The sequence below is a fragment of the Lepidochelys kempii genome, chromosome 5, assembly GCF_965140265.1.
Source record: "Lepidochelys kempii isolate rLepKem1 chromosome 5, rLepKem1.hap2, whole genome shotgun sequence".
Classification (NCBI taxonomy): domain Eukaryota; kingdom Metazoa; phylum Chordata; order Testudines; family Cheloniidae; genus Lepidochelys; species Lepidochelys kempii.
In genome coordinates, this window is record NC_133260.1 from 34855827 (window position 1) to 35000005 (window position 144179).

Here is a 144179-nt window from a genome sequence, read left to right on the forward strand (position 1 = left end):
GTCAGCTGAGCTATGCTCTGAGACTCACTGCTATGGGGGTCTTGTTTTGTAAAGTAGATGTCATATTCAAGGTTTCAGTCCTCGATCTGCAAAGTTCTCCATAAAAGTGGCTCAGGTTACTTGAGGAACCACCTCACTCCCTCTGATCATAACCTCTCATAGTAACTACATTCCCCTGGAACAATGGAATTGTTAACTTTCCAGGAAACATCTTTCTTGGCAACTGACCCATGATTATGGAACTCACTTCTGGAATAGATCGGAGTGACAACACGCTTTGGTGTCCTTGGAACAAACGTAAAATTCATTTCTGAGACTGCAGGATGGAGAGAGAACAAAGGATAAAATAGTCTACAAAGGCCTGATCCTGCTTTCATTGAAGGCAATGGGAGTTTTGTTTACTGATAGAAGCAGGAGCAGCATTTAATTGTATATAGCTGAATTTCATCACTTAATAAAAGTTGTTTTTTTCCATTTTGCTGCTCAGCTGTTTAAAAAGGGAGTGGAATTTAGGCATTATTTCTTTAGCAATTGCATCATTCATCTAAATTAACAGGTTTAGAAATAGAAATAGTTTTAAAAAATCATTAAATAAGGATGAGTTGTCTTGTTCCTAATGTACTGGGGAAAGGCCTTATTATTTATCTTAACCTCTTGTGCAATCTTCTGCTCATTTTCTATTCTTTTTCTAATTTGCTACTCCCTTCCCTTCATTCCCTTTTCACATGTGTCTTCATCATACCATACAAAACAACAGTTAGAAGCCTCTGGAATAAAAGAAAGAAACTTTAAAAAATGGAGCATCGCCTCTGTAATTTATAGCAAGCTGTAATAGTTCCATACACACTGGAAGAGGTCAAATTGCACAATTGTGCATGTCTGACTGAAAGAGACATCCAGGACTATTGCAAACAGGAAATGTTTACACAGTTGAGTTGCTAATGAAGGACGCGTGAACATTAGTCACTCTGCATATAGCATGTATTACAGGACAGATTCTACGGACTTTACTCACTCCAACAATCTTCATTATGGGGTGTGTGTGTACAGAGTCTATAAGATCAGCTCAATATTTTTTTTCTAATGCATGACTTGATACAGTACTATGTATGCCATGACTTCAGTGAAAAGGGGCTTTTCAATTGTTAGTTCACTGTTAGCTTGTGATTCAGTATTGGGTTTATTGTAAGGAACAATGTATTGTAGTAAATTGCCATGGGCAAGGATTCAATTACCTAACAAGTATTTTCTGTCTCTAATTTCTATAGTTATTACAATTCTAATAGAATGTAAAAAGATCATGAAGCAAGACTAAGGCGGAGGGGTTGGGGAAGGATGAGGAAATGGTTCACTACAAGAATTCTGTGTTCCAGGATTTTTTTTTACTTTTATTTTTATTTTTAAAAAATCCAAACAACAAATTTAACATGTCGGAGTGGAGCTCTTGTGTCAATGGACCTTGTGGAAAGACATCACTTGAAGGAGGAGTTGCGGGGGCACAGCAGATTGGATCAGGGATTGGGATTAGGGTATATGGAAAGACTCAGAGGCAAGAACAGGCAGAGAATAGGAATGGGGCAGTTAGTTGTATTACTTGAGTACAACAAAGAAGAGAATGAAAGGCGATAAGAGCAGAGAGGTAGATTTTGTAGAGATTTGGTAGTAGAAAATGAAGAGAAGCCATGACTTTGGGGAATAGTCCTCTTGATGCCAACTGAGTTATCTACATATTTAAAATTAAGCAGGTACTTATGTGCCTCTCTGAATCAGAGCCAGAGTACTTGGCATGTACGAGGATCGAGCCCATGATGAGGGCTGGGTGTGGTCAAAGTGACCCTTAACCTAAGATATGCTGAAGTACAGATGTTTGTAGCCTATACATCTACTTCCACGACTGTTGCCAGACCTCCCTTAGGGAGCTTTTTTTTTGCAGACAGTAGTTTTTATTTCCATCCATATGTCCCTCTGCTAATGGCAATTTATTTCCTATGGTCTCTCTCCTTCCCACCAAAATACATAATACTGTGTAAATTCCACTGCACTTTTCATCTAAAGATCTCAAAGGTCCTTTAAAAACATGAATAAATAAAGCTTGGTTACAACAGAGGGAAAATATTATCTGTAGATGGGGAAGATGAGGCCAGAAAAGTAAAGTTTTCAAGTAACCACTGCTTTTTAGTGACTTAGTTTTTGTGACCCAACTTTGGCCTGATTTCAAGAAGTGCTGAGCCTCAAAACTCCAATTGAAGGCAAGGGAGTTGTAGGTCCAGCAAACCTGTGAAAAGTGGGCCCACCATATCTCAGTTTGGGCCACCTTTCATAAATCTAGCCTAAATAATTTACTCCAAGTTACAAAGTAAATCAGTTGCATCTGTGATTAGAACCTAGAACTGCTAACTTCCTGAGCCCTCTCTAATGTAACAGCTTCTTTCTAGGTGCCCCTTGGTTGTAGGCTCAGGGTCATACTACTTAGTAGATTTGGGGTCAAGAAGGAATTTCCATTCCCCCCGTCAGATTGGCAAGGACCTTGTGGGGGCGGGAAGGGGGATTGCCTTCCTCAGCAGCTTGGGGCATGGATCACCTGTGTATATCTCACCTGATCAATTTTCTACTATTACAGGCACCTCCAGTACTGGTGGCTTGGCTGCTCCTGCTCTCTGCCTGTGGCATGCTGTCTAGTCTCCTGAGAACTGAAATGCATTGGTCTAACTAAAGTCTTTGGGCTCAGTATAGGGGTAACTGGGTGAAATGTAGTGGCTTCTGATATACAGGAGGTCAGGCTCGGTGAGCTAATGGCCTTAAACTCTATGAAAGGAAAAAGAAAAGGAGTACTTGTGGCACCTTAGAGACTAACCAATTTATTTGAGCATGAGCTTTCGTGAGCTACTCACGAAAGCTCATGCTCAAATAAATTGGTTAGTCTCTAAGGTGCCACAAGTACTCCTTTTCTTTTTGTGAATACAGACTAACACGGCTGTTACTCTGAAATCTATGAAAGGAACTACTTCACAGCATGCATTTATCCCTTATTAGAGTGAGTGTTTGCAGAAAAACTGTAGGTGTTAACTTTTTACATATGAACACTGTTGTTAAAAGAACACAATTTATGGATTTCATTTTGTATTGGCATGTTACAAAGACATGTGTATGCTACACCTGTGCCTTTCACCTTCAAAGCCTTCACACAGTTAAGCTGCTCTGAAAGAGCTGATGGCTTGAATCACAAACTCACGCTAGTGAACCTAGTAAATGATGCATGCTTCCTTTCTCTTGTGAAAGAGATAAATAACACTACCATCACAACATTCTATTCTGCTGAAGGAAATATTGAACTAGAGCTGATGTTTTCCTGTAAAAGCCACTGACCATCTGCTATGTCAGATTTCTGGTAATGCCTGGTGTCAGTTTCACAACTGAGAGCCCTCACTGTCTTACAGAAAGAACCACAAGACCACCTTTATTTCTCTAGAAATTGCGGGGAAGAGCTCATCTGTCTTTGACATTTGTAAGTAAAGATCAGATCAGAAATGTTTTCCAGTTCACTAGTAAACGTAAACATTTTATATCTGCTAGAAAATCCAAGTATAGAATGTATACTGCTAAAAATATGTACATTAAAATACATAGCGCTTGCATTAGTGATGTACATAAAATGTTTCTTTCAGGAGAAGTACTCAATATGGAATTGATTTTCTCTCTAATTAAACTACAGACAGGTTTCTGGAGGGACTAGTGCGCCAACTAAAGTATCGAAGACATGTAAAAATGCTGAATCTGCTTTAAATAACACTCAGACAGATGGAAAAACACTATAAATCTATTCTTGCTAAAATTAAGAGCTCACTGTTAATTTGGGAATTTATGATGCTGAAAAGATTTTTAAATAATGACTATTTATTTTTACTAATATTTTTGCTAAATTAGCATATATTTTTATTCTTAGTGAAGGATCAACCTCCTCAGCTTCATAAGCTTCATTTCTTTCTAACATATATCTTCATCGTCAACATCACCGCTCCAACCTTTTAAGAAATTATCTGATTAAAAGTAGAAAGGTTGAAGGACAATTGAGGATAGTCTGTATATCTAATTTTTTTTAAAAAATGAGCTATTAAGACACAGTCTTAGTCATTACCTTGACTTCACTTGTATTTTGTCCCCTTTTCCTTATGCTTTGCCATTTGGTTGACTTTCCACATTCTAATCTCTTCAGGGCAGGAATTGAGCCTTCATTTATGTTTGTACAGCAATTGACATTATGGACACAATCAGATATAAAATAAAATAAATAATATAATAAAGTAATAAATATAACAACATGATTTTCAGGACTCTTCTCAAGGTATTTTCTTGCCACTCTCCTCCATAATTAACCAGTCTTTAAAGACAATAAATGAGTCTGCCATCCCTGAACTCTGGTGGTTGTGGAAGGATATTTTAGTCTTCCTGATCCATTCAGGACCTGGACTCTTTGCCAATTATTTTGATAATTTTTCATAATATGGACACATGTCCACCTGTCAGTTAAACCACCAAACTTACTTCATTTATGCCCCTACAGTGTAGTCAGATTGTAAATTTTCATCATTAATAGCCTGTGTGGAATTGAACCTGAAACTGAAAGGTAAAAGGATTGTCAATTCCTTGAGCCATCCAGTTTCCCCACTTTATTTCTTTTCTGGATTTTTTCAACAGCATACACTGTATTTAAAGCCCCTTTGTTTTCAGATTTTACCAATTTTTACCTAAAATTTCCCAAGTTTTACAAAAACTATTTTTTAAATGAATTTTCACCCAAATTTTGGACTGCTCACATACATGAAAGTTTTCAGAGGAACAGCCGTGTTAGTCTGTATTCGCAAAAAGAAAAGGAGGACTTGTGGCACCTTAGAGACTAACCACTGATCAAGTTAAGAAAATGCAATACTTTACAATAGGGAGATGAGCTTATGTTAATCATAAATTAGTCTACGTGTAAATGCAAGGGTATCTGTTAAAGAAAGGCAGTGTAGTGGAAGATTCACAGGGTATGTCTACATTCAAACCAAAACCAAAAAACCCTGCCGCACCAAGTCTCTGAGCCCGGGTCAACTGACTCAGAGTCATGGGGCTTGCACTATGGGGCCAAGAATAGCAGCATAGACATTCCAGTTTGGGCTGGAGCCTGGAGTCTGAAACATGGTGAGGGGAGAGAGTTTGAGAGCCTGGTCTCCTGCCCAACGGGGAATGTCTCCACTGCTATTTTTGACCCTGTAACAAAAGCTTGAGTCAGTTGAGCCAGGCTCTGAGACTTGCTGCTGTGGGTTGGGTTTTTTTGCAGTGTGACTACATGCATTCATGAACATACTGTTAGTGGTAAACCCACAGAATTAAACTGCTTTTAATTTCAATATGCTTAGTTGTCTCAAGTTGTTGCTTTTTATCTGTTCTCCCATCCCCCAACATTAAGCCCAAAAAACTGTTATGTTAATTTTTTTGCATCAATTTTTAATTTTTGTAAGGAACACTGATAAATTTCCAGGAATTTTTAAACAAAATAAAATCCAAAATTGAAGGGCCTTGACTATATTACTGTATGAAAATGTAATACAAAATGTCTATCGTATTTTTCTTTTTAAAGAAGATGTAATCATTTCACCCAATTAAAAAAAACAACAGTATCTGTTCCTTTTTAAAATGTAAACTAATCTCTTCTGTTTAGAATGGTAAATTTGACGAAATGGGACTGTTCTTAATGTTTCCTCTGAATACTGTAGGAGTGCCTCAGTTTCCCCTACGCATTTCTTTAGTCTCTAGGTGGTGGGATAAATAGGTTTAATTGTTGCAGAGCAAAGGGCTAGTGTACATAAATAGCCGACACTCTGTCTCCTGGCAACTGATGGCCTGGGCCCTCCCCCCCCTGCAAGGTGATAGCTAAAGGTGTTGGAAAACAAAGGAATCAGGTGACCTCCTGGCCCGGGAAAGGAACAAAGCCCAGAGGAGGAGGGGGAGAGTGAGTCCGTTTGGGCTGGCTGGGGACGTGGAGTGAAGTGCAGACGTGGTTGTCTGGCTCACTGCCCCCGAAAATGGACCCGGCTGAGGGGTCCTGTTCTCTGTACCTACAAGTTCTGTTTTAGACTGTGTTCCTGTCATTTAAGAAACCTCTGTTTTACTGGCTGGCTAAGAGCCACATCTGACTGCGAAGTTGGGGTGCAGGACCCTCTGGCTTCCCCAGAAGCCTCGCCTGGGCAGACTCGCTGTGGGAAGCACATGGAGGGGCAGAGAATGGTGAATGCTCCAAGGTCAGACCCAGGAAGGTGGAAGCTGTGTGAGCTTCTTGCCCTGAAACAGTCTGCTCACAGAGAGGAGACTTCACCCGAGTCCTGACTGGCTTCATAGGGAGCAGTTCCAGAGCATCGCCCGGGGACTCTGTGACAGTAAATCCCCCTGAAGGTTCCATGTAGGGGTTTGAGAGAATGTCAGTTATTTCAAAGCATTGCACTCTGATTGACTAGAATCTACCTGACTTAGGCAACAAAAGCCAACCAGAGATTTATTTGGCTGTGTTTTAGATTAAAAGTTTCAGCTAACAAAGTCAAAACTAGTGTCAGACAAGGAGAGCGCTTCCAGAATCTGCTCATTTCCCTGGCATAATTCCTTAGTGAACACCTTTTACCCATATTAATCCCAGGTCAGAACCTTACGAAACGCTGAGGGAGAAACTCTGGGTTGCATGGGAGCAAAGGAGACTCTTCTAGGGCAAGATTCATAAATCTGGATTGCCTACATTTAGGCTACTATATCCATATTTAAACACATTAAGAGTGGCCTGGTTTTTAAAGCTACTGAGCATACAGCAGCTCTATTGACATTTTCAGAATGTAACTTTAGTGAACCTCACTCTCAATAAGGTAGAATCTGCCTCATTTTTTTAGGTCACAGATTCATAGATTTTAAGGCTTGAAGGGACTATTATGAACATCTAGGCCAGTGGTTTTCAAACTTTTTTCCTGGGGACCCAGCTGAAGGAAATTGTTGATGCCTGCGACGCAGTGGACCTGGGGATGAGGGGTTTGGGGTGTGGGAGGGGTTCAGGACTAGGACAGAGGGTTGGGGTGCAGGGTGAGGGCTGTGGGGTGGGACCAGGAATGAGGGGTTCAGGGTGTGGGAGGGGGCTCTGGGCTGGGGCAGGGGGTTGGGTTGTGGGAGGGGTCAGGGCTCTGGGCTTGGGGTGCAGGCTCTGGGGTGGGCCAGGGATGAGGAATTTGGGGTGCAGGAAGGGGTTCTGCATTGGGGGAAGGGCTCAGGGCTGGGGCTGAGGGGTTTGGGGTGCAGGAAGGGCTCTGGGTTTGGGGGAAGGGGCTCAGGGCTGGGGCAGAGGGTTAGGGTGCAGGAGGGGGCAGGGCTCTGGGCTGGGGGGGTTGGGTGCAGAAGGAGCTCCAGGTTTGGGGAGAGCTCAGCGCTGGGGCAGGAGATTGGGTCATGGGCATAGACTTACCTCCAGCAGCTCAGCAGCACAGCTGGGGTGCATGGCGGACTGCACTGCACCCCAGAATTGGCCAGCAGCAGGTCTGGCTCCTAGGTGGAGGCGTGCAAGCTGCTCCACACAATTCTCGCCCACCGGCACCACCCCCACCAGTTCAGAGTGCGGAGCTGGTTCTCGGGCAGCGCATGGAGCCCCATGGCCCCCCTGCCTAGGAGCCGGACCGCTGCTGGCTGCTTCCAAGGGACAGTTGGAAAAGTTAGGCACTAGCCTGTCTTAGCTGGGCAGCACCGGCGACGGGACTTTTAATGGTGCTGACCAGAGCAAGGCGACCCAGCGCCTTACATGCCGCGACCCAATCCACGGATTGAAAAACACTGATCTAGACCAACCTCCTGCATAATAGGCCATAGACTCTGACTGAGTCAAGACCATAACTGCTGCTTGAGCTATAGCATATCTTTTACAAAGACATCCAGTCTTGAGTTAAAGATTTCAAGTGATAGAGAATCTATCATGTTCCAAGGTAAGTTGTCCCAATGGTTAAGTACCTTCACTCCTAAAAATGTGAACTACTTTATTTTTAGTCTGAATTTGTCTAGTTTCAGCTTCCAGCTATTTGATCTTGTTATGCCTTTGCCTACTAGATTGAATCTATTCCCCCTGTAGGTACTTATAGACCAGAGGTTCTCAAACTGGGGGTTGGGACCCCTTAGGGGGTCGCAAGGTTATTACATGGGGAGGTCGCAAGCTGTCAGCCTCCACCCCAAACCTGCTTTGCCTCCAGCATTTATAATGGTGTTAAATATCTAAACATGTGTTTTTAATTTATAAGGGGGGTCGCACTCAGAGGCTTGCTATGTGAAAGGGGTCACCAGTACAATAGTTTGAGAACCACTGTTGTAGACCATGATCTTACCTTCTCTTCCATAAACTAAATATAACGAGTTTCCTAACTCTCTCAATATAACACAATTTCCTTGAATGTCTTACCATAAGGCAAGTCTCAGTCCCAATGTCTCACTAGAAGGCACATTCTCCTCAATTATTTCCTTGAACATTTCACCTCTAATCATTCTTATAGCTCTTTTTAGAACCCTTTCCAGTTTTCCAGCTTCCTTTTATAAGTGTTGACACCAGAACTGAACACAGTATTCAAGTAATGGTCTCATTTATGCCATATACAGAGCTACTGCCACTTCCTTAGTCCTACTTGATATTTATACATCTGTAGACTGTGTACACCTCCTACTACAGCATTACACTGGGAGCTCATGTTCCAGTGGTTATCTGCTGTTGCTCCGAGTCCTTTTCAGTTTTTCTGCATTCCAGGGTAAATTTCCCCATCTTGCAAGTGTGACATACATTATTTTCTACTAGGTGTACCTGTGTCTAGTTCAAAGAAAAGGAGTACTTGTGGCACCTTAGAGACTAACCAATTTATTTGAGCATGAGCTTTCGTGAGCTACAGCTCACTTCATCGGATGCATACTGTGGAAACTGCAGAAGACATTATATACACAGAGACCATGAAACAATACCTCCTCCCACCCCACCCTCCTGCTGGTAATAGCTTATCTAAAGTGATCATCAAGTTGGGCCATTTCCAGCACAAATCCAGGTTTTCTCACCCTCCGCCCCCCCCCCACACACACACACAAACTCACTCTCCTGCTGGTAATAGCCCATCCAAAGTGACCACTCTCTTTAAAATGTGTATGATAATCAAGGTGGGCCATTTCCAGCACAAATCCAGGTTTTCTCACCCTCCCACCCCCCGCCAAAAAACACACACACAAACTCACTCTCCTGCTGGTAATAGCTTATCCAAAGTGACCACTCTCTTCACAATGTGTATGAAAATCAAGGTGGGCCATTTCCAGCACAAATACAGTCCTTGCCTACAGACAGCCCCCCAACCTGAAGCAAATACTCACCAACAACCACATACCACACAACAGAACCACTAACCCAGGAACCTATCCTTGCAACAAAGCCCATTGCCAACTGTGCCCACATATCTATTCAGGGGACACCATCAAAGGGCCTAATAACATCAGCCACACTATCAGAGGCTCGTATACCTGCACATCCACCAATGTGATATATGCCATCATGTGCCAGCAATGCCCCTCTGCCATGTACATTGGTCAAACTGGACAGTCTCTACGTAAAAGAATAAATGGACACAAATCAGATGTCAAGAATTATAACATTCATAAACCAGTCGGAGAACACTTCAATCTGTCTGGTCACGCAATCACAGACATGAAGGTCGCTATCTTAAAACAAAAAAACTTCAAATCCAGACTCCAGCGAGAAACTGCTGAATTGGAATTCATTTGCAAATTGGATACTATTAATTTAGGCTTAAATAGAGACTGGGAGTGGCTAAGTTATTATGCAAGGTAGCCTATTTCCCCTTGTTTTTATCTACCCCCCCTCCCCGACGTTCTGATTAAACTTGGATTTATGCTGGAAATGGCCCACCTTGATTATCATGCACATTGTAAGGAGAGTGGTCCGTTTGGATGAGCTATTACCAGCAGGAGAGTGAGTTTGTGTGTGTATGGGGGTGGGGGGGGGGTGAGAAAACCTGGATTTGTGCTGGAAATGGCCCACCTTGATTATCATGCACATTGTAGGGAGAGTGGTCGCTTTGGATAAGCTATTACCAGCAGGAGAGTGAGTTTTTGTGTGTGTGTTTTTGAAAAAAAGGGGGTGGGGAGGTGAGAAAACCTGTATTTGTGATTTTATCAAACCACCAATGGTTTTTAGTGAGATGTTATATAATCAGGAAAAACAGCACTGTGAGGAAATGAAGAAACCTGGAAAGCATCTCATTAAACTCAAACCAATGAAGAGGTGACAGCATCATATTAATATTCTTATTTGTACCATCTTTTTCCAATACACATTTTCTTCACCACCAGACAATGATGCTAATGTAATGTGATGTAAGAGATGTGCTTAATGTATATGAAATGCTTGCCCTGACTATAAAGATTCTTAGCTGTTCCTATTAAATGGCAAACTCGTTACGTAGTTGTACTTATTTGATCTGGGCTGTTATTTACTCTGCACTTAGTTAGACTGATCCTAATATTCGTCTCATTCATATGCATACAGCGCTTGCATGTGCCATCTCAAGATTAGTATAGCACCTGCTTATAGAATTCTCTGACTTTAAGGATAATAATGTCAAATCTGTAGTTGTTTTAAATGTTTCTAGTTTTAGGTTCGTAAAACCAGCATTTTTGATTATCTTGATAAGAAACTAACTGAAACACTGTTATGTAAAAGCTCAGTTCTGGATTTTTAAGCAGGAGCCCCCAGTACTTATAAGGTAGATTGGACTGGAAAAAAGTGCAAGGAGGGTGGTCTTGAATTCAGCCTACCCAATTCCAAAATGCTGAGGAATGAAGACTCTATGCACCAGTAAATTTGATTTTGTATTTTATATTGTACACCTCTGCATGAAAGCACAGTAGCTTCAACTCTGCAGCCAACCTAGCGGTATAAGAAAAACCCTAAGTGAATCAGGAAAACAACTTGTTCAAGATCTGAGCAGATACAGCAGAGTGCAACTCATTAATGCTTGAAGTCAAAGCAAACACTGTCGCAGAAGCAATGGGATAACACCACTGTCCAGCAACTACCGGATTAGTGAAATATTTGACAGTAATGTGTAGGCGACATTGCTTTGATCAATGTTGTAAAGGTGTGAGATTCCAGTGCTGATTATTGGCAAGAAGAGTATGTAAACAGCTATGATAAAGAATCCAGGCTATCCTTCTCTAAGTGTAGGATGCTTGAGGAAGGACATTCAGAAGGCTTTGGTCATTGAGAATCTGAGTTCTTACAACACATCAGACTGGGAGAAATGACTACAGGAAAAAACATTTATCTTTACAGCTTATTTCTCTTTACAAAAGTAATGCAACCTCATGCTCTAGATTTTATACTTCATGTTAAATCTTATTGCAAAGATGCATTCTCTCATCACTGCACATCCTATGTGTACATAAAGCTCTTTGGTCTAAGTAGTAAAAACTGCCACAGGCAAGTCGGATCCAATCAAAGGATACAGCTGCCCTAACGAGTCATTTGAAGTTCTTCGTTGTCTGTCCCCTCCCCCCAAAAGAGGGTGAAATGAAACCAGGCAATTTCCCGTTTGTCTAGTTTTTTTAGGGGACCTTCAAAGATAGCTTGTGGACACTGAGTCAGGCTCCTCTTTGTTCTTAATCATCTGTTCCTGTGGAAGATATTAGTCGCTTGCATCTCTCTCTTTCTGTAATGGCTTAGCGGTTAAGGTCAGTGACGTACTGTAAAGAATCTTTGTGAGATACTTAACCCATCTTTGGCACTTTGAAACATATGCTTTAATTTTATCTGACAATATGACTCTTACACTGTACCCAAAGCATGTTTTCAGACATAGCTGCCTGGCATTTTTAAGGAAAAGGACTTTTTCATGTTAGATAACAGAAGGCTGCCCTGCAGACAATACATGCAAAGGGCTTAATTCTTTTTCACACCCACTGACACAGGAGAGAAAAGATCATTAGGAAATTGATTTACGTATCATATAGTCAGACGACTGTGAAGCAATATCACAGAAAAACAGAAATATATCTTATTATCTTTAACACATTAATTTGAATGGCTTTTACTGGAAACCAGACTACATGATGCAGGTTTAGCTCAGCATAGTCAATACTGGAGATCTTGCCAAAAAAGTAGATATTCTGTCTCACATGATTTGTATAAGATCATTGGAACAATGATTACAGAAGTCTTCCCACAGTTCTAAATATTAAAATTTGTCCTGTTCAAAAAATCCGTGTAGTGGATTGTTAGGTAAATTAAATCTTCCAGTTAACACCATGAAATGGGTACTCATGATTTTGTTAATAATAAAACATGTAATAATCAGATAACAGAACTCTAACACAACTCCAGTAGATTCCAAATGGTTGAAACAATATCAAAGCCTTAATGGAGAAAATTTAACTTTACATGGGTGACAAAATGGGGGAAAATACACTATTGAGGTCATGATGTAATATATCTTTCATGTACGATGGCATTACAAATATCAACATTTTATAGATGAACCAGATCCCCCAAATGGTATAGATCAGTATGGTCCACTGACTTCAACAGAGGTACGCCAGTTTAAACCAGCTAAAGATCTAACCCAAATATGTAGTTTTTAATATATTGATGTCAGGATTTTGTGATCCTGTGATTAAAAAAATAAAATTACAAAAAAAAACCCCAGAAGTTAAAGTGGTAGCTGTGTATGTTTGCATATCTCCCCAAGGAGCTGGGATCTGGCCACAGCTGTCAATCTGAGAATTTCCCCACCATTTCTCAGATGGTGTGAACCTGGCAGAATCTCCGGCTCTGAGCAGATCAAAACACAGGCGAAAGTACGCCCCCCATTGTCTGACGCCGTACAGTGCTACCTAATGCACTGAGGACCTGGCCCTTAATCTATAAAGGGGGCCTACCTGTATTAGGAAAAGACTAGCTGATAAATGATCAACTTCACCCAGACTACAGCAAGTTTAAAACTATGACCTGGTTTACACTTGCAGCTGCGCTGTGTATCTAAAGGGAACAAACAGATTACTTCCCGTACAGTAGCAACAACAAATAGTGTGTAATGAACCTTCTGATTAAAGAGTTTATAGAAGGTTTGGATATCTTGGGCTTTAGTAGTGAGCCAGAGATTTTCTATTTTCTATTGGATCATTTGCATTCAGAGCAATAGGTGGCAGCTTTGAATCCAGGTCAGTATTGACAAAATTATTACCATCTGTAAGATAAATTGGTGTTTAGTCCAGTTCCCAGGGGACAAAATCCCACCACAATGAGTACCAATTGGCAAACTCAGTAGAGCCTCTGAGGAAGGAATAGGCATAGACACTAGTCTAAGCCTTACAGCTGATTTCCCCCTGGCCAGGAATGTAATGTTGTAGTAGGACAGTATTTGTCATATTGATGTTTGTATATAAACCAATAGGACCACCAGCTCCAGGGCCATCAATCCAATGCATAGATAAGTATTAAATTGGTGCCATTTTAACAAATGAGATGTTTGACTTTACAGGTGACTTATGTGTTTCCAGGGAGTTAGGCCAGACCATAAATAACCTATTAAAAATTGCATGATTTTTATCTCTCTCCCCATCAGAGTATATATAATCAATTGGCATTCAGATTTGATCTTGGGATCTAGGCCCGAGCCCTGTAAAAGTCCATTTCCTAGAGACTCTTATAGAGGTGATACAGATAGCCCCGCAGTAAGTTTAAAAAGTATAGAGAATTTCATTTTTCTTATTTTTCATGGATTGTAGTCGTTGACAGGTGTGTGATGGGATGGAAGTTATTCACACAACTTACTCTCATGATTTCATGTGTACACCTAAACTTTGTAGGACCACCACCTCTTTATTTACTTTTGTGACATGCTGCACAACTCACACAGACTAGCACCCTTTTTATCTTATGTACCAATTTCTAGTCGGACACCTTAAATATCCATATAGACACCAGTTTTTAGATACAGGAATAGAGCATGGCATTTTAGGGCAGATTCTGCTCCCTGCTCTGCTTTGGGTTGATTCAAAGGGGGCGTAACCTGGTCACGTCTGCACTCTGGCTCTCCTTAGTCTCTGGAACAGCCCTTTGGGGTTGTTGTGGGAAGCAAGGGGTAAATTAAAGCAGTCTTCAGGGATTGTACTACTCCCCATCCTGTGCCGCATTGAGTGAATGCAACTTAGAATTAGGGCCTCTGGAGCCAAATTATAAATGGCTTTTAATGTTTGCAAATAAACATGTATTTTAAAATATGAAAACCTTTCAAATTCTGTTTAGCAGAGGGAGTTAAAACTCCATGTGAATTTACATTAAACCTTTCCTTACTATACTACTGGAGACATTTTCAAGGTTTATTTTTATTTATTTTTAAAGCAATAATCTAACAATTTTTCATTTTTCATTCATCAAAGAATGTTGTTGCAACATCTGGATCACACTATACGATACTCAGCTGAGTCAGACTGGACACGTGTTAGTCTGAAAACGAATCAGTAATTCCTACCTATAAGTTAAGATTTCAGTGACTCACTCAAAGAGTTCCCTGAAATGGGGTTTGTGACAATGCTAGCTACTCATGTAAATGGAAAAAACATTAGAAATATTTGTGTTATAGCCAAATTAATCTTCCTTTTCAATCTCCTGCAACAGACATAGAGTTACATAGAGACATGCACCTTTTAACTACAGCATCTCACCAGCCACTCAATCAAGAAAAACTCCTTCCTTTCACCTTGATTCTTTTCTGCAGCTCCATTTTCTGTGGCACCTGGTCAATTCTCAAGGTCCAGTATATGTGGAATACTACTGCCTGCTTCTTGCACTGCACTGCTGTTTCACCTCTGCTATCCAAACTCTACCAGCTTGTCATGATTTCAGGATCCAGTTCAAAATTGCTCTCCTTGTTCTTAAAACCCTCTATGCACTTGGATCCAGCCAAGTCCAGCCTATCTCACAGAACTTGCCTCTCTTGCCCTCTGTATTCCCTCTGCTTGACTACAACTGGCCTCTCTCTCTTCTACAGGACTTACTTGTTGATGTGAAACCTCTTCTGCATCTTTTGTTAGCTGGAATAGTCTCTCTGCCCTCCTGACTCTCCATCTCATTCCAGTTATTAGCTGAAATATATCTCATCTTAATTTCTCTCTCCCCCTAGTTATTTTTAATAATCACTGCTATTGTGATATTTCACTCAGTGAAGTATTTTGTGGCACCATACATGAAAGATGTTATGCAAAATAAAGTACATTAAATGCAGTACATGGACTTTATCATCAATCGTATGCTATGCATTTAATGAAGATCTAGTCTTTTGTTTCCTGTCCAAACAGTTCTGAGATATTCAATACAGCACGATTTCAATACTTAATGTGCTCAGTCTCTACTTTTCCAGCCAGTCTATGAGATCTAATGCCTCTCTCACTGTGAGGTCAAGAAAATGTTACTCAGCTAAAACCTCAGCCTGCAAACAAACAACTTAATCAGTGGGTAGTGGTGTCAGCAGCTGCATAGCAGTATCAAGAAACACAGAAGCAATTCTAGAAATGGGGGAAATGAGCATGTTGAAGAAAAGGCTTCGCAACAGAGCCTTTCTATGAACAGCTTTCAAGCCAGGGATTTCACAAATCACACTTTGTGCTGGGACTGAATTTCAGATATGCAGCTCTGGAAGGAATTGAACATTTAATTTTACTTTGAATCAATTTAAGATAAATTAATAGAGTTTCCATTGTATTTGCCAGAACAATTATTTTCAGCATGTTTAAACATATTCACTGACTACACTTCAAATAATAACAAGATAGATTTGAAAAGATGCTGGGTGTGGGGAGGCAGCTTCCATTTTAGGGCACTGCACCAGTCTCACCGTTGGGTTTGGCTGTAGCAAAAGAAGCTATACTGGCTTTAACTTGCTGCAGAAATGAGTGACTAGTTTCATGTTGCTTCTATTAATTTTAGCAAGATGGAAGAAGCAAAAGCTTTATAAATACAGGGAGCAAAAGACATGAAGAAACACATTTTTTAGCACAACATCCTTACATTCTAAGATGCTGAATGAAGAACAAGAGTATGTGCATGTGAAAATGCTGTTACTGATATTGATGTCCTGATTTGGGGCCCAGTACTGCAAGGTGCTGAGTAGAGCTGGGCAGGAAATAGTTTTCTTTCCCATTCAAATTTTTGAGACTTCAAAATTCCCCCCCCCCCCGTATGGAACCAGGACAAAAAGTGGAAAACAACATACAGGGAGTTCTCGGACTTACGACGCCCGACTTACGTCGGACGCCACTTATGACGCTTTTCAATTGACTGCCCGTTTCGCCCCTACACAGGACCAGCTCTAGGCACCAGCAAGGCAAGCATGTGCTTGGGGCAGCACAATTCCAGGGGGCAAATTTTTTGCTTGGGGCGGCAAAAACCTAGAGCCGGCACTGCCCCTACAATGCTTGTTTCGCCCTTATGACACTCGATTTGCATAAAGTTTGCTTGAAATCACTTCCTGGTTGCATTATAATGGCATGGAGCTGGAAGGGGTTACTTCTGATTGGCTTCGAGGCAACAGGGTAGCTTGTTGCAGGTAGGGTTGCCGCTGGTTTTTGATTGGTTCCTGGCCCCAGCCAATCAGAAAGCTTGAACAGTGATTGGTTGAGGCTCAGCATATGAGCCATTCTCCCTGGCTTTCTGAGCCTGTGTTGCCCGCATTCTGAGCAGCATATGTCAGTTTATATGTTTATTTGAATGTGGTTTACAAAATACAGTGTACAGTAAATACATTGATGTTGCAACATTAGTCATCTATAATTCATTTAGTACAAAAATCTGGGTTATTGTGGTGAAAACAGTGTATCAAGCCTGGGTTCAGGAACCAATCCTCCCTTCATACCATTGATTCCTATGAGAAAAGCGGTTTCGACTTACAATGCAATTCTGAGGAATGAATTGTGTCGTAAGTCCAAGGACTCCCTGTATTGAAAAATGAAAATTGCGACCTGAAAATCTGGAAAAAAAAATCAGATTGGGTCAATCGAAACCTTTCATTTCAATAATTCTGGAACCTTTCTTGTCAAATTTGACCTTTTCATTTATTTATCCCCCCCCTCCCCCCCCCCCCCCCCCACATTTTTACTGGAAATTAACTTCCCAACAAAAAAACATTTGTCTACAAATTCTTTGACCAGTTCTAGGGCTGGACACTTTCTACCCCTTGTGATTCCAGGGAGAATTGAAGGCACTCAGCACATCATATTTTTCCCAAATAAGCAGTTAGCCTCTAAGTTCTCCAAAGCAGGGACTGCAGACTACTTTGTGTTTATACAGTACCTAGCACAATAGGGCCCCAATTCTTATTTTGTCTCTAGACACTGTCATAATACAAATACAAAAATACAGCTCAACAATGCAGCTTCGCAGTTTCAAATGGCTGAATGGTAGTTGGATAGAGGTTTATTGTACTTGCATTTCACAAAATAGCCTTTTCACTGTGGTGCTAGAATTGCCTCCTATTGCTTAATGTAACACATAGCTTGTCAGCATGTTGTCAAGTCACTAGTGTAAGACATCCCTAGCATACTAAATGAAGTAACTTTTAGATATGTCTTCCAGGCTACTAAAGACAAAATGATTTACACTTTAAAAGATCAGACATGATAGATCAAAGGATGTGGGACATATTTTCTAAACAACAAAATACATCTAGAAAAAATGCATTAAGAGTCAAGATCAAGAATTCCAAATATCTTCTTCCCAGTTTATGGAGCAACTGGATGTGGAAAAACTTGTTGAAATAAATCAAATGCAGTACTTTGTGAACTTGTGCAAATTACTATATTTAGCTCGATACTACATTGTTCTGAATGGCTAGGTACATGGCAGAATAAATTCCCGTTTGTCTTGGTAGCATCAAGTTCCGACCACTTTTAGAAGCAGAATACCAGATATGATGCACCAGTGATCTGATTTTGTGTGGGAAAGCCTATTTTTATTCCAATGAAATATATATAATTAAAAACAAGAACACTAGGAAACTGGGAGACAAGATTTTATATGTAGCAGGGTAAAGTGATGTATTTCTGCTCTCTAAACTCAACTTTTTATAGCTTTTTAAAAAACAACACCACATATTGCAATGTATAAAACTGAATTCTTTGTTGTTCTTACAAATCCTTTCATCACAGTCTTATGTTGCAATTTTGAAATCTATTTGGTAATGAAAGGTGTGACGGGTTCAGTCTCCACTGTTATGGGTTCGGTCACAGAACCCATAATATGCTTTATGTTTTTTTTGCATGAAGCATATTCTAGTTACATCGTATTCACACTCATAAGCATATTTCCATAAAACATATGGAGTGCAACATCACACCCTCCTCCTGAATTTACTGCCATGACACTGTCCATGGCGGAGGCAGTACATCTAAAATTCCTCTTTTCTGGACAGGGCATCTGCTACCCAGTTCTCTTTTCTTCTCCTCCTGAGCATGCTGCTTCTCTCTTTCCTTCTCCTCCTGGGCAGCTTTCTGTGCTTCAATCTCTGTGTCTTTTAAGGCCAGTGCTTGCTGGTGTGCAGCCCCTTGTCTGGCTGCTTCTGCCTTCATGGCAGCCTTTTCCCGGGCAAATTGTGCATCAATTTCCATTTGTCTTCCCTTGAGACCATCACTTAATGAGCTGGGATACCACTGAGAACAACCCTCCTGCCAGAACAGGCGCCCCTCCACTCCTGTCTTGCTGAGTTAGACACTTCAGTCAGCTTCAGCACAGACCCAGAGGTTGGGCAACATCTCTCTGCAGTTCACTGAAACTGGGATGCACTCAGCTCAGGGTCTTCTTAATTAACACAGACTTTCCCAGCGCCCAGTGTTCAGCCTTTTTGGGCAATCTGCAACCTGTGCAGTTCTAGCTTCTTCTGAGCTTCACTCTTACTTAATTTGCTTACTTTTCTGTCCCTATTTCCCTTACCCAAAATAAGCAAACAGAAAATAACAAACCAGTAACCACTTTGTCTGTTGTTCAGTCACCACACTTAAAACTCACTTAAAATTACTACGAGTGTCTCAAAGCAATCAGCTGTGCACATATCCTGTTTGACTATGCCACTGTGATGGGTTCGGTCACAAAGACCTTTTGCATAAAGCATATTCCAATTACATTGTATTCACACTCATAAGCATATTTTCATAAAACATATGGAATGCAATGTCACAAAAGGATCCTTTAAAAAATCCCACTTTTTACAAAACAAAAATACACTTATAGGATGAAGTAAAAACAATACATCGGACATTGACTGTAAAATGTTAGTTTCTGAAATCACAATAGTCCACCGGTGACCAGTATTTAATTCTGTAATTCTTATTCAGGATACACTCATATTATCCTTATGGACTCAGTGGAAGTTGTGCCTGTACAAGGACTGCAGGGTTGGGCCCTAAGTCATCAAACACATTTTAATTTGGGAATACTTGACCTATGGATCAGATCATTAGCTGGTCTGAACTGACGTAGCTCCACTGACTTCACTAACTGAGGATTTGGCCCCGAGTGTTTATATACCCTTTCCAGTAGAAATGGACCCTCTGGAATCCCTGTACCATATGACATATCATAAAGCATCTTAATTACAGTTGTCCATGGCTGGGAGAGGAGAGGGATTAGGAAAGCTCCCTGTGCCTTTCCCATCCCCAGCACTCCTGTGCTTAAGCATCCATAATTTGGCCCTCAGGCCATAGTGGTAACCAAGGCCTTGGCAAGGCCCTCTGCACTGGGATGAATTTCACCTAAATGGAATAAATAAATGGGGGAATACAGCTTATGGCTAAACAGTTCATTATGCTGTGAAGGAAATGGCAATGAGAACATTTATACAACTACAGTCCTGGATGTTAAAGAATGGTAGTATTTGGATGTCAAATTACAATGACATTTTAGTATGAACTCTGTAAAGCATTGTGGTGAGTCCACACCAGGTACATGGATCATCACATAAAAGCTGGTTTAGAAGCTGGAAAATGGTCTTTCCAAATAAATTTTTTTAAATAGATCAGGCGATAAATAATGGGACCACTTAAGATCTCAGCAATCTTCTATTAAGGTCCAGTTCTGCTCTCTTTGAAGTCAATGGAAGTTTTGCCATTGTCTTCACTGAAGGCAGGACTGGACCTTAAAACTGGATTTTATATATATATATATATAAATAATAATTGTTTAGCAAGGACTTTCATACAAATAAAAATATTCCCTTTAAAGAGAAATTATTACACATTTTATCAACGGAGCTAAATTGGAGTAAGTAATTTTTTTCATAGTGTTTAAGGCACGAACGATCAAAGTTCCTTGTTAACAATAAGTTATGAAACTCTTCCATAGTATATTCATTTTCTCAACTTCACACAGATTTATTTTTCTCAGTAGTTTAGCAACAAATTCTATTTGTACAGCAAAGGACTAAATTCTGCTGTCACTTACATTGGCCTCACTGACTTCAAACACAGCAGAACTTGTGTTACGGAGGACAGAATTCAGCCCCTAGACAGCAGTACGACATTTGATATGTTTCTGCAGACAAAACCCAGAGCTTAAAGATAATGCTGTAGACAGGCTGGCTGATAGTTTTTTTGCCATGTGGATTAGAGGTTAGACATGCATTATGACATTCAGCAGACCTGTGAGGCTAGAGTTTAAAAATGAATGACAAAAAGAACAAACAAAAGCTCCAGAATCACATATGTATTATCACTGCTGTAGTATCCTTGTGGAGAAGAATCCTAGGCTTCCAGCCCAGGGACCTTGATGAATACTTGTCAAAATAATCACAGCTTTGTAGCTTTAGCACTGGTCTTTGAACAGCATTCAGGTTTAACTGATGTTCCTGAGATTAGCACCTTGGCAATTATTTATGAAAACAGTTGCATTTTCTTTAAAGTAAGCTGGTTTAGACAAGATACAAATTATTTGTATCAAATTTGGTTCTTTAAAAAGTCATATTGTATAAAAATATACAGTAAATGACACAATGTTTATGCTGCCTTATCCCTTTCAAGGGAAATAAAATATATTGCAAATACTGAGTTAATTTAAAATACAGAAGGACAGAGAAGGCACTGAAGTCAGTGGGTATTTTTTCTATGTAACAACTAAGGGTCTGATCGAAAGCCCACTGAAGTCAATAGGAATCAGCGCATTGCCTTCACTGAGGTTTGGATCATGCTCAAAGTGAAGAGAGCAGAATTTGACCCATAATAAATAAGCATAATAAAGAATGATCAAATGTCAACATTATATATATTTTCTTAAAAATCTACATTAATCTACATGACCCAAAATGGCCACACTCTACACCCAATACTGATTGTGTTTCAAAGCTGGGTTTGTTTTTCGACAGTGCTGGAGCATTTCAGGATCAAGGTTTAACCAGCTGTTTTGCAGAGAATTTTTTTCAGCTGAAGCAACCGGTGTGGGAAGGAGCTGTTTACATCTGACTGCCACGAATGGAGCGGCTGTGCAGTTTGCAGCCCCTTTTGGAAGAGGCGTCACTGTGACCATGGGTACGGTCAGACTCCGTTCTGGACTGAGACCTGGAGTGCTAGGAACTGTCTGTGTTTGATTTTTGATGAGAGATTTTGCCTTTTCTGTCTTATGACACATTAGAAAAAAACACACAGAAATAACAGCGACAATGAGTAAAAGAGCCACTGATGTAAGTGGGATAATGATGGACAAAGGGTTACTGTTTTCACGTGGCTTCACTTTGGGACTTTTGGCATTTGCTTTAACTGTGATCTCGGTTCTTGCAGATCTGTTCTCGACTGGTTCCCCATTAAGCAATGACTCTTCCTCATTTTGATTTCCCCAGCGATTTCGGTTTTGCCACCTGATCTGTACAGTCTTTCCCGGTGCCTCCGTATGTCCCTCATCCTGTTGGGAAACCGGTGGCTCATCCTTGGAAGTAGTATGAATTTTTAAAGTATCCGTGTAGGTTAAGAAAGGCACTTGACTTGTAAAACCCTGCACAAGTAAAGGATCATATGGCACTATGACATATTGAAAATAGCCTACAGCAGGCTGCACGTCATCAGCCCTGAGTATGAATGTGAACGAGTCATTTAACATATCAGTACCTGTCATATTAGCATCTATATCAACCAGCACAACACCTCTGTCAATGTCATTTTGTGTGAACAAATTAATTCCTACAAACGTAGCATCATTTATCGACCTTCTTCTTACAAGTCTTCCATGAGCTGGGGGAACTATCACTTCAAATTTGGGATTGCTATTTGTCAAATTAGCTAATTCTGTAGCATCCAGGTCCTTGATCCTTAATTTATAAACCATCCTGCTTGGAATTTTCAGGTCAGATGCAGCTTTCACCAAAGGCCCTGCTGTGATATTGAGTACCTGTCCTGTAAGATTACTTTCTGAGGTGAACAACATAAACTCCAATATATCCCGGGATGCACTGAGATTTGTCATAAGATAAGATAGTCTTCCTGAGTGTAAGTCTGCCTGCTCAAACTTAGTAACCTGCTCATTTCCAATCAGTAAATGGCCATATTTGAAAGGCACTGTTATTTCATAACTAATGTCAGTACTTTTTCCATTTGTTGTAGCTGATAGCTGTACATTAGTAATAGTGACAGAGGTCTGACCCTGTGGAAGTACCACGTCAGTAAGGTTGACTAGGGTGAGAGAGACTGGTGTGACTTCAAGGTTGAAAAGTTTGTATAATGGGCGATGTTTGCCATCAGTCACACTAAAGTAAAAAACCCCAGAGGATGAACTTCCATCTTGTACAAACCAAACTCTGCCACTATCAACATCAGCTTGTGTGAAATCTTGTATGGATGTACTGAGATTGTTCATCATTGATAAATAGCCATTGGTGGGATTGCTAATGACGGTGTATTTGATCTCCCCTGGACTGCTGTCTAAGTCTTCGACTTTCAAATTTTCTGGTCCTAACACAGACGTATCTCCTTGCAGAACTTTCAAACGCAGCCCTTTAGTCTTCAACTCTGGAACTTGGTCATTCACTGGAACAATGGTGATATTAAACATCTCTTCCAAAACATCGGTATCAGGCTTTGTTGCAGACTTACTCTTCAGGTTTAACCAAACAGCAAAAGTGAAATGATCAGCAAGTGATTCAGAGTTATCATGCATGTAAACGATTCCAAATTTGTTAAGTATGTACTGGGAGAAGTTAGGTTTTTCTTTGGTAATATTTCTTTCTCCAACCACAATTATGCCATGCTGAGGTAAAGATATCACTTGATACCAGACTTCATATATAGAACGTTGCATGTCGGGTAACTTAACCAATAGATTTGAAGCATCTAAATTTGTTTTGTTGATTAGGACTTTACCTCCTTCCTGGACAATAGCACCTTGCAGAAAGAAAAAGAGCCATTTAAAAACTATTACTTGGTCATAGCAACATTTCAGAAATAAGATGCACATGTGCAGTAGCAATACTAACGGAGCTCAGGGAAGACTGATGTGGAGTCAATGTTTCAAATGCTCTCCTGGTATATGGATATCCCACATGACCCTCTGTCCCAGCTGGAAATATATTACCATGTTTTTTTAAAATGTAGAGATTTAAAAGTCAGAGGATACATTCCTATATTGATGAATGGGTGTTGGATTAAAGATGTAGCAATACGTTACAGCTACAGAAGACACTCTATTATTATCCCTAGCAATTACTACCACATCATTATAGCAAAAAAGGAGAATTGCAACCACAACATTAAAGAGGAAAAAATAAATATATTGAATTTCTAAAGTGCTTTAATGTTTTAAGGTCTCTTTAAAAAAAAAAAAAAAGGTTTAGTGAACTTTAGTTTCCCAGGCTAGTCTTCTGGCCAGGCATCAGAAAGAGGCATATAAAAGAAATAATTCACAAAAACTTTTCTATTAATAATAAACTCAAAACCCTTTCTGTTTTTGCAAAACTTACATTTTGGACTTAAACTACATTTTGACCAGTGTCTCTTTAAATGTTTACTAAAACAATTGGAAATCATTTGCAAAATATTACCTACACTGCAATCTATGCTATAAATATTTTGAGGAAATCAATATAAATTGTTATTGAGGAAAAGTTTGCCCTGCATTTTTTCTAATTTGCTCATTGGATCCCACATGTGGTAATAAACATTAGGTGTCTCAAAGAGCACAGTAACCTCACCTGTATTTGCAAGCAAGTGACTACTCTGATCATGTCTGTTAATTTCATATGAAATGGCAACGTGAAACACCTGGAGATCCAGAGCTGCTGGTGGGGAGGAGACTGTAAATGTAAAAGAATCTTCTGCACTCCAGCCCACAGCCTCATTATGTGTGTGCTCATAGATGATCAAGCCTTCATCCACCTGTCCAAAATAGAGGGAGTCAGTCACTTGAATATACAGGTACAACTGGAGAATAATCGTAGGCACAACAGTCTGAAGCAGAACAAAGTGTCCATGACAATGCTTAATGATTGTATACATAATGTATGTGGGGAAATTACCTTGTAGTTCTACTGCCTTGAATATATAATCTGTGCGACCTTCAAGTCACTAGTGCCAGACTGGCAGAACTCCCCAAGCTCTTAAATTTGCTTCCCTTTGAGGGTGGTAGAAGTGACATAGAAATAAGTGAGTAGGCCCTCAAAAGGGTAAGACAGTACAAAATAGCTAATAAGGCACTGCTGGGAGCTGGAGGAGCTGGTTCAATGACTGTTAAGTCATGCTTTCTCTAGGGCAGCTCCTTCACCACCTATAGTCCATAAGGAGCTGACTGGAGTCCATGGCGGGCAGCTTGTATACTCAGCAGGGAATGGCACACAACAGCCAGAAAGGAACCTACCTCACACTCTATCCTGTTATTGCTGCCTTTGAGAAACAACAAACTTAAGAGTTAATAGAGTTCTGCCAGTCTGACGACAAGGAGTTAAGACTCAGGAGTGAGAGTCCAGTAGGATATCTTCAGAGAAATAAACATATCTACATACAACACTTTGCCCACCACTTTTCACATCAACACCTTTTTTGTACAACTGATACAAAGTATACATATATACACAAACACACACACACCACTTGTCCCACCACTGAAGTGTATCTGTCCCTGGGAATGCATATCTATTCCCAGCAGCACACAGCAAGACCACTAAGCATCAATCAGGGCAAGAAATGAAGAATATATTTTCAACTGAATTTCTGGTCTACAAAAAGCAATTACCTGCACTGGAATTTGGTCAGAATCTCAGGGTTAATACCCATAATCTTGTGAAAGTGCCCTGGTATCTTTAGTAAGCACAAGAGGTCAGGACTTTGTTTTCAAGTCTCATCCAACAGATTTATCCTCATGCTGAAACTGGTTCACTGACTCAGAGAGAAGAGTGTTACATACTGAATCCTTGGAGAACTCTCATTCAGCTAACTGACCTGGCTTAACCTGTGTTAGTTTGTGATTGCCAATGCGATCGCTGTTGTACCCATAAGTACTTCTTTACACAGCTTGCAGTCATCTCATGGACTTCTCTAGCACAGGTTTACATGACATATTTTTGAATGGACTGAATAATTCTATTTGATCATTTCTAGTGTTTCTAAAGCATGGAACTATGGAATCTAAGCTCCAGCTATGAATGGGACCAATCTGCTCCCACTGAAATCAATGGAAAAGTTTCCACTGACATTAGTAGGAGAACTGAGCCCTGTGGGCTGAACTTCCAAAACAACGTCCAAAGTAACATGATGTGTGTTGCCCCAAAAATATAGTTATTGCTAAACTTTGCCCTTTGTGACTGGTGTTTGCCAGAATCCCCAAAATGATGCAAAAAGGTCATATGTCCATGTAGATAGGGGGGCAGGATCACTCTCCTAAGCATAGCTCCAAGCTGGACAAAGCTGGACAAAGTAAATTTACTATTTTTACTATTTCTTTAAAATCTATCTAGGGTATTTTTACTGCATGCACATAGGAGTGTCTGGGCTAAGGAAAGGTCCATTTATGCAACTGTTTCAAATAGGATTAAAAATTAGGAGATAACTGAACGAGTTGTATTCAGTTTAATTAAATAAACATATTTGGATTTAGTCTGGGGAGGAAGCAAGCAGCTAGCTGACTGATAAAAAAGATTGTTGAGATATCATGAAAAGATTGCCAAGAAAACAATCAACTGTATTCAAAATTAATCTAACAGGCTTGGAAAATAAGATGCACAAAATAGTTTTTTATGCTGTCTGCAAAACAGCTGGCCTTGGACAAGTTTAGTGGAAAGTGGGTGATAATTATGGCTTTATTGAGGCAGTGAAACACAGACATAAGGAAGGAGATTAGCTAACTTCTTCTTTAGTCAAGATAAATGAGTTTCACTTGAGGTGAGAAGTATATATTTCTGAACACTGACTATAAGGCCAAAGAAACGGAAAAAACTAAATTAAACCAAAATGCTTTCCAGTTCAAACCTGATTCACAAGACTTTTATTAACAAACAGAACCTGAATTTCTTATTCTTCATGGACTTCACTATTTTTTATCTCAAATTCCTACTCAGTAGTTGCACAATTCTATGCTCCAAATATACATCATCAACCATATTTGCTACCTTTCATTTCTGTTTAGCTTGCTCCTGTATGGCTAAAACACACTGAGCTAAGCCAGGTGAGAATTTTTCCCAACATTAAAATTTTCCTTCTCTTTCCCCATTTCCTTCATAAAGTTAGAGGAGAATGGTTAAAACACCTGAGCCTTATCTACAATACAGCTACCACTAATGGAGCTGCACTTGTTGGAGACTATGGGTCCCAAAACTCCCAAAGACAGACAAGGCCTAAAATGGAGACAGACACACAACATTTGGCTGAGTACTTTTTTAATTTGTAAAAAGGCATAAGAATTTGTAAGATCTACGGTTATAGGAAGAAGCTGCATGACATTTTGAAGTATTATTTGATAAATAACACTTAAAGGCTGTATTATATCTAAAAGAGAACAGAGTAAAAGTTACATATACAACCTAAGCTATGGCATTTCCTGACGTGAGCACATAACTGTGTAAACCTAATGTTCATAAATGCATAGATTTTAATACCAGAAGGGACCATTACGGCCACCTGAGCTGACTTCCTGCGTAACACAAACCACAGAATTTCACAGAATAATTCCTGCCTCAAGCCCAATAACTGTGGTTGAACTACAGCATATGTTTTAGAGAAACATCCAGTCTTGATCTAAAGATTTCAAGTGATGGAGAATTCACCACATTCCTTGGTAAGTTGTTGGTAAGTACTGTTAAAAATTTGCTCCTTATGTTGGATCATATTAAAGAAGTTCTGTATTAAAATCACAAATGAGTTTGATTCCCCATAGTTTAAATTCCAGGGTATTACTAATTAAGAGGTCTCTTGGTTTTTGGTACTGTTTCTCTCCCTCTCTGTGTGAAACTTGCAAGCTGCTAATTGTGTTAGTACATTCTAAGACAGAGTCTGTTCTCAAAGCAATTCTTTGTAACAACAACTACTCACACAGAGAGAGACTCAAAGCAATACTCTGTAACAACAGAAACAGCACCCAGAGACTCCCCACCCTTTTGTTGTATTCATCTCGCTTTGTTAACAATTGTGATTAAAATAGAGATAAAGGATGTATGTGGATGGATGCTTGGTGTGGATAATAACTGAATGATCAGGGAGGTGCCAGCCTAAGAATCCAGTGTCCATCGGCTGAAGAAGGCGTCAAGTGGAAATAACCAGTGGACCCCTGGAGGGCAGACTGGAATCCACCCAACAGCCTCAAGGATGGGAGAAACAAAGAACAAGATAACATCTGGCAGCACGGAGCCGTCAGGAATGTGCCATCTGCTGACTGATTCAGCGACAGCATGATGAAGCAATTCCCATAGATTGGCATAGGAAGAAATTCCTATAAAAATGGACTTTAGAAAGTGAGAACTTTGAGGTCTGATTCTGCAAACCAACTTCCAGGAGCATCAGATGTGCATCTGACAAGGCTCTGCTCCCTCCTCATGTCCAGGCCACCTGGCCAATGGCTTGTAATGAGCAACTCTAAGGCTGGTAATTATGATAACAACCTTGCAGAACCTGTGTGTGTGTGTGTGTGTGTGTGTGTGAATGAATGTGTGAATAAATATGAAATTGAATGGAATGTTATAGCTATAACTAACTGCTTACTATGATTCTTTCTGTATTCACAATAAATGTGGCATTTTGCCTTTTCCCCTTTAATAAGACCCTGCTGGTTTTTATTTTATTGGTATAACACTTATTTCCAGTTTTATATTGGTCAAGCTTCAACTTCCAGCCACAGGACCTTGTTATGATCTTGTTTGCAGATTAAGTAGCTGTCAACTATCAGATATCTCTTTTCTACGTAAGTACTTCTAGATCATGACCAAGTTACTTCTTAACTTTCTGTTCTATAAGCTACATAGATTGAGCTCCTTAAGTCTCACTGTGAGGCATGTTCTCTGAGACTAATTTGTTTTGTGGAACACACAATTATATCCAGATGCTTTACACAAAGGCTCAGCAATTCTCTTTTAGTAGCAGCCACACCTATAAGGTTCTTCATGGAAGGTAAATGAAGTTCCCCCTTTTTAACCCTTCAAATTCAAGGTCCTGCATCATGGTTAACAGTCTTCTATCCAAGCATTTCCTTTGGAGGGATGCTCTTTAAGAGCCTAATCTAATGTTCACTGAAGTCAAAAGAAAGACTCCTACTGACTTCAAGGGGACTGGGTCCAGCCTAAGCGATCATGAAATTTGCTGTTAAACACCTCAAGGGACTTCTTGGATGACTTCTTCACCCAGGACCAACGACTTCGAACCTGTGCACTAGTGGGGAGTGAGAAATCAGGAAGGGAAACGGGATCAGCCAACTAGCACTGGACATTGGAAAAGTCCACCTTAGTTAAATAAATACCATTATAACCAAAACAAGAGAGTGCAAATTATTCAGACTTCACCAATTTCCAATAGGGAGAGCAGGCGCTTCTCATCTAGTGGTCACTGCAAATTGCCAGATATTGAATGACACAGCTAAATTGGGCAATGATTGTGATGGGACACATAACTGGCACAAAAACCAGTGTAAAAGGACTGGGCAGAGATTGAATAACTAGGATGCTCTTTACAATAACAGTCTGCCACTGGACCTTTTGTAATGTGAATGCTTACCATGGATTGGGTAAAAGTGGAAATATCCTGTGTGGTCTTGTCAGAGTCTATTCTGATCAGTCTTCCAAGTTTTGGGGCTCTGACAATAGTAAATGTGATAGTTCTGTTTCCTATGTTGGCCACATCGTTGGTTACAGCTTTCAGATCATGAGCTGAAATAAGTTTTCTAGACCCTAAATAATAATTAAAAATAATACAAGTTTACAACAATGTAAATATTTTGCCACAGGAAAACTTTCATATATACTGCACAGCCCATAATCTAAGTATATTATTATTTATATAGTACTTTATAAAATTAGTTGTTTGACTAGCTTCCTAATTGTCATCTCTCAATACTCAAAGAATAAGGATGTCCCCCAACAAATGCAGATCTTTGTCATGAGGCAAGTTCACATACAGTAGCTTTTATTTATACTGTAGTGACGTGGTGTGGCCTCCCTCCAAGCCAGAGGGGGAGGAACCACTCTCTCTGCCCAGGTGAGCGGAGTCAGGCTGGGCTTGGCCCTCCCACCAGAAGTTGAGGGGCGGGGCAGGAAGTACAAAAGATGGAGCCCCTAGCTCAGCTGGAACAGAGCCAGGGAAGGAGACAGACGTGTCCTTCTTGCTGCTGCCTGCTGACCCATCTGTGAAGGCAGGCAGCAACCTGGACCTGGAGAGGACCAAGTCCGGGGAGGAGCTGGTGGGACTGCCGGCGGCTGAGTACCTGATGAAACAGAGGAGCCTGAGACTACGGAGCCTGATCTGGAACTCTGGTAGGAAGTAGCCCAGGGAAACCAGACTTTAGTTTGGTGGTGTTGCAGCTTAACAGCTGGTCAGCGTGTTGAAGGAGCATCCACGCTGACTCAGTGGCAGGACACCTTGCCACCTTAAGGGCCCTTGGCTGGGATGCAGTGGAGCTGGGTGGGTCTGCATCTCCCTAGCCCTGCAACCCCACCTCTGGGGTGGCAGCCTCCCCACCATAAGCCACGAAGCCTGTGTTTGTCTGTTGCCTGCCAGAGCCAGGATGCTAGACTGTTGGCCAGCGCTCCCCTGCCTGAGGGCCAGCGCTCCCCTGACAACAATAAACAAAAATTCAGGGAAGCTGTGACCTGTCTGTGACTTTTGCTGCTGCGGCTCCATGGTTTCCCCCACCACAGTGGTGGCTGGGAGCTGTGGGGTTTCCCGTCCACCCACGGCAGCTGGGAGCTGCAGGGTGACCATATTTCCCAAAGAAAAAATGGGACACCCCAGCTGCTTGCCCAAGGCATTCTACTCCCCCGGCACAAGGCTGTCGCCTGTTGCTGGAACCCTGAGGAGGGGTCCCTCAGGACTCTGTCACCTGTTGCTGGAACCCTGCCAGGGCCCCACTGGCTGTCAGCTCCAGATTCCTGCAGCCCCTGGGATAAAGGAGAATGTCACAGAGATCTCTGGAAGTCATGGATTCCATGACCTCCGTGACATAAACATAGCCTTAGTCATAAAGCATGGGCAGAGTAGATTATGCCCAACTTCGAAGACCAGACATATGCTCTACAATGTGTCCAGGCTTCACCTGCCCATAAAGCAAAATTCCTGAGGTTGCTTCAACACTGAGGCTTCCTTCAACCCCATACAATGTAACCAGACAGTGACTATTATATATTTGTGGGTGGGAGGCTAGTGAAAAAGAAGAAAAAACAGTGCCATTACCATAGGCGCAACCCCTTCAGGATAGTCAAAGTGCCGCAGTTCAGAAAAGCTGAATGAAACAAGTTTAATGTACATCGCTACACAGACAATCTCAATGTTTAGGAGCAAGCTTTTTCATTTTTATAGCGCAAGTGGCAAAAAAGAGAGAGAGGGAGAATGGAAAAACCCTGAAGAGTTAAGGTTAACCAAAGTGTGAAAAAACTTAGCACAATTTCTCTCTCTCCATATATATATTTACTAAGTCAAAGTAAAATAACAGCTCAGCAAAGACTGTAGACCAAGCTGAGCAGTGGTGAAGGAAATATATTTTCCTTGCTGGAAAGCTGTCAGAAAGTCTAGAGGCTCTTCCTACAAAAATGTGTCAGGAATATTTTTCTTATAATTGTATTTGGCTTACAGTAGAAATTCCTGTAAACCCTGTGCCTGAGGCAACCTTACAAACCAAAAAACACCAGACAGGCATGGTACAGATTAATAAGGCTTGTAAGTAGATTTATTTTAATCACATTTATACTGACTGAATTACAAGACCATGCTGCAATAACCTGATTTTTTGTTTCCTTTAAGTGGTTTGTATTATGAGGCTTTACTTATGAGAATTCTGTTTGAAAAGGTAAACAAACTTAAATATTTCTCTCATGCTAGCTTAACACAACATATATAGATGAAGAGCTACAGTGCAAACTTCCCCAACACTTTTAATGACAGGTTTCAGAGTAGCAGCCATGTTAGTCTGTATCCGCAAAAAGAAAGGGAGTACTTGTGGCACCTTAGAGACTAACAAATTTATCTGAGCATAAGCTTTCGTGAGCTACAGCTCACTTCATCGGAAGTGAGCTGTAGCTCATGAAAGCTTATGCTCAGATAAATCTGTTAGTCTCTAAGGTGCCACAAGTACTCCTTTTCTTTTTCCCCAACACTGAATCCCTCCCTGTGTTGATGGACAACATTCTCTGAAAGACAAAGGTAGTTCAGGCAACATACTATCCGTATGAAAGGTATAACACGCAGAAGTGCTGGTAAGAGACAAATCTTTATTTCTTAGGCCCCAATAACAAGATGTGAGCGAGTTACAAGAGTTAAACCTGGGACCTTTCCAGAAGTTAGTGTCTCGTGTTATGCTACTGTCTCATCCAGGAATCACTTCTGGGCAAAATTGTGCTATAGCAGAGCTTGAAACTTGTCTACTTGCCAATGATGAGTACAAAACATCTCTGAGTGTGGCTCCTAATCCATCAGCTCCCTCAGGACTTAGGCTTTCATTTAAAAAGTTAAGATGTTGGCTCTTATGGTTGCAATCATAAACTTTCATATGTGAACCAAAGCAATTCTGTCTTCCCCAGTCAACAAAAAGACAACTGTAGGTCTCTGCTGCTTTTCATAACATTCTCAAGGAGCAATTAAGAGAATCAGCCCACTGGTTAGTATCAATGTTGCGATTCAGAATCCTCAGGGCATTAAACTTTACTCTGTTCCTATAACTTATGACCAATTGAGACAGGCTCAATATTCCAACACGTACTTTATGCCACTAGCTTCTATGAACCTAAAGAAGAATTTTGGAATTAATTTAGTTTAATAATCTCCTGTGTTTAGAAGTAATAACACTACAGGTCATACTAATGTGCATATATATCAATACCCATATCAATAAGTTAAACACTTGACAAATGAATTCAACTGTGGTTTTAAAAATTACGAATTTGGATATGTGAGAAACAAACTGGGTGAGAGCAACAAGCTTTTGTGCTACACAGAGCTCTTTTTCAGGTCTCAGTGTAAGCTCAAAAGCTTGTCTCTCTCACCAACAGAAGTTGGTCCAATAAAAGATATTACTTTACCCACCATTTCTTTCTAATATCCTAGGACCAACATGACTACAACACTGCATACAACAAATTTAGATGTGTATCTATCTACAGCTGTTTTATAGCCAGGCAGATATCTATCATATAATTATACACATTATTTCCTATGCAATTATTTCAAATAAATTGAATCAAAATAATTTAATAGCCAAAGTCATACCTGGAAACACTCCCAGTCCTTTGTTAATTTCTAGGCTGATAACTAGTGTGCGAGCTGTGATACTAAAAATTTGCCGAGGTGCAAAGTTCAAACCATCTGTAACCTGAAAGTTGAAGCCTCCAGACATTGCTCCTAAAAAAAACAAAAATAATCACTTTCTTGTAAATTCAAATATTATTTTTAAAATCCTTTGTTATTTATTCAGAATATGGTGGAAATACACATTGGGACAAATTCTGTTTTCACTTACACCACAGTAAAACAAAAGTAATACCACTGAGGTCACTTCCAATTTGTACTTTTGCACCTGAACATCCAAGAGTTAAATTAAAGCATAATGCAGAGGCAATTAGAAACAATAAAAACTACTGAGTTCAATTTGCATTTTTAAGGCCAAATCCTCCACTGGGGTAAATTGTCAAAGTCCATTTGACTTCAATGGAGCTGTCAAGGTTCCTCCCCCACTCTGAACTCTAGGGTACAGATGTGGGGACCTGCATGAAAAACCTCCTAAGCTTATCTTTACCAGCTTAGGTCAAAACTTCCCCAAGGTACAAAATATTACCCCCGTTATCCTTGGAATGGCCGCTACCACCACCAAACTAATACTGGTTACTGGGGAAGAGCTGTTTGGACGCGTCCTTCCCCCCAAAATACTTCCCAAAACCTTGCACCCTACTTCCTGGACAAGGTTTGGTAAAAAGCCTCACCAATTCGCCTAGGTGACTACAGACCCAGACCCTTGGATCTTAAGAACAATGAACAATCCTCCCAACACTTGCACTCCCCCTTTCCTGGGAAATGTTGGATAAAAAGCCTCACCAATTTGCATAGGTGACCACAGACCCAAACCCTTGGATCTGAGAACAATGAAAAAGCATTCAGTGTTTTACAAGAAGACTTTTAATAAAAAATAGAAGTAAATAGAAATAAAGAAATCCCCCCTGTAAAATCAGGATGGTAGATATCTTACAGGGTAATTAGATTCAAAAACATAGAGAACCCCTCTAGGCAAAACCTTAAGTTACAAAAAAGATACACAGACAGAAATAGTTATTCTATTCAGCACAATTCTTTTCTCAGCCATTTAAAGAAATCATAATCTAACACATACCTAGCTAGATTACTTACTAAAAGTTCTAAGGCTCCATTCCTGTTCTGTCCCTGGCCAAGACGACTACAGACAGACACACAAACCCTTTGTTTCTCTCCCTCCTCCCAGCTTTTGAAAGTATCTTGTCTCCTCATTGGTCATTTTGGTCAGGTGCCAGCGAGGTTACCTTTAGCTTCTTAACCCTTTACAGGTGAGAGGAGCTTTCCCCTGGCCAGGAGGGATTTCAAAGGGGTTTACCCTTCCCTTTATATTTATGACACGCCCCCCAAATCTCAGCTAGGGTGAAACACTGGCTGGGATTTCTTCCTGGAGCTCTAGGAAAACAGAGTTAATAAGACACATGCATCTCTAAATATACTACCAAGTACATAAAGACTAACAATATTTTCCACATCTCAAGGACGATTTTAACCAGTTGATTCTGGGAAACTTTCACGGGAGAGTGCATCAGCCACTTTGTTAGAAGCTCCTGAGATGTGTTGGATGTCGAAATCAAAATCTTGGAGAGCTAAACTCCACCGAAGAAGTTTTCTGTTAGTTTCTTTGATGGTGTGAAGCCACTTTAGTGCAGCATGGTCGGTTTGCAGGTGGAAACGCCGTCCCCAAACATATGGGCGTAGCTTTTCCAGAGCGTAGACAATGGCATAACATTCTTTTTCAGTGACTGACCAGTTGCTTTCCCTCTCAGACAGTTTTTTGCTGAGAAACACTACAGGGTGGAATTCTTGATCAGGTCCTTTCTGCATTAAAACTGCTCCCACACCACGCTCGGATGCATCTGTGGTTACTAGGAACGGTTTGTCAAAGTCTGGGGCCCTTAGTACAGGGTCAGACATGAGTGTCGCTTTAAGCTTGTTAAAGGCCTTCTGACACCTTCCGGTCCACTGAACAGCATTTGGCTGTTTCTTTTTGGTTAGGTCTGTCAGTGGGGCAGCGATTTGGCTGTAGTGCGGTACAAATCGTCTGTAATAACCGGCCAAGCCTAAGAAGGATTGAACCTGTTTCTTTGACTTTGGGACAGGCCACTTTTGGATAGCATCCACTTTGGCCTGTAGGGGGCTGATAGTTCCTTGACCCACCTGGTGTCCAAGGTAAGTCACTCTGTTTAGGCCTATTTGACACTTCTTAGCCTTAACAGTTAGTCCTGCCTCCCTTATGCGCTCAAGGACTTTTTGTAGATGTTCCAGGTGGTCTGCCCAGGAATCCGAAAATATGGCCACATCGTCAAGGTAGGCGACTGCATATTCTCCTAATCCCGCTAGGAGACCATCTACAAGTCTTTGGAAAGTGGCGGGTGCATTTCGCAGCCCGAAAGGGAGTACATTAAATTCATACAGCCCGAGATGTGTGATGAAGGCTGACCTTTCCTTGGCAGATTCATCTAGCGGTACCTGCCAGTACCCCTTGGTTAAGTCCAAGGTAGAGATGAACTGGGCCCTTCCCAGTTTCTCTAATAGTTCATCTGTGCGTGGCATGGGATAGTTGTCTGGGCGAGTTACAGCATTTAGCTTACGGTAGTCCACGCAAAAACGTATTTCCCCATCTGGTTTGGGAACTAGAACCACTGGAGATGCCCATGCACTTTCAGAGGGGCGGATTACACCCATCTGTAACATATCCTGGATCTCCCGTTCTATAGCAGTTTTAGCTTGAGGAGACACCCGGTAAGGGTGGACCCTAATTGGGTGAGCATTACCTGTGTCAATGGAGTGGTATGCCCGTTCAGTCAGTCCTGGGGTGGCTGAGAACGTTGGCGCGTAGCTAGTGCACAGCTCCTGGATCTGCTGTCGCTGCATACGCCCAAGGGTCATGGAGAGGTTCACCTCTTCCACACCACCAGCACATTTCCCTTCGTAGTAAACACCTTCAGGCCACTCAGCGTCGTCTCCTCCCTGGGCTGTAAACTGACAAACCTTTAATTCTCTGGAATAAAAGGGCTTTAGAGAATTAATATGGTACACCTTAGGCTTTCGGTTGGAGGTGGGGAATGCTATGAGATAATTAACAGCTCCCAGGCGCTCCTGGACCACGAATGGCCCTTCCCACGATGCTTCCATTTTATGGGCCTGGAGCGCCTTTAAGACCATGACCTGGTCTCCTACTTTGAAGGAACGCTCTCTGGCATGTTTATCATACCAGGCTTTTTGCTCTTTTTGAGCATCCTGTAAGTTTTCTCTAGCAAGGGCTAAAGAGGTTCGGAGGGTGTTTTGTAGGTTGGTTACAAAGTCCAGAATGTTAGTTCCTGGAGAAGGTGTAAATCCCTCCCATTGCTGCTTCACCAACTGCAATGGCCCCTTAACCTCACGGCCATATACAAGTTCAAATGGGGAAAACCCTAAACTGGGATGTGGTACAGCTCTGTAGGCAAAGAGCAACTGCTGCAATACTAGGTCCCAATCATTGGAGTGCTCATTTACGAATTTACGTATCATGGCCCCCAAAGTTCCATTAAACTTCTCCACCATGCCATTTGTTTGATGATGGTAAGGAGTGGCAACCAAGTGATTTACCCCATGAGCTTCCCAAAGGTTTTTCATAGTTCCTGCCAGGAAATTAGTCCCTGCATCTGTGAGGATGTCGGAGGGCCAACCTACCCTGGCAAAAATGTCTGCTAGTGCCTGGCACACACTTTTAGCCCTGGTGTTGCTTAGAGCTACTGCTTCCGGCCATCGGGTGGCAAAATCCATGAAAGTCAGTATGTACTGCTTTCCTCTGGGTGTCTTTTTCGGAAAAGGACCCAGAATATCCACAGCTACTCGCTGAAATGGAACTTCAATGATGGGGAGTGGCTGGAGAGGAGCTTTGACCTGGTCTTGGGGTTTTCCCACTCTTTGGCACACCTCACAAGACTGGACATAGGTAGAAACATCCTTGCCCATTCCCTCCCAGTGGAATGACCCCCCCAAACGGTCTTTGGTCCTGTTCACCCCAGCATGGCCACTAGGGTGATCATGGGCTAAGCTCAAGAGCTTGGCCCGGTATTTAGTTGGAACTACCAACTGTCTCTGAGGATGCCAGTCTTCCTGGTGTCCCCCAGAAAGAGTTTCCTTGTATAAAAGTCCTCTTTCTACAACAAACCTGGATCGATTAGAAGAGCTGAGAGGCGGTGGGTTGCTCCGTGCCGCCGTCCAAGCTCTCTGGAGGCTTTCATCTGCTTCCTGTTCGGTCTGGAACTGTTCCCTTGATCCTGGAGACATCAGTTCCTCATGGGATTGTGGACCTAGGCTTGGTCCCTCTGGAAGCGATATAGGGGATGGAGCTGTTTCTGTTGACTGTGAACCGCTCTCCGCTGGTGCACTATGTTGGGATTCAGGCTCCGGCTGAGCCTCTTGTGTAGGGTTATCGGCTGCTGCCAGTTCAGGTTCGGTGGGGCCCTCTGGTGTTGAGGTTGCAAGTACTGGATTCAGTGCTGACACGGGGTCTGGTGTTGGTTGTTCGGCTGGTTCCGGTTCTGGGACTGGTTCCGTCTGGGTCTCTGGGACTGGATCCACTACTGCTGTTGCAGACATTGGCCTGGGGTCCAGGTCCATCACCTCTGACTGGGTCCTGATAGAAGTTTCCGGAACAGAGCTAGGCCTCACGGCTTGTTTAGCCTGGTTGCGGGTGACCATTCCCACCCTCTTGGCCTGCTTCACATGATTGGCCAAGTCTTCCCCCAACAGCATGGGGATGGGATAATCATCATAGACTGCAAAAGTCCACATTCCTGACCAGCCCTTGTACTGGACAGGCAACTTGGCTGTAGGCAAATTGAAAGAGTTGGACTTGAAGGGTTGAATCGTCACTTGGATCTCTGGGTTGATTAAATTGGGGTCCACTAAGGAAGCATGGATAGCTGACACTTGTGCTCCGGTGTCCCTCCACGCGGTGACCTTCTTCCCGCCCACACTCACAGTTTCCCTCCGCTCCAAGGGTATCTGGGAGGTATCTGGGCCTGTGGACCTCTGGTGTGATTCCGGTGCAATGAACTGTAATCTGTTGGGGTTCTTGGGGCAGTTGGCCTTTACATGCCCCAGCTCGTTACACTTAAAACATCGTCCAGCTGACGGGTCACTGGGACGAGGAGGGTTGCTGGAGAATGGGGTGGTGGGACGATAAGGGGTCTGGAGGGTTCTTTGGGAGGTAGGTGGGGCTTTGGGCGGCCCCCGGTAATAGGGTGTGGTCTGGGGTGGTCCCTTCTGGTCTCCGCTCCAACTGCGACCAGTTTTCTTCTTCTCTGCCACCTCCACCCATCTGGCTCCAATCTCTCCTGCCTCGATTACAGTTTTGGGTTTCCCATCTAGGATGTATCTTTCTATTTCCTCAGGAACACCCTCTAAGAATTGTTCCATTTGCATTAGGAAGGGCAGATTTACTGGAGATTCAACACTTGCTCCTGATATCCAGGCATCCCAATGTTTCACAATGTGGTAGGCATGTCGGGTAAATGACATGTCTGGTTTCCACCTTAGGGCTCGGAACCTCCGACGAGACTGCTCGGGTGTTATCCCCATTCTGACTCTCGCCTTGGATTTAAACAGTTCATACTTGTTCATGTGTTCTTTAGGCATTTCAGCTGCCACCTCAGCTAAGGGTCCACTGAGCTGCGGCCTCAGCTCTACCATGTATTGGTCAGTAGAGATGTTGTACCCAAGGCAGGCCCTTTCGAAGTTTTCTAAGAAGGCCTCAGTATCATCACCTGCCTTGTAGGTGGGGAACTTTCTGGGATGGGAAGTGGTACCTGGAGAAGGATTGCTAGGGTTTGTTGGTATATTCTGCTGGGCCTTTATCCTCTCCACCTCCTCCACATGCTTCCTTGCCTCCATTTCCCTCTTGTGGGCAGCCTCCTGTACCTCCTCCTTCAGCCGCATGAGTTCTATCTGTCTTTCATGTTCCCTTTGTTTTTCCTCAGCCTGAAATTTGGCTAATTCCAGCTGTAGTCGAGCTGAGGATTTGGTCATTCTAACCTCTCTGTTTTTAACTAACTTTACACCTGAGGTTTAGAAATAAACAAACAAAACTTGGCTGTAAAATTTTGCTGTGCTGGAATAGAATACCTATTCTCTGATAGTGATTGTCAGCCTACAGAAAAAGACAATTCCCTTGTCTCTGCTCTGGGCCCAAATTAAAGCAAAAAACCTCGAACTACTTGGGAACCTGCTTACCCAGCCCAAAGAAAAAAAAATTTCTTTTCAAACCTGTGCTCCTTGTAAAACAAAAAAAAAAAAAAATCAAAATCCTAAAAAAAACCCTGCCACTTTTGTCTCCAGGCAAATGGGTAGAGCACACACCCCCTATTTACTTTTAGGAAGAAAAGAAAAAAAAAACAAACCTCTGGGTTGGAAGACTGTGAATTTCCCTGCAGGAGTTAAGTACCCTGCCTCCAGGCAAATGAAACCTGCAATTCACAAGATAATCCCCTTTTGTCTCTGCTTGGCCACAAAGCAGAGAGAAACCAAGCTGCTTTCAGTTTCAAAGCTGCCTTCTGGACTTCCTAAAAATTCCTTTTTAAAATCTGTATTTCTAGTTCAAAAAATCTCAACTGGATCTCAAAATGATTTCAGGTTAATCCCACCGCTGCGCCACCATGTCACGGTTCCTCCCCCACTCTGAACTCTAGGGTACAGATGTGGGGACCTGCATGAAAAACCTCCTAAGCTTATCTTTACCAGCTTAGGTCAAAACTTCCCCAAGGTACAAAATATTACCCCCGTTATCCTTGGAATGGCCGCTACCACCACCAAACTAATACTGGTTACTGGGGAAGAGCTGTTTGGACGCATCCTTCCCCCCAAAATACTTCCCAAAACCTTGCACCCTACTTCCTGGACAAGGTTTGGTAAAAAGCCTCACCAATTCGCCTAGGTGACTACAGACCCAGACCCTTGGATCTTAAGAACAATGAACAATCCTCCCAACACTTGCACTCCCCCTTTCCTGGGAAATGTTGGATAAAAAGCCTCACCAATTTGCATAGGTGACCACAGACCCAAACCCTTGGATCTGAGAACAATGAAAAAGCATTCAGTGTTTTACAAGAAGACTTTTAATAAAAAATAGAAGTAAATAGAAATAAAGAAATCCCCCCTGTAAAATCAGGATGGTAGATATCTTACAGGGTAATTAGATTCAAAAACATAGAGAACCCCTCTAGGCAAAACCTTAAGTTACAAAAAAGATACACAGACAGAAATAGTTATTCTATTCAGCACAATTCTTTTCTCAGCCATTTAAAGAAATCATAATCTAACACATACCTAGCTAGATTACTTACTAAAAGTTCTAAGGCTCCATTCCTGTTCTGTCCCTGGCCAAGACGACTACAGACAGACACACAAACCCTTTGTTTCTCTCCCTCCTCCCAGCTTTTGAAAGTATCTTGTCTCCTCATTGGTCATTTTGGTCAGGTGCCAGCGAGGTTACCTTTAGCTTCTTAACCCTTTACAGGTGAGAGGAGCTTTCCCCTGGCCAGGAGGGATTTCAAAGGGGTTTACCCTTCCCTTTATATTTATGACAGGAGCTACGCCAATTTACATTAAAGGACTATCTGGAGCTTAACCTCTTTATTCTTCCCTTCTTTTTGTTTTAGCAGTGGCACCATCATTAAAGTAGCAATCTGGCCCAGATGCAGTTTTTGCAGGAAAACAACTACAATGGCATTACTTTGGAATACGTTTGTAGAGATAAATAGTCTCTGAGTTTAAGCTGTAGCAATTAAAAATATTCTGCAGCAATTAAAAATATTTCACTTCAAGATAGCTTCACTGAAGAGGACACGCAGTCGCAGGCTAAACTATTACACAGCCAGTGTGTGCTAGAAAGAAATACATTTCTTCTTAGAATCTCCGAGCCTGGATTTACTCTGGCTTGACTGTCAAGCAAAACATGTCCCAATGACTGCTCGTGGGCTGGAATATTGTAAAATTATACTGCCATGCACTACTAGTCCAAAGCTCACAGCACTGCCAGTAAACTGCTGAACAAGTGATGAGTAGGGGATGCTAAAATTATTTTTTAAGAAAAGGATCAATGAAAAATTTAAAATGTTAACTGTTGTCAATAGCTGTTAACATTTACAAGTATCTGCCTGTTGTACTTAATTTAGCTCCTTTATATTGCTATATGAATGTATTTCCTGTAAGCAGAAGAGATCATTGCACACTTTCATGTAACGATCAGCACTTTTTGACAAGTTATAAATTAACATATCAGAAGAATTAATGTTGGTTCTGAGACCACAGTTAATGACTTCCCCAAGGAGTACCCTCAAAACCAGCTAAACAGAATATAAGCTCTAGAAGCTCAAGCTGCATCATTTTTGTTTTTAAAGCTTTAACTTTTCCAATGTTTTTTCTTGATAAAAATGCACAGCCAGTTGCTGATTTAAAGGGCTGACAGGATGTGCCTCAGGTGAGGAGAAAAAGGCTTATTTAGGTTCACTTGCTTTCTGATTAATGTGTATCAAGTGCCTGATAGAAGTAAACAGAAGTTTACTATGGAAGCGGAAGTAGGCCATAAAGAGCTGACTGGATAGCCAGCTCCTATTCACTGACTAACATTATTATAGTATTGTGTTATTTCTATCATAACTGATTTTAAAGGGGCCATTGACTAGTTTGATCAGAATGAAGAAAAGGTGAAGTGAAAAGAAAGGAGGCCAGAGAGAAGAAGGTTGTAATTGTTGCAGTAAGAGATGATGAGGCCCTGGGAAAGGGTAGGGCTGGGAGACTAGAAAGGAACAACCTGATTTCAGTGATACTACAGAGGAAAAATGTGTCGATTTAGTGGCAGATTCTGTGGAGGGAAAGGAGGAAAGAAATGACACAGATTGCAAGCCTGGGTAGGCTGAATGGTGGAATGCTGATCATGACAGAGAAGAGGGGGCTAGGATGGATATGGAAAGAAGGAGAATTTCAGTTTTTACAATACTGAGTTTGAGCTGGTGACAGGACAACCAGGATGAGATGTGGAAGAGACAGATAATAATGCAACACTGAAGGGAGAGGGAAAAGGTGAGGATGAAGACGACCACTTATGACTCACAACATAAGAGTTATTAGTCAAAGTTGTGTGATACCAAAGTGAAAAAGCACAGAGCGCCGAGGGCAGGGCCCTGGAGGACATCAAGAGAGCCAGAGGGAGGATAAACCACTGAAAGAGTGGTCAGAGAGACTAACCAAGAGCCAGAAAAACAAAGTCACTGGTGCCTAGGGATGCAAGAACTTCCAGGAGGATGGAATGATCAACAGTTTAAAAAAATGGCATAATGGATGGAAGAGAGTAAGAAGGGGATCGTTGGCCAGGATAAGGTCGTTGGACACCTTTGGTAAGAGAGGTTCCAGGGAATGGAGGGAGCAGAAGACAGATTGCAGGGGCTGGTTAGTGGAGAGGAAGTCAAAGAAGCAGAGGTAGATGACTGGAGATGAGAAGTTGAGCGACACCTGGCAAGGCAAGCATGGCCAAAAAAGGGGCTCTGAAGACTGGGACAAGAATAGCATATCTCAAGGCAGAGGGAAGGAAACCAGATGAGGAAGATGAAAGTGGTGAGAGAGATATTGAAGGGAGGTCAAGTGTGGACAGGCTCCAGACTGTGATGTTAGAGTTTGAGAATAGAAGAAACACCTCCAAGTCATAGGCCAGGGTGAAGGAGAGAAGAATGCAGGTAGAAGGAGAACCAAAGTGGGAGAAAGCAGGAAAGGTGAAATATTTGCCAGATAGGTCTCCTTTTTCTCTTTGAGGTAATTGGTGTGATTCTAGGCTAAGAGGAAGACTCAAGAGGAGAGTTGTGCAGCATTACAGTTCAGACACAGACTAGGTTCCACACTTCTGATCACTGGAAAATAAACTGTTACAGACTGAGTTTCACAGCCTAAATGAGTGAAAATATCTTTATCTATGTTAATTTCCTATGGCTACAGATGTGCATTTGTCATTTCTCAGACCCAAGTGATGAAGGATTCAGTGCCTCAAACCTAGGACATCACCCTTCTACCTCAATTGCAAGGATTTAACAAAAGGTCAAAATCTTCCCAGAGTCGCTATCGTTAAAATTACTAACTCATTTTTGCTTCATCCCGGATAATCTCTAAGACATAGTTCTTTATTCTGTATTCTTCCTAGTACCCCCTCCTTTCTGCTGCTGAGGTAATAAGGGAATGGAAGAGCATGAGAAGAGAGGTGGTAATAGCTTTATTAAAGCCCACCCTACTTTTATGGGTGAATTGGCTATGGGACACGTTCATTCCTGTAGCTTTCTCACCACTGCCACCTGGGGATCTGTGACCGACCCCTGCTCCTTTCTCATTGCACATGCATTCTCTTTGCAGTAGCAGGAATGAGCAAGCAGAGAAAATCACCCCGTCTCTGGCTTTATCCAGTATCAGGAACAAGCTGTGTGGTGAAGTGGTTGTCCTCCACTGCCGCATGGGAAGTCTGATATCACCCATGGAAAGCATGGGGTAGAATATCATTGATCTGTTCTTCTCCAAGCTGCATTCCTGGAAATCTGCTTTTAAGATGGGGTTTGTGGTTAAGCAGCACACAAATTAGGAACTACGTATAGTGCCTTTCATCAGAGAAGAACCCACACAATTAACATACTGTGGTAACTAAGGCCCCAAAACTATGAGTTTTTTCTATTTAAGAATTGCCCAGGCATGAAGGACTGCTAGTAAAGTGAGAAGAGAGTGTTGAGAGAATAAAAAAGGCCTAACGGCTACATTTCTTCAATAGTTTGAGGAAACTCGGAGCTGTTGCAGCCTTTCACAGAAGTGTTCTGCAGTATAGCTAAAGAGACTTCACCTTTTTCCCTGTCTATGAATGAATTAAAAATCATATTACATTAACATCAAACTGTGATGCAGACAGACTAGTTGCCAGCTCATGCCAAGGCCCCAGGGTCTCAACTGCCAACAAATGCATAGCTGGAACCAGTCTGGCTCACCTGTGTGTTGGTACTGTTAAAACAGGTATGAGATTTATAAGAATGTGTTTAGACTTTATGTCCATTGCTGCATGTACTAATCTCACGTATAATATCTGTATCCCATGTTATAAGGTAATATTTAAGTGTTTGCTCTGTAACTGTAGATCACCAGACGGGAGAGAAGCATTAATGAGTGTGAAATGACTAATTTCCAACAGGATGTGTTGTCTACTGCCCAACAAAGAAGGCCCATCAACATCAGATGAACTATTGTGGACATCAGGGGACAAAAGATTTTGTTGATTGCTACCACCCCCACCCAATGAAAAAGAGACATGCAAGTGAATTCTTCCCAACAGTTGAACTGGCAACGTGAAGCAGAAGGGGAAGGAATAAAAAGCCCTTAAAAAGAGGAACTGTATCTTTTATGCAGCTTGGACTCTGAGGCACAAGGATTACTAAGCATAAGCAAAAGATCTACAGTGCTTGGCCTGAGTTATTATAGAAGCTTCTATTACTTTTTGAAACTTAGGATTGGAACTCATTTGTGTGTGTGTGTGTGTGTGTGTGTATATATATATATATATATATATATATATATGTTTACCTGCTTTAACCTTCTAAATAATCCTCTTATTTCCTTTTCCTAGTTAATAAATCTTTAGATAGTTTATTACAGGATTGGCTACAAGTGTTGGTTTTGGTTTGTGAAGCTGCATTTGACCTGGGCTAAGTGACTGGTCCTTTGGGACTGGAAATACACTAAAAATCACAGCAATATTCAGGTTAAGAGATCATCTATCACAAAAGTAAGCTTACCTGGGTGGCAAGATAGATCTGAGCATCCAAGAGCACTATCTATGACTCAATGGCAAGGCTATTATAGTATTTGATGAGTTTACACTTGATAATTTGTTGCTGAAATCTAAGTATAGAACTCATAACCAATTTGGGGTTTGAGCCCTGGTTCTTAACAGTCTTCCCTGAAGTTGCTACTCACACTTGAGCTTTGCAGGACAGTTTGACACAAACATGGATATGATGTGATGTGCCAGATACACAAGCAAAATGGGAAACTTCCTCGAATCTATTATTATAAATAAAATGTGTACAAAAGAGAAGCCAACTATAAGTAATACAGCTTTGAGCAAAATATTATAAACTTTAGTGACAGAATTTATTTAATTGGCAATTCTGTTAGAAAAGGAAGCGGTTGCATTCATGTTGGTTTCTTTTAGTTTAAGTGATAAAGAGAAGAAGTAAGGCTAATGTTTGCAATCAAACATGCTTATGCTATCCAGTTAGTGAAATACAACTGTGCTGAAAGAGGCAGTAAAAAAAAGGAACTGAAACCAAATACTGTGTTTATAAAGATACTTCACCACAGAGTAGAATAATCAGAAATGTAACGGTTTGAGTAATAATGCACAAATTCAGATTAGCCATACAGACTACCACTGTTGTTAAAAGAAGAACCGAAACGGAAGATTTATAAAGCTATTCTGATTGGCTGGAGAACAACAGTTCTTGAATTGACTTTGCATTGTATAATGGAATATTACATTTAAAGAGTATAAACAAATATGGAGAGACTTTGTACAAACTACATGAATTTTAAACTGGACATTTCACCAGCTAGACAAGCGTTGATGGAGAAATTGCAACTTGACCAAGCATAACTGCAATGCTGACCAAGGGATGCACCAAAAAGGGGCCCATGGAAAGCAACATGCTGAGGTAAGTTGCTGACTGGAACAAACCAGTCAGTGTTCAAGGAATGTCCCAAGATGATTGCACCGGTTATGGCCTAACTTTTCTTACACAAGCTGGTGCAATAAGGTGTGTTAAACAAAGAGACTGCAAAATTCCAGTCCCAGTGACAAGAGCTCAAAAGCCAATGTCTTGTCCCTGACTGAGGAGATGATTCTCATTCTGACTGGACAATTCAAATCTTTGGAAAGAGATCTGTCATAATCTGATTGGTCAATGCCACCATTTACAAGAAGAAAAATCAAATTGGACCACACAGCAGATATAGAATAAAATGGCCTGTCTCCTTCAATGCATTGCTTCCCAAAAGCCAAAGACACCTGGAAAGGAGAAGACTGAGGTCCTGGACCAGCCACCTGGGAGTCTTCCTGGTGACAACAAGAACCTACCTCAGATAGGCATTTTTAACTGTCTTTTATTAATTTTGAGCAAGTTGGATTGCCTGGTAGCGTATTAGGAAAAGACTACAGTCATGTGCATCCTTTGCTCCATCAGCGTTTGCAGTGTCAACTCCTGCTGTGAACAATAACTGAACTGAAAGCTGACAGCTGAGCACAGATTTGGTGAGAAGTACCATATAGAATTTCTCTTGGATAATGATTCAAATCAGTCAATTGACCACTTCCTGAAACTGAGTACCTAATTAATAAGTAAGTGTACGTGCTTGTGTATGTGTTTTAAAGATTGTCAGTTATATTATTTCTCTTTGTTTTGGAACAGATTCCAATCAAAATTTTTTTAAAGTAGCTTTAAAACTGAGCAAGTTACAGTTAGTAACTAAGATTGTAGAACTGTACATGTGTCTATCATAGCTAATAGTTTCATACTGTCTTTCAAATTCTAGGTGTATACAGACATAAGATGAGACCAGGTGAGTGAGCTTCTTGTACAGCCCTCAGTCGAAATAATCTGTCATACATTTAGGAGTTTATTTTAGGTAGATAGGAGTGTTAGTCAGATCATTCATTGGGAAATAGGTTAAAAGGGTTGACTACTATAGATCTATTGGGAAGGAGACCGTGGCGAATTGGTATGTATAATAATTGACCAAACAGTTTTGTGATTCAATTTTGGATTGTTTTCCCTCTGTTGTCTTAGCAACACTGGAGTTGATAACCAATTGGCATAAGTCAGGCCCTATCCTGAAGGAATCAGTCAAAAATCTAAGTCTCCTTCACAATAGAGTAACTATGTGTAAGTATTATTTTGTGTTGTGGTTGTGTAATTTGATTTTGAAAACCTAAATATCAACCAGTTTTCTAATTTATGTAGCCAAATCACAGTCCAATACCATTTTTGTCTTCTTATATCCTATACTATTAGCTACTGTTCTTAAGGATGTTTAGTAAACTCTTTAAAACTAATTGAATACTTTTTCTTTAGTGAAGCAGTCAAAATCAAAAGAACCGTAAATCAGGTGATGCTGCAGGTAATCAGTTACTTAACACAGGTTTGTTTTATAATACACACTTATAATCTTTCTTATAATACACACTGAAATATGAACAATACAGAAAAATCATTTCACCCACTACAGAAATGCAGCCACCTCTGGGTGAAATGCAGCAACTGACAAACAGCACACAGCAACCATACGCAAGAGTTTAGAAGAGGCATTAAGGAATACTATACACCTAAAGAATGCTATATCCAGTTGAAACTGCAGAAGAAATTAAGGTAGGTAAATATAGAAGCTGACATCTAGCTGAAACACTAGAGTTAAGAATACTTCCCTTACAAAAAGTCCCTTGAGAACCCTAACAACAAATGGTCAGAAACTCAGTTTTACATCTCATTTGAAAGATGGCATCTTCAGCATCACAGTGTTCCCTAACACAAAATGCAGGCATCAGTTCAGTACTGACACAGAAGGAAAAATACCGTATACTAAGATACAGCCTTTCCTATCCCTCCACACAGCTAAAACTCTCATCAGGCTCCCATCTCACATCTCAATTACTGCAACATCCTTTTCTGTGGCCTTAACAAATGAAATCTTTTCCTGCTCATATCCATTCAGAATGCTGCTACTTAGATCATTTTCCTAGCCTGTTACTTTGACCATATCACCCCTCTCCTTGCATTCCTTCACTGGCTCTTCTCTATCTCCATCAAACTTGACTTCACTTTCAAGGCCCTTCACAATCTATCTCCATCTGACATATCATCTCTCATTCAATATTGATATGTCGACTCCCACCTCCAATCAGCCCATGATGTCAGCCTCCATTGGTCACTTGTTAAATTTTCAAACAGGCATCTTCATGCTTTCACCCATGCCACCTTTCACATTTGGAAGAAGCTTCCCCTAACATCCTCAAAACTAGCTCATTATGTACCTTCAAACCCCTTCTTAAAACTCTCCCTTGCTGTGAGGCCTACAGAAAGCTTGAGAGCGGCTTGGCTGCTGCTGTGCTGAGACCAATGCCTATCGTGCTGACCAATACTGTGTCACTGTTTCCTTGTATCCCTGATGGTCTGCCTGTATCCAGCTGTTGTCTCTTGTCTTATACTTAAATTTGTAAGCTCTTTGGAGACAGGACTGGTTTTTGTTTTGTGTTCGTACAGCATGTAGGACAATGGGGTCCTGATCCATGACTAAGGCTGCTAGGTGCTATGGTAATACAAATAAATCAATCAATAAATCTACTGAATTATCAATACTCTTCCTACAACACCTAGGTGTTTGCTGGAAGTTATCTACTCAGGTAACGACCTGAACCCTTCCCTGTTTGGCTTGTGAGATTATACATCACTTAATTAGTACTTCTAAAATTACATCATGTTACAAGAATATCTCCATGGGATTACATCTGTGAATATCCCCATAGGATTACATAACAGAATATTCCCACATGGTAGTTTTAGAACTACCTACCATTGTGTACAAACACCAGCTGTCCTTCCATTATATGAGCCTGGGTAAAATTAAGGATGCTTTTGTTTGGAGAAGACTTAAGAGCCAAGTGGCCATTGCTAGGTTGAGTAATAGAGTACACTAGCTCTGATGCTGAGGAGTCTTTATCTTCTGCACAGAGGTCATCAACTGTTATTTCCGTAACTGAGCCCACCCAAACCTTAAAAAACAAAAACAGAAGAAAAAATTACATAGATTGGATTGATTCACTGTATCTCATGTTGCTAAAACAGGTAACCCTGTAATCCAGTATGGTTTCTTATCATTGACTGTAGTGTTTAACATTCTGAAATTATTTAAAACTTCAAGGTATCGAGCGACACCAACAAACAACCTAACCAGTTTTAAAATGCAGCTTGATATGTTATATAATCTTGTTTATGAACAGGATTAGATAACGTGGTTATCTGCGGCAGCAGGGAACTGGACTTGATGACCCAGGAAGATCCCTCCAGACCTGTCCATCAACCAACTCCTGCATAAATCAGTATTTCAGAGGAAAGTGCAAATGTCTGACAGTGTCTGTATTCTGACAAATGCAGCAGTTTATTTCATGGAGTGTTAGAGCCATGTTCTTCCCCGTCGGCAAAACACTCAGCGCCCTCAACTTCCAGTGCAGTAAATGGCACTAGATATGTCACAAATTTGGGCCATAAGAAAGACAACAGATTAAAATACAATACAACTACTAATAAAAAGGCAACACTTTTTTTTAAACTAAATATTTTCTTTCAACTCCCACCTACTCACAATATGCACCAAGGGCTCAATCCTGTAAAGGACTGGTAACTCTTGGAGGTACTGACTGCATGGGAGATGAAGGCACGCAACACTTCTGACAGTTGCTCAGCACTTTGAGCCAAGGCCTAAACTGAGACAAAAAACTAGAGTTTATGAACACAGCATAAAACCCACTACTTTAATTCTAGCAATTCTAGTGCAAACATGACACGTGTTTCTGTGTCTTCAGGGCAATGATAAGGCCCTGGGTTTACTCAGGTTTACAGGCAGACGAGCACTGTAAGTACTGATGTCCCAGGAGGGGAGCATTGTGTGGGCTTCATTTAATTTTGGGCGGTTATTTTCTGATTTGAAAGAAAAGAGCAACTGTTGGCTTTACTTTTGATCTGTTTGCATTTTTAATTATGGGTTAAGGTGCCTAGAGCCCGGGATAGGACATATCTATTATAAACTAAAATCAAGTCCATAGATATTCAACACATGCACACCAGCTCATCCCATGAAGAGTTGATTTATAGCAAGGATCGGCAACCTTTGGCCCGTGGCCCACCAGGGAAAGCCGTTGGCAGGCCGGGACGGTTTGTTTACCTGCTGCATCTGCAGGTTTGGCCGATTGCAGCTCCCACTGACCGTGGTTTGCCGCTCCAGGCCAGTGGGGGCTGCAGGAAGCGGCGTCCAACACATCCCTCAGCCCATGACGCTTCCCACAGCCCCCATTGGCCTGGAGCAGTGAACCGCAGCCAGTGGGAGCTGCAATCAGCCAAACCTGCAGACGCTGTAAGTAAACAAACCAGCCCAGCCTGCCAGCGGCTTTCCCTGGTGGGCCACGGGCCAAAGGTTGCCAATCCCTGATTTATAATATAAAATCTTTGATAATCAACAGTTCTACTTAAGGTGCAGAACAGATACCATAATGTACCTCTCTGACTTTTAGTGTATTAATAATATCATATTGCATTTGATTCCATTGGCTTTTCTTACCTCTGCCCAATTCCTGCTCTTTAATTCATTATCAATAGCTATTTGATGGTAAGGTTATGTTAGTAGTTTAATGAGGAAAAAAATATCCTTGACAAAAGTTATTTCACTTCTCCTAAAAACAAAGATAGGAGATTTCTTCCTGATCCCAACAACTAAGCATTTTTTCTTCAGGAAACATGAGCTTTTGTAATTTTTTTTTTTTATGGGCTAATCTTTGAAAACAAAGATGTATCTTTAAAGATACATGATAACTGATGATAAATGCTGACTTTTTAATAATTTCCACTATGTAAAGGTTTTATTGCCACTTGTTTGATCTGTAACCACCCCAAACTCTTGTCAGTAATACCTTTATATCACATCATCCTGTACATAGAAAAATATAATACATTGCATATAAATGGTAAAACACTAGGGAGAATATTTACAAAAGAGCATGCAAATGTGTAGCCATGTGTAACGCCAATGCTAAACCTCCGCATGAATTTTCTTCATTCCAACTTAAGAAATAATAGGGCTTTTTAGCTATAAAGATATTGTTTATTCCATGCCTCCACAGCACGCTTACACACAATGCCTTTTTTGTGTGCACACTGTGTTAAGATTCTCCATTTGCTGTATAATGTGATACATGAGGAATGAAAGGAGATCCATGAGATGAAATGGAATGTAACGAGGCAAAACACTTGAAATACTGCAAATACTTTACAAGTGACTTATTTGCATCACACAGGGTGGAGATCAAGGTTTCCTTAAGAACAGAATAAAAAAAGTATGCAGAACTTCCGAGATGTCACTAATTCAGCATTTGCCTAACACATTCCACTACTACAGTGGCAGGAAGGTTCATGACCTTGCTTGCTGAGAAATGAAAAATACTCCATTGACCTAATCCAGTGTTCTGCTTATAGAGATACCCTGTTAAGCAGAATTAATTAACAAGAAGGATAATAACTGTTAGATTTTTTTAAAGAAAAATTCCACATATATGAAAATATAGCCACCTTGTGGCTACATTGCAGTACAGCACACCTTACTACTACTAAATCTTACTTAAATGCATAGATAAACGGGACCAGCAGAGTAAGGATTTTTATTTTCTCTAACCTGAATCCCCCTGATTTTTGCAAAAATGCTGCTTAAAACATGCTTAACTTTAAAAGTTTCTGTTTAAGACACAATGAAGTGAATGGGTTTCAAATGTGTGCTTGATGTTTACCATATACTCAAGAGCTGTCATGAATAGGGACAATCTTAAGCCCATATTTGTGAGCTTTTCTGAATCAGAGCTCTCATCTGTTTGCTATTCTCTGACAGGGTTTCTCTTTCTGATTGTTCAACTGGACTAAAAGTCCTGGCAATTCCCTTCTAATTGTTTAGAATACTTATGGTTTTAAGTTACAGAGTGAAATTAAAGACTATCGTTTCTCGTATTAATAAAACTTTTCAAATCTGTTATGTTCATGCAAATATTGCAGAATGATACAGAAGTTCAAAAAAAGGAAAATCCAATAGCCCTCATCCCTTTAAAAACAAAACATCACCCACACACAAACACTAAGGGAAGAAAAAAACCCTGCTTTGTTCACCACCCTGATACCAATCATAAACACTGTGGTTTAAAGAGGGAATGTTGAGGAGGCCTCAGAAGTGAGGGAATTGGAGTAGAAGGAATCACTTTACATTTGAGTAAGTTTGACAGTTTGTTGTGTTTGGCAAAAAGTCCCATAACAAGACTAAAATGTAACTTCAATATCCATCTGGAGACCACCAAGAGCATAATACTAACTTCCATAGGGGCCCTCCGTTGCTAATGGATGCCCATAAAGGGATCTGATACTTTTAACATTTTTGTTCTGCTTTGTTACTGATTTAGCTGTTCTTTTAAGAGCTTTGTTACACCCCAATCTTGCAAGCTTGCTCATGTGCTTAGCTTTATGCACTGTGAGGAGTAAACAGTGTGTAAAGTTATAACATGAACTAGTGTTTGCAGGATCAGGACCTTATTCTGTAGTAGGCAACATGACCAAATCTATTGCTTGAAATGCAAAAGTTTCTTGCAAGAAAGGTTATCCTCTAAACAAGGTCTTGCAACAAGGTCAACAAAGTGGTTTTCAGGGAATTTTCATTCAAGTTTGTACATTTACTTCTTATCTCTAAAAAGGTATAAATTAAGCCAGGGCTATTGTATTTAAAAATACATAGATTACTACAAGCAGGTTAAAATTCAACAGCTAGCAATACAAGATTCCCAGATGAGCAAGCACAGCCCGGCTGGAACCTCGAATTTAGCAAGTTTCACCCTAGGTAAGCACTGCCTTGGAACTCCCAGCTGATGATAATAGTCAGCACTGAGCCAGGCTGTCAGTTCAAGAAAAATCTTTATAATCCACTTTTCCCCCATCTATTTTAGGCATTCATCTTGGTTTAAAGTGATTGGTTGGAATAAATCAGATTCTCCAGCTTTGTATAGTGTGCACAGAACTATCAGAAACGCAATAGTTCTATATTAAGAACAGGGTATGTAAGCACAGTAAAGGGTCAAGCGTGACAAGCAAAACCACAGTCATGAATACAAGAACCATGGGTTTGGTGTAGGCAGGCTGCCCAATTGAGTAGATAGCATTTTATCTATGTTCTGGATGACTGACCTATTTCAGGATTAGATTGAAAAGTTGTGTTATTTATTTATATTTTAAAATAAAGGTACATTTTGGGTCTGCCAATCAACTTCATGTGTTCCTATGAAGCCTGGTCTTAACAATCATTTAAAAAAAATCAGTGTGCTGTGCTGCTGGGTCTCAATTCTGTCAAAGGATAGTTCTTCAAAGCAATTATACACAAGGAAAGAGAAATCAAGAAGTAGTCTTGGTGGACACCTTTCCCCTGGGTGTATTACTAGATTACAGTTAATACCTGCGGTGTTGACGTCTGAAGAACCCCACCAGTGGGTAATTATCCTCCCCTGCGGGAGTTTACTGTGTAATACTTGATGCCTTCTTCGAGAAAATTGCCAAATTGTCAGGACTCAGCCTGGTGTAAAAGCCTAATATCATGGTGCACTGTAGTGTGGATGAATGCCCACAGTGGGTAAAGGCCATCACTGTGAAGCACAACATTGCTAAAACTGATTAGTATAAATTATTATATTTTCTCTTTTTTTCTTCTGTGAAAAGGTTTATGGATGATGCTAAAATACTGTAATCTCTACAGTACTCAATCTGTCTACACAACACTCAAATACCATTCATACTCAGGATTAAATGCAAACTGGTTTTAAATGTTATAATTTGTAAATTGCACTGTGCTATACTATATAACATTATCCTCCTTCAAATCCCTCCTTTAAAAAACTCTTCTCTGGTGTGATGCCTACAATATACTTGCAGCTCATTTACTGTTAGACAGCTGATATGCCGTGACCACCATTTTTCAAGATGTTCAATATCATTTTATTATCTGTACTCCTACCCCCCACCCATGTATGTTTGTTTTAGTCACCAGTCATCTACTCTTCAGGGCAGGACTGTCTCCTATGTTTTTATAGTGTCTAGGACAAGGGGGCTCCGGCCTGCAGGCACAGTTGTAATATAGATAATAATCCTCTCACATTTATGTAAATCTGGAATTATACCACTGAAGCAAATCGAGCCACACCAATGTGAAATAGGGATGAGAAGAAACCATCCTTTATTCTTTACAAGATAGAATGGTTAGTTAAATGCTATCTACGGTTACTAGGAGAAAAAAATAGACCAATTCTACAATCTTCAATTCCACAAGTTCTTTGGGAACTATACAAAGTAAGCAGGCTTTGGGTGTTTCAGAATATTATCTTTAATTCATAATTAACAGCCACACCCAACAAACCTACAGTAATAGAGAGTAGTAGCTCCAGTCTCTCTAGTAATACTGTGAGGAGCTGGTAACAGCTCACCTTAAGTGATCACTCTCGTTACACACAGTGTGTATGGTAACACACATTGTTTCATGTTCTCCATGTATATAAATCTCCACACTGTATTTTCCACTGAATGCATCCGATGAAGTGAGTTGTAGCTCCCGAAAGCTCATGCTCAAAGAAATTGGTTAGTCTCTAAGGTGCCACAAGTACTCCTTTTCTTTTTGCGAATACAGACTAACATGGCTGCTACTCTGAAAACTGTGAGGAGTGGTTCTATTTTGGACCATTATATAATACAATATTATTATTTTTATTAGGACTTTTAAAAAAATCTGCATACATTTTCTGAGGGAAACTCATATCTCCTATCAGAAATGTCAGATACTTAGTCAATTCCCTAAAGCATAGTAAGTGGGTGAAACTCTGTTCTCTTACACCTATGCTGTCTCCACTGACTTCAGTGGGAGCTGCAGAGATACAACAAAGAGCAGAATTACTCTCAGTGGGCCTGATCCTCAGGAATAGCTCAGAGGTGCTAGGCACAGAATCCGAGGGATGGTGCAAAAATAATCTGAAGCCGCCTTTATGGTCCCTCAATCCTGAAGCCTGCCAAAGGCCAATGCCTCAAGACTGCTCTGACTTACGCTGCTTAGTAACTGCATCCAAGTTGCCATTACTCCTGCCAGGGAATGTTAAAACACAGCAGTGCTCCATCCATACACCCTTCACCGCCACGTGTCCCATGTCAAGGCCAAGAGGAGCCAGTGGCACAGATCCAGCTATAAGGCCCTAGGCCACTCAGGGATTCCTCTTAGACAAAAGTAATCATCAGCCAGACTCTTAGGTGTGTTTAAGGTCTGCTTTGCACTACCAGGACAGCACAACGCAAACTTAGCAAGAGCCAGGATCTGATCCCATATGTATAAACAATTGTCACAGTATCCAATCTATCTTCAGAGCCTATCACCATGGTATCTAAGCATCACAACTGGCTTCTAGTACATAACATATTTCCAGGTTTACACATATCTATCTCTAGTCTCTGTGTTATTATTGTCCTATAAAATAACGTCAAGCTAAAAATGAAGATTTTAAAATTATAAAGACGAAAGTATGCAGAACTTACCCTAAGTATTTTGTTTGTACTTATAACAGGAGCTTCATCATTTACCGACGTAACAGTCACAAATATAGTTTGGGGCAAACTTTGTTTCCACAGTTCTGTGTTATTTGCTATGACAGTAAAATTGTCAGTCAGCCCCTCACTACCATCATGAATATAGTAGATTAATTCTTGCTCTACCTGAAAAATAAATGGACTGAAAATTAAAGAAATTAAAACAAAAACTGTTTTGAAATTTTAAACAAAAAGCATTCAACCATTCCAGCTCTGCAATAATTCTCTTTCAGCCTTCACGATCCCATACTTCTCCCTCTGATGCACACTCTTCTATCTCTAGCATATCAGATTGCACATGAGCATTTGGTTATTCTGAAACAACCTCAGATATAGAAAGGCATGTATGCAACTGTATCAGAAGGTCAGAGACAAACCAATAAATCCCAAAGAACTCATATAAAAATAGCTAAAGCACAGTTAAGAGGGTTCATTTTTGAAAATCAGTTAAGTGTTTCATTTTTATTTAGAAGAGGCAAAATGACTTAAGACATCACTATCTGCAGTTGAAAGTCAAATTTCTGTTTTTGGGCCATAAAAATTAAAAATCTCATATTCATTAACATTTGTCAAAGGTTAACACATTTCAGTTTATGCATTTTGAAACAAGTTAAAAATTGAAACCTTCAAATTAGAGAGTTTTCATTCAGATGTAAAGTAACCCTCAACTATGTTGGCAGTATAAGATACCTGTCAGGCTTCTATTCATTTTGAATTGTTGACTTATTACATCCTATGCCATTTAAGACAATTTAGCATATTCGGAAGTCTGAAAAGTAGTATAAAATCATACATATTCATGTCTGGGCAGGAGTTATCCCACTGGAATATGACATATCAAAATAATACATAATGTAGATCTTTATTTTCAAATAAGCATATTAAGCAATATATATCTTTTTATGTGCATCAAACACCCATAACTCTGGTGTAAATTTTTGAAAGGGGAAAATACTTTGCAAACCTTCAGTATGTTATTTTGCATCAAACAATTATTATTTGAAGCTGGTGAATCACAAAACATCTTGCCATAACCCCTGCTCCTGCCCCATGCCAAGGGACTGGGTGGAGTCTCCATCACTTGAAGTCTTTAAATAAAAATTGGATGTCTTTCTTAAAAACATGCTCTAGCTCAACCACAAGTACGGGTTTGATGTAGGAATTACTTGATGAAATAATGTGCTCACTGTTATGCAGGAGATCAGACTAGAACATCATAATGGTTTGTTCTGGCCTTAAAAATAGATGATTTTGAGACCCTCACTGGCTTTCTCACCTTTTTCATAGCCCTTTAAGGCTACACAAAACTTATTAGCACTTGTATCTTATCATGGAGACTCCACTTTCTCTGCTCCACCAACAACACTGATATTTGTTCACTTCCCCACTAAGCACATCCAAGGTTTCTTCCTTGCCACTAGTTTGACATTCACTCAGAACTCGACTGGAAAACAATGTCCTCCCCCTCAACCCTGCTACTTCTACCATGACTTTTGCAGGAAACTGCCAACTAGTAATGGTTAAATAGGGCCTATTAGGGAATTGTGACATATCTTATTTGTATCTTGTAGCTGCAGGCATATAAAAACATATGTGTACCTGTCATTGTTTCCCTCATTCTCCCTTCTCCATTTCATCTTGTCTTAGACAGTAATCTCCTCAGGTAAAGGTCTGCCCTTTATTGAGTTTGTATAGTGCCTAGCACACCTGACCTGCAGGTGTGACTGCAATACATATAATAATCAGCAATTTAAAAATACTCAAACAAAAAAAGGACTGACATTTAGATCAAGCTTACCACAGTCAGATTACCTGTTTTTTGGTAAATTTGGTTAACTTCACTCCAGGAAAGCGAAAGTTTCCAACGTGCCCATTCTTTGGTGGCTCAACTAAAATAAATTCACAACTGAGTCCTGTGAAATGCTGGTTAGAAATTTTTAGATAGTCTTCCACCAGAGCTTTAGAACCACCTTCTATTACTGTAAAGTTCTGCACTTCTAATGGAATCAGCTTTGGGATGACATCTACAGAGATTTCTATTCCATTGACCACTCGGATGCCATTGGTCACATCCAACGAAAAATGGTCTTGCAGCTGGTCAGAAACTGTCTGCACATACTGAATGTTGCCATCATCAATATCTTGCTGGGTAAAGGTCAAAACTGGCTTTTGTTCTGCACCAAGGTAACCTTCTTCTGATGCAAACTTCCGAATGTATCCATGCACTGGAGGAGCCCTTAATGTGAATACTATCTCTGATGGAGAACTGTTTTCATGCACAACCTTAAAATTATACATACACAAAAAGTCATTCAAGTAAAAACAAGACAATTTCTTCTTTAATTCTATTCTGAATTTCTCACTTCTGTTCTCACTGGGACAGTAAATCATGGATTATTTATCCACCGGTTTGGCTGGAATTCTCTATTTATAAACATTATATCTGCAAATGCCTAGCACAATGCATTTCCAGTATTATATTAAGTAGATGCATGTTAGGTAATACTGCATGAGAAAGTGTTTCAAAACCCAAAACATATCCCATAAGATCTCTCAACTGAAAAAACAAAAACAAAAAACATCATGAGTTAATTATCTAAGAACTGTGGAATGCTGCTTGGAATGATGATTTCACAATCAGCACAATAATGTACAACATGAGCCTCCTTGTGGTAGTTACTTTAATGGTGAAAATGATCCCAATAGGTGCAGAGAAAAATATTAACCAGAATAGGCCAAAGCTAATGCTTCTGAACTGATGCTTTTAAAACTTCAAGCCGTATCCTCAGCTTGTGTAAACTGACAGACCCTTTGTAAATAAGCAAATTCTTTGGATACAATTTAAGTTTTTTTCCCCAATATTTGTTATTGGTTCACCTGCCATGAAACTGCAAATACACTGATAAATGTATTTAAAACTACCTGGTTTTCTTGCAGTGTTGATAATCACAGTGTCTCTGCAGCTTAATTTTCTCAAGTATCAGTACTCAGGGAATCAAAGCCTATGGTCTCTGTCTTATTTTAACAGATAGATTTTTTCTCCTTTCTAGTGATGGGAGGCATGCTAGTGTCAGAGTGCTGGGCTACCTGAAGTCTATAGCCCTTTCTGCACTGATGCCAGCAGATTCTCAAGGGCGGACACCATAATTGGAGTTACTCTCCAAAATTAATATCTAGCAATAATTTAAATTAGTTAGGTTAAAGGTGACAGTTTTGTGGAACTGAGGCATTAAAAGGGCTTGCTATGCCTGGGAAACAGGAATAAAGAAGAAAATCCATTACAGATAGAAGATTAAAGCTAAATTTTAACTCACCTGCAATTTCCCCTTACTGATTTTAACTGGTTTTCCTTCTTCAACTAAGAGGTTGTTATTATGTACAATATTTGGTGGACGCTGATGGCTTTCCAAGTACATACGAACATGCATTCCAGCATCCTGGTGGATATCCTTAGCATAAACTGTAAAGTTAAATGTGTCAAAAAGGTTGTTACTGTCATCATGCCTATAAATCACATGTCCCCTTTTTAGGTCAAGTTGAGTAAAGGAATCTGTTGCCAGATTTTTTACATAGATTCTTCCATGTTTTGGAGATAAGAATATCTCATAAATAATCTCATGATCCCTTCTAATGTCTTGGTTTGTGATGGCACTAAGGTTAGTTGTTGTAATAGTTCTCTCTTTTCCTTTTTGGACCAATAAGCCTGTGTTGTTTGCTAGTCTAACATAGGGATCTGAAGCACTCACTTCTAGAAGGGAAGACGTGTAGTGTTTGCCATCAGTTACAAATAACACAAATCGCCCATAATCTGCACCACTATGTATAAATAGGACTCGCTTTTGCTCCAGGTCTTCTTGCTTGAATTGATAGAGTCTGTGACTGGTATCATTCACTAGAGTCAAGTCTCCATTTGGAATGCCACGCCTAGTGTACAGCAACTGTCCGTCATCAAAATCAGAATCAGGATCATGGTAGCATAGGTCTGCCAAGGTCAATAAGTGCTGCCCATTCTTAACTACATGAAATACCTTATCAACCACACGTACTGGTTTCTCATCATTCTTCAGCTCAACAGAAATATTAAATCTTATCTCTGCTGATAAAGGTTCTGTTCCAGCAGCAGAGCTCACCCATTCTCCTGATTCTTTGGTGGATGCTATGACAAGAAATTCATCGTACCTAGTTTCAGTGTCATCATGGACATACATAAGGCGTTCACCCATTATATCTTGGTTACTGAAAGTGGTGAGGTTATCATTACTTTCTGGTGAATCTGAAAAGTTAATGAGTTTTAATTTCCCATGTTGAGGACTCTTTGTAACTGTATATTGAAAGGCCTTATTATCCAGGGTTTGTGCAAACAATCTGCTTTTTGTTATTAGCACTCCTTCACCTTCAGTTATGGTCAAGCCATTGTTTGTCAAAATAATGCTTGTGAGATCTGCTTTAATGTTGATTTTGAAATCATAGACATTTGACTCCAAATATTTTGTAAAAATTAGGAATCTAAATGAATCCTGAGTGTTCTCATGGGGTCTGTCGATTAATTCATATTCTACTTCATGATCTATAATGCTTTTTTGGCTAAAAGTTGAATTTTTTTTCAAGGCTTGGTTGTTAAGGAGCATTTGCCCTTTCTTGGGTAAGGACAACAACTTATAATTAAGTTCATTTTCAGGTATTTCTATATCCACTATCACAGCAAAAAGATTATCTGAAGTCAGACATTTCTTTTTTGTTTTTCCAATTTCTAGAGGAACACGTTTCAATAAATTATACCTCAACCATTTCACTGTGATTGGAAACATAAGCTCATCACTGATTTTGTTTCCAATACGAACCTTAAATTTAAAGTGTTCTGTAACATTTTCCAGCTGCAATGCTTTGAAAATACTGTAGTACCTCACACGGCTGCGCTCAATGGAGCGCTGAGAAAAAGTGTTTACTTGCTTCCACTCTCCACTAGAATGTTGCCTTTGAATTTCACCAAATTGAGGTGATTCTGTGATCTCATATCGTATCTCCATCTCTTGCTGAATGGCATTTGTTTCAACTGCCAAGTGGCTGAGTGTGATCAAAGTGGCATTGCCTTGTAGCACTTTTATTCCTGTGTTATTGACCACTTTATAATCCAAAGGAACAGCCATGACACGCAACACAACTGTGTTGCTCACTTTCTCTCCATCACTTGCTCGCAGCACAATCCTTGAGTTCTTGACCCCAGTATGGACAAAGAAAATGTTGCCTTCTTTTAAGTCCTCATTAGAAAAAGTAGTAATGGCTTTCTCGGGATTCTTGGAATTTTCTAAAAATCCTGCTTCTGTATTCAGATTTCCAAGTACTGAAAGACTGAGATCAGCAGAGTCTGTGTCTTGATCTGAAACCTTTATTAGGTCAGCAGTCAAGAGTTTCTTTGAGTTCTCTAACAAAAAAAATAAGTTTCCCTCAGGGAGCATAAGTTCAGGAGCATCATTTGTCGGAGTGATGGCAATCCTAAACACATACTGCTCATTTCCTTGCAGATATGAAGGCATGTCCTTTTTACTACTGGCAGAAATGGAAAAAGTAAAAGTATCGTAAGTGTCCTCAGAACCATCATGGACATATAGAACTCTTCCTTGCCACAGGTCTAACATAGTAAATGTGCCCTTGTCCTGCTCTGGTTCAACCCCTAATTTCAAGTAACCATGAGAGGGCTGCTCCTTTATTTTAAAAAATATCTGTGACTGACGAACCCCTAATTTCTTAAACTCTAAATTTACTTTAATATGTTTAGATTCAAGTGGAGCTTGTCCACCCTCTGGGACAATCAAGTTATTTAGAACCAAGAAATGGCCACTATCCTCTTTGCCTTGGGGTTTGGAGATTTCAGGAAAATTGACAGAAGTGGTGGCTGCTGTTACAAGAGGAGTCTTTTCTGTTGTCACTACAGAAGAATTTGTCTTAAAAGAATTCTCTGTTTTGCATCCAGCTGAAACATCCTTTGTAACCAGAACATTCTTTAACGATCTCTTTTCTGAATTGGCTTTCAGGTCTCTTAAGCAACCTTTGAAGGATCCTCCTCTGGCATATTTTCCAGAAACTGAAGTTAGCTCTAACTTTATCACTTCTGCCCGTGTGCTGTCATCTACACCACCTACAAAGAGTGGCCCTTTAAGAAGGGGTATCTTGATGTGGGAAGGCAGTGATGTTTTCACCATTTCTCCATCTATCATCAGCTGCAAATATTGTGTGGTAAATTTTAACTCAATGGAGTGCCACTTATTATCACTGACTGACTTAAGAGAGGAAAGCTGCATTCTACTTTTACTCTTTCCAATATGGGCCTTAATTCGTCCATCCTCAATTTCCATTGCAATGAAATCTCCTGCTTGTCCAGAATGATAAAGCAGCAAACCTCGCTGAGCTGAGGTCCGTATTGCACACTCCAAGTGTCCTTCACCCTGGACATTCCACAGCTGGAAAGAAACATAGGATTTGGAACTAAAAAAACTGATAGGCTCATCTTCACTGGCAAAGAATTCATCACTGCATCCCAGTGACACTTCATGAACATTTCTGAACCCAGGATAAGGTCTCAGGGACATTAGGATCTCATGCTGATTAAATAACACGTCATCGATACATCCTCGGAAATTGGTTAGTGCTCTGTCAAAGTAAGGAACATCAAGGGTACCGCTCCCACCAATGTAGAGTCCATGTTCAATGTTTAATTGATATAGAATCCCAGGCATTTTTGTACTAGTTCTATAATGTTTATCAATAACCAGTGTGACATTATCATTTTCATGATATAATTCAACCAGGTGCCAGGCTAAATCATTTAGCCGGGAGCTCCGCTGAGAACGCAGCACTCGTTCCCCTGCTCCAAAGTTCATTCTCAGCTGTAAGAGACAAAATTTTAATGATGAAAATCAGTGAGCGTATGGATGACAATTAAATGAATTGTGTGTGTCTCAAAGAAACAAGTAATACTTAATGTTTTGACAGCTGCTCAACTTAAGTTTCAATCATTGCATTTTCAAACTATGAGCACAAATGTATTTATTATTGTTATGGATTTGCTAACACCACAACATCAAGTCCAAACCCATTGTACATTTTAGGAAGGTTTACCTGCCAACACAGTTTTAGTCTGGGTCAGATGCAAAACCAGAAAGCAACTATTTCCAGTTCTGCTATGACCAAAATTTACAAGAGCCCAAGGTAAGCATAAAGTGCAAGGTCATGCATGAATTCCTGCTATAAGTTGGGAGCTCAACAGTTGAACGTGAAAGAGGAGGAGAGACACACAAGTGTATATGTCGATCAGAGGATGAAGCTACTAATTATGAGCTACTAATGTGATGTGTCTGTGGAAAAGACAAATGCAGTCCTAGCACGTGTTAGGTGAGGTATTTCCAGTAGAGATAGGACAAGACACTGCTAAGATCTCATTTTGAATATTATGTACAATTGTGTTCACCCAAACTGAAGAAAGATGAATTCAAACTAGAACAGGTGCAGAGAAAGGCTACTAGGATGATCAAAGTAATGACAGCCTATCTTATAACAGGAGACTAAAAGAGCCTGGCTTGTTTAGCCTAACAAAAAGAAGGCCAAGAGAGGATTTAATTGCTCTCTATACATTTATCAGGGAGATAAATACCAGGGACAGAGAAGAGATATTTAAGCTAAAGAACAATGTTGGCATGGCACAAGAACAAATGGGTAATAACTGGCCATGAATAAATTTAGGCTGGAACATAGACAAAGGTTGCTAACCATCACAGGGGTGAGATTCTGGGAGCAGTGGGGGCAAACAACTCAATCAGTTTTAAGATAGTTCTTGATAAAAGTATGAGTGGGACTGTATACCATGGTTGCCTGCAGTGGTGTGGGGGCTGCATTTGACAGTCCTGAGGTGGAGGGGGGTCCCTTTATGTCTTATATTTCTACAATCTCATGCTTCATCTAGACACCTGTGGGGGCCATGAAGGGAATTTTCACCTCAGTATAATCTGGGAGGGGGGAAGGGATTGTCTCCTTCCTCTGAAACATCAGAGATGGCCGTAGCTGGAGACAGGACACTAGATAGGCAGGGTCAGGGCTCTGAGGTGGCACCAAGCATTCTCTCTCATAGACACTTGGCTTACTGGTTCTTGCTCACATGGTTAGGGTCTAAATGATTGCCATATTCAGGGTTGGGAAGGAATTTTCCCCCTGTTCAGACCTTTTGGGGGTTTTGCCTTCCTCTGCAGCATGAGATGTGGTTCACTTGCCAGGATTATCTGGGAACAGCAGAACTTCAGAGTTATGAATACCTCAGGAATGGAGGCTGTTTGCAACTCTGAAATGTTCGTAACTCTGAACAAAACGTGATGGTGGTTCTCTCAAAAGTTTACAGCTGAACATTGACTTAATACAGCTTTGAAACTTTACAACGCAGAAGAAAAATGCTGCTTTTAATCATCTTAATTTAAACAAAACAAGCACAAAAACAATTTCCTTACCTTGTCAAATCTTTTTTTAAAAACTTTCCCTTTATATTTTTAGTAGTTCACATTTAACACAGTACTGTACTGTACAGTATTTGTTTTTTGGTTTTGTTTTTTGTCTCTGCTGCCTGACAGTGTATTTCTGGTACCAAATGAGGTGTTTCAGAGTAACAGCCGTGTTAGTCTGTATTCGCAAAAAGAAAAGGAGTACTTGTGGCACCTTAGAGACTAACCAATTTATTTGAGCATGAGCTTTCGTGAGCTACAGCTCACTTCATTGGATGCATACCGTGGAAACTGCAGAAGACATTATATACACACAGAGACCATGAAACAATACCTCCTCCCACCCCACTGTCCTGCTGGTAATAGCTTATCTAAAGTGATCATCAAGTTGGGCCATTTCCAGCACAAATCCAGGTTTTCTCACTCTCCACCCCCCCACACACAAACTCACTCTCCTGCTGGTAATAGCCCATCCAAAGTGACCACTCTCTTCACAATGTGTATGATAATCAAGGTGGGCCATTTCCTGCACAAATCCAGGTTCTCTCACTCCCTCACCCCCTCCACAAACCACACACACACAAACTCACTCTCCTGCTGGTAATAGCTTATCCAAAGTGACCACTCTCCCTACAATGTGCATGATAATCAAGGTGGGCCATTTCCAGCACAAATCCAGGTTTTCTCACCCCTCCACCCCCATACACACACAAACTCACTCTCCTGCTGGTAATAGCAGGTAATAATATTACCAGCAGGAGAGTGAGTTTGGGGGGGGGGGGCGGAGGGTGAGAAAACCTGGATTTGTGCTGGAAATGGCCCAACTTGATGATCACTTTAGATAAGCTATTACCAGCAGGAGAGTGAGTTTGTGTGTGTATGGGGGTGGGGGGGGGGGTGAGAGAACCTGGATTTGTGGAGGAAATGGCCCACCTTGATTATCATACACATTTTAAAGAGAGTGGTCACTTTGGATGGGCTATTACCAGCAGGAGAGTGAGTTTGTGTGTGGGGGGGGGGGGTGCGGAGGGTGAGAAAACCTGGATTTGTGCTGGAAATGGCCCAACTTGATGATCACTTTAGATAAGCTATTACCAGCAGGAGGGTGGGGTGGGAGGAGGTATTGTTTCATGGTCTCTGTGTGTATATAATGTCTTCTGCAGTTTCCACGGTATGCATCCGATGAAGTGAGCTGTAGCTCACGAAAGCTCATGCTCAAATAAATTGGTTAGTCTCTAAGGTGCCACAAGTACTCCTTTTCTTTTTGCAAATGAGGTGTGTGATTAACCAGTAGGTTGATAACTCTGGTGTTCGTAACTCTGAGGTTTTACTGTATATCTTACTTTACCAATTCACTGCCATTGCAGGGGCCTCAGGCGTTGGTACACCTTGGTCCCTCCTCTTCTCTGCTTACAACACACAACGGTTTAGTCTCCTGAGAGCTGTAGTGCTTTAGTCTAATTCTGGTTGTTGGACAAGGTGCAGAGGTGGCTGCGTGGAGTTTAGTGGCCTGTGACGTACAGGTCAGACTAGATGACTTGGTGGTCCCTCTATGACTCCAAAGACAAACACTAGGCAAACCAGTACCTGTGCTCTCTATTTTTTATAATTAAAAATCACACCTTTAAATATCCCGAGTGCAATTCCACCAAACAATGATCCTCTTTTCCAGCTGCAAGAAAAAGCAATCCGTGTGGCTTGCTGGTTCGAAATCGTAACTGCAGTGATGTTCGAGTGGATGATTCTGCAATGTTCAATTCCACGTAGCTATCACCATAAAATGATACTAAAAGAAAAAAAGAGAGACTTACAATATATGTACTTTTGCAAAATGCCTCCTCATCCTTACCATACACACACACACACTGGGTATCTACTATATACCTAAATTAATAGTAAGAATTAAATTTCCTTATTCGCATGCTAGAATACACCAATCCAGACAGCTGGTGCAGTGCACAATAGGATGCTAGATAGATACATACTATATCAAGGAAATAATGCTACTGAGAACCCTGTGGCCAACAGCTAAACACACTGATGGCCCTACGTCTCATGTTTAGAGAAGCAGTGGAAAGACTTTAATATCATCACCATGCTTAGTTCTACAGCAAAAGCAGACGACACCGAAGAGGGCATAAACCTAGGGCTGTGGTTCTCAATCTGTGGTCCAAAAATCTCCAAAAAAGAGAGAAGATTCTAGTAGTAAGGAGGGAGGTCAGAAAGTTATGTGGTCCACTAAAGCAGGGGTTCTCCACCTTTTTCTTTCAGAGGCCTCCCGCAACATGCTATAAAAACTCCACGGCCCACCTGTGCCGCAATAACTGGTTTTCCGCATATAAAAGCCAGAGCTGGTGTTAGGGGGTAGCAAGCAGGGCAATTGCCCTGGGGCCCCATGCCACAGGGGCCCCCAAAAAGCTACATTGCTCAGGCTCCAGCTTCAGCCTCAGGTGGCAGGGCTCAGGAACCTGGGCTTCAGCCCCATGCAGTGGGGCTTCAGCTTTCTGCCCTGGCCCCCAGTGAGTCTAATGCTGGCCCTGCTTGGATGCCCCCCTGAAACCTGCTTGAGGCCCCTTAGGGGGCCCCAGCCCCCTGGTTGAGAACTACTGCACTAAAGGATCTTCCTCTAATGAAATAATCTGCAGAATAAAAGTGCTGGAAAACAACTGATTTAGTCAAATAAGTTTTGGAGTTGAATGGACAGGAGTTCCTCTTCCCATAAACACACTGTAGACAGGAGGCAAGTAAATGGACAATAGATCTCAGATGCCTTAGACTAGAACCTCTCATTCAACATGTGCCTGAAAAATCAAAAGCCGTTTTCCTGACCTTTTTGTTGTTGTTGTTCTCTATAGATAAAATATTATTGCTCTGATAACAGAGGAATGTAAACATCTCCCTTTTTCAAAGACAAGAGAGATGGAGAGAAGAGGTACTCTCATCCCCACCACCACCCCATACAGATGGCAATCTGAGGCACAGAGAAATTAAGTGTTTTGCCCCAGACTCATGGGAAGTCTATGCCACAGATGGAAAATGAACCTAGATTTTTTCGAGTCCCACCCCATGCCTTAATCTCAAGATCACCACTTCCACTATGGCCACACTACATTTTAAGAAAGCAGTATAATATCATGGGCCGTGAGAAGTTCAACTGGAAGAACGCAGAAGCTTTCAATCCCTGTTTTAAGATTCTGAGGAGTTATATTTCTATTGTTACATTAGATCCTACAATAGGAACAATGGTATGCGATTTGACTAGAGTCCTACCAGTGAACTCCCTTAGGAAATCTATAGTTGATATTTGAACCTTTCATAGATTTTAAGGTCAGAAGGGGACTATTACTATAAGTATAGTTGTAAGTATATAACTATACTTATAGTTGTAACTATGACAGATGTAGATGTAACTATGTAGATAGATGTAACTATGATCATCTAGTCTGACCTGATGCATAACACAGGTGATAGAATTTCACCCAGTGATTCCTGCACCAAGCCTGATACCCTGTGGCAGAACAACAACATTATATTTTAGAGAGACATCCAATCTTGATTAAAGATTCCAACTCTTGAAGAACCCACCACATCCCTTGGGGTAAGCTTTATTGTGCACAGAGCTATGCCTTTATCTAGATCTTCCTGGATGAACTAGAGAACAACTAGGATAGAGGTAGTAGAGGATCAAAAATGCCTGACAGTGAACCACTGGGGGAAAAATATCTCAGTGTTATACAGTGGAAATGACAGAACAATTGACAAAAGAATCCTTGGGATTATAAATTTTGCCTTTTACGAGCCAACCCTTCAACTCCATAGTTGTGGATGGGGCAGCTAACTCGGCAAACGGATCTATCAACCTAAGCATTTATCCATGGCTAAAACACTACTCGGGCCAGGACCACCTACAGTGTCCTGACATTGTCTGTGTTTGGGTTCTTCACCAGTGAAAGAAGCATGTTATTATAGTGTAGCAGTCAGGTTCCCCTAGGGGAATCTCTTCAGTATGGTTTTTGGCTAAAACCACATTAGAGGTGACCTTTTGAATGTCTCTGGGACCATATCTTTTGAAGAGAAATTGTTTTTGCTCTGGTTACAATAAGCTGCCAATCATATCATCAAGAAATATGAACAGAGTCAAGCCAGTAACATCAGAATGTCTCTTGCTGTTAGAACATGTGAATTTAGCACATCATTTAAGGAATTTGTTTTTTATATTCTCTTTGGGACTGGGCAGTACATTCCACAATACTAAACTGAGCCCCAAGAAAGAGGGGAAAGGTCCTGAGACAAAGTCAGAGCACCTTTCTTGAAAATGACTATAACAAACCAGTGTAGTTGTAGCCATGTCAGTCCCAGGATATTAGAGAAACAAGGTGGGTGAAGTAACATCTTTATTGGACCAACTTCTGTTGGAGAGAGGCAAACTTTTGAGACACACAGAGCTTTTCTTGAGATCTGAAGAAGAGCTCTGTGTGACTCAAAAATTTGTCTCTCACACCAACAGAAGTTGGTCCAATAAAAGATATTACCTCACCCACATTGTCTCTGTAACAAATAAGAGCAGATATGGAGAAAGAGCTCTGATTTATAGAAGTGGGCTTTTTTCAGTCAATCATTTAGATACAGTAGGGGGTGGGTATTTTTTCCCATTAACTCAGACACCACCTATAACTTAGTCTGTAAAAGCTCAATCCACTTAAGCAATGAGAATTTTCTATTTTCTTAAATATGTCTTGGGAAGTTCGTACATGCATATGTAAGTACGTGACATTAAAATTCACTCACTCTATAGTTACTGCCACTAGTTGTCTCTATATTTCTATAGCTGCAAAAAAAACTGAATGAGTTCTCATTTTAAATCTTCTGCATATCATGTAATTAGCTGACTGCTTTAGTTCTAGGGCAGCCTGGCATCTCTTGCTCTTTTGGGGGACTTTGTATGCAGAACATAATCATACTGGCTTTCACTGTCACCATATAACAAAGATCACATTTAAATTGTTGTCCACTTTCAGCCCTAGTTCACTGCTATTTAAGCATCTCCAGTCCCACGAAAGACTGCTTTTCAAACGATTTTTCCTTGTCCTTTTCTACCTGAAATACAGAACAATAAATAACTTTTTTCTTCCCTAATTTTAAAAAGCAACACCCAAAACATGTAACTACCAAACACAAGAAGACTAATTCTGCACCCAAATCCACTTGTGCAATTACCAGGAGCTGTGCATGCATATCTGAGAACAAAATTGCGATCAAAGACTTTACTTAAAATTAGCAACACAGTTTGTTCTACCAAAATGTTCACTCTGGGCTAGATTAAGCCCTGCAAAAGGGGTGGCATCTAGCTTCACTGCCGCAGAAGGAACCCTAGGAAGAAATGGTGAACTCACGGTCACAACTCCTTCCTTGCTCCTCCTTTGCTCTTGGGGGGAAATAACTTAATGCAAGCCTTTACAGGGTGCATCTTACATCACACTTCACGTCTTCTCAGTTCCAATGCCCTGGGGAGGGAGAAGCCAAGGCTCTGTCCATTCCCTACCTTTGTGTGTCCCCAACTCGCTCCCAAGGGGGAATAGTAGCAGGGGTGAAAGTAAGTTAGAGGATTTACCGGTACACCGGAGTCCTGAGCAGGGGGCGTGGCCTCAACTGGAAGAGGCGTGGCCTTAATGGGAAGAGGCAGGGCCTTTAAATCTTGATTTAAAGGGCCAGGGCTCCAGCTGCGATAGTGGCGGCTGGGAGCCCGGGGCCCTTTAAGTCACCCCCAAGCTACCAGCTGCAGAGGCAGCTGGGAACCCCGGGGCTTGGGGTCGATTAAAAGGGTCCAGGGCTCCAGCTGCCGCTACTGCAGCAGAGCCCCGGGCCATTTAAATCACTCAGGAGCCCTGGGGGGGGGGGTAGTGGCGGCTGGAGCTCTGGGGCCCTTTAAATCCCCGCCTGAGCCCTGCTACCCGAGCCCTGGGGTAGCAGCGGCGGGGATGTAAAAGACCGGGGCGGTAGCGGGGGCTGGAGTTCCGGGGCCCTTTAAATCCCCGCCAGAGCCCCGCCACTGCTACCCCAGGGCTTTAAATTGCCGTCTGGGAAAGCCGGTCCTGGTACGGTGCACCGGCTCTTACCGGTACACCGTACCAGGGCGTACCAGCTTACTTTCACCTCTGAATAGCAGCCACATGGAGCCTGTTCTCCCTACTATGCCTGGATTTGTAATCCAGGAGAGTCCCTCACATCCATTCAAGGTACAAGAGAATGAGACTTTACTAAATTCCCTCACCTCCCAAGTTTAAAATTGGTAGTTTTTTTATATGAAAGTCTTCAGCTACACCATTCCATCTCTTAAAGCAATAAACATGCATCCCACTCCTCCACACAATGCAAGACCCAGCTCCCACATGGCAGAACAGCTGCAAAACATTTCTGGTCTTCAAAGTGTTTAACAGATATTGGCATCAGTGCTTCTCTTTAAAGATAAAATAATGTTTTGGCTGTTTGCCCACAGTGCAAGCAAAAACAAATGTAACTAACACTGAAAGTACTTCCAGAAACGCTGAATCCTTCTGATGTGGAAACAAAAATATGCTAACTAAGCTATTGATTTTCATTTTTGGCACTAAACAAGAAATATCAGAATTAGGCCACAGGACAACTGCTGCTCAGATTAATTGCACTAATGTAGCCCGGTAACATTCCACCGAGTTAGAGAACACAACCAGATATAACCTTTGTGTTATTATATTGTGAAATGTCATGCAATCTAGTAAATTATCTAGTTATTAAAGGTCAAAACATAAAAAGCAGAGGATTTGTCAAACAGTTTCTAATGTTTTTTTAATTGCTATAGTATCTAAATTTCATGTTCGCTACTTCAGGAGGTGATACATTTGCTGTTCTTAGCAGGGATAGGAAGGAGTCACTTCTTGAAAGTTAGAAACATGGGAATTGCCATATTGGATTAGCCGGCGGTTCTCAAACTGTGGTTCAGGACCCCAAAGCAGTTCGTGACTCTGTTTTAATCATAGAATATCAGGGTTGGAAGGGACCTCAGGAGGTCATCTAGTCCAACCCCCTGCTCAAAGCAGGACCAATCCCCAACTAAATCATCCCAGCCAGGGCTTTCTCAAGCCTGACCTTAAAAACATCTAAAGGAGGAAATTCCACCACCTCCCTAGGTAACCCATTCCAGTGTTCACCACCCTCCTAGTGAAAAAGTTTTTCCTAATATCCAACCTAAACCTCCCCCACTGCAACTTGTGACCATTACTCCTTGTTCTGTCATCTACTACCACTGAGAACAGTCTAGATCCATCCTCTCTGGAACCACCTTTCAGGTAGCTGAAAGCAGCTATCAAATCCCCCCCTCGTTCTTCTCTTCTGCAGACTAAATAATCCCAGTTCCCTCAGCCTCTCCTCATAAATCATGTGCTCCAGCCCCCTAATCATTTTTGTTGCCCTCCGCTGCACTCCTTCCAATTTTTCCACACCCTTCTTGTAGTGTGGGGCCCAAAACTGGACACAGTACTCCAGATGAGGCCTCATCAATGCCAAATAGAGGGGAATGATCATTGTCCTCGATCCGCTGGCAATGCTCCTACTTATACAGCCCAAAATGCCATTAGCCTTCTTGGCAACAAGGGCACACTGTTGACTCGTATCCAGCTTCTCGTCCACTGTAACCCCTGGGTCCTTTTCTGCAGAACTGCTGCCTAGCCACTCAGTCCCTAGTCTGTAGCAGTGCATGGGATTCTTCCATCCTAAGTGCAGGACTCTGCACTTGTCCTTGCTCAACTTCATCAGATTTCTTTTGTCCCAATCCTCTGATTTGTCTAGGTCCCTCTGTATCCTATCCCTACCCTCCAGCATATCTACCACTCCTCCCAGTTTAGTGTCATCTGCAAACTTGCTGAGGATGCAATCCACTCCATCCTTCAGATCATTAATGAAGATATTGAACAAAACCTGATTCTTGGAGCACGCTGCTTGATACCAGCTGCCAACTAGAAATGGAGCCATTGATCACTACCCATTGAGCCCAATGATCTAGCCAGCTTTCTATCCACCTTGTAGCCCAGGGGTAGGCAACCTATGGCACACGTGCCAAAGGCAGCACACGAGCTGATTTTCAGTGGTACTCACGCTGCCCGGGTCCTGGCCACTGGTCCGGGGGGCTCTGCATTTTAATTTAATTTTAAATGAACCTTCTTAAACATTTTAAAAACCTTATTTACTTAGCTTAGTTATATATTATAGATTTGTAGAAAGAGACCTTCTAAAAATGTTAAAATGTATTACTGGCATGTAAAACCTTAAATTAGAGTGAATAAATGAAGACTCGGCACACCACTTCTGAAAGGTTGCCTACCTCTGTTGTAGTCCATTTATCCAGCTCATACTTCTTTAACTTGCTGGCAAGAATACTGTGAGAGACTGTATCAAAAGGCATCACCAGGGCTGAAGTTAGACTTGTTGGGGCCCAGGGCTGAAACCCAACCCCACCGCCGGGGCCAAAGCCTGAGACCAAGGGCTTCAGCCCTGGATGGCAGAGCTCAGGTTAAAGGCCCCCCACCCAGGGCTGAAGCCCTTAGGCTTTGGCTCAACCCACCCCCACCCAGTGCGGCGGGACTTGGGCAGGCTCACCCCATCCTGGGGTCCTGTAGTAATTTTTTTTGTCAGAACAGGGTCGCAGTGCAGTGAAGGTTGAGAACCCCTGGATCAGACCCATGGTCGATATAGCCAGTATGACGCCTCAGAGAAGGGTGCAAAAACCCCATAGCAGTCAGTTATGGAATAATCTGCCCTCATAAAGGTTTGATCCTAATCCCTCAGAGTTAGAGACTGCCTTAAACCCTGAATTATTATCCCATCCAAAATTCTGTGTTTGTATTAATTGTTGTAACTCTGGATATTCTTGTCCTCTATATGTCCAACCCCTCTTGAATGTTGCTAAATTCTTGGCCTCAATGATATCATGTGGCAGTGAGTTACAGTCTAATTATGTTCTGAATATTTCCCTTTATCAGTTCTAAAGTTGCTATCTCTCAATGTTAATTATTGTTATTACGGTAGCACCCAGGACCCCATTGTGCTAGGTGCTGTACAAATGCAGAACAAAAACACAATCCCTGTCCCAAAAAGCTTACAATCTTGCATATATGCTCAAGAAAGAAAGTTCTGTTTCTCTGTGTCTGAGAGATTTCTGGGGATAGTAGAGGGTGATTGCATAAGAGCATTCTTCTGTCCTGATGGCCAAGTTCCCCGAAGACTAGCTGAGTGATTTATCCAAGTGTCTGGCTAAAACTGGGGCTTTGAGGAAGGCTACTCACCAGAGGCTTACCACCAAAGGCTCATTCCAGGAAAAAAAAAAAATCTAATGGGAACAGATTGGGGAATCAATCACAATAAATAATGGAGATTACTACTTACCCCACTGAATAAGAGTGTGTGCCTACCACTTATTACTCATGTTGGCAATTTGAAGTTCGTTTTACATTCTCTGCTGCTCATGGATGCTGAGCTCGCAGCTATGCCCAGGAGCAGTTTTTTCCCACATCTGCACTTGATAAGAAGGGTGCAAGCTTTGCTTTTGGATGCAGAGGTCACTGCAATTTATCCCTGCCTTCTCCATGTTGAGATTAGATTACTGCAACATGCTCTGTGTGGGACTACAGTTTGAAAACACGCAGAAATTGAAGTGAAATAATTCATCCAGCATGCCAACAAACTTTTTTTTTCTTTCAGCGGTGTAACAGTCAAGTGCTTTTTATTTTGGCACTGCTAGCATTGGCTTTTGTCCTATAATGTCTTCTACAGGTGGACTGGTGGTAGATAAAGATGTTGTGGGATCTGTATGGCACAAAGGTAGGTGCCCACCTTTTGAAAGTACTTCTAGAATAGTATTTAGTGAATAAAAGCCCCATCAGGGCCGTATTGTGATAGGACTATGCAAACACAGTAAAAGACAGCTCCAACCCCAAAGAGCTTACACTCTAACTAAGACAAGATATAACTAGTGGGTGGAAAATCATCAAAAGGAAGTGAGGCAGAAGAATGAAGGAAAAGGTACTAAGAACATGCATTTACATAGGCCAGATGTGTGCATGACTAGATGGTTTTAAGATGTTTATTTTTGATCTTGTAGCTCATAAAAAAATTAATCAAGTATGAGAAATATCAGAAGTTTCTAACAGCAAACTACATAGATACAAGCTACACAGCTGTGTGCTCTCAATCTTCAGAATATAAGACCCTTCAATAAAAGGTAGTGTAAATCTTCCTTAATCTAGGATTTCAGTAAGGGATATAAGTGTTCATTTTCTAATCATAAAGATGGTTTTCCTTTTCATGCAACTAGTTCTTCAGGTTGTGGATTGTTTGTTTTGATACATAAAAACTTTTAAAAGTCTGGTTCATTTTCACTCATTTCATGACTGTCCAACATCTGTGGTACCAGCTGAGGAAGAGAGAACAAATAGGAGACAAATGGTTCCACTTCTATTTGTCAAGCTCAAGATGCTCTTAACAGCACTACATCAAAAAAAGTGTAAGAGTTCAATTATAAATTCATAAGCATCCCAGACTCTCACTACATGTCCTATAAGCACTCATTGAAAGGCAGCCCATAAAGCACATGTCCTATAAGTAGTTGTTGAAAGGCAGCCCATAAAACCCCCTTTCCTACAAACCCCAATAACAGTGTATTCCTATAACCTAGAATAACTCAGTTCACTGCTAATAAACACACTCTCACAGTAAACTCCCAGGACCTCTTTTATATCCCCATCCCTATCAGGGATGGACCCTGGGCCACCCACAGGTGCATTCCATATAAGAGGGCAGCAAACAGCCTCTCTGTTCTTGGGAAATGATCAAATAATTGTCTGCAGGTGAAGTGCTTTTCTTTAGAAAAAAATGTGTCTTCAGATTGAATGCTCTGTTGGAAAACTCCCAGAACTATTCATCAAAACTTAATCACAGTGATTCTGTTAGATTAATTTATACCAAAATTTTATGACCTACAGATTTATTTACAAATGTTTTATTTCCTTCTTTTACCTTGTGGCTGCAGGTTTGTTCTCTGAAACAGTCATTCAGACTGTAACAGAGAGAGCGTCTCTAAATCTAACCCTAGCAACTCCAGAGTATATACAAAATGCTTGAGGTAATTTGCAAAGATAAATATTAGTCCTAAGTCTATTATACAAGTGTCAGTCTGTTGATAGTGACTAACTTGTACTAAAACCTCCAAAAGAAAATTCTCCAATTCTGCATAAGAGGCTATCGCAGTACCATTATTAATATAGAAAACCTATTTGTTAGAAGCTGTCATCTATGGAAATAAACTTGAGTTTTTATGCAACATTCATGTGCAGCTGTTAACTTTTTTTGCTGATGCTTTTGTAAAGGTTTGTATACACTGAACAGTGCTAGAAATTAAGATTACCAGTCACATAAACCAAGAATTTAAGTAACCCAAATACACTTAATATATGCCCAGTGGAGGGAAAAACAAATTTGGAAATTAAAGAGATTGCCTTTTAAACATTAAAAGGGGTCATAGTAAACTGTGAGAACATAGGGGGGAAAACCTTGATGAGGTTGTTTTACAATGCTGATTAATACTAATTTGAGATATGCTTCCACTTTTATATGGAAAGCAACAAATGGGTCAGAGCTCTTTTGGAGAACATGAGGCAATCTTTTTAACATGAGATACTGTGGAATTCAGCTTTACTGCTCATTCTACTACAGGTAAACCCCAGATTTTATGAAGGTCTCCAAAACCCTTCTAATATAGTTTTGAACAAACTAATGTTGATGTTGTAAGACTTTAGAAGTGAGGGAATACATTTCAGATAACTTGAGTTTTGAATCAGCGTTTGGAAAAATTGGGATTTATTTGTAATTACTTTCTAAAGGTAATCTTTTATTTGTCTCTTGCTTAAAATGGAGATCATGATATTGACCTCCTTTGTAAAGTGCTTTGAGAGCTAGTGTGAGGTCTGAGGCCTTTTTTCTGCAGTCACATTAGGACAGCAGCAGCTGTGAACTAAAAAGCAGAAAGTCAGCCTCACATTCCATCTAAATTACATTAAAACAATGAAATATCAGTCTGTTAAGGAGGCGCTCCTGTTCTAATAGTACTGATCAGCACCAGATTAAAGATCAGATATTAAGATGTTTAAAGAAAACTTTTTTTGTTAGCATTCTGTCTGGCAAGGAATCACTTATCAACAGTTGTGATTGTGAAATCTATACTACTTTATTGTTTTGACTTTATGGCCCCTACTTCTCCATTGTTTATCTCTATAGTCTCTATCTGGTTCTTTGATTAGTTATGCAAGAGACGGAAACAATTATGCAACATTTAAATCAACTAAAGTGGCAGGGTATGATTAGTTAAGGAATTGTTTTGCAATATATTAGGACTGGTCAAAGAATTATTTTGTAATACTTTAGTAAAATGATTGGTCAAGATATAGGTAAGTGTAAGGCCAACAGACCCCAGTCACCGGCGGGCGGGATCGAACCAGGGACCTCTGGAGCTTAGTAAATGAGCCTCTACTCCATGATTTAAGTGCCAATTGGCTGTTAGCTAAGGCTGTAGAGCAGACTCCTTATCTCTCTCACTCTCATTCTAAATGGTCTCAGTGCCACTAGATGGGACAGAACACCACACCCAGGTCTTTCCTTCTTTTTCTTTTTTCCTTTCTTTTACTATATAAACTGGGAGGTCCAAGAAGGCGACCAGGTGGGAAAGAAAGGAAAAGAAGGAAAGACCTGGAAGAAGAAGAACTCACCTCCAAGACACAGCCCAAGATCAGAGCTGCTAAATCGTATGCATGACTGTGACATGCAGCAACCAGAACCCAAACAAGACTGACTTTGCATAGCCAACAAGGAAAGTCCGCCCATGTAATCAGGATTGGTGAGCACAGCATTGTATGCTTAGCATGCGTATTCTGCTTGGTGATTGTTAATAGAGGTTGAGGATATTACTGTGTAAGGCTCTTTAACCAGGAGAAGGCCCTGCAAATCCGTAGAAGATTAAGCCCTGAGCCCTAGGAATTGGGTAAGGGTGGCCCTGAGCCCTAGGAACTCGGTAAGAGTAGGTGCCTTTTGCCCCGAGCCCTAGAACCTGGGTAAGGTGGGGGTGGCCTAAATTAACTGGGGTATGCCTTGGAAGCTGCAGGCAGCCGTGCCTGCAGACGGTAAGTATAAAACTGTCTCACAGCCTGCCAGCAGATTATCCTGGTGGGCTGCAGGTCGCTCACCACTGCCCTAGAGTGTGCGGGTAACATTATGATTAAGAAATGCTATACAAGAGTTGGGTAATAGTATTATACTGATCAGTAACCCCTGTGAGGATCAGATTAGAAATAACCTAGTTTTTTAAAGTTTGTGAAGTAAGAAAGATTTTTGGATTGCAACTTGTTTGCAGATTAATAAAAATTACAGTCTGGAAATTATAACTAGATTGTCATGACTTGGCTTTAAAGTGCTGAATAGAACTTCACCATCCTTACAAAATTCAGACTTTGCTTTTATGCATGTGTCAGATTGCTAAAACAAAGCAATTAATTTTCCATTAGAAGATGGGAATATCTAGATATTTGAGGACACCAACTACTGTATGGTTAAACTTAATACCATATCTTTTTTTATAGAGGAAAATCCTGACGTTCCTTTGATCCAGATGCAGTAGTGTGAGACATGAAAGTGTTTTACACTATGAAACAGATACTGGAATTACAGGAAGTCTTTGCTATGACTTCAATATTGTGGTTATCTACATATACATTAATCAGATAACTGCCATTATAAAGTCAACATATGCTAAATTATCACAGTGGTATCTGAAACATAACTGTTTCCTTCAAGTTTAGGGAAATACATGTACAAGTTGACAAATGTATAATAATGTTGAACATCTACAGTAGACCTAGTGCCAGAAGCTTAAAAGATGAGGCACAGAATATACCTACAAATAAAAATATACACAAGGCCTTTAAAACTTGTTTTCCAGATGCGTGGAATCACATTAAAAATATCCCAAATGTAACACAGTTCTCGATGCATTATAGATCTGATCTAATTCACATCTCCCAAAAGCCAAGTTAGAAAAAGACAATTCAGCCAAATAAAGGTATGCCACCATATACGTAAAAATAATCCATAATAGAAGAATTATATTTCAGGACCTCTGAGTGCTTTATTCTATATTTCCTAGCCAGAGAGATTAACCTACCAGCCAAAGACCAATATGAAAGACTGCGAAGGGAAAGAGGGCCCACAATTGGGGTGAATAAGTAGGTGGGCTCTTGGGAAAGTGGAGAATGCTTGAATTTCAGGCAGTGTTGTCCCTGTACCTTGCTGAGAAATGCCAACTTTCAGATCAATTACTGGCAAGCTCAGACCTAATAAACTTTAATCCCCACACCCATTCTTTGGGGGCTGGAAAGGATGAACATTGTTCCTTACTGTCCCCCAGAGATTCTTGGCTGCTGAGAAGAAGATGTCTATTCCTTACACTACCAAAGTTTTTGAGTTCTCCTTCAACTATATTGCTACACTAGGTGCCTCTGTGGCTGCTACCAGCTTTTCCAAGCCACAGTAGAAGTGAAATTGACTTAATTCTTGTTAGTTTAGTTGCTGTCCAATGCTTTTGAACACTAGTAAGGACAATCTATGAGCAGCTGCAAAGGCACTGGAGCTGTGTCTGCAGTCTTAGGAAGTTAATAAGGCATCTGTTTAGACATGGTTCATATCTGTAAGATTATCTTCCCAGACAGAAGAGCTACAAACTTAGGTGAGTGGGGGACTGTTTTTAATTTAATTTAATTTTGCAGACGTTGATAGCCCTTGTTCCCTCGCCTCTCACAAAGAGCTCCCATGTATGGGTTTATATTGTGTTTACTTGGCTACTTAAATGTCTAACCCATTTTTACAGTGGCTATTCATCATATACAATACTCGGACTACAGCTCACAAGCCACAAGTGGCTCTTTAATGTGTCTCCTGCAGCTCTTTCCAGCTCGTGTGGGATTTAATTATTAACCAACCAGAATGCTTTTGCTATGTTATTAACCAATTCAGTTATCAACTTGCACTAATTTATTAACTTATTTGCTGTGAGAATATATAAATGTCTCCCCTGTCCCTCTTTTTAAATATCAATAGTACTATAGGTAAATGAAACAAAGTCACACAACTGTGGCTCTCTTAGGTAATGTTAATTGCTAATTGGGCTCCTGAACCACTGAGGTTGCCACAGACTGACAGAATTGTAGGGCTTATGGTGACCAGATGTCCCAGTTCTATAGGGACAGTCCCGATATTTGGGACTTTTTCTTATATAGAGACCTATTACCCACCACCCCGTCCCAATTTTTCACACTTGCTATCTGGTCACCCTAATAGGGCTGGAAGGAATCTCCAGAGGCAGGTAATCCAGTGCCTTGTGCTGAGGCAGGACATGGTATACCTAGACCAACCCTACCAGGTGTTCATCTAAAAGATGGGTATTCTACAAGCTCCCTTTGTAACCTATTCCATTGCTTAACTATTCCTATAGTTGGAACATTTCCCCTAACATTTAACCCAATCTCTCTTGCTGCAAAAATTAAGCCAATTAACTTCTTGGCCCACCTTTAGTGGACATGGAGAACAACTGATCATCATCCTCTTTATAACAGCCCTTAAAATATATGAAGACTTATCAGGTCTCCCCAAGAGTAAACATGCCCAGTTCTTTCAGTCCTTCCTCATAGATAAGGTTTTCTAAACCTTTTATCATTTTTGTTGCTCTTTTCTGGACTTACTCTAATTTGTTCACATCTTTCTTAAAGTGTGCCATCCTAAACTGGATACAGTGTTCCAGCTGAGGCCGCACCAGTGCAGAAGAGAACAGAACAAGTACCTCCCTTGTCTTAGATACAACACTCCTGTTAATGCACCCCAGAATGAGATTAGCCCTTTTCATAACTGCACTCGCTCAAATTCAATTTGTGATCCACTATAAGCCCAGATCCTTTTCAGCAGTACTACTGCCCAGTCAAGTTATTCCCCATTTTGTAATTGTGCATTTGATTTTTTTAATTCCTAAGTGTAGTACTTTGCACTTGTCTTTATTGAATTTCACCTTGTTGATTTCAAACCCATTATCCAACTTATCTTTGAATTCTATTCCTGTCCTCGAAAGGGCTTGGAACCCACCTCAGCCTGGTGTCATCCACAAACATAAGTATACTCTCCACTCCATTATCAAAGTCATTAATGAAAATAGTTAATAGTACTGGACTCAGAATGGACTCCTGTAGGATCCACCAGTTATGTCCTCCCTGTCTCACAGTGAGCCATAGATAACTACTCTTTTAGCACAGTCTTTCACTCAGTTTTACACCCACTTTATAGCAATGTCATCTAGACAACAGTTCCCTAATTTGCCTATGAGAATGTCATGTGGGACTGTGTCAAAAGCTTTTCTAAAATCAAACTGTATCTGGTCCCCACATCCACAAGGCCAGTAACCCTGTCAAAGAAGAAAATGAGGTTGGTTTAGCATGATTTGTTCTTGACAAATCCCTGTTGGCTCTTACTATTTACCCTATTATCCTCTAGGTGCTTATAAATTGATTCATAATTTGTCCAGTGTCTTTCCAGGTATTGAAGTTGGGTTCCGTGGCTCCTCTTTGTTCTCCTTTTTAAAGACCGGTACTATGTTTGTCCTTCTCCAGTCTTCTGGGACCTCACCCATCCTCCATTACCTGAAAGATAATCAGATAGCCTAGATTCCTTCAGCTATGTCTTTAAGTATCCTAGGGTAAATTTCATCAGGCCTGGCCAACTTGAATACATCCAACTTATCTAAATATTCTTTAACCTGTTATTTCCCTTTTCTGGCTTTTACCCTGTTCCCCTGTGGGATAAATACTTAAACAGTCATTGGGCTGGGGAGTGGAGATAGACAGAATGACTCTGTAGTCCAATGGTTAGGGCACTCACATGGGGAGGTAGGAAACTCCAGGAGCCAGTCCCTCTGCTCCAATCACTCATTATTTATCCACAGTGAAACAGCTTCAACAGGAAAGACTGAGGGAGCCTAGGACCAAACTATCCCATAGGCCAGTGGTAAGAGCGCTCTTCCAGGAGGAGTCCCCTGTTCAAATCCTTTCTCTGTCTGTGGCAGAGAAGAGGGAATTGAACCTTGGCTGCCCACATCCCAGGCAAGTGCTCTAACCAACAGGCTAAATGTTACAAGGTGGGTGGTGGCTCCACCTCCGCCAGCCATTGTGTGGAGCAAGGCAGGTGCCTAACTCATTCCCTCAAGAGATGGCTTAGGTTCTAAACTGCCTGACTCCTAGACAGGGGTTCCTGTTTGTGGATTGCTTAGTAGAAATAGGTGCCTCCCTGAAGCCTGGACTTGGGCATCTATCTCCGAGAGAAGGGTGGGGCTTAGCATACACCACTGTCATCGGCATCCATAGGCAGCTCCCTGCCTAGCATACTAGCTTTTGTGCTAGTTTTTTTTAATTTAATTTTTAAGCTTTGATCTCTTCCTGTTAATTATATAAGGAGCCTAGGCACTAACTCAGGCTTTGTCGATCACAGTGTTCTCCCAATCATTAGCTTTTCTGGTAGTGTTCCCACATGCCTGTGCTATTCTTTTATACTCATATATATATTATATATACACATGCACACCGAATACCACCCATTTATATTACTGAACTGTTTATTTTCTAACCTGACTTCACTTTTTTTACATGGGAAATGTTTTGGTAGCTCTCACATTTCTGTAAAACAAATATAATTAGCGGTGATGCCAATTGAAATAAAGGCCCAGATGGCTTCCACTCCCTGCCTCCCATAAGATTCATGGACAGTCCTCCTGTGTCCTGAGCAGAAATAGGGGTGAGGGAGTTAGTTGGATAATAACATTGTCCCCCACTTCCTGGAATCCTATAGAAGGCTCTGCAAGGAAGAGGGGTGAAAGCTAGACAAGCCATGGGAGCGAAATCATCATCCCTTCATAGAGATTCCTCAGAAAAAGGTAGCACAACCTAGGAGTGCATTATCTTGTCCTGAGCCCTCCTCTGTGCAGGGGTATCCCACATGAAGACGTTCCTGGGACAGCTGCACCCAGGGAAGGCACTGACAGCATGACTACAATAGAGCCATACTGCCAGGGAGCAGCACATGCCTTTGGTGCTCATGAGAATAATTTATGGGTAATTTCACGAGGGCTTTTCATAGAGTTCTCCTCCTTCGCCCCCTTCTGCAGGTTCTTTTCTAGGAGAGTGCTCTCTAGGCCAAACATTTTAACAAACTGCAAGGAAAAGATTCTGTTTTTGCTTGTCATAGTCACTGAATAAGCTACAAGAGCTATATTTCCTGAAAATAACAAATGCCTCAAGGGGAAAAGTCATTAACAATATTTTATGTACCATTATGTAAACAAAATAAGCTTCCATTCAAATCCAGATCTACATCCAGACAAAACAACTTCTTGTTCTTCTTTATTAAAAAATAGAAAACAGCAAAAAAACAAGATTTCTCCCATATTTTAAATGATTTTAATGTGGTATGAGCAGGTCTAACACTGAATTCAAAGCTAGATTTATGTATGGTGAGCAGGATTTGGCCCCAAGTATGCTCCTGTAGAGATCCCCATGCTTCCTTGTATTTAATAAACAAAAAAATAAAAACTTGGCTTCTGGGGCTCATTAATAGAATCCAGGGTCACCATCTACTGCACAGATAATGGACCTAATTTTGTTCTCACACTGGCATAAATCACCAGTCAATGGAGTTGCTGAGAGAAGACTCAGATATGATACATTTACAATGAGATAATATGATATTTACAACGAGAAGTAAGACTACTCCAAATTAATGTTAAAAAAATCACAGGGAAAGTAAATTTGGGGGAAGTTCTGTGGCCTATGTTATACAGGAGGTCAGACTAGATTATCACAATGGTACCTTCTGACCTTGGTATCTATGAAATGATTGACTCATTTGATATAAAACTTTAATAACGGAGTTCACATTAATGCAACAAAAATACAGAGAACACCTATTGAATTTCTTTTGCATTGACACATATCTGCTACACATCACACTACTTGCTATAGTAGACATACTAAAAGTAATACAGTATAATAACAGTGATACTTCCAGTTTTCATAAACAGTGTCCAGGCCTTCCTTTCAGTTTTATAGTTTTTTCTGGGAGGAATTCTCGCTTTTTGGTTTAGGCACGAGATGAGGACTCAAAATTGAGACTAAATTCCCAGCTGTCATAGAAATCTCTCTGAGTCCAAGTCATAGAATCAAAGGACTAGAAGGGATCTCAAGAGGTCATCTAGTCCAGTCCCCTGCACTCATGGCAGATCATCTAGATCAGGGGTCTCAAACTCGAATCACCAGGAGGGCCACATGAGGACTCATAGGTTGTCCCGAGGGCTGCTGCCCCTGCCCCCCACTTGCCCCTGCCCGCAGGGTGCAGCAGGGGGCTCAGGGCAGGGGGTTGGGGTGCAGGAGGGAGTGTGAGGTGTGGCAGGGGGTTGGGGTGCAGGCAGGGGGCTCAGGGCAGGGAGTTGGGGTGCAGGAGGGGTTCGGGTTCCAGCCCAGCACCACTTACCTTGAGCGGCTCCAGGGTAGCAGGGGCACACACTGGGGCCAGGGTAGGCTCCTTGCCTGCCCCATCCCCGGGTCCATGCCGCTCCGCTCTGGGAAGTGGTGGGCACCCTGTCCCTGCAGGCCTGGATGGGGGGAGGGGGGAGCAAAGAACTCCGTGAGCTGTTCTTGCCTGTGGGTACCTCCCCCGAAGCTCCCATTGGCCGCGTTTCGCCATTCCCGGCCAATGGGAGCTTCAGGAGAGGTAACCACAGGCAAAAACAGCTCACGGAGTTCTCTGCTCCCCCTCCCCCCAGGGCCGCAGGGAAGCGGTGCGGGGCCCTCAGCACCATGGGGTTGGCAAATCCGCTGGCAGGATCCAAAGCCCTGAGGGGCCGGATCCGGCCCTGGGCTGTAGTTTGCCCACCCCTGGCCTGGAGGTAGGCTGGGGACACAGCGCGCTGGGGAGGGAATGGGGGAGGGGGAGGTCCGCGGGGAGCTTGGCGAGCCGTAAGGAAGAACACCGTGGGCCGCGTGTTTGAGACCCCTGATCTAGATCATCCCTGACAGGTGTTTGTCTAACCTGCTCTTAAAAATCTCCAGTGATGGAGATTCCACTGTTCTCAATCTCTAAACCAAGGATAATGCTTCCCTACACCACAAAGGTGTTGTGAGGATAAATTCATTAATGTTTGTGTGATGCTCCAAAACTACACTTAAAAAAAAAAAAAAAAAAGCTAATAGAATGTTAGGAACCATTAGGAAAGGGACAGATATATAAAACAGAAAATATCACAATGTCATTACATAAATCCATGGTATGCCCACACCTTAAATACTGTGTGCAGTTCTGGTTGCCTCATCTAAAAAAAAAAAAAAAGATGTATTAGAAGTGGAAAAGGTGCAGAGAAGGGGAACAAAAATAATAAGCAGTACGGAACAGCTTCCATCTGAGATTAAAAAGACTGGGACTGTTAAGTTTAAAAAAGAGACATGGACATGATAGAGAGCAATAAAATCATGAATGGTATGGGGAAAATGAATAGGGAAATATCTAACCCTTTATATAACACAAGAAGCAGGGGTCACCTGATGAAATTAATAGGCAGCGGCTTTAAAACAAAGAAAAAAAAGAAGTACTTCTCCACACTATGCACTATCAACCTGTGGAACTCATTGCCAGAGGATGTTGGGAACATCAAAAGTATAACTGTTCAAAAAAAATTAGATAAGTTCCTGGAGGACAGATCTATCAGTGGCTATTAGCCAAGATGGCCAGGGATGCAATTGCAGGCTCCAAGTGTCCCTAAACAGCCACAAGTTGTGCTTGGATGACACGGGATGGATCACTTGAAATTGCCCTACTCTGTTTATTCACTCAGAAGCATCTGGCATTGGCCACTGTCAGAGACAGGATACTGGGCGAGATGGACCATTTGTCTGACCTCGTATGGCTGTTCTTATGTTCTTACAATGACGGGAGCCATAAGTACCAACATATTTCTTTACTCATCTTCAGCAGCTGCTTTTCCTAAATGCAATTTTATATAAAAAATGTTTTTAAAAGAGTGCAAGAAGTTTCAAAAAGCACTGGCAATGTTGAAAATCTTATATGGTGGGATGTTGAGTTAACAGGTCTCTGTTTTAGAGGGTCAGGTCCTTTGTGACACTTCACAGTTCCAAATTCCTCCTGGCACTGCTTTCTCCATCAACACTACTGTGCTTCGACTATGTGATCACAAGTCAAGAGTAAGGATCTAAACTACGGTTCTTTGAAGCAGTGTGGGCTTTTCACAACAGAATTTTAGTAAATTATTCTTGACTGCTAGTACAAAGAGCAGAAGCAGAGCAGGACAATGCTAAATTAGGAGCAGAGCCCCAAAATGAAGGAGCACATGAGTCTAGGGGAGAAGATAAGTTTTTGGAGGCAGGAACTAGGGGAGGAGGAGGAGGAGAAAAAGAGATGGCAGAAACAATATTACATGCCAAACTGTTGCTAAATGACACTGACAGTGCAAAAGGAGTGTGGGACGGAGTTTTGCTACATTAGCCTTTGACATTATAAAGCACATCTAACCTTTAATCCAAAGTAAATCTTCTGTTTATCCAATCTTTCCCCACTATCGCACTTAGTTATTTTGTGTACAATGAAAAGCAAATACTAAATGAGCTTGCAAGCAAATAACCCTCACCAGCAGAGTGTGCAGCATACCTGAAATACACTTTATCTGTAAATCCTTCCCCTATCACAATTCAAGAAGAAAGGTGGTCTTGTGATTAAGGTACTTGACTGCAACTTAGTAGGGCGCAGTTCAAATCCTGGATCTATTACATACTCTTTGTGAGAACGTGGGCAAGTCATTTAACCTCTCTGAGGGCTTGGCTACACTTGCAAGTTAGACCACATTAAAGCAGCCCCAGGTCCCTAACTCCCAACCCGTCCACACTGGCAAGGCACTTAGAGGACCTGGACTCTGCAGCTGGAGCGCTCCTGATCATCCAACTCCACGAGAAGCGTAACGCTTGCTGCGCCTCAGCTGAAACGCCCAGGCATCAGTGTGAACGAGGTGTTCCATTACTGCGCTATGATCAGCCTCCGTCCCATAATCCCCTTAAGTGATGTGGCCACTCTTGTCATTGTTTTGAACTCGGCTGTAGGAATGCGGATATCCCTTTCAAAGCTCTGTTTTTGACAGCCAGCATGCTTATCTGCTCTGGGACAATGCAACCATTACTGTGGAATGCTGCTTGCTGTGTGTGTGTGACAGAGAGGCATGGGGGAGGGGGGCCTTCAGCTGTCTGAATTTACAAAACAGCATGCTGACACACTCTCAACACTCCAAAAACCAACTCTCTCTCCCCCCACATACACACAACACACTCCCTGTCACACTCCACCTTCCCCCCCTTCCCCCACATTTGAAAAGCACGTTGCAGCCACTTGAATGCTGGGATAGCTACCACAATGCACTGCTGTCTGTGGCGTTGCAAGAGCTGCTAATGTGGCCACACCAGTGTGCTTGAATTTGACAGTATGAACACACTACAGCACTTTCCCTACTGCACTCTCCGAGAGCTGGTTTAACTCACAGTGCTCTACATCTGCAAGGGTAGCCATGCCCTGAATCTCAGCTAAGCTTTTGGAGGCAGGAACTGTTTCTCAGGCCTAGATGACACTAGAAAAGCTTTTCTAGTATAGCTATACTGGCAAACTGTCCAAATGTAGACTCAGCTGATATCAGAACAAGAGGGCTTTAGGTATAGCTTATACCAGCTTCTCAAATGAATAAGCTATACCAGCAAAAGCACTTTTTTGCTTGTATAACTGTCTCTATACTATGGCTTTTGCCAATATAGAAATGTTATAAAATAAACAAATAAGTCACACCCCTAAGTGACATTGCTACACTGGCAAGTTTCTAGCGCTGACCTGGCCTTGTCTCTTATTGTGTTGTTTGTAAACTGCCTAGCATAATGGAACTGTAGGGAGTAGACCTGAATATTGATGTAAAAATAGTTACTAAAATATTTATTAAAATTTTTGCTTGTTATAATCATAAGCAACTCTTTATCAGACTCAGAAAGACAAGAGTCGCGTCTCCAAGGATTGGTAAAAGGAAAGACAATGCCATCTTTAATAACCATTTAAGTTTAGAGACTCTCTAAGAGTCATTAAAATTAAGCAGATTATTGAAAAGCAAAAGCATTTTATACAGGAAATAGGAGTGCTGGACTAATTTGAAACAGAATTTCAACTTCTATTCAATCCTGAAGGGATTTGGGGACAGTGACTATGCATTTTAATCATACAGAAGGCTATTTATTCAAACTATTGAGCTGAGATTAAAATTAATGGATCTAGTATCATCTTGGTGAATGGAAAGTGTCACGTGTAATTCTTGAACACTGAGAAGAGAACAAATGATCCACTGAAGATTAAATACTCTTAATGTCAACATGCCAAGCACACTCGCCCTAAAGGTAGAGGGTGCAGAAAGAAGATCTGGTATTTTATCAGTAGTAACTGCTGATACCAAAAAGGTCAAAACTCCTTAATTGTGTTTACAATGATGTGGGAACATATGGATCTACATTAAAGATGTATATTTCAGATATATAAATCAATAGACAAAAATCTAACTAATTAAAAATGCAACTTACTTCCAGGAAGTAAAACAATTAAAACACTCATCTATTATGACAATTCAGAAGAAAGACCATGATCTGTACATATATATATCTTTACTCACATAAAGTGGTCCATGGAAGTCACTGAAACTACTTCGCAAAAAGAAAAGGAGTACTTGTGGCACCTTAGAGACTAACAAATTTATTTGAGCATAAGCTTTCATGAGCTACAGCTCACTTCATCGGAGAGGGAAGCCTTTTAAAAAAAAAAACTACTTGTGAGTGTAAACTACCATGTGTGCATCTTTAGATTGGATCCAAAATCATATTAAAACCTATACACATACACTACACTTAATTAACAAGAAATGTTATTCAGAAAGAAAAAATGGTGACAAACTTGAGTCCCAATCCTGCAACTTCAAAATGTGTCAGAGGTTTGCAGGACCTGGCTCATAAAGACAGTCCCATAGAAAAAATATCTTTTGAGGATAAGTCCATTCATTCTGTGTACTTCATTTTTAGCCATTAATATGATGATGAAAATACAATATAAATCAATTTCTGCTAGGATCTTACTAATATAAGATCTAATCCTTTGCAGCTAATATATATTTTTTAAAAAAACTATCAAAGAATTTCCTAACACAGAAGTCTGAAAACTTCTTAACTTTTAAATATAGTTTCAATGCTGTTTATAGACTTCTTACATCTATACTGTGTCTTAGTATAAAATATATGTTTCACACCAGTGCTTTCTTTAAAGAACTCACTTTCAGAGAGAGGCTTCAAGACTCAAGGGATTTTCAAGTGTGCTCAGCATGGGCCTAACTCTACCACTATTGCAGTAAAAGGCAAAACTCTCATCAACTTCCACAGGAATTAGGCACAACGTGAGTACTTCTGAAAATCACGTCATAGAGCTATACATAAAAGCAACAACCACTCCCAACTGTAATTGGGATTTCTTGTCACTAAAACCCGTGAGAACACCATCTGGGACTGCATATCACAGGTCAAGATACCATGTTGCAATCCGAGCCCCATATATTTAATGCAGAATGCATGAAAATAGTTCTCGAGGGAACACTACCAAATATCTGAAGTACTGCACATTATTTTAAAAGAAAATTATATTGTCTTTACAAAGACCCACTATCTCGTAACACTTAATCCCAGATAATTAAGACATCTATATTACACTTAGGGGGCCTCTGAAATGATGAGCACCCTCAACTTCCAAGGAGAATTCCACTGCAATTTACTCATGGGCTGTGGGGTTCCAGAGAGTTGTGGCTCTGCTACAATGCACACTTCTACAGCTACTTAATGTATCACTCTGTAAATGGCTATTTCAAACTGCAAAATTACACCCACTGTTAGAATATAGGTAGTAAGAAAAACTACAGCAGCTGATATTATTTATTATAAGGAGAAGTAAAAGATTTGAGATTTTAGTTACACTGTTACTTTTAATGATAGCATAAGAGACTTTAAAGTTCTTTGTCTAGAAGAGTTGCATGGGGTTAAGGCATGAGGTGTCTCAAATTTAATGGCTAGTTCTGAAAATTTGGAACACTACTTTACAAGCGAACTAAAAAAAGGGGGGGGAACCTCCTGCTTGTGTCTTTGATTTAACTTCTGTGATGTAGGATGACCCCCTGCAGTTAAAAGGAGAGAGAAGCCTTTTAAAAAAAAAATTATTACAGAGATGGGACATATCAAGTTTTCAGGAGGGTCCTCCTGAGGACTGCAGACCTCCGTGGAATAGAGACATCACAATAGACTAAAACCTGAGCTGACGTTTCTTTGCCCTCAGTTGAAAGGGAAGAGATGTTGACTCCTTGACAAAAAGCTTTTATCCTGTTTGTCAGGAGCTTAAGTTAAACCAGTCTTAACAAAAAGTAGTTTAAAAAATTGACTGAACACCAACTCCCCTTCTACTGAGAGACAGGGCAGCTGCAGCTCATACTTTCAGCTTTGCTCCTGCAAGCCCTTAGGTATGTACCTAATTCCTCCTTTTTGGCACTACTCTTATGAATAAAGTTATGTGAATATGCAAAGTGTCTCTCTTGTGGTATCACTGTCCCACTAGCTCTCCAGACAGCCCTCCAACCAACAAAACAAAAACAAAACCAGAAATCAATGCCTAATATTTCAGGAGACCAAAAAAAAAACAAAACACCCCAAACCCGAAAAAAATCTTTAAACTAAAAAGCTTTTAAGGTTTTTTGTTATGCACCATAAAGGAATAGAACAAACAATGTCCTCTGGCCTACAACTTTAATGTGCTGATAAATCTACAATCCACTGTAAGCAAATAATATACAAAGAAAAGGTCTAAACGTTATGTTAAGGCCTGACCTTTCTTAAATCCCAATTCCGACCCCTGATCCTGCATTTCTGCTTCCACAGAACGAACAAGACCATCAAACCCTTCCTGATGGGCTACCTCTGCCTGAAAATTGATACGCAGCGAGGGAAGTGCCTGTCAGATGAGTCTGACTTGGGATTGCAGGTCTGTTCACAAATACCCCAGGCCAGCAGGCAGTACAGCGCGCCCAGGGAATTGAGCCCCCGCAATCACTGTAGCTGGGTAGCAGCGGAAAGCGCTCGCCCCGGCAGGGCGTTGTGGCCCGAAGTGCCCGGTGCCCGGGGCCTTTCCCCTTCTGCTGCAGTGCAGCGACCGCCGGACCCCAAACCCGCCACGCATGTGTCGGCGGCTCCAGCTGTCGGGCTGCGAGTGGCACCGTCCCCGCGCGGCGGCCGGAGCCGGAGGGCCAGGCCGGGCAGGGGCTCTCAGCCGCGGCGGCCGCGCAGAGGGCGGCAGGCCCAGCCGAGCGCACCCGGAGCGGGGCAGCATTGCTCCGGCGTCGGGCAGAAGCCCAGCCCAACCTGACGAGAAGTTTCCGGGAGGCCCGGCCAGGGGTCTCTCCAGCCCTACCTGCGAGAGCCCGTAGGCTAAGGGCAAGCAGCAGGAGCAGGGCGCCGGGGAGGCCGCCGCCGCCGGGACTCCCCCACCCCGGGGCCATGCCGCCTGCGCTCCCAGCTTCACCGGCTCCGCGGGCCGCCCGCTCCAGGTCCGGCGAAGGAGGCAGCAGCGGCCCCGGGGCTCAGGGCCACAGCGCCGCCCAGCCCGTGCAGCAGCTGTCGCGCTGGCTCCGGTCGAGTTACACTTGGGGGGGGGCGCAGGCTGCTCCCGGGGCGGGGCTCCGGGGTGCCCGGCCCTGGGGAGAAGAGGCTACAAGGAAGCTCCCAGCCCCCATTCTCTACTACCTGCGCCCCCTTGCTGGCCCCCCTTGCCGCTGAACCGCCCCTCTGCCCCACTCTCACCCTCTAGCCCCCTCTGCCCTGTCTCACTCGTTCCCCCTTGCCTTCGCAGCTTCTCCCCATTATCACCCAAACCCGTTTCAAAACAGTTGTTTGGATCATTTTAGATGGGATTTTAAAAAGTGCTTATGTCTGTTGGACATTTAAGCCCAGATCCACTTAGGTAACTACGTGCCAGTTTTGGGTGCCTAAAACTGCAATCCGCAAAACGCCCATTTGGATCATATCTAACCCTGTAGGCTTTTCCAGCCTTCCAATGGCCTCGCAAAAGAAAAAGAAAAAAAACAAAAACGTAACTGGCTTCAAGATTGAGATCAATAAGTTTATGGAGAGGATGGTATGATGAGAGACTCCTTACAATGCCATGTAACTGATTTTGGATCTAGCTGCAAATAGATCCAATGGCTGGTGATGGGACACTAGATGGGAAGGGCTCTTGAGTCACTACAAAGAATTCTTTCCCAGGTGTCTGGCTGGTGGGTCTTGCCCACATACTCAGGGTCTAACTGATTGCCATTTGGGGTTGGGAAGGAATTTTCCCCCAGATCAGATTGGCAGAGACCCTGGGGACTGTGGCCTTCCTCTGCAACATGGGGCACGGGTAATTTACAGTTTAAACTAGTGTGAATGGTAGATTCTCTGTAACTTGAAGTCTTTAAACCATGATTTGAGGACTTCAGTAACTCAACCAGAAAGTAGGGGTGTATTATAGTGTGACTTGGGGTACCTGGAGTAGCCCTCACTGAAAATGCCAAGGTCATGCAATGCAAAAGGGAGAGCAGATTCTCTCAAAGACTGGTGGGTAACACTGAAGTTAAAAGCAAGGAGTCCGGTGGCACCTTAAAGACTAACAGATTTATTTGAGCATAAGCTTTCTTGGAGGTTTTTACCCCTGAAAGCTTATGCTCAAATAAATCTATTAGTCTTTAAGATGTCACTGGACTCCTTGTTGTTTTTGTGGATACAGACTAATATGGCTACCCCCTGATACTGAAGTTAAACTCACCAACCAGTCACAAACTGTGCTTCTGATCCCCCACACTGGTTATCAAGAAATCACACAGCCTCCTTTATTGCATTCCAGCTCTCTGGCTCCCAATCAGCACTTAGGTCCTGTACAGTGAAAAGTTATTTTTAAAAACTGTGCAGTATACACAAAATGTTCTTCTGACCCCAAAGGGTCAGCCATGTTACCAGGTCAATATTAGTTTGAATCTTGCCTAAAATATCATGCTGCCAGCAAATCCTTTAGTAAACTAAACTAAAGGTTTATTATAAAAGAAAGAAAGAAAGAAAGAAAGAAAGAATAAGAAGAGAGTTGTTAAATCATAAAGCACTTCAATACAGAGACTTCAAAGTCCATATATCAGGTTCTTAGCAGTATTGGGGAGTTTCCTGGTTTGAAAGTCCCTCTGGAACACATCCACAGCTTGGATGGGTTATTCAGTCCTTTGTTCAGAGCTCCAGTTTGTAGAAAAGTTACTGCATAGGTAAGAAGCAGGAGTGAAGACAAAATGGAGATGATGCAGCTGCCTTTTATATTCTTTTTTTCCCATGTGGTTGGTACTTCCTTTGTCCCAAACACAAGCTTCACAGTACATGACATGTAAAACCCTTAGAGTTCTGTCCATAGGCATGCCCCTGCATGTCTTGCTGACTCATTACGGTGTTGTCCCTGGCCTTTCAATGGGTTCATTGTACAGCTAATGACCCATTATGGACCATCAAACAGGCTAGGCAGTGCTGATGCCAATCTGTCTGGGGGTGTCACCCAGAAACACAGCACAAGTTTGGAAATACAGATATACCCTACATATCTATAACCCATAATACAAAGGTGATACAAACAAGATGATCATACTTGGCAAATTATAACATTTGTGTAGATACCTTACATGGCCTATCTGGTCAGATTCCTTGCAATTTTGTAATATTGATATCAACAGTATCATAAAGTGTCTCCCATATTCCGTACAGCATAACATATAGGAATGGATGGGTGAGGTTCCTGTGGCCTGTAATGTGCAGGAAGTTAGACTAGATGTTCATGATGGTCCCTTCTGACCTTAAAGTTGATGAGATGCCTAAGTTTCTGCTTCTGGACATGTGCTTTCCTGCCTATCTCCAGCCTAAGGCCCCAAGGGAGCCATGAGCAGAGGAAAGATACGTGCTCCTCACCTAACTCACCTGTGGGACCTGATTGAATAGGTGTGCTCTGGGCACACCTATCAGATCAGACCCCATTCAAAATCTTGATGGTGACCATGACCATATAACTTTAAACCCAGTGGTTAGAGCAATCATGTTGAAGACCATCTGCCTGGGGGTGAAAAAGGATTAGAACAGGGGTCTCCCACACTTCTCAGGTAAGTGCTCTAACCACTAATGTAAGTGACATTCTGATGTGGGGCTTCCTTAATGTCTCCAGCTGAAGCTTTTCCACTGTGTACATATAATTAAAGACTCATGGGAGCAGGAGGACTGGACCCTGGGTCACTTACCTCTCAGATGGGTGCCCTTAACTACCAGGCTACAGAATCATTCTCACTATTGCACTCATTTGTTCTGGCCCAATGACTATCTCAAGAGTTAGCCAAAGTGGTGAGAGTACTTGCCTGAGATACTGGGGCAGACACCTGTTCAATCCTTTCTCCCCCTCAGGCAAAGATGGGTTTGAACCTGGAGTTCCTGCATCCTAGGTGAGTGCGCTAACCACTGGGATGTTATGATGTGGGTAGCACCACCACCATTTTATGTTGAGTAAGGCAGGTGACTAACTCATTCTCACAAGAAACAACTTTAGGTGCCTAAGTGACCTGACTCCAGGAGAGGGGTTCCCAGCTGTGGATCAGAAGCAGAGATAGGCACTTCCCTGCAGCCTGGGCAACAGTAGCAACAGGTTGTCTATATCAGTGGTTTTCAACCAGTACCCTTGGGGTATTCAGAGGTCTTCCAGGGGATACATCAACTCATCAAGATATTTGCCTAGTTTTACAACACGCTACATAAAAAGCACTAGTGAAGTCAGTACAAACTAAAATTTCATAGACAATTATTTGTTTATACTGCTCTGTATACTATACACTGAAATGTAAGTACAATATTTATATTCCAATAGATTTATTTTATAATTATATGGTAAAAATGAGGAAGTCAGCAATTTTTCAGTAACAGTGTGCTGTGAAACTTTTGTATTTTTATGTCTGATTTTGTAAGTTTTTAAATGAGGTGAAACTTGGGGGTACACAAGACAAATCAGACTCTTGAAAGGGGTACAGTTAGTCTGGAAAGGTTGAGAGCCACTGGTCTATATCATAAAGAAACAGTAATGGGCAAAAACTGTTTTTCTTTTACTTTGCAATTATACTGTGGCCAATACTATTTAATAGTTTATAGCTGCAATTCTACACTTGTATGAAAAGTCAAAAATAGTCCAAAATATGTCAATATTTCTATATCAAGTCTATCTAATGTACTTATATGGCCCCATCTGAGCAATGCACAGTGTTTATTATGACAGGTTTCAGAGTAGCAGCTGTGTTAGTCTGTATTTGCTCTACTTGCGCTATATTGATGACATCTTCATCATCTGGACCCATGGAAAAGAAGCCCTTGAGGAATTCCACCATGATTTCAACAACTTCCATCCCACCATCAACCTCAGCCTGGACCAGTCCACACCAGAGATCCACTTCCTGGACACTACGGTGCTAATAAGTGATGGTCATAAACACCACCCTATACCGGAAAACTACTGACCACTATTCTACCTACATGCCAACAGCTTTCATCCAGACCACACCACATGATCCATTGTCTACAGCCAAGCTCTACGATACAACCGCATTTGCTCCAACCCCTCAGACAGAGACAAACACCTACAAGAGCTCTATCAAGCATTCTTACAACTACAATACCCACCTGCTGAAGTGAAGAAACAGATTGACAGAGCCAGAAGAGTATCCAGAAGTCACCTACTACAGGACAGGCCCAACAAAGAAAATAACAGAACGCCACTAGCCATCACCTTCAGCCCCCAACTAAAACCTCTCCAACGCATCATCAAGGATCTACAACCTATCCTGAAGGACGACCCATCACTCTCACAGATCTTGGGACACAGGCCAGTCCTTGCTTACAGACAGCCCCCCAACCTGAAGCAAATACTCACCAGCAACCACATACCACACAACAGAACCACTAACCCAGGAACCTATCCTTGCAACAAAGCCCATTGCCAACTGTGTTCACATATCTATTCAGGGGACACCATCATAGGGTCTAATCACATCAGCCACACTATCAGAGGCTCGTTCACGTGCACATCTACCAATGTGATATATGCCATCATGTGCCAGCAATGCCCCTCTGCCATGTACATTGATCAAATGGGACAGTCTCTATGTAAAAGAATAAATGGACACAAATCAGATGTCAAGAATTATAACATTCATAAACCAGTCAGAGAACACTTCAATCTCTCTGGTCACTCGATTACAGACCTAAAAGTCACAATATTACAACAAAAAGACTTCAAAAACAGACTCCAACAAGAGACTGCTGAATTGGAATTAATTCGCAAACTGGATACAATTAACTTAGGCTTGAATAGAGACTGGGAGTGGATGGGTCATTACACAAAGTAAAACTATTTCCCCATGTTTATGTCCCCCCCACCACCACCACTGTTCCTCAGATGTTCTTGTCAACTGCTGGAAATGGTCCACCTTGATTATCACTACAAAAGGTTTTCTTCCCCCACCCCTGCCCTGCTCTCCTGCTGGTATTAGCTCATCTTAAGTGTATGATAACACCCATTGTTTCATGTTCTCTGTGTATATAAATCTCCCCACTGTATTTTCCACTGAATGCATCCAATGAAGTGAGCTGTAGCTCACGAAAGCTTATGCTCAAATAAATTTGTTAGTCTCTAAGGTGCCACAAGTACTCCTTTTCTTAGTGTTTATTATATTTATCCTCACAATACCCCTGTGAGGTAGCGAAGTAATTATACCCATTTTACAAATGGAGAACTGAGACAGAGAATAAGTGTAACATTTTCAAAAATGCCTATGTGATTTAGAAGCCTAAATTCCATTTTCAAAAGCAAACTTTTCAAACACACCTAAGTGACTTGCCCAGGGTCACAGAGGATGTCTGGGATAGAACAGGAATCGAACCCAGCTACGTTGGCTAGTACTTTAGCCATTGGAACATCTTTTCTTTCAGCCCATGCTTTACAAGTGTTTTCTGACTGCCATCCCTGCCAAGTCAGCCTGGGATCTGATCATCAAGTTTGGTATTTTTCTAGTTGGGCATCTTCACAAGTAAAAAAGGTCCTGCAGGTTATACCAGGCCCTCGGTTAAGCTGTACCACTTTGTTGCCTTCATATCATGCTCTCAGTGATACCTGTGCCAATCCCAGGCCAATTAATAAGTAATTTGTGGTCATTACCAAACTGGGCTGAATTCTCACAGGTTATCCAGGCTGGATGAACCTTGAGCGCTCTAATCTCACTTCAAAAACCCCTTAGGCTCTGATACTGTAACTGCAACCATGTGAACTGACTCCTGTGGCCCATGTGAACTACCATTGAATTCAAAGAGGCTCTGAAGGGATGCAGGGGTCCACTTAGCTGAATGTTGTTAAAAGGCTTTGGGTTGAAACAGAGAATTACAGATCAGGAAGCCTCACTTCTGCCATGAAGCAAATTATGAGAAAATAAAGAGAAGCGTAGGAAATGGTCAAGTTTCATCATGGCGAAAGTTTAACAGCAGGGTGCCTCAAGGTTCTGTACTGGGTCCAGTGTGTCTAATATATCTATTAATGGTCTGGAAAAGAGGATGACCAATGAGGTGGCAACATTTGCAGATGGCACCACATTATTTAGGTTAGTCAGTATCAGAGAAGGCTGTGAGATGCTTCAGCAGGGCCTGACCAAGCTAGGTGGAAGAGCTACATGATGGCAGACAATGGTCAATGCTGATAAATGCAAAGTAATGTACTTTAGAGAGGAAAATTTAAATTACTTTCACACTACCCAGGGTTCTGAATTAACTATATCAGTTGAGGAAAGGGATCTGGGTGTCACTGTGGACAGCTCAATGGGGACCTCTGCTCAATGTGCTGTTGTTTTGCAATCTTGTTTGCTTTTTTGACTACAGTGTTATCATAAAGAGGACAGTGATCAATTATTTTCCATGTCCATCTCAGGGTGGACAAGAATTAATTGGCTTAGTTTGCAGCAAGGGAGATTTAGGTTAGATATTGGCGGGGTAAGGGGGGACTTTTTAAGGAGAATTAAGCACTGGAATAGGTTACCTAGGGACATTGTGGAATCTCCACCATTAGAGGTTTCCAAGAACAGGTTAAATAAACACCTGCCTCAGTATGCAGAGATGGACCAGAGGACCTCTTGAGTTTCATTTCAGCCCTACATTTATATGGTTTATAAGATTTTAGGATGCATAAGGAATGGGTTGGAAAATAATACAGAAAATATTATAATGCCGTTATATAAAACAATGCTGCAGCCTCATCTGGCATGTCACTCCATCTCAAAAAGGATATTGCAGAATTAAAGAGGGTTCAGAGAAGAGTGATGAGAATGATTGGGAGCATGAAAAGAAAGAGAGATTGAGAAGATCGGGACTGTTTATCTTAGAAAGGAAACAAATAAGAAAAGGCATGATAACAATATATAAAATAATAAGTGGTACAGAGAAAGTATATCAGTTAATTCAGTTTTCCCTGTCTCATAACTCAAGAATAAGGGAACATTCAGTGCAATTAAAAGGTGGCAAATTCAAAGTTGATACAGGGAAACACTTTTTCACACAATGCAAAATATGGAATTTATAGTCTCAGGTTGTTGTTGGAGCCAATAATTTAGCAAGATTCAAAAAAGGTTTGGACATTGCAACTATAAGGTGAGTGCACAACTGGTTGAAAGACACCACTCAAAAAGTAGTGGTTATTTATGGTACGCTGTCAAACTGGAAGGATTATCCAGTGGGGACCCACATGCGTCCTTCCTATATTCTGGTACTAGTCAATAGTTTCATTGACTTTGATAACAGAGCAGAGAGTATGCTTATAAAATTTGCAGATGACACCAACCTGGGCAAGGTTGCAAGTACTTTGGACAACAGAATTAGAATTCAAAATAACCTTGACAAATTGGAAAATCGGTCTGAAATCAACAAGATGAAATTCAATAAACACAAGACAAAGTACTTCACTTAGGAAGGAAAAATCAGATAAACAACTATAAAATGGGGAATACCTGGCTAGATGGTGGTACCGCTGGAAAGGTTCTGGGGGTTATAGTGGATCACATACTGAATATGAGTCAACAGTGTGATGTAGCTGAAAAAAAGGCTAATTTCATTGTTGGGTGTATTAATAGGCGTGTCGTATGTAATTGTCCCTCTCTGCTTGGCACTGGGGAGACCTCAGTTGGAGTACTATGTTCAGCTTTGGGCACCACACTTTAGGAAAGATATGGAAAAATTGGAGAGAGAGTCTAGAAGAGAGCAAGAAAAATTATAAAAGGTTTAGAAAACCTGAGCTATGAGGAAAGGTTAAAATAACATGGGCATCTTTAGTCTTGAGAAAACAAGACTGAGGGGAGACCTGATACATTAAGGGCTGTTAGAGAGAGAACTGTGATCAGTTGTTCTCCATGTCTACTAGAGGTAGACCAATAGGTAATGGGCTTAATCTGCAACAAGGGAGATTTACATTAGCTATTAGGAAAAACTTTCTAACTATAAAGGCACTTAAGCTCTGGAATAGACTTACGTGGAAGGTTGTGGAATCCCCATCATCGGAGGTTTTTAAGAACTGGTTGAACAAACACCAGTCAGGGATGGTTTTAGGTTTATTTGGTCCTGCCTCAACACAGGGATCTGGATTTGATGACGTCTTAAGGTCCCTTCCAGCCCTACATTTCCATGATTTATATGAATAACAAGACTATCCAGAGTTAGTGCAGTTAATACTAATAAAAAAGTTTAAGGAAGGGATGTAAAACCTCATATTTTGGGGGTTGAACTAATCTCTAACTTTTAGGGGTTAGGAGGAGACCTAATGTGAGGGGCGGATTATCCCACACCTGACTTCTAGGAGGTTTTACACCTTACTCTGAAGTATCTGGTGACTGGTATGTGACTGATAACCATATCTGATAACATGGGTATATCTTATCTGCAATCAGGAAGTGTGACTGCAGGTCCTGCAGACATATCCAAGCTAGCTTTGATCTAGTAGATCAAAACAAGCTCAAGTAACAATAGGAGGAAAGCTGCGGCAACATGGGCAGTGGCAACCAGAGCACATTCCTAGGGTCCCCAGGGGTCTGCTGGACTAGCCATGCAGCCACCTGTACTGCTGCTGCTTCACTGCTATTGTTCCTCAAGCTGGCTTTGATCTAGCTAGAGCAGGTATGTGTACATGTGCTGCAGTCATAGCCCTCCTTGCAGGGTAGACATAACCTAAGGGTCTGATATTTGGAGCAGTTTTGAGGGCACTGTGTGCTAAACAGGGATTTATCAAGTATTGCTGTGGATCATCTTAGTAGTGGTCATGTGTTCTTGCATTTTACAAAAGTAAGTTTATTTTATTTCATCCAAAAATATTTCTTAAGGAAGTCTAACCAAAAAGAACCAAAAAGACAACACTGTAGATACATACTAAAGTAAAATGTGGCAATAATACACAGTATGAAATTCTGGCTAAAGTTCAAACAATTCCTTCCATTTTAATAATTACGTTTGATTTCATTTTTTAAAAATCAGTGTTTAGATTCAGTCTATGTGCCATAAAAGACAACTACCAATAAAACATATTAGACAAATTGATACTATAATTTTTTGGCATGACTGTACAGGGACTTCAGCAGTATTTATAGATACATATAGTGGTAATTTATTAAACTCTCTTTAATCCAAAAAGGCCCTTTTGTCTCTTGGCCTTATTTAGTAGGCTATTGTGCAGGACACAGCATAGCTCTCTGATTTTTTTTTAAAGTTGTGGGTGTTCCCTGAGACTTTTGTTAACTCTAGTTTTACCTGTATTCAGTTAAGGAGAACATAGCAAAAAAAGGCATTTTAAACTTCGTGCCTGTGTTTTCTCTAGGGTGGGAAATACCAGTCTGACACTCAAATAAAGGCTTAAATTTGTCTTGATTGGTGGGAAAGAGGTCTATAAAAACTAGGGGAAATAACAGTAACCAATGGAATAGTCACAGACAGGTGAAAATAAGAAAAATTGGATCCAGATGCTTTATCACATTATTATTGCTATTACTGGTAAACTATATGCTAGATACTCTACATACATAATGAAAAGATAATGAAGTTTATTTCCTAAATATATGATGACAGGTGAATAAAACAGACAGGGTGCACAAGATAACAGTGAGATGATTATGACTGGCACAGGCTCCAAGCCAGGTCCGGAGGAAGTTCCGTACTTGTGATTGTTCATCCCTTGTGGCCATTGTTTTAAAGCACTAAACAAGATTTAAATATTAAACAGAGCCCATTGGAACAAGTTGGCCACAGGGCCCAACATAGTCTTTTCAAAGGTGCAAACATATGCTACTGTTATCTGCAAAATCTAGGGCACCCCACCTACACCCTACCAATGGCTCAAGGCATGACCTGGTCAATTTAGGGCACCCCCACCCTTTCCCTTCTCAGGGCTCAGGGTGTAAGGCACCTATCCTTACCCACACAGCTCAGGAAGAAACCTAGTCAATTTAAGTACCTGCCCTTTCCCTCGGGGCTGAGGGCTCTACGGGTCTGCGGAACCTTTTCCCAGTGAAAGAGCCTTACACAGTTGTGCTCTAAACATCTATTTATTAGTAACACACACAGAATACATATACCAAGCAAATCTCTTATGCTCACCACGCCCCTATACAGACAAATTTTACCCAATGGCCAGTCAGGATCTTCTTGTCTGGGGGTTCCTGGCGATGCCTCTGTGCATCACGGTCATGCAGAGTGGTCAGAGTTCCTGCAGCTTGATGCTGAACTGCAGTCCGGAAATGGTTCCCAAAGAACATTGTTTTTCATGTACATTATATAGGTAAAACTAGCTCCTCCACATTAAACCTATCACATTATCCCACTCCTAAATAACAAAAAATTTAATCAATTACTCACTGGCACCTATGTGTCCTCCTTCCTGTCCAAGTTTTTACATATTATCTTTCATGACTAAATTGTAACTTAGTTGTGACCTTCTCTGTTTATGCAGATGGTCAGCATAAAAACGCTGGTCAGAGTTTATTTTACCATTTATTGAGTCTCTTTCTGTATCCTCCCTAATTTGCCAGCGTCTTTACAACTTTGGTGGATATAACTCTCATTAGGGACTTTCCTGAGATGGTGGTGCTTTATGAGCAGCAGAACCCCCCCGCCCCAATTTTAGTGGTGAACTCCCTGAGTTTCACCCAAGGCAGGTTTAATATGGGGTGCGGGGTTCATCAGATCTCAGGCCTACACTACAAAGTTGCATATGACAATTGTGCTAAGAGTAGATTTGAAGTCATACAACATTAACTGATATTATCATCTGGCAAGATGTATTTTAACATGTCCCAAGCAGCTTTGTTGCTTCTTATTTTTCATACAGGTGGAACTGGAGCTTGGGTACTGAAATCAGACACTGACTAAGCAGAGCAAGTAGCATCAATAAAGATCCAAAGCTGCAGAAATAAAGAAAGTTACAATACAGTATATCTGTTTTCTAGGTCATTTGTCTGGTTTCTTTTCTTCCTATGAGATTTCAAATCATCATTCAGTCAGGATTTTCTTCAGCAACATTTTAGAAGTTTTTATATGTTTTTAATAGCATGTATTGACTTGAGCAGAGAGTATCCAGTGGGAAACCACTGGGAGTGATGTTCGCCCTGATATTACTTAACATCTTAATTAAAGATCTGGAAGGTGGGGACCAGGAAACAACATGTTAATTATATTTGCTGGTGCCACTAAAGTGGGAGGTTTTGTGAAAGACAGCATGGATGGAGAAATGATACAAAGGGATCTCAAATATGGACAAGAAATGGCACAATGAGATTTAACCTGGAATAATGCAGGTTAATGCATCTGAGGCTAGTGCATGGTGGAAAGGCACAGGAAGTGGCAATGCAGATCTGCACAGTTCAGGAGAAGCGTGGGGAAAACTGAGCCTTGGGGAAGTGCATCTCTCTCTGAACATTCCATCGCAAAGTGGGCATTGTACAAGTTCATCTTCCACCTCCATACTTGTTCTCATTTTCAAAAATGGCTTAGGCACTTCAGACCCTAACTCCTATTAACTTTCAGTGTGACTTAGGCTCCTAAGTAACGGACCCCTAGGGTCACTTTACAAAAGGTATTTAGGTGCCTAGAGACGCGGATAGGCAGTTCGTGGGCTTTTCAAAGTGCCTAAAGTAGATGCCGAACTCCCATTTACTTTAGGCACATAAATATCTCTGAATGTCTGTACCTGGAGCCAGATCTACAAGTACAGCACTGCAGTGGTGCAGCAGTGCATCTGCTGAAGGCGCTCTATGCCAACTGGAGAGATCTCTCCCATTGACATAAAAAACCCACCTCTGTGAGCACTTATGCCGGTGTCACTTATGTCACTCAGGGGGTGATTTATTCATACCCCTGAACAACATAAGTTATGCCGACATAGGTTGTAGTGTAGACATAGCCTTAAACACTTAAAAATATGTTACCCGTAGGCTTCTAAGTTCTTGAGGGCCAGTATTGTAAAGGTATTTAGGCACACTAAAGTGGCAGACAGGCATGTAGTAGAATTTTCATAAGCACCTAGGTACCTAACTCCTATTGAAATCATGATGCACCAAGGAGGGGGGACACAGCAGTGCATTGTGGGAATGTAGACCAACCAAGGAGCCCAGCCCATAAAGGAGAATGGGAGCATGTCAGGGAATAACACAACCTAGCAGGTTGTTTACATCTTTAATTTCTGCTATTGTATCCTAGAACAAATATTAATCATCTGCGGAATTTAAAACTTTCTGGAATATAATATGATTGCTAGTGTGGCTTTCTCCTGGAATGTCTGCTACTCTGGCTGTCTCCTCTTACCTGTGTGATATAGGGTTAATGAGTGGGGGTAACTTTAAAACCTCAAGAGGCTCCAAGAATTCTGAACATCCAATAATCTAGAAATGGAGGGTGTCTATTTTATCAGATTCACCACAGAGATTCAATAGTATTTTTAAGTCTTTCTTATCCATGTAGGGACAGGCCTAAGAACTCAAAATAAGCTCATCCATTAAAGAAATTCTCATTGACCTTTCTCTCCCTGGTGGCATTCCAGAATCACATAAATATTTTTGGGAATGCAACCAATTTTCCAGGCATCTCTGCCTGTGTTTCTGTGGCAATAAGGTTTGTGGCCACCACTTTGTGATTTTTGAGAAGCTGATGACTGCACTGTGTAGTTAAAGTCACACAATGATCCAAATTCAGTAACTGAGCTGCCATGCTCTTCAGCCTGGTCTCTGCAGCTCTGAAGGTTTATAATTAGGGATCTCAAGCGATTAAAAAAATTAACCACAATTAATCAGGCTGTTAAACAATAATATAATATCATTTATTTAAATATTTTTGGATGTTTTCCACATTTTCAAATATAGTGATTTCAATTACAACACAGAATACAAAATGTACAGTGGTCACTATATTTATTTTTGATTACAAATATTTGCACTGTAAAAAAGAAACAAAAGAAATAGTATTTTTCAATTCACCTCATACAAATACTGTAGTACAATCTCTTTATCATGAAAGTTGAATTTACAAATGTATAATTATGTACAAAAAATAACTGCATTCAAAAATAAAAGTGTAAAACTTTAGAGCCCACAAGTCCATTCAGTCCTACTTCTTGTTCAGCCAATTACTCAGACAAACAAGTTTGTTTACATTTATGAGCGATAATGCTTCCTGTTTTGTGTTTACAATGTCACCTGAAAGTGAGAACAGGTGTTCACATGGCACTGTTGTAGCCGGCGTCACAAGATGTTTACGTAAATGTGGTAAAGATTCATATGTCCCTTCATGCTTCACCCACCACTCCAGAGGACATGTGTCTATGCTGATGACGGGTTCTGCTCAATAATGATCCAAAGCAGTGAGGACTAATGCACGTTTCATCATCTGAATCAGATGCCATCAACAGAAGGTTTATTTTTTTTTTTGTGGTTCGGGTTCTGTAGTTTCCACATCAGAGTATTGCTCTTTTAAGACTTTTAAGACTTCTGAAAGCATGCTCCACACTGACCAACATGTGCGTGGTAGTGATCCGAGACTGCCATAACATGAAATATATGGCAGAATGCGGGTAAATCAGAGCCGGAGACATATAATTCTCCCTCAAGGAGTTCAGTCACATATTTAATTAACACATTTTTTTTTAACAAACATTATAGCATGGAATCATGTCCTTTAGAATGGTGGCCGAAGCAGGAAGGGGCATACAAATGTTTAGCATATCTGGCACATCAACACCTTGCAATGCCAACGACAACATTGCCATGCAAATGCCTGTTCTCACTTTCAGGTGACATTGTAAATAAGAAGTGCGCAGCATTATCTCCCGTAAATGTAAACAAACTTTTTTCTCTGAGTGATTGGCTGATCATGAAGTAGAACTGAGTGGACTTGTAGGCTCTAAAGTTTTACATTGTTTTGTTTTTGAGTGCAGTTATGTAACAAAAAAAATCTACATTTGTAAGTTGCACTTTCATGATTAAGAGATTGTGTTACAATACTTGCATGAGGTGAATTGAAAAATACTATTTCTTTTGTTTGTTATTTTTACAGTGCAAATATTTGTAATAAAAATAATAATATAAAGTGATCACTGTACATTTTGTATTCTGTGTTGTAATTGAAATCAATATATTTGAAAATGTAGAAAAACATCCAAAAATATTTAATATATTTCAATGGATATTCTATTATTTAACAGTGCAATTAAAACTGTGATTAATCACAATTAAAATTTTTAATCAAGATTAATTTTTTTGAGTTAATCACTTGAGTTAACTGCAATTAATTGACAGGCCTATGTATGATTGGTCTCTTTTCATGTTTACTGCCCAAGTATCCCTCATGGTTTGAACTCTTGGCAGGACTTGTTTCTTCAAAGATTCCTGTTGTGTGGTCTGTGAGGCAGAAATCCAGAGTATAAAAAATTCTGTTTTTTGTTCTTGCTCACCCTTTTAGGCATATTTCCATATGATTGGCTCAGAGACCAGCTTTTGCTCAGCAGTCTACTCTCAACACACTACCTCTGTGAGCACTAATAAATTACCCATCTAATAAATGACAAAAATGAGTTTCAAGTGAGGTTAGATGCTACATTGCCCTGAGTCCCTCTGACAGGTTAGTGCAGGGGTGGGCAAATTTATTGGCCAGAGGGCCACATCTGGGTGTGTACGAGGGGGCTCAGGGCAGGGGGTTAGGGTGCAGGAGGGGTGTAGGGTGCAGCAGAGGGCTCAGGGCAGGGGGTTGGGAACTCAGGGCAGAGGGTTGAGGTGCAGGAGGGGTTCAGCAGGGGGCAGGGCAGGGGGTTGGGATGCAGGAGGGGTGTGGCAGGGGGCTCAGGGCAAGGGATTGGGGTGCAGGAGGGGTGAGGCAGGGGGCTCAGGGCAGGGGGTTAGGGGACACAGGGCAGGGAGTTGGGGTGCAGGGTGCAGGAGGAGTTCGGGGTGCAGGCTCCATCCCGGCATTGCTTACCTGGAGTGGATCCGGAGTTGTAGCGGTGTGCAGCAGGGCTAAGACAGGCTCCCTGCCTGCCTTGGCCCTGCGCTGCTCCTGGAAGCGGCCGGCACCACATCCTTGCAGCCCCTGGGGGATGAGGGGACAGAGGGCTCCGTGTGCTGCCCTAGCCTGCGGCTACCACCCCTGAAGCTCCCATTGGCCGCGATTCCCCATTCCCGGCCAATGGGAGCTGCAGGGGACGGAGCCCTCTGGCCCCCTCCCCTCCGCTCCCGCAAGGGCTGCAGGGACGTGGTGCTGGCCGCTTCCAGGAGTAGTGCGGGGCCCCTGGCTCCACGAGGGTGGCAATCCCACGGGCCAGATCCAAAGCCTGACGGGCCGGATCCGGCCCACGGGCCATAGTTTGTCCTCCCCTTGGTTAGTGGGTTTACAACACCATACTACTATTAATTCAAACTTTTTCTGTCCCTTTGGTTATGTGAAATATCCATACAAACTTAAGAGGAAATAGACTGAGAGTGCAGGGGAACCAGTGAAAATGACTGCTCGCTAAGTGCTATTAAATGTATAATATAAACAAACACAGAGAGAAATACTTTAGACCTAAGATACTATGTATCATTACTGCAACTACAAAATATAGCTTATTAGCTAATTAGCTTATACTAAAATGTTTAAAAACACAGAGTCTTTAGTGCACTGATAATCTTAAAAGAAATATAGCAATGCAGAAAGAAAGAGACTGATACAAATATGAAGAAAACATATGAAATAGACTGTTTCTGAGTCCTGTTACATCTATGCATTCTGGAATAGATATCTGGAAATTAATATCTGATTTCTTCTTGCAGTATTCAGAATGCTGCAGGTTCCAAAGGTAGCATCGACTTGCTTAATGAAATAAGGAAGGACCTAATGATCAAGCCCATAACACATTTATCATAATCTTGCCATGCTCCCATGTTTATTCAGCAGACACTCAAAATTACGAGGAACATAATTCCTAGTCTTTATTTTAAAGGGGAAAAAAACATGCAAATATTATATAAAGATATGCTTCCTGCTTCGGGTTTACAATGTCACCTGAAAGTGAGAACAGGCACTCTGTTGTAGCCAGCGTCACAGTCCAAATTAGATATATGCTTTAACCCTACCTCTTAGTGTCCAAGGGTGTGCAAAGACAAGTGATAAAAAGGGAATTTAAAAAGGAATATAGTGCACCCATATTTCCAACACGTATTCAAATACAGGCTTCGAACAGTGACACAATATCTGTGTCACTTTGTCTCCTGTGCTACTGCAGGGAAGCTGTTTAGATGATGATAAAGGCTGTTTTTCATTTACTTTGGAACAAATCCCTGCAGGAAACTAGGGCAGAAAGAAATGCAAAAATAAATCTTGAATTTTTCATTTATTTTTATTAGTATTATTCGATTATAATATAGTTCACTAAAGAGGCTGGAGCAGAGGGAAGCAGTCCTGTAAGGTGGCGAAGACTCTAGGAGGTACTGAGTCCCAGATCCTCAAATTCCCACTGAAATTAATGGGAGTTAGGCTCCTAGATACCTTTGAAGATCTGGGCTTGAGTGCCTTCAACTCTCATTGGTACTCAGTAACTTTCAGGATAGAGCCTATAAGAGAGGCATGGGAAGCAGAAGAGAAGAATAGCAGAGGAATATCAGAGACAGCTAGAAGAGCATCAAAGCAGGAAGGGTCTGATTTTAATAGGAATTAGGCACCTAAATACCTTTACAAAGCTGGCCCGAAGTCCTGAGAGTCCTGAGTAGGGGGAGAATACTGAGTTGTGAGGTAAGTAATATTAAGAATTATAATTTTGATTTCACCTTGACAGACACAGGAGCTATGGGGATCATGCTAGAACAGTCCGTGTAATACTCTGTGTTTTCTGATCAAGGATTTAACTCACTCCAATACATGGCTAGTTACCAACAGTCTTATCACTGCAATTAGTCACACATTTTGTGCAGTTGTACATATAACTGACATTTCATTGCCTTAGTCTACTACCATAGATGAGTAGTTTAGGCAAAAACTGTCTTAAACATAGTGAGAGGTTTCAGAGTAACAGCCGTGTTAGTCTGTATTTGCAAAAAGAAAAGGAGGACTTGTGGCACCTTAGAGACTAACCAATTTATTTGAGCATAAGCTTTCGTGAGCTACAGCTCACTTCATTGGATGCATACTGTGGAAAGTACATAGTGAAAACTCCAGGGATTCCTACTCCTGCTTATTTGGCAAATCAAAGCTTAATTAATGTTGTTACTGCTACTGTGGCTCTCTCTGTGACTGTTTTTTGCTACCTCAAGAGTTACTATAGCACTGCCTAACAAAACATCACCTATTTAAGAATTGCAGTGTGTTACATAGGGTGATCAGTGACGATACTTTTAAAAAATTCAATTCCCTCTCCAGTGCACTAAACAAACTTATGCAAAGATATAAAGGTTTAAAGAATTTACAGCAGCTCTCATGTGAATAAAGTCACTGACTGATACGGTGCTGGTACCCATTCAGTTACATATCTCCCATTCACTAGCAGCCCATGTTCGAGAATCTTATATTGGTATAGAGTGTGAGGAAAGTGATAATGCTGGATCAAGCATTGATCCCATGGGAGAGGAATTAGTGGACTCTTTTCCATAACTGTAGGAGAACTGTAGCTACCAAATATAACATCAGACACTTAAAGACTATTTAGAGTTGAATGTGTGCTATGACTGTGCGGTATCATATACTATGTGCCAATTTTGCCATCGGCTCAAACCATGACCTCCAGAAGAACATGTGACCTCCAGAAGAAGAATGGGGAATGTCCGGGTTCCAGCAACGCAGACACAGGTAACTAACCGCTTTCATGTTCTCTCCACAGGTACCATTGCGGAGAGTGGACCAGATGATATGTCTGGGGGGAGAAAGCAGGAGACTCTGCTGGTTGGAAGGCATGAGATGCACTGTCCTGAGATGGGGGGTTCCACGACCACCACTCCCAAGAGAAGGAGGCGGGTGGTGGTGGTCGGGGACTCTCTCCTCTGGGGGACTGATTCATCTATCTGCCGCCGTGACCGGGAAAACCGAGAAATCTGCTGCTTGCCGGGGGCTAAGATTCGCGATGTGATGGAGAGACTGCCGAGACTCATCAAGCCCTCGGATCGCTACCCCTTCCTACGTCTCCACGTGGGCACCAATGATACTGCCAAGAATGACCTTGAGCGGATCACTGAGGACTACGTGGCTCTGGGAAGGATAAAGGAGTTTGAGGCGCAAGTGGTGTTCTCGTCCATCCTGCCCGTGGAAGGAAAAGGCCTGGGTAGGGACCGTCGAATCGTGGAAGTCAACGAAATGCTACGCAAGTGGTGTCGGAGAGAAGGCTTTGGATTCTTTGACCACGGGATGGTGTTCCATGAAGGAGGAGTGCTGGGCAGAGACAGGCTCCACCTTACGAAGAGAGGGAAGAGCATCTTTGCAAGCAGGCTGGCTAACCTAGTGAGGAGGGCTTTAAACTAGGTTCACCGGGGGAAGGAGACCAAAGCTCTGAGGTAAGTGGGAAAGCGGGATACCAGGAGGAAGCACAGGCAGGAACGTCTGTGAGGGGAGGGCTCCTGTCTCATACTGAGAATGAAGGGTGATCAGCAGGTTATCTCAAGTGCTTATATAAGTGCTTATATAGTCCCTGGGGGACTAACATGAAGGGGAAAGGAGTCCAGGAGAGCTGGCTGTATTTCAAGGAATCCCTGTTGAGGTTACAGGGACAAACCATCCCGATGTGTCGAAAGAATAGTAAATATGACAGGCGACCAGCTTGGCTTAACGGTGAAATCCTAGCGGATCTTAAACATAAAAAAGAAGCTTACAAGAAGTGGAAGGTTGGATATATGACCAGGGAAGAGTATAAAAATATTGCTCGGGCATGTAGGAAAGAAATCAGGAGGGTCAAATCGCACCTGGAGCTGCAGCTAGCGAGAGATGTCAAGAGTAACAAGAAGGGTTTCTTCAGGTATGTTGGCAACAAGAAGAAAGCCAAGGAAAGTGTGGGCCCCTTAATGAATGAGGGAGGCAACCTAGTGACAGAGGATGTGGAAAAAGCTAATGTACTCAATGCTTTTTTTGCCTCTGTCTTCACGAACAAGGTCAGCTCCCAGACTGCTGCACTGGGCATCACAACATGGGGAATAGATGGCCAGCCCTCTGTGGAGAAAGAGGTGGTTAGGGACTATTTAGAAAAGCTGGACGTGCACAAGTGCATGGGGCCGGACGAGTTGCCTCCGAGAGTGCTAAAGGAATTGGCAGTTGTGATTGCAGAGCCATTGGCCATTATCTTTGAAAACTCGTGGCGAACGGGGGAAGTCCCAGATGACTGGAAAAAGGCTAATGTAGTGCCCATCTTTAAAAAAGGGAAGAAGGAGGATCCTGGGAACTACAGGCCAGTCAGCCTCACCTCAGTCCCCGGAAAAATCATGGAGCACCTCCTCAAAGAATCAATCCTGAAGCACTTACATGAGAGGAAAGTGATCAGGAACAGTCAGCATGGATTCACCAAGGGAAGGTCATGCCTGACTAATCTAATCGCCTTCTATGATGAGATTACTGGTTCTGTGGATGAAGGGAAAGCAGTGGATTTATTGTTTCTTGACTTTAGCAAAGCTTTTGACACGGTCTCCCACAGTATTCTTGTCAGCAAGTTAAAGACGTATGGACTGGATGAATGCACTATAAGGTGGGTAGAAAGTTGGCTAGATTGTCGGGCTCAACAGGTAGTGATCAATGGCTCCATGTCTAGTTGGCAGCCGGTGTCAAGTGGAGTGCCCCAGGGGTCGGTTCTGGGGCTGGTTTTGTTCAATATCTTCATAAATGATTTGGAGGATGGTGTGGATTGCACTCTCAGCAAATTTGCGGATGATACTAAACTAGGAGGAGTGGTAGATATGCTGGAGGGCAGGGACAGGATACAGAGGGACCTAGACAAATTGGAGGATTGGGCCAAAAGAAATCTGATGAGGTTCAATAAGGATAAGTGCAGGGTCCTGCACTTAGGACGGAAGAACCCAATGCACAGCTACAGACTAGGGACCGAATGGCTAGGCAGCAGTTCTGCGGAAAAGGACCTAGGGGTGACAGTGGACGAGAAGCTGGATATGAGTCAACAGTGTGCCCTTGTTGCCAAGAAGGCCAATGGCATTTTGGGATGTATAAGTAGGGGCATAGCGAGCAGATCGAGGGACGTGATCGTCCCCCTCTATTCGACATTGGTGAGGCCTCATCTGGAGTACTGTGTCCAGTTTTGGGCCCCACACTACAAGAAGGATGTGGATAAATTGGAGAGAGTCCAGCGAAGGGCAACAAAAATGATTAGGGTTCTGGAACACATGACTTACGAGGAGAGCCTGAGGGAACTGGGATTGTTTAGTCTGCAGAAGAGAAGAATGAGGGGGGATTTGATAGCTGCTTTCAACTACCTGAGAGGTGGTTCCAAAGAGGATGGTTCTAGACTATTCTGAGTGGTGGAAGAGAACAGAACAAAGAGTAATGGTCTCAAGTTGCAGTGGGGGAGGTTTAGGTTGGATATTAGGAAAAACTTTTTCACTAGGAGGGTGGTGAAACACTGGAATGCGTTACCTAGGGAGGTGGTAGAATCTCCTTCCTTAGAAGTTTTTAAGGTCAGGCTTGAGAAAGCCCTGGCTGGGATGATTTAATTGGGGATTGGTCCTGGTTTGAGCAGGGGGTTGGACTAGATGACCTCCTGAGGTCCCTTCCAACCCTGATATTCTATGATTCTATGAACTGTGGAGTATTTCCTATTGATCCAGTGAGCTGCTTCAGTGGTGACACTCTCTATCTGTCTCCAAGCAGTGAGACTTCCTGGCAATTGCTGCTTGAACCAGGATTGTAGCTTATAGATCACCCCAAAACCCCAAAACCTCTCTGCACCTTGTTCATCTGCTTCATGTCAGATTTTTATTTGGTTCAGATTAAACTGTGATTAAATCTGCAGGCAACACCAGCACTGGAAATGTAGCAAACATACAGGGGGACAGACCCAACTACTACCAACTGACCAGGAAAGATTAAAGTAGTGATGGCTACAAGCAATCAGGAAACATTCTATGCTAATAAATGCAAAGTCCTACACTGGCAAGAGGAAATTAACAGCACTGCTTAAAAAATAGGGGATGTAAGAGCAACTGCACCTATTACATTAAAATGAGGTTTTCATCTTTACTACTTACTACTACATGGAATTAATTTCTTACTGCCCTTTTTTAATCTTCCTCCTTTCATGTGGCTTTTCTTGTCCTTTGACAGCATCAATACCATGTTACCCGTTTCTGCTATCAGATGGCAAGTGGTCCTATTCATGTTTTAGAGACCAGGTGGGTGAGGTAATATCTTTTATTGGACCAACCTCTGTTGGTGAGAGAGACAAGCTTTTGAGCTACACAGAGCTTTTCTTGAGGTCTGGGAAAGGTACTCGTATTTTGTGAATGAAGTGACAGGTAAAGTAACTCACCTATGACTGAGTCAATAATTCTGGAAACCTCTGGTACCAGCAACAGGCAGTTCTTCATATACAATTTATATTCTCCCCAAAACAAATGTAAAAACTGTATTGGCCCAAACCAGTCCTTAAAAAAATAAAAAATTGGGCCCCAAGACCACTAGATGGAGCCATTAGGTCGCCGAATAGAAACAATCATGTAACATTTTCTTAGGTAAACAATTTCTTATCAAATAAAATCATGCTTTGGTCCAGCTTCTGAGAAAATTGAAGGAAAAAGTAAAGTATATTGTTCAGTTCACGTGGGATCAACCAATATTCTATTCACAAGTTCTAAAGTCCCAGTTTAACAAAGATTCCATTAACAAGCCAAAGAAAATAAAAAAGGATACTGTGTTAATGGAAGCCTTGTCTATTTTTGTAGTAAAGACAGTGGTTTAAAGCCAGCATTCAGGAATGAAGTAGAGAAAATCTCTTGTTGAGTTAAACTGGAATACTATTAAGGGCCTGATCCTGAAAATTATGTGCATCTCCTGCAAGGATTTAGCATCCTCAACTCCCATTAAAAAACGTTAAAAACTAACGCATTCCATCTAAAATTTTCAGACTTGGACAACTAAGTTCATGTTGAAGTCAGAGGTGGCTGTAGATGCTCAGCACCTCTAACAATTAGGCTACTTATTGACGTGGGATTTTAGAAGTATCTAAGTGACTTAGGAACACAAGTTCCATGCAAAGTCCATGGAATTTATGCTCCTAAATCAGTTAAGCACTTTTGAAAATCCCACCGTAGGTGCCTAAATATAGATTTAGGTGCCTGACATTAGGCATCCAAGTTTGACAATTGATCTAAATATCTTGGGATTCTACTGTGCCTTTTAAACACAGCCTTGCCTTGGGGTGACCGTGGGTGCACTGCCTCAGTGGGAGCACTAACCCACATTGTACCTTAGGACATACAATATCTCCAAGAGGTTTGTGGAGAACAGGGCCTGTTTTTAATTAACGAAGAACGCACTTGACTTTGCTGCCAGGTGTAGAGCAAGGAGTAGGTGCATTGCCATGTCTTCCTCTCACTTTCCCTGCACATTTTTAAGTAGCTAGTAGTATTAACCGTACTTTGTTCACAATGTCTTTGTGATCAGCTGAGCAATTGGTCCTATAGGGGCATAAGAAAGGGGAAAGACATCTTGCCCCACCTCTTTGTCCACAGATGTAGGGGCCTGACACAATCTGGCTTTTCACATTTTTGACAAACTCTTCAACACATTTTGTGTTTAAAGCATGATAGAAGCAAAACACCAATGGACTCCCTAGCACCACAGGGACAGGTTCCACCCAGCATGCATTATTCTGTTGAGGTAGATAATTGAGTTCCATGCAGTCTACTGTGTGACGTCTTTCAAATGAACTACACTGACTCCCTAGAGAGTATTGAGTCAAGTTCAAGGTCTCAGCCTTATCTTCAAGGTGCTCAATGGCCTGAGTTTAGCACACGTAAAAGCTAATCTACAGCTCTGGGACGAAGACTGTGGTTGACAACTCCAGTCCCCTAGTACAATGGATCATTCTACCATTAGGGTAAATCTCGTCTACACAGGAGACCGTGGTTTCTCAGAGGCTGATCCAAGACTGTGGAATGTATGCACACAGGAAGTAAAGACCATAACAAACCTCTCCCCCATCCACTCCATGTGCAAGTGCAACAATGGGCAACTGTGAGTGGGAGGAGGAAGAAAGGAAAGGGAAAGTATTAGGTTAATCCATTAGTGGCCCATTTAGGAACAACACTTTTGGTGGCGAAGCAGATAGAATAAAAGTGCTCTGAGCTAACATTTTAGAGTTAGGTGTCAATATTAAAATGGCTGAGTTTCAATGGTGTTAAGCAACCGTAGCCCCCATGAAGTCAGCACCTTTGAAAATCAGTCCTCTTGCTGAGGTGGCTAAATGTGATTTGGCAGCCTAGTTTTAGTCAGCTAGATTTGAAAATGTGGGCCAAAAATCTATAGTTCACATGTTCAAATCATTAGTTTCAAGAAGCTTTTCATTGTACTGTTCGGAGAATTTTACTGTAATTTACTTTAAAAGAGTGAATATTATACCATGCTTTCTCTGAGCTAATATTCCCAAATCATGTGGTAACCAAAGTCAGTTTAAGATCATCAAATTTTCTACATCTGTTGCTGCTTTCTACTTTGTGGACTCTTTAATGTAAACTGTAGTGGATATTTTTGTTTCATTTATGTCTTACAGGGGGAAAAAGCCAAAGCCAGTAGCTGCTGTTTCCTGCCTCTAATTCAGATTATTCTATAACATGATAACAGACATATTTTATTTGATCCTATTACATGTACTTGCTGTCAGAATTAATCACATTTTTCACAGAAGTGCACATAAATGCAGTTCAGCTGCCTAAGAAATTCTATGATGTGGATTCTGCAAGTTTTCATAAAATTGATTTCGATGTATAACTTCATGTCCAATTTTTATCAGGAATAACGAAGCTGCTGGTCCCTGAAAAGGTGAAAAAGGATGTTTCAGTCCTAGTTAATTAATCTTTTCATTAGAGAAAAATACACAGTGTGTAAATAATTATAAGGGATGTGCTGGCCGCCGCTTCCCGCAGCCCCCATTGGCTAGAACGGCAAACCACAGCCAGTGGGAGCTGTGATCAGCCGAACCTGCAGATGCTGCAGGTAAACAAACCATCCTGGCCCATCAGCAAATTTCCCTGAAGGGCCGCGTGTCAAAGATTGCAGATTCCTGGCTTAGGTCTTCCATTCAAACTAATTAATGTACATTTGTCCATATTGAAACATAGGTGCTAGAACTAGGGATGTTTGGGGTGCTACCATACCCCCTGGCTTGAAGTGGTTTCCACCATATACAGGGTTTACAGTTTGGTTTAATGGCTCTCAGCACCCCTACTATACAAATTGTTTCAGCACCCCTGCATTGAACTGCATTTCTCATCTGCTGACCAAGCATCAGACAATCCAAATCCTTTTGAGTCTGGTTATAGATCCTTTTCCTGTCATTAAATGCCCCTTTGGACTACAAGAATTGCCTTTATTATTATTGCTTCTGTTCTGGTTGAATCTATGCTGTTTTTCACATCCTGCTTCTAAAATTATTCCAGAAGTGAAGGAAGCTTCTGAAACTGTTCTGCTGCAAGTCATATGGCTCCTGCCATTAACATTAAATCGGCAGCTGCTTTCTGCTCTGCAATTGAGGTTGCTTATCAAGTTGCAGCTGCAATAATTTCTCACCATTCCTGTGTAGAAACTGTCTCCTATTGTAAATTCAGCCTTGCTACCACTAGCAACTGTTATTGAGCACTTCGATGCCTGCTTTGCACTCTTATCCTGTGCTGATCTTGGACAGATGTTCCTAGACATGTGTCTGTGGCACTTTCTGAGTGTCTTCGTGGGTCGTTATATGCCTTCCTGACATTAACTGCTTTGGATTTATTAAAATGGTTAGATTAACACCAATGAGTAATCACTCTCTATTTTTTCCCCCTCTTAGCCCTTTGCAGAACAGATTCTGTCATCCTTTCTCATGTTAACTTCAGAGGAAGTATTTGTATGTGTGTTACTCAGGAGCCCAAATTCTCAAGTGTAGGTGAACTCTGCTCACCACAGCAGGACCTGGTGATGAAGGGGTGAGAAAAAGCAGCTGTCCCCCAGTGCTGAGGCTCTCTCTAGCTTGTGCTGGCATGTTGGGGGCTCCTGAAGGCAGTTTACATTTTTGGTGATTGCTGGAGTAGAGTACGCTGTGGCCACACTCCCCCCTGCCCTGCATGTCTCCTGTGGCAGAGTGGATAGCAGGGTAGGTAGTATGTTGGCCTTACACCATCAGGGATCCACCGGACTGGGGAAAGGCACAACTGTTCTTGTTAGGGCTGTGCTCTGTATTGCAGTTAAGATTTTGATGTCTTCATTTATCTTGTGCTAATTTAAGGTCTGTTTCTTCACCTTTTCTCATAGACACCTTATGCTATACTTTTCATGATGACTCTCTGCTGGTTCTCCAGCTGTACCAAGGATATGCTGGGCACCTCACTGAATAAATCATTAGACAAGGCCTCTACCCAAAGCACCAATCATCTAGACTGTAGATATGATGACATTACCAAGGGGGGGAGCACAATCAAGAGAGAAGGTAGGATGGTCTGGATTACAGAACTGAGTCCATAGAGAGACGTTAAAATATTTTTAATTAACTTTTTCTAGAAAAGGATCTTGAGGAGGAATTTGAATGAGGCTGGGATGGTGGCTTGGCACATAGGTTCTGAAGGATCATTGCAGGCACATAGAGTGGCAGGAAAAATGCACTGAGACATTTTGTGTGAGGAGAAGTCAAAGGGATTATTAAAACTATTAAAACTAGGGTCATTAGTCAAATAGAGGGGATGACACTCCATTGGAGCTGAGTGATGTATGGTCTTGAATGCAAAGCCAAGGGTAGAACCCCGGTCCCACTGAAGTCAATGGGAGTTTTGCTATTGGCTCGAGTGGGGCCAGGTTTTAATACAAGAAGTCTGAATTTAATACACAGAAAAAGGGGAAGGCTGTGGAGGTCTTTGGGGTGACATGGACATAGCAGTGGGCAGGAAATGATTTTAGCAGCCGTATGGTTGCCAGACTGCAGGGGCTAGTGAGAATCAATTTTCCTGACTTTACTTTCTTATTCTTTATTGGCCATGACTAATTTACCATCTCCTGTAGTTCAAAATTTTCCTGCCAGCATATTTATTTATGGAAGAGCAATGTAATTTTTAATCTTTTAATTCCTTTAATTTTCTTGAGAGGCCTGGCATCAATTTTAAGAGTTTCCTCTTGACATTTCAGGCACGAACTTGACTCATACAATCTGGCAGAGCTTTCACTGTCCTACACCTCTGTGTGAACACTCCGTTCTGGGCCGTTGCATTTTGACACTGTGAGTACATTTTTGTAGCAGCATGGTTGTTTCATCCCAAACCACACTCTAGACTTACTGAGTTTCAGAAAGTTCAGTTTCAGTTGCCCCCATGAAGTGGGACAGTGATCCAGTGAGCTGAGCATTGCAGTGGGCGTAAGGAGATTCGGGTTCTATTCCAAGCTCTACTACTGACCTGTTATGGGACCTTAGGCAAGGCTTTGCCTCAGTTTTCCCATCTATAAAATGGGTGTAATGATACAGTAGAACCTCAGAGTTATGAACATCTCAGGAATGGAGGTTGTTCGTAACTCTGAAGAAAACATTAGGGTTGTTCTTTCAAAAGTTTACAGCTGAACATTGACTTAATACAGACTTGAAACTTTATGCAGAAGAAAAATGCTGCTTTCCCTTTATTTTTTTAGTAGTTTATGTGTAACACAGTAATGTACTCTATTTTCTTTTTTTCCCCCTTTGTCTCTGCTGCTGCCTGATTGCATACTTCTGGTTCCAAATGAGGTGTGTGGTTGATTGTTCAGTTCATAACTCTGAGGTTCGACAGTACTTACTTTCCATTTGTAGAAATTTTTGAGTTCTGTGGCTGAAAAAAATATTATAGAAGAGCTAAGCAGAAATATATTTGTTAATTGGCTTGATAAAATTCTTATAATTGCTAGAAAAAGTCAGCTTAGGAAAAAAATATGGCTGTATGAGGATGTTTACAATGCAGTCAGAAGGGTGACTGCAGCTCCTACAGGTTTTAATCTTGCTAGCCTGGATAAAAATCGCAGTGCAGCTAGTGGCACATGCTTCAATGTGGACTGTCCAAGTCCCTCCCCAGAACCCTGGGCTCATACTCACATTTCTTGCCCGCAGTGGGGTCCATGCCACCCCTCTTCACTGCTATTTATAGCCACAGTAGCTAGATTAATGCTAGTGGGAGGATGCCTACACCAGCGGCAATCACACCTCTAGTTGTTGTATAGACATAGCCTACATGTGGACTTGCATCAGAAGCTGATCAATGTGTGCATGTATCTTTTGTTGCCTTCTTTTTCAGCAGGGTTTTGTGTAGTGTTTGTATGTTGATATTACTGGCGAAAGATTACTGGATCTCTGCAATTTAGTTCATTGTAAATTACACCCAATTCTACTATCTGGCCCTGTGCTATATAACATAGTTCATAGGTCTTGTTGGATTAGATGGTCACCAGGTGTCTCTCCTGATCATTGCCATAGCCTCGTCAGCCTACTCACATTCACTAGAGGATTGCTATTGACCAGAGGAATAAGAGTCCAGATAATGACCAATCGCAGAAGATAGTTGCTTTAGAGCAACCGTCTCTCACGCTTACGATACAACATGTATCTAAATGTTACTGGAGACATCTTTCCCTTTCTTCTTTGTGTGGTGGTCTCAAAATCACTGTAACGCTCCTGTTCTTCAGCTGGCCAAATTCTGCCTCTCTCCCTCCACCATGCGCTATTGGAAGAACACATCCCAGATATAGGCAGATTTTAGTCTTGCTGATAACAGGGATATTTTCTAACACTTTTCCAGATTCAGCTCTACCAATGCTCGCACCATTGATACTCCACATGTTGGCAGCTGTCCGGCGATCACTAGCATTCAGAACACCACGTTCTGTACCCTGCCCAGAGCAATTCTCATACTGTGTTAAAAATAATGGTTGCAGTTAGAGACCCACCTCCTCTGTGAATCCTAGCAGAACACCCGCGTAGCTGATCTAGTATTAATAGCTAGCGGAGACAGGGCCAAACGTGCTGTGTTCCAAGACTGCTTGCTGAACTGTATCCAGGCTGCTCTGTGTCCTTTGAAGATGGGCCCACTCTGTGAAGCAGTTTCAAAGTGAAAAGCTCTTCACTGCAGCAGCACTGGAGCCAAACTCAAGAAGATTAATTGAGGCAGAGAGAACCTGGATGCTAAGCAGTGGTTAGGTCTGACTTTTACAAGGGACCAGAAAGGAAAAACGGGGATTATGGGAAGAGGAGACATACAGAGCAAGGAGAAAGAGAAGTGGGGAGGCAAGGAAAACAGATTAGGGGAGAGAAGTCCAAGGGAAACACAAAGACTGAATAGAGAAAAGAGAAAGAGTTTGTTCATTGCATTTACCTGTAGTGTCATGCTTGCATTTCAGGTAGGCATTGATTTACATATGACTTTGATATATATCAGAAAAGGGGTAACTAGCCAATAGACCCCTAATGGTTCCCTAATCGTTTATTTTACCACCTTGTCACAGAGCATGGTTCCCTAACCCTGAATTCCTTGTTGCAAACAGCCCTCACACACTTGTGGCAAGCTCAACACCAAGTGCTTTATTTGCCAGGTGCTTTCTATATGTTTGTTCCCAATAGCATAAGGTTTTTCCCCAAGTCTTTACCTACTACCAAGGCATAGGCAGCAGGAGGCTCTGAGACCTTAGGTATCTCTGACCCTTCTTTCCAGCCTTTCCCCTCCCTGCTGGCTCTTCCTGCCTGTCTTTTAACTCTTTCCAGCTGACAAACTGAGTCACCCAGCTAACTAGTTAATCCCATAGTACTGAAACTATTACCTTGTCAGTTTACCCCGTGTGGGGACAGTTCCGAAGTGCACAGAGTGGAGAGTCAGCCATAGGCTTTTCACACTGTCACACACCTACAAGCATTTTCACTAAGCCTGGGTGAGCTAGAGGGATTATATTTATTTTACAGGCAGAACTTTAAAATGCCAAACACAGCCCTGATTAAAATAATTTTTTTGAGGTAAAAAAAAAAAGAAAAGAAAAAGAAAAGGGAATTATTTAACCTGATTGAAAACCCAGTGAACTTTTTATTGGCCATAGTGCAAGTTATAATAATACAATTATTACCTGCACTTCTTCCTAGATAGCCGACTCTTATGTAGCTGTCCCTTGGGACCCAATGACTGCACCCAATAAAATTGATTCTTTTTTCTTTTTTTGTATTGCAATAAGATTGCGTGGGAAAGTTTTTCCTGAGACGAGTTTTGTTTTCTAGTAATTGAAGAACTGTAGGTTTCTTTTAACATATTCTACCCACATTTCTATTGCAAACACTAACTTTTAAACAATAGGATATCTGGGTATTTTTGGCCTTGTCACTCTCTTTAGCTCTAACCGAATAGAAAGAAAAATAGGTTTGCATTTAAATGAGCATCGCTAAATTCTATATTCACAGGACATAGAACTGAATGGCAATTGAATCGTGTATATATCTTCAACTGGCAATATTCTTGGGTTCTTTTCTCTTTGCTGTTGATTTGTTTGCTGCCTGAGGAATCTGTTGTAGGTGGATATTATCCAAACATCTTCAAACTAGAAATAGTTTCTGCAGTTCTGTTTTCTTCATGAATGGTGGTACAAGCTAGTGCCAGTTCTGAGTCTGCTCCTTAGAAATGACCTCGTGCCTAACTGCTTGCGTATGTTTTCCCTGAAGAAGAAAGATAGATTGCTCTTGGGGAGCCTGAGTCTCCTCTCAGTCACACTTATGTAAAGCCACTGAAGTCAATAGAGGTGTGCTGCTGGAAAACAGATGACACAGAGGGGAGAACTGACCCCATTGTGTTTGCAGTTCTAGGCTGCATAGTGTGTTTTGCAAGCATATGTCATTCTTTCCAACTCGTTCCTGACTGTGCTTGTGAACGGAAAACCAGACGCTCGTGATGTGTGACATTTGATACACCAAGCAAGATATTTTTGCAATTCTTAAAGAGGACAGTGTTTGTAAAAAGTATTAGTTTCCCCTTTGTGGGGATGAGGTTTTATGGAAAAATTAGTCATTTGATAGCTGACATTTGAATTGTGTTATGTTGCAGATAGCCATGTCCCCATTAAAATGTGTCAGTTTAAAAAAAAAATAGACTGCAGCTTTCAGCCACACAGTCCAATGATAATAATTAAAACTAGAAAGGGATGGACTGGTGGGTCCTAGTAATGCAAGGCCACTTGACTTCACTGATACACACTGTTATGCACATCTCTCAGCTATCAGACCCCATCCATTGTCAGGGGGTTCTTAAAATGTTTGGGGTGATAAATTATGGCTTTTAGGGCCCGATCCTTCACCTGTTGTAGTCAATGGGAGTTTTGCCAATGCGAGCAGGATCAGGCCTTTCTTTGGACCCATTCATAACTGTTGAATTGCACCGTGATTTCAGGGACACACGTATTTAGGCTACTCCTTTGCTTTATATATAATCCCCTTCCCAATGCTGTAACAGTGCTCAAAGGGAAATGAAACAAAAGGGAAAGTGACTTACCCTGTAATTTTATTCCTTTGAAGGTATTATCTCACAGGATACCCACTCCTAAGGATCTCAGGTTTCCAGTGTAAGACAGAACTTCCCTACAGCTTAAATTTTTCTCAGGAGTGTTGAACACCCAGCAGCTCCCACTAACTTCAATGGAGGCTACCTGTTACATTCTACTTTTGAAAAACAGACCAGTTAATCAGGAGTTTTCACTGGGTGGACCTGACCTATAGCACCCCCACGGGCCAATTGTGGCATTGTAGGTGCTCCCTTCCTCAGTTCCCCTAATGTTATCAATAAGTTAATTGAGGCTTCACATACAGAACAATGCCCCTTCAGAGAAACCTACTTTATTAACCAAAGGCTCAATGAAAATACAAGAAAACTGCCACCCCAGCAAAGGCTATGTCTACACTAGCAAGCTTATAGTGGCACAGCTGTACCGATGCAGTTGCGCCAGTGTAAGATCGCTTCTGTAGCCACTCTATGCCAACGGGCGAGAGGTCTCCCATCGACATAATAAAACCACCTCCACGAACAGCGGTAGCTATGTCCACCACCCCTTAAGCTAGCAAAACTTATGGTACTATGTTTTTCCACACCCGAGTGACACAAGTTTTGCCAACTATAAGTGGTAGTTTTCAACACTCTCACAAATCTTGGGAGACAGGCCAGTCCTTGCCTACAGACAGCCCCGCAACCTGAAGCAAATACTCACCAACAACCACATACCACACAACAGAACCACTAACCCAGGAACTTATCCTTGCAACAAAGCCCGTTGCCAATTGTGCCCACATATCTATTCAGGGGACACCATCACAGGGCCTAATAACATCAGCCACACTATCAGAGGCTCGTATACCTGCACATCCACCAATGTGATATATGCCATCATGTGCCAGCAATGCCCCTCTGCCATGTACATTGGTCAAACTGGACAGTCTCTACGTAAAAGAATAAATGGACACAAATCAGATGTCAAGAATTATAACATTCATAAACCAGTCGGAGAACACTTCAATCTCTCTGGTCACGCGATCACAGACATGAAGGTCGCTATCTTAAACCAAAAAAACTTCAAATCCAGACTCCAGCGAGAAACTGCTGAATTGGAATTCATTTGCAAATTGGATACTATTAATTTAGGCCTAAATAGAGACTGGGAGTGGCTAAGTCATTATGCAAGGTAGCCTATTTCCTCTTGTTTTTTCCTTCCCCCCCCCCCCAGATGTTCTGGTTTAACTTGGATTTAAACTTGGAGAGTGGTCAGTTTGGATGAGGTATTACCAGCAGGAGAGTGAGTTTGTGTGTGTATGGGGGTGGGGGGGATGTGAGAAAACCTGGATTTGTGCTGGAAATGGCCCACCTTAATTATGCACATTGTAGGGAGAATGGTCACTTTGGATGAGCTATTACCAGCAGGAGAGTGAGTTTGTGTGTGTAGTTTTTGGGAGGGGGGTGAGGGGGTGAGAGAACCTGGATTTGTGCAGGAAATGGCCCAACTTTATTATCATGCACATTGTGTAAAGAGTTGTCACTTTGGATGGGCTATCACCAGCAGGAGAGTGCATTTGTGTGGGGGGGTGGAGGGTGAGAAAACCTGGATTTGTGCTGGAAATGGCCCACCTGATGATCACTTTAGATAAGCTATTACCAGCAGGACAGTGGGGTGGGAGGAGGTATTTTTTCATATTCTCTGTGTATAAATAAAGCCTGCTGCAGTTTCGGCATGCATCCGATGAAGTGAGCTGTAGCTCACGAAAGCTCATGCTCAAATAAATTGGTTAGTCTCTAAGGTGCCACAAGTACTCCTTTTCTATAAGTGGTAGTGTAGACATGGCCTAATAGATGGGAGACAGAGCCAGCTTTAGTTTATCAATTCCCACCCAGGTCCACCACTCCCCTCCAGCAGGGTTCTTTCACCTCAGGAACATAGAGTCAGGCCTCTTCCGTAGAGTCAGGCCTCTTGCCATAACCTGGAAAGAATCTTTCTCCAGAGCCAGGGGTCTGCTGAGATCTGTCAGCTGTAGCTTTCTGTGAGGCAGTATGTAGTTCCTGATAGGCTGGGCTTCCAGACATTATTTGGGAGTTCCTAGTCCCTAGGAACACACCTTCTAGGCATCTTGCTCTGGCGAGCTCTCCTTACACCTGAGCGCCACTCCTCCGCAGCTTCCTATGTCTAGAAACCACCTCAGCTGACCCCTAGTAACACTTTATCAGGCTCATTAGCTGCCAACCAGCCACCTCAGTTGGCTCATTCTGCCTTACAAGAGCCTTACAGGTAGGCTGATCCTTGACTCCCCTGAAAGGGCCAGCTCCCATGACAAGAGCCTAAGTACGGAGTTAGGAGCCAGCTTTAGGCACCTATTTCTGAAATCTTGGTGTGATGTTATCTGATTAAAATATGACCATGTAGATCATTGTTGCTACCACTGTTATATAATTACAACAAATCTTGTACTAAGGTTGTCAGGTAAGGTGTCTATGGAAAGGTTATGATTTGCTGAATATAATTATGCTATTTGTATGCATGTATCATTTTTGTATTTGAAGTTATAAGCATTGGATCTATACCTATATTTCAAATATGTTAGCTCCTGTGGTAACGCCCACAAGGTATTTAGTCTGCACATCTAGAAGGACTATTCAAGTTAAGTGGCCCATCAAAAGAACCCTTAGCTCACAATGGAAGATGCTCATCTACACTGAATGGACTTTCCTGTTCCATCTGAAGTATAGGTAATGGCCTCTGCTATGACTAAGCGAAATTGTGCATGGTCATGTGACTTGCCCATGTGACTCCAAACACCCTCTTGTTCCCTGTGATTTTCCATTGGCCGTGCTGAGGGCTTTGTTGGAAATGGATTTCCCTCCACATGGCGGAAACTATAAAAGGCCCTGAAAACACCTCCATTTTGCCTCTTTCCTGCTCAGACCTCTGGACTTATACTAATGGGAGCATTCTAACCAAGCGACTGAGGACCTTCCAATGATTTGGAAGCAACCAGAGACTTAACAAGTCAGCAGTTTATTCCATCACTGCTACAAGCCTGAACCAAAGAACTTTGCAATTACTGTATGTATTTGATTCCTTTAACCAATTTTTAACTCTCACCTTTCTTTCTTTTTTATAAATAAACGTTTATATTTTAGATACTAAAGGATTGGCAAAAGCGTGATTATTGGGTAAGATCGGAGTTATATATTGACCTGGGTATGCGGCTGGCCCTTTGGGATCAGAAGAACCCTTTGTTTGATGAAATTGGTTTTAAAATAACCACTCATCTTTAAGTCTATTGTCTGGGTGTTGAATTCAGGACTGGAATGCCTAGGGAGACTGCTTTTCTGAATTCTTGATAGCCAGTGTGGTAAAACAGAAGTTTCCTTTTGTTGCTGGTTTGGTATATCTTATGGGAGAACAACCACCAGTTTTGGGGTGTGTCTGCCCTATTTCTCAGCAGTTTGTCCTGAATTGGGTATTCCCAGTTATGACCCACGAAGGCATGGTTACACATGGCCGGTGTGTTTATCATCCCATGAGCATCTCGTATGTTAGTACACCCTTGTGTGTGTTTATTGGATGGCAAGATTAAGCAGATTCAGTAGTTGGACTACTAAATTCTTCCTTCCCACATTAATCCTTCAATACAGTGATAATCAGTCTACATTCGCCAAGTGAAACTACACAGTCACCATTGGCAAATGTTGGCCTTGTAATGGCAATCACTATAACGATGACTGGTTAAGAGAACTTTTGCACTGTTAAGAATGACGTTTGAGAAAACTTTCTTGAGACTTGAGAGCCATTTTCCACTAGTTAAAACACTGAACACAAAGACTAATGTCTAAACTTGCGGCTCCAGCTGAGGATCTAGCCTGATCTTTTAATGTTACTACAGTGTAATTGGAGAAAGGCATCAGTGAATTATATGTTTTTTAGATGACACAACATGCTTTAATACTATGTTTTTTTTCTGGTAGTTCCAAATCACTACCCACAGTGGACATTTTCCATAAAGAAAAGACATAATCCCTGTCCAGAGAAGTTCAACACTTTTCATTAATGTTAATATTCTAAGTGATAGCTCACTGAACACTAAGCAACTCAATTATGTGTCTAACCTTTACAAATTTTCATTTGGTTGCGATGAGGAAATATGAATTTTGCAAGTTGATAAGGTGAATCATGTTCATTTGCATATAACACATTCAACAAGTTAAAGATATCAGGGAATGATACCTAGTCATCATGGCAAGCGACTGGGAACCTTAGGGGTTTATATTGCTGTTCATGACTGCAGTATCTGAGCCCATATTGGAGCATATGTGATTTATTCCCGTTTCTTCTAATGACTTGTTGTCATCTCTCTTTGTCTTGGTTTCTCCATATGTAAAATAGGAATTGTATATAATTCTGGTCTAACTCAGAGTTGTTCTCAGACTTAGTTAAAGTTCACAAGGGATTTGGAAGACATTCTAAAGAAAGGTGCCATCAAAGTCTTGTTGTTTTTATAGCTTGGAATAAACTCTGCAGCTGAGAGTAGTATTTGGCCCAGTATATTTTAAATTATTTAGTTGTGCATGTTTTACTGGAAGCACTGAAATCAATGTAAGAACTGGTCAGTGTTAGAATATTTGTAAATTAGATGTGTGTGCTGCATCTGATCCAGGATGTCGTTCACAGTTTACAAACCATTGACCTACATCTTGATAAACCCTATGTGTTCCATTTAACTGGAATTGGGTTTTGTTCTTGGCAAAATCCCCAAGGATTAAAAAACAGCTCCTATTGTGTATTGTTCCCACCAGTAGCTTTGGGAAACCTGTATGTTCTCATTTCTGGCAACCTTCTCTTTGAGGAATGTGATGCAGAGCACAGATAAAAGCACTAGCATCTGTTAAGATGCTTGGCATTGCACTGACTACAGTTTGAAGATGGATTGATTCATGCGGTGGTAAGCAGACACAATCCAAAATTAATCCCAGATAGAATGAATGTTTGCTTTAATTGGATGGAGGTGTGATTTAGAAGAAGCATAAACCGCAGCCTGTAATTCAAGGAGAGGTATTAAAAGTGTCTGAAGTGCAGTTGCTTGCTGTGTATTTCCTATGCTTGACAATCCTATAGCAGAACTAGGTAAATGCAAACAATGTTCTATAAATATTCATTCATAGGAGTTTTAATGAAGATTTGTAGGTCATCCAAAAGCTTGTACTTAATAGAATCAAGATGCTAATTCATTTCTCTCTCACTCAATAGTGAGCCAAAGTGCCAACCTACTAAATTATTGGCTCTATTTCCAGACACCTAGCAATTTCTTAAAAGTTCTGTCATCCAAGCACTGACCTGACCTTGCTTAGTTTTAAGATCTGAACGGCTACAGGCCATAGTCTGGAATTATTTTCTGTATATAAGGACTGAAAGCACATTTAAAACTTTAAGCCTTCTTCTATAAATGGTAGTCTTCACAAAGGATGCATTGTTCTGGGTGGCTTTTACCTAATTATCTTTTTCTTTTCGGTAGTTCAATAAAATGTGGGTGTCACACTCAATAGAAACAATATATATTCTGTGGCTACAAAAGTGACATCCTTTTTCTGTTTCTTAAATATATTTAATAAAGTATTAAGAGGTTTCACTACCCTTTGCTGAAATATACAATAAATGTACATCTTTGTGCATGGAGCGCCAATTAATTTTTGCTTCTGATTTGATGGCTGGATTCAACAATATAATCTTCTGGAAAAGGTCCAGCTGTTGCTACTACTTGCTCCCCATTTTCTTATTTTTAGTTGTGGAAAATGAAATGCACCAAGAAACACTCCCAGATGTTTTCCACAAATACAGGTGTCAGTTTCCCTAAACATTAGTGAGCACAAATAGCTATGGTGATTCTTCTAGGACAATTCTGTCTCCTACCCTTTTGTAAAATGATCAAATACAAACCATTAGCATTCAAAACAGAATGAATTATCTTACTGATTTCTCTCTTTGGTCTGCGTGTAGATATCAAGTTGATACTCTGATACATTAAAATCTGTTTTCAGCAACTGACTCAGACATAACATCATCACTTCCTGATTAGATTGATATGTGTTTCTATTATTTTCTTATTTTGCTCCTTGAGAAACAATTCTTTTTTGTTGTTAAACTGTAAACAGCATTGCAAGGCCTCATATTAAATCATAATTATTTACCATGCTGTTCATGCACCTTTGTCCCTAGGGAATGTGGTGACGTGAATATACAGGAAGATCGGGGTATTTCTCACCAACAGTTTCCTGTTATTGATATGCTTTTGTTTAGTTTTGATCTTTTTTTTACCCTTTCAGGTTCTCAGGGGAAAAATAAACAGGCACATGACATTAATCACAGTCCGAGAGTATCATATTGGGAGTCTTACAAATACTTTAAATGTGGAGTGCTAGCCTAGGACTGGATGTTTCGCAAACTACCATGACAGGTTATTGTTTGTTATTATTTACATTCTCACCTCCTAAAAATGCTTCAAATAATTTTAAAAATTCTTTTGTGATTGGGTTCCTTTCTGGAAGCAAGAAGAGTTCAAAAGTTTATCAAGACAACCTTGAACTTTTTTCATATGCATTGAACATTGTACAACTACTCTCAGCTTCCTTTAAAGACAAATAATTCCACAGTGCGTGGATCAAATAGGGATACCGAGTCGGCTCAAATATCTCTTGGCAGTAAAAGGAATTATCTTTGAAGCCGTTCGTCAAATACCGGCAAAGAGGGCCACACAATGCATTTTGTGGAGTGAATTACCAAATCCTCTTCTTCCTCATAAAGGGGAAATACTGTGGTCTCACAGGGGGGAGACCATGCTGCATCTCTTTAAAAGGATTGGCATCAGTTGTGCTCCTTGGACTTCCTGGAGGTGTGGTGGGGTACACCTAACACAGAGTTGTACCTAGCAATATTAAGGCTTCCAGTGCTTGATCCTGTGCCCATTGAAGTCAATAGCAAAACTACCCTCAGGCCTCTAGGCATGACCTCAGTATAATGTTAGATAATAACAAATCTGTTGTGTTAGAAGCAGACATATGCATTTGGGTTTGTATGAGGCTCTTTCAGGGTATTAAATTCAGGACAGAAAATCTGTCTGTAATTATGGCACAGAAATTTTTAAACTATGTTTGGCTATCCATCTTTTGTCTCTGCCACTGCAGATTCAAGATACAGTCCTAGATAACTGCCTTTTGATAACACCTCCCCTTTGCAAACAGCAGCTGCTCTGAGGCACCTGAGACTATAAATTTCAAACCTGTGTTTGAGGATGTGGCATTGTTGTTGTGAGTCACTGTAGAAATAATGTGGGAAAATAACTTCCAACCCTTACTCAAATACCACAGTGGTAAGCACCTAGACTGCTGGATTTCCTGGATAGAAAGTCCCTCACAAACACCATATAAACGAATGGAGTTGCACTAGTGTAAAAAAGAGGAATACAGTAGTGTTTCAGGCCCTTAACACTACAATTTCCATGATCAATGGTTTTGGTTCCTATACTGTAGATAGTATTTTACCGAAGGGCTGGTCTACACTACAAAGTTAGGTTGGCTTTACTACATCTCTCAGGACCGTGAAAAATTTCACATCTCGGCCCATGTAATTAAGCCAACCTGTCCCTGCTGTAGACACCACAAGGTCAACTGAGAATTCTTCCATCGACCTAGCTACCATCTCTCAAAGAGGTAGATTTACTAGAGTAACAGAAGAGCCTCTTCCGTGCGTGTAGGAAGTGTCTACCCTGTAGCACGACAGGTGGCTGTAGGGTTTCTAGTACAGACTTAATCTAAGTAATCTTCTCTAAGTAAAACACTTAGTTAAATTCTCCAAGTGCTAAACATGAAAGCTACATGACCACATCCTGTTAATTTTTAGAGATCTGTGGGTAGTCAGTCCTTATTGCTATGCTCTGGAAATGTAGCCCTTTTAATAACGTGTGAACATAGAGTTCATATCGGTTATGAAAAAGGCACATCTGGTATCATGTAAGGAAAATTCAGTACAAAGTTGCTTAATGTATGTGGTTTTAATTATGTTCTTTCATCCATTAGAGGGATTTCATTTCTCGGTAAGTGGTCATTTTTTTTTTATTAAAATATAAACTTCATAACACATTGTATAAAAATGTACACGTAAATGTACTTTTATAGTCATACACATAAAGGGCCTGATGCTGTTCCCAGTGAATACTTGTTGATCATAATTTGTAAGCTTAGCTAGGTGAGGTCTGACTAATTGCTGGATGGGAAATCTTTAAGGAAAAAAGACTAAAAAATTCTGACTTTTTATCTTGGGGCCTTCCAGGAGTAGAAACAAGTGCTGGGGCTCATTGGTAAACTGGGAAGCTCCCTTTCCCAAGAGGATTGTTGTGATTTTTTACAGCCTAAATAAGCACAAAATAAAAAGTTTCAGAGTAACAGCTGTGTTAGTCTGTATTCGCAAAAAGAAAAGGAGTACTTGTGGCACCTTAGAGACTAACCAATTTATTTGAGCATGAGTTTTCGTGAGCTACAGCTCACATCCGATGAAGTGAGCTGTAGCTCACGAAAGCTCATGCTCAAATTGGTTAGTCTCTAAGGTGCCACAAGTACTCCTTTCTTTTTACAAAATAAAAACAAACAAAAATGGCTTTGTTTTCCCTAGAAACCCCAGGGGAATGGGGGTGGGAGAACATGGGTATTTTATTAAATGAAACGCACAAAATTAACTGATTGTCTTAGTCACAGGGTTACCTGACCCTTTAAGAGAGAAGAGGCCAATGCACCTGTGGCTGGTCAGCTGACCCCCCAATTAGGCTTATAAGCAGTGGTGCACGTAGAAATAATTTCTTGCCGGTACTGCACTCATGGGAGGGACACAAAGGAGGGCACGTGACCTCCCCACGTGACCCTCCATGTGACTCCTCCCTGCCCCCAGCCCAGGGCTCCCATGCTCTCCCCGTCCGACACCTCCCTTACCTGTCTAAAATTTTATAACTGCGTCTGTTAAACAGTTGCAGTTGTAAAATGATGCTTTGGGCCCCTGGTGCCACCTGTACTTCCAGGTGTCATTGAGGATCCAGCAGCACCCCAAATTGAAATCGTCTTAAATGAAAGGACAGAAAGGACAATTACCCCACTTTCCCATAACACTCTGTCAGTGCTTCTCTTATGTCCAAGTTAAGTTTCTACCAGCTTGCCTTTATCTAAGTATTACTCTCCACCAGGCACTAGGAAAGCAAAGATGCTGCGTCATCTGGGTTTGATGGAAAAGAGGCATAGAACTGTGTGTGCCATGTACATCTTGATAGAACTACAGCCCAGATTGTTTTATTATTTTCTTCAGCATGACATATAGGCAGGGCAATCAAAATCAGCCTGGCAGAACATGCATGAGAACTGTCTCTGGACAGATAAGCAACTGATCAAAATCACATTCTCTGATCTCTTGGATCCAAATCCTGTTCCCATTGAGATCAAAAGGAGTTTTGCTATGGAGTTCAATGGGAACAGGCTTTGACATTTGGAGAGGAAAGAACAAAACCACTCAAGCAAGGGCTATGTTGCTTATAGCACAGGTATCAAAGGCTGCTGATTCATGTGAGAAAATTGGCAGACATCTTATCTTTGTCCATTGCAAGGGAGAAATCAGCAGTCAATGAGGCTAGAACAGTCTCTGTACCCTATCAAACTCATAAGTCCATCTGCAAAGGATCAAAGAAATATGAAGGCTCCAGATTACCTTAAAGTCCTCTGTCCCTTGGTTAGAATGCTCCCATTAGTATATGTTCATAGTCCACAGGCTGGAGGAGCAGGAAAGAGGCCAGCGCAGGAAAGTGGCAAAATGGATATGTTTCCAGGCCAGGGCCTTTTAGCTTGTGCCAAGTAAAGGGAAATCTGTTCTTACTGTGAAAGATGATATTTGGAGTCACAGGGGCAAGTTATATGGCCATCACCCCCATCCATACTCTAGTTAGAACATTCACAAAGAGTCCATTAAGTGTAGACGGGCGTTTTCCAGGGTCCATTGTGAACTAAGTGTTCCTTAATGGGCCATTCAGCTTGACTTTTCCCTTCATGTGCTGGCTAAATACCCTGTGGGCATTACCACAGGAGCAAATGTAGTAAACATAGCTGATATGCATAACTTCAGATACCAAGATGAATATACATGCATAGAAATAGCATAATCATAACTACCAGCTATTTCACCTACATGACTATACTGAAAAGAGATTCTGAAAAATCACACCACGTACCTGAGACCCTATGTGCCAGCACCATGCCCCACTGGAGTTTTGTTATCTGTTATGTAACAACAGAGATGGGGCCAGTGATATGACTCCGTTTAGCTTAAAAGGGCAAGGTTAATTTTTAGCTGTTCAGGTGTGTCAAGGTTCCTCCCCCACTCTGAACTCTAGGGTACAGATGTGGGGACCTGCATGAAAAACCTCCTAAGCTTATCTTTACCAGCTTAGGTCAAAACTTCCCCAAGGTACAAAATATTCCACCCGTTGTCCTTGGACTGGCCGCTACCACCACCAAACTAATACTGGTTACTGGGGAAGAGCTGTTTGGACGCGTCCTTCCCCCCAGAATACTTCCCAAAACCTTGCACCCCACTTCCTGGACAAGGTTTGGTAAAAAGCCTCACCAATTTGCCTAGGTGACTACAGACCCAGATCCTTGGATCTTAAGAACAATGAACAATCCTCCCAACACTTGCACCCCCCCCCCTTTCCTGGGAAATGTTGGATAAAAAGCCTCACCAATTTGCATAGGTGACCACAGACCCAAACCCTTGGATCTGAGAACAATGAAAAAGCATTCAGTTTCTTACAAGAAGACTTTTAATAAAAATAGAAGTAAATAGAAATGAAGAAATCCCCCCTCCTAAAATCAGGATGGTAGATATCTTACAGGGTAATTAGATTCAAAAACATAGAGAACCCCTCTAGGCAAAACCTTAAGTTACAAAAAAGATACACAGACAGAAATAGTTATTCTATTCAGCACAATTCTTTTCTCAGCCATTTAAAGAAATCATAATCTAACATGTACCTAGCTAGATTACTTACTAAAAGTTCTAAGACTCCATTCCTGGTCTATCCCCGACAAAGACAGACTATAGACAGACACACAGCCTTTGTTTTTCTCCCTCCTCCCAGCTTTTGAAAGTATCTTGTCTCCTCATTGGTCATTTTGGTCAGGTGCCAGCAAGGTTACCTTTAGCTTCTTAACCCTTTACAGGTGAGAGGAGCTTTCCCCTGGCCAGGAGGGATTTCAAAGGGGTTTACCCTTCCCTTTATATTTATGACAAGGTGTGACTGCACCTTTAGTCAGTGAGGGCACACTGGCCGGCACCCATTCAGGTTAATGGGCTTCAGTGTTCCTTTGCAGTTCACTTTTTAATGTTCATAAACCTGGTATGTGCTGAGGTGGTTTAAAGCATAACACAGGTTTTTAGGTTTGCAAATCTGTGAACCTCTGCCTCTTCGAGATATTATTAAGTATTATTATTATTTTATTTTGCTGGTCATAATGTGGGAGGGTATCCGCTCCACCCTCTGCTCATGAGGTTATGTATGTGTCTTCTGAACACCAGTTGGAAGGAAATTTTTTTTCAGTAAGTGTGGACTGATTCTTTTCTCTTAGAAGGCATGTAGTTTTTTCAGGTTCACACTGATTAACACAGAAAACAATTGAGGCTGTTAAACTTTCTTCAAATTCCATAGAAAATTAAGTTCAGCTATATTTTCCAGTACAGTGATGAAATGGGTGTTTGTATATATAAACAACAACATTCTTAACTACTCACTTTCCCCTAAAATATGTCATATTTCAGTCTGTTTATATGGAATATGGGAGTTGGGTGAGGAGCTGTTTCAGTATGTGTATGACTTATTAAAAGACACATTTTAAATAGAACTGTATTCTAAACTGCATTATGATATTTTACCCAAACATTGCATTTCAATGGGAGATTCAACTTCCTTCATAGAAACAGAACAGACTCCTGAAACTGACCACAAAAGTGGTCCATAGACATGCAAATAGTCCCATTGTCTTCAATGGGATTAATCAAATGATTAAGGGTTTACAGGATTAGGTTCCAAGTTTGTAAATTGTTCTAGATGAAACTGACAATGCCTGAGCTGTTAGATAAGAAGAAGCGTAATTCAAATAAAGGTGGGCAGATGTGTGATAAGTCTTAGCTCCATTGCTAAGATGAGGAACACATTTTCAGCAAAGTTCTTAGCAGATTCCTGAGGAAGCTGGTTTAAAGTCGTCCATGTCCAGCATTATGATCTTCACTTATAGATCTCTCGCCCACAAAGCTGGAAAATGAGGCATTTGTTTTCTTCGTTTTGCTGCTCCAGTTCCAGTTAGCAAAATGCATGTTAGACTAGTTTGGCTGCAAAGAAGAATTCTATGTACACTGGGGACAACACCTGATACCTGTCAGGCTGCAGAACTGGGCTGACATCAGAATCCAAACATCTTCTGGTCAGTGCAAGCAGAGGCATTCCGCTAATGATTTGGTCTTGATTTGATGCACTATGAATGTCATGGATAATTCAGACCAATGGGAAGAAAAAGAATCAAAAACACTGTTTAAACACCTTTTGGTCCCGTCCCGTCCCCCCAAGGACTCCTGACCAATTTAACAGCACAATACTTATGCTAACAAACTTAAAAACTTAAACAAACCCTTTGTTTAAGTTTGTTAGCATATGCATTGTTCTGTTAAAGCCATATAAAGAATGAATGCCCTCCCTAGCCATGCTCTGCTCCTTTAAGGAGTAGAGTGCAGCCACATCCCACCCCCCTGGAGGGACAAGTCTTTCCTGTACACAGTAACCCCTAAAAATCTCTTGCCAGTACTGCATACTGGAGAGTACCACCCTACTTGCATTACTGCTTATAAGAAAACACCTGGGCCCTAGAGAGAGGTGGGGCAAGTGAGAGTTGCCTGACAGGAGATCAGTGAGGAAAAGGGCCAGGAGATTGTAGGAGGTCCCTGAGGGAAAGCTGAAGGCCGTTGCCAGCTCACCTCTTCAAGCTAGACAGCCAGGGCTGAAGACCAGAGAGCAGCAGCAGGAGTTACCTGCAACTTCTAAGCCACAGGGTCAAAGCCCAGGGCCAAAAAGGGCTAAAGGCAGCAGAGCAATGGGTTGGCTGACCTGCTGATATCTCCATGCTGGAGAGCTGGATCCAGGGGAGTGACAGATGCTCCCCTTGTGAGGATGAGCTCCCAAGAGCGTGGCTGTGGGGGTCCTGTTGGGAAGAGTGGGGTTGCACTCCAGCTGGAAGGGCCGGGGTGGCTGTCCTGGCAGAGGGACAAATGAGGACCAATAAAAAGATTGCGTTGGCTACTTGCATCACAGCAGCCCCCACAGTAGATTTGTCCACTCCAAATTGATTCCTGACTGACCAGTAGCTGTCTGGCATTCAAGCTTCCGCAGGGCTATTGCCACTCGCTTCTCAGCTGTGAGGGCTGCTCTCATCTTGGTATTCTTGCGCGTCAGGGCAGGGAAAAGCAAGTCACAAAGTTCCATGAAAGTGCCCTTACGCATGCGAAAGTTTCACAGCCACTGGGAATCGTCCCAGACCTGCAACATTATGCGGTCCCACCAGTCTGTGCTTGTTTCCCGAGCCCAGAATCGGTGTTCCACAGCATGAACCTGCCCCATTAGCACCATGATGCCCACGTTGCCAGGGCCCGTGCTTTGAGAGAAGTCTGTGTCCATGTCCTCATCACTCTTGTTACCGCGCTGATGTCACCTACTCGCCCGGTTTTGCTTTGCCAGGTTCTGGTGCTGCATATCCTGCTGGATAATGCGTGGGGTGTTTAATGTGCTCCTAATTGCTAAAGTGATCTGAGCGGGCTCCATGCTTGCAGTGGTATAGCGTCTGCACAGAAAAAAGGCGCAGAACGATTGTCTGCCGTCGCCCTGACGGAGGGAGGGGCGACTGACGACACGGCTTACAGGGTTGGCTTACAGGGAATTAAAATCAACAAAGGGGGTGGCTTTGCAAGAAACTGAATGGCCCCCTCAAGGATAGAACTCAAAACCTCAAGGATAGAACTCAAAACTGGGTTTAGCAGGCCGTTGATTTCACAGAGGGAGGGAGGAGAAAATGAATACAAAACAAATCTGGTCTATTTCTTGTTTTGAGCCACTTCATCTATCTTTATACATCTTGCTGGCAGCAGACTGTGCAGTATGGCTGCTGGCCATCGTCATCTCCTGGCTGCTCGGCAGAAGACAGTGCAGTGTGACTGCTGGCCATCATCTTCTGCTGGCTGCTGATTAAAAGACAGCGCACTGCCAGTAGGACTCAATCGCAATGAGACGAAACAAGGGAAATGACCTGGCTGAGTCACTCCCATGTTTGCCCAGGTGCCCCGACCTCATCGAGGTCGGTTAAAAGAGCACCCAGGACTATGTCTGGTTACATACATAGTCATACTGCACTGTCTGCTGCCAAAAGGCAATAAACTGCTGCTGTGTAGCAATGCAGTACCACGTCTGCCAGCACCCAGGAGACATACGGTGATGGTTAGCTGAGCGGGCTCCATGCTTGCCGTGGTATGGCGTCTGCACAGGTAACTCAAGAAAAAAGGTGCAAATCGATTGTCTGCCCTTGCTTTCACGGAAGGAGGGAGGGAAGGGGGGCCTGACGATATGTACCCAGAACCACCCGCGACAATGTTTTAGCCCCATCAGGCACTGGGATTTCTACCCAGAATTCAAATGGGCAGCGGAGACTGTGGGAACTGTGGGATAGCTACCCACAGTGCAACGCTCCGGAAGTCGACGGTTGCCTCGGTACTGTGGACGCACTCCGTCAACTACATGCACTTAGAGCATTTGTGTGGGGACACACACAATCGACTGTATAAAAACGCTTTCTACAAAACCGACTTCTATAAATTCAACCTAATTTCATAGTATAGACATACCCTATGATTCTATGTAAAATTTTAACAGTCCTAGAGAAGTTTTTAAACTAGAGCTGGAGAAAATGCAAAAGGTACAGAGGAGCACATGTTTTAGTCAAAGACATCCCTTAGGGGAGGATGTGTTAAAGGGACATTATATCCTAGTAAAGAAGAGAGGATAAAAGTTGATAAAGTACAGGTAAGAACTGAAGAGAAATAGTCAAATGAAAAAGAGTCCCATTCAATTAGATCATGTGATGGCAGACAATTAATTATTGTAGTGCTTGTATACAAATGCTAGACGTCTAAATACTAAGATGGGTGAACTTAAGTGCCTGGTATTAAATGAGAATATTGATGTATTAGGCATCACAGAAATTTGGTGGAACGATGATAATCAATGGGATACGGTAATATTAAATACAAACTGTATAGGAATGACTAAGTAGGTCTTGCTGGTGGGGGAGTGGCACTATATGTGAAAAAAAACAGTCAAATATCATAAAAATCTTAAATGAATCAAACTGTACTATATAATCTCTGTGGATAGAAATTCCATGCTTGAATAATAAGAGCATAGTGGTAGGAATATACTACTGACCACCTCACCAGTTGATGGTGACTGTGAAATGCTCAGGGAGATCAGAGAGGCCACAAAAACAGAAAACTCAATAATAATGGGGGATTTCAACTATTTCCATATTGACCAGGTACATGTCACCTCAGGACAGGATGCAGAGATAACACTTCTAGGTACCATTAATGACCGCTTTGTGGAACAGCTAGTCCTGGAACCTACAAGGGGGAGAGGCAATTCTTGATTTAATCCCAGGTGGAGCACAGGATCTTGTCCAAGAGGTAAATATAGTTGAACCGCTCAATAATAATGACCCTAATGTAATTAAATTTAACATTCTTGTAGGGAGGAAAATACCAAAGAAATACACTACAGTAACATTTAAATTAAAAAAGACAAACTATACAAAAATGAGGAAGCTAGTTAAGTGGAAATTAAAAGGAACAGTCACAAGAGTGAAATGCCTGCAAGCTGCAAGGAAACTATTTAAAAACACTGTAATAGAAACTCTACCTAAGTGTATACCCCAAATTAAAAAAAAACAATAAGAGGGCCAAAAAATGCCACTATGAGTAAAGCGCAGAATAAAAGCAGTAGTCAGAGTCAAAAAGGCATTCTTTAAAAATTGGAAATCAAATCTTACTGAGGAAAATAGAAGGGAGCATAAACTCTGGCATATCAAGTGTAAAAGTATAATGAGGCAGGCGAAAAAATAATTTGAAGAGCAACTAGCAAAAGACACAAATTAACAGCAAACATTTTATGTCAGAAGCAAGAAGACAGCCAAACAATCAGTGGCACCACAGGACAATCAAAGTGCTAAAGGAGCACTGAAGGAAGACAAGGCAATTGCTGAGAAGCTAAATGAATTCTTTGCACTGATCTTCACTGCAGAGTACGTGAGGGAAAATGCCACACCTAAGCCGTTCTTTTTAGGTGACAAATCTGAGGAACTGTCCCAGATTGAGGTGTAAGTAGAGGAGGTTTGGGAACAAATTGATACATTAAACAGTAATAAATCACCAGGACCAGATGGGACTCACCCAAGAGTTCTGAACTAACTCAAGTATGAAATTGCAGAACTACTAACTGTGGTATGTAACCTATTGATTAAAGGAGCCTCCGTACCAGAGATAATGTAACTCTGATTATATTTAAAAAGCTCCAATGGTGATCCTGGCAATTACAAGCCTAATTTCAGTACCAGACAAATGGGTTGCAACTATAATAAAGAACAGAATTATCAGACACATAGATGAACATGATATGTTGAGGAAGGGGAAATCAAGCCTCACCAATCTATTAGAATTCTCTGATGGTGTCAACAAGCCTGTGGACAAGGGTGATCCAGTTGATATATTGAACTTGGACTTTCAGAAAGCATTTGACGAGCTCCCTTACCAAAGGCTCTTAAGCAAAGTAAGCAGTCCTGGGATAAGAGGGAAAGTCTTCTCATGAATCAATAACTAGTTAAAAGATAGGAAACAAAGGGTAGAAATAAATGGTGGATTTTCACAATCTTCTTCTTAGCGTATGTGCAACACGCCTCAGGTGGCATGTGATGAGGATTCATCACCAAATTTGGTCCACTGGTCAGATCATTAGCTTCCCTGGCCCGGGCTGGGTACTGACTAGGAGTGTGATCCATGCCCACCAGTTGTCACAATGGTGATAGGTAAATAGCCCTGTTCAACATGTTCATAAATGATCTGGAAAAAGGGGTGAACAGAGGTGGCAAAGTTTGCAGATGATACTAAATTACTAAAGATAGTTAAGTTCAAAGCTAACTACAAAGAGTTACAAAGGGGTCTCATAAAACTGGGTGACTGGACAAGAAGATGGCAGATAAAATTCAGTATAGATACATACAAAGTAATGCACATTGGAAAACTATATATACAAAATGATGGGGGGTTAAATTATCTGTCACCATTCAAGAAAGATCTTGCATCCATCATGGATAATTCTCTGAACACATATTTCAGTATGTAACAGCAGTCAAAAAAGCTAACAGAATGTTAGGAACCATTAGGAAAGGGGTAGACAAGACAAAATATCATAATGCCACTATATAAATCCATGGTATGCCAACACCTTGAATACTGTGTGCAGTTCTGGTCGACCATCACCACAAAGATACATTAGAATAGGAAAAAGTACAGAGAATGACAATGAAAATTATCAGGAGTATGGAACAGCTTCCATATGAGGAGCAATTAAAAAGACTGGGACTGTTCGTCTTAGAAAAGAGACAACTAATGGGCGTTATGATAGAGGTCTATAAAATCATGAATGGTGTGGAGAAAATGAATAGGGAAGTGTTATTGGCTCCTTCACATAACACCCAATTAAATTAATAGGCAGTATGTTTAAAACAAACATAAGGAATTACTTCTTCACCCATCACACGGTCAATCTGTGGAATTTGTTGCCAAGGGACCTTGTGAAGGCCAAAATTATAACTGGGTTCAAAAAAGAATTAGATAAATTCATGGAGGATAGGTCCATTAATGGCTATTAGCCAAGATGGTCAGAGATGCAACCCCATGCTCTTAGTGTCCCTAAGCCTCTGACTGCTAGAAACTGGGACTGGACTATAGGGGATCGATCACTCAATAATTGCCCTGTTCTGTTCATACCCTCTGAAGCATCTGGCACTGGCAGCTGTCAGAAAACAGGATACTGGGCTAGATAGACCATTGGTCTGACCTGGTATGGACATTCTTAGGTTATGTTGTTGTCAGTCATCTGGTGTCATAAACATACAGATAAGAGTCACATAAAATCCCTCCTGGGCAGCTGTACTGAATCTTTACCTGTAAGAGGTTAAAGACCTGACCAACAGGACCAAGAAGGAAAGAAGATACTTTCAAATCTGCAGTGGGAGGTTTTGTTTGTGCTCTCTTTGTTTGTTCCCTCTGCAGACAGAGAGAGAGACACCAGGCAGGGACATCATCTCCTGAAAACATACCTGAAATGATTCATCTAAGATTACAAAAATTGTAAGTAAGGCAAGGAAATGTGTTAGATTATCTTTTGTTGTAGCTTTTGGATTTTCCCTATGCTAAGAGGTAGTTTTATTCCTGTTTTTGTAACTGTGAAGCTGAGTCCAGAGTGGAGTCCTCTGTGTTTTAAATCTTTTTATTACCCTGTAAAGTTACCTTCCATCCTGATTTTGCAGGTGTGATTCTTTAACCTTTTTCTTTATAATAAACTTCTTCTTTTAAGAACCTGATTGATTTTTAGTGTCCTAAAAATAAAGGGCTTGGTCTGCGCTCACATTGCTAACCAATTGGTTGGTATATTATTCTCAAGCCTCCACAGGAAAGGGGGTGAAGGGGTTTGGGAGAATATTTTGGGGGAATAGGCATTCCAAGTGACTCGTCCCTGCATTTTTGTCTAAATCACTTGGTGGTGGCAGCAATACTGTCTGAGAACAAGGAAGGAAATTTGTGCCTTGGGGAAGTTTTTAACCTAAGCTGGTAGAAATAAGCTTAGGGGGTCTTTCATGTGGTCCCCACATCTGTACCCCAGAGTTCAGAGTGGGAAGGGAACCTTAACATCTGTATTTAGGAAAGGAAAGGTTCCATAGTTTGTCATTTTACAATTTTTTTGTTCTTATGTGGTTCTTGTGTTCTTTGGTCATTAGATCACCAGCTGCAATTTATCATGTCCCTTTGACCATTTCACCTGCCCTCTGCCCACTGAGTCATCTCTCAGGGGCTTATGCTAACATTCCAAACCTCTGTTAGCTTCAAACAGATGGCATTTTAAAAATCAAGCTTCCAGAGTAATGCTGTAGTATTTAGCTACAGCAGGCTCAGGTAAAGAGTGCGGGCTTTAATTTGATTTTCCTGCTTCTTTTCAATCAGACAGTTTATGTATTGCTGGGTTTTTGGCATTGTCATACTGATCAAACAGTATTTTACACTGAACTCAGGCATATTGATATTAGGCTGCCCAGACAGCAAGTGTGAAAAATCGGGACAGAGGGTGTGTGTGTGGGGGGGGGGGGAAATAGGAGCCTATATAAGAAAAAGCCCCAAATATCAGGACTGTCCCCATAAAATCTGGACATCTGGTCACCCTAACTGAGATACACTATTACACACAACATACCTTAATGCATGTTTCCACAAAGATTTTCACCAGGTTGCAGAACAATGTTTTAAGGTCTATTCCCACAAAGTGTGATCTATTATACATTAGCATTCATACCACAAACAACGAGTCAGTTCCAGACACACTTTGCCCTGTTTTAAGATTTTGATGAGTGTGTGTGTGTGTGTGTGTATATATATATATATATATATATATATTTTTTTTTTTCAAATAAGACCCAGATTTGCTATGTGATATAGGAAGGCCAGGGAACAGTGGTAGAGTGCTAGAAGGAAAATATATAAGCCCAAGGCTAATTAAGGTGTGGTTCCCTGTAGATTAGGGAGGGTGGCTACAGGTTAATTAGAGCACCTGCAGTCAATTAAGGCCCTGTCAGGAACCTAATAAAACCCCCTGCTTCAGGCAGTGAGGGAGAAGGAGAGAGAACTGTAGCTTGGATGTGTGCTATAAGACTTGAAAGATTGGTGAACTGAAGTAAGGGAGCCCCTGCCCCAGTATCTAAGGACTGAAAGTACCCCACTGAAGAGGGTAAGAACCTGCAGGGGTTGAGAGGGGCTGGGGCTCAGGGTGAGAAGTAAACCCAGCCCCCTCCCCTGCTTCTCTCCTCTACCACCTTCCCAGGCTACTAGTGAGGACCTCAGTGGCCCAAGAGCAGGGGCAACGGGTGGTGTCTTGGCCCCCCTGCCAAGAAAAGTGCAGGACCCACCATACTAACATTGACAGGTTTCAGAGTAACAGCCGTGTTAGTCTGTATTCGCAAAAAGAAAAGGAGTACTTGTGGCACCTTAGAGACTAACCAATTTATTTGAGCATGAGCTTTCATGAGCTACAGCTCACTTCATCGGATGCTCATGCTCAAATAAATTGGTTAGTCTCTAAGGTGCCACAAGTCCTCCTTTTCTTCATGCTAACATTGGCCATCTTGTCACAACAAAGAGAAAACAACTAGAACATCTTAATAAAGGGCCTGTTGTACATACCATACTGCAGGGCAGTACACCTGCATGCACATTAGGGTGACTAGATACCCTGATTTTATAGGGACAGTCCTGATTTTGGGGGCTTTTTCTTATATAGGCACCTATTACCCACCACCCCCTGTCCTGATTTTTCACTCTTGCTCTCTGCTTACCCTGACACATATATATATGCCCATGCCCCTATCTCCAAATAATTTCTCTTTACACTGCAGACAAATAGAAAAACTGAGAATTGCACATGTAACTTAATATGAAAACTGAACTGATTTAAAAATAATTGGAGACTTTGGTACTTGTAAGCCAAGTGTAAACTGAAAGCAATGGGTAAGCACTCAAGTTACAGCTAGTGCAGAGCTTGATGGTTTTGGTTCACTTGGTTTCCTAGGACTTCAAAGCTGTTTGGACCCAAACACTGTTGTACCAATAAAATAAAAACCAGCAGGATCTTATTAAAGGGAAAAAGGCAAAATACCACATTTATTGTGAATACAGAAAGGATCATAGTAAGCAGTTAGTTATAGTTATAACATTCCATTCAATCTCAAATTTATTCTCACATTCATTCATTCATTCATTCATACAAACACACACACACACACACAGGTTCTGCAAGGTTGTTATCATAGTTACCAGCCTTAGAGTTGCTCATGCCAAGTCACTGGCCAGGTGGCCTGGACATGAGGAGGGAGCAGGGCCTTGTCAGATGCTCATCTGATGCTCCTGGAAGTTGGTTTGCAGAATCAGACCCCAAAGTTCTCACTTTTTAGAGTCTATTTTTATAGGAATTTCTTCCTATGCCAGTCTATGGGAATTGCTTCATCATGCTGTTGCTGAATCAATCAGCAGATAGCACATTCCTGACGGCTCCAAGATGTTATCTTGTTCTTTGGTTCTCCCATTCTTGAGGCTGTTGGGTGGATTCCAGTCTGCCCTCCGGGTGGGGTCCTCTGGTTATTTCCACTTGACACCTTCTTCAGCCGATGGACACTGGATTCTTAGGCTGGCACCTCCCTGATCATTCAGTTATTATCCACACCAAGCATCCATCCACATACATCCTCTATCTCTATTTTAATCACAATGGTTAATACAACAAAAGGGTGGGGAGTCTCTGGGTGCTGTTTCTGTTGTTAGAGTATTGCTTTGAGTCTCTCTCTCTTGTGAATTGCTTTGAGAACAGACTCTGTCTTAGAATGTACTAACACAGTTAGCAGCTTGCAAGTTTCACACATAGAGGGAGAGAAACAGTACCAAAAACCAAGAGACCTCTTAATTAGTAATACCCTGGAATTTAAACTCTGGGGAATCAAACTCATTTGTGATTTTAATACAGAACTTCTTTAATATGATCCAACATAACACAACAGAAGGATTCTCAAGGGTCAACTTGCCATTTGACCAGCCTTCAAGCTTTTTGGGCTTTGTCAAAGGAAAATAAACCAACCAAACTTAGATTCTGATTCTGGAACACACTGAGTGCCTTCCCCTCCAAATGAAGTCCTTGGGAGTCATAGGTACTCAGCATCTCACAAGATCATGTCTGGAGACAACTGTTTTACTTGGCGTTTCAGGGCCCAACAAATGTTTGCATGGAAGGTATCTGGTTTATTTCCATATTTGAACCTAATCAGCTGAATTGCACATAGTTTTAGTTTTTAGTTGTAAAACATGCAGATCTATTATAATGGAAATGCTGGAGCATCTTCAGTCATTGTGGTAAAAAGAAAAGGAGTACTTGTGGCACCTTAGAGACTAACCAATTTATTTGAGCATGAGCTTTCGTGAGCTACAGCTCACTTCAGCGGATGCATACCGTGGAAAATACAGTGGGGAGATTTTATATACACAGAGACCATGAAACAATGGGTGTTACCATACACACTGTAACCGGAGTGATCACTTAAGGTGAGCTATTAGGCAGCCTAATATCAATATGCCTGAGTTCAGTGTAGTTTCCACTGTATGCATCTGATGAAGTGAGCTGTAGCTCACGAAAGCTTATGCTCAAATAAATTGGTTAGTCTCTGAGGTGCCACAAGTACTCCTTTTCTTTTTGC

The 144179-nt window shown here is 41.5% G+C and overlaps 1 protein-coding gene across 1 annotated transcript; it reads right to left on the bottom strand.

The window, feature by feature from the left end:
• Positions 1-20434: 20434 nt before the first annotated feature.
• LOC140911275 (chondroitin sulfate proteoglycan 4-like) lies at positions 20435-90787 on the bottom strand. Its single transcript, XM_073343933.1, has 10 exons — positions 90629-90787; positions 65569-65732; positions 58778-62347; positions 57276-57746; positions 55413-55589; positions 48622-48820; positions 32956-33087; positions 29257-29429; positions 24258-24441; positions 20435-23451 (listed from the first exon to the last, which is right to left on the bottom strand). The coding sequence occupies exons 1-10, from the start codon at positions 90714-90716 to the stop codon at positions 21398-21400; spliced, it is 7212 nt and encodes a 2403-aa protein (XP_073200034.1). The 5' UTR covers positions 90717-90787; the 3' UTR covers positions 20435-21397.
• Between the last annotated feature and the right edge of the window lie 53392 nt (positions 90788-144179).

Coding starts and splice junctions, on each gene's coding strand:
- LOC140911275 (XM_073343933.1), bottom strand. CDS start 90,716: ATGGCCCCGGGGTGGGGGAGTCCCGGCGGCGGCGGCCTCCCCGGCGCC. Junction 33,088..48,621: donor GCTGGTGTTTGTACACAATG/GTAGGTAGTTCT, acceptor TGTTTTTTTTAG/GAGCAATGTCTGGAGGCTTC. Junction 23,452..24,257: donor TCACTTGCTTGCAAATACAG/GTGAGGTTACTG, acceptor TCTTTCTGCAAG/GTGCTATTGTCCAGGAAGGA.